A 144,179-nucleotide genomic window follows, 5' to 3' on the forward strand; every position below is an offset into this window, starting at 1 on the left:
TTTGTGATATTACTCCATAAATATGGAATATACAAATATTTTAACATAAAGATGTCTGCTGTTCCATTTACAACCAACAAATTCTCTCTCTGCTTGCATTGTCATTCCATTCTGCAATCAAACTAATTCCATAAAGAGCCATAATTCCGCAATTGGGAAATGGCTCTTACTCTTGCAGAGAGCCGATACAGACGAATCCAACACTCCAATACACGTTTCTCTTAAGTTTGTATGATTAATTTACACTCACCATAACTAATATCTCAATTTATACAACAGTAGAAGTTGCTGTAAATTTTGCTATTTGATGTCCATCATGTTGAAAAGCAATTAAGATAAGAACCTTTGACAATGGAACTGTTTAGAATTAATAGAATATCTCCATATGCATTACATAATGTATACAAATATTTCCATTTTAATTTCCCTCTAGCTATTTATTTCACTTTGATCGATACACATTCAACATTTGCACAGGCAGCAAACTATTTCTGTCAAGAGTACTGCAAGTGACCGACGGCAGTCCATACTATAAACATAGATCAGGCCAAACACAAGGTGGGTGCATTGCCAAGACAGACTCCCATAGGAGATGCTTGCCCTAGAATTATGCTTATTCCAGCTTGCGGCTCTAGGCTAGAGCTTGGCAATGGCATATACAGGTATGTTGGATCTAGCGGGGAATTTTAAGTCCTCCCATCTTTCATCCTCCACTTTGGAGAAGTACCGATCAACCATATCATCACTGATCAGATCCAATTTCGAAGGCTCCCACTGGCATGAGGAAGGGACATGGAAATTAGAAAACATTTTATGTTGCATATGTTTATCTTATTTGATCACAAATCATTCAAGATGGACAGAAAAAGAAGAAGATTCTCTAACCTTTGGGTTCCTATCCTTATCCAATAGTATAGCCCTGCAGCCCTGCATGTGACAGTTTGGTTTTTTAAAGTAATGTAGATGATGGGGATTTTAGAAAAGTAAAATTAAATATCGAACTAACTGCACTGCAAACCTCAAAAAGATCTCTGCTGAGCTCTCCCTGCAGGACATGACAAACCACTCTGTATTCAAGGGCAAGGCACTGTCCTACACCTTGGAGTCTCCCTTCTCTTATCTGAAAATGCACAAGGGAGGACATAAACAGAGACGCAAGTTTCAATAAGCTTCAGAAACCCCTAGATTTTGACCTCAATTATACAACTTGATGTGCTCAAAAGCTCTCAGATTTTGCCTTCAATTATATATAATTAGTACTAACCTTATGTTTGGGAGAGCTTTAAGATTTGGATTTGTGTGGATTTAGAAAAAAAATGTAATATAAAATTGTGTTGAATTTTGTCAAAAGCCACAAAAATCCACATCCAAGACCCCAAATCCATGCTGCCAAACGTAATGTAAGAGAACCTGGTTTCATAATTCTGGGAAATTTTAAAAGGGAACCTAGTTCTACCTTTCTTGTTTATTCACTATTAACTCAACAAAAGTAACCATCCATTACCCTGCTTTCTCAGAAGTGAAATGCAAATAAGTTATATTTCTAAGACTTCCATAATGAACTTCAAAGTCCCTTAAATAGTGAGTCAATACATATACATACATGCACACACACATGTGCATGCGCAAACACACATCTTGACTGGATGCCCCATGCATGTTACATTGACTGGGTGCCCCATGCATGTTATATTGACTGGGTTCCCCATGCATGTTTTCTGTGAGAAGTCATACAATGTTTTGATATGATAATAATTATGTAAAGCTACTATCCATCCAAGGAATCCTACTCCTTTACGCAAGCTTGGATCAGGTTGTGTAAAAGGAAAAAATACTTGAGCAAGTTACAGTAAAGTTTCATGTGTTGATGCTCACAGCTCACATAAGTGTGCAGGGGCATATACGTGTATTTGCATGCATGTAATTTGCGTGTCATTTCGACATTTTGTAACAGCATTTCAATATATAATTTAGTATTACACATGAACATAACATGATTTCATTGGCTAGGATAATTAATGACGCAAATACATATTAAAAAGTTGTCCATGATGCTTAATTTTCTATCCTCTTGGTATAAGGAAAAGCCAACAATCCTAACCATAGCATGTGTCACATACTCTTCAGGTTCCAATTCTGTACCATTTTCTCTCAATTGTTTTTATTGCAATTAAGCTAAACTTGCTTTATCCAAAAACTACAATCTCATTAACTTATCCAACTACAGCAGATTACACTTTTTCTAGTTATAAAGAAAGCTGACCAATGCATCAACTTGACTAAGAACTTTCAGGAATTACTACTGCATTTGGCCCCAGAACACTCGTTTTACCTTATCCAACTAAAGCAGATAACTCTTTTCCCAGTTATAAAAAACCCACCAACGCACTATTACCACTGCAGTCTTCTCAAAACTAACCCACACAATCAAAACCTTTACCACCAAAGGACTGATGAGTTTATATTAGGCCATAAGACACTGACATCCGTTGACTTCTCCTGAGGTTTCAAGTATACCATGGATCTCCCTTGAGATTTATAAAAGCCCCACATATCTCCCCTGATATTTGATTTTTGGGACACTTCACCCTTCAAAAGCTTGTCCTTTGTAAAATATAAGAGAATCTTTGTATCATTTTGGCAAACCTCAAAGGAGGTCTGTGGAATTCTTGAAACCTCAGGGGAGGTCCTTGGGATTTTTGAAACCTCAAGGGAGGTCATTGTATTTTGCTCTTTACATTATAGGATACGAAATGCAACAAAAATGCATTATGCTTCCATACCAATCTAAGAGAAATTTTAAGGCTTGATGGTGATGCCTTCTTCAATGACATAATCATTTCAGGAATCAAATCATCAGCCCTGTCCACAGCTTCCATCTCCTAAAACATCAAACACAGGATTCTGGTTATATAAATTTGGCCACAGAGAAGGAATGGGAGTACAAGATAAATTGTACAAAGCTAAATCTACTAGAGTATAGTTAAGGGAACTAATAAGAGGGAATTAAGTTATTTCTTTACGAAACAATTTCATCAGATTGACTCACGAGAGCAGATAAAATTTCTTCGACTGTTCTTCGAGAGAAGCACCTATCAATAATATCCAACCTACAGACAAGTAACCACTGAAAATAAGGATCTAGAAATTGGAGCCAAGGCCAGACAGAAAATTTAACATTGCAAAAAAATTATTAGTTCTATTATAAAATAGGATGCTTTCATTTATTTTTTTTGTTATATGCCATGGGTCATACGCATTTCTTAAGTGTGCCATTGATATTGATAGCCTTGACAAGCAGAGGACTATGCTACATGGCTTTGATTTGAAGGGATTGAAAAGGAATCTCTACAAAAAATCTGATTCAAAAGTCATCGACTACCCTGGGTTCACCCATCAACTCAGTTGCTAAAGTAGGGACTTCGGCTACTCTTTCAGTAATCCAGGTCAATTGGGAGTTGGAAAATTATGTGATGTGATGAAAATAACAATGCTGCGGACCTAGGTGGAACCTTATTATTTACAAGGTTTATAGTGAGGAATTTGGTAGGCTTCTTGGTAGGAGATAGTAAAAACACTTCTTTTTTTTTGTGGCAGCGCCTCCCGCCGGCGGGGGGGGGGGGTGGGGTGGTGGCAGAGGAAGAGGAATATGCTGTGTCAAAGAAGGCAATTGCTGTTGTACAGACAATGCTTCAATCTACCTCCTGAACCTTATCGTCAGCAAAAATTAAAGCAATCTTTTGACAAAGATTTAAAAAAAAAGGTATCCCAATGATATTCCTGGGAGATTACATGTCTCTGTAGGTTTTTACTCCCTCGAGCAGTTACTTCACCATAGGTGTTGACAGTTGGTAAGGCTTGATATACATTGTTGGTCCTCAACCTAATAGCTTAAGCTTTTAGGTAAGGTGGAAATTTAACATGGTACCAGGGCCAAGTTAATAGGAGGTCCTGGGCTTTAGTCTTGTTGCCGTGTTTATTGTAAGTTAAATTCATAATGTTCCCAAAATGGGTATTATTCATTTTTTATTTACCTCTCCATATGGGCTGCAAGCGCAGGAAGTGTTAAAGTTTGATGTACATTGTTGGCCCACAACCAAATAGCTTAATCTTTCAGGTAAAGTGGTAATTTAACAACAGTAAAACAACATTACTAATGGATATGACGTATAATGAGAAAAAGAAAACCATTATTTCACACATACTATTTGAACCATGTACCCAATATTCTTCTCCCTGCCTTTGCAATTGTCAGCCAATGCAGCATTGATGACTAAGAAATGAGCTCAACCTTGTCAAAATTGGACAATTTGTATGCAAATCCTCTAATTTTTGGACTAATGCTAATAAATCCTGCCTGCTTTAAAAAAATATTTGGGAGGCCAAAGTTCCTTCAAAAATAAACTGTTCTTAATAGAGTCACTCAACACCAACAATCTGTTGCAAAGTGGAGACCTTCAAAGACACCTTCTCCTGATGTGTGTTATTTATGTTTTTATAGTTCAAAAACCGATTCTCATATATATACTATAGCACTTTTGATTGGAATGTTTAGAATAAGCATTTTTGTCTTCTAGGAGAAAGCTTTTTGGAATAATTTGTTTGTTTGCCATTTCTTTTTGTGGTTTTGGTTGAACGAAGGATGCACATGCTTTGTGGATTGTGCAATATTCGTAGTTCTGTGGGGGGTTTTGGCTGGCAAAGAATACTCGTATACTTACAGGGAAAGAGCTGAATTCCTCTTAGTTCTGGGAGAAGATAAATTATTAGACCTCACCTTGGTGCACTGCTGTTGGTTGCCATACAGGGGTGAGGTTTTATCATATCCAACATGATTGGCTAGTTTTGTTAGTTTGATTGTAGTTTCTTCTCTTATTATTTTATTTTGTTTTTTATTATTATTATTTTTGTTTAGTATGTTTTTTTTCCCCTCCTTTCAATATTTTTTTCTTATCTAATGAACTCGTCTTTTTTTTTTTGTTATAAAAAAAAAAAATTCAAATCTAATACGCGGATAAAGGTTTGCAAGAATTGACCATGAATGTACAATTCTCAGTTAGAATTCTACAATTTTTTATTCCATCAGGATTTATGCCCTACCCAGGTCTAATAAATCCAAGTCGTTCTAGTCAAGCCCAACCATTTCAAAACCCAAAAGTTCACCATGGTTTTCAAATACAAAATGCCTAGAAATTTCTTCCAAGGAAATCTAGAATTAAAATAAACGAATTCACCAACTCCTATCTCGCTTTTCAAATGTTTCCAGGATTTCATGTTAGAATCTTCCTATTCGTATCAATTCCACACCAAATCGATTCAGATATTACTAGAGCCTCAGAAAAACAAATAAATCATTGCTATATCTTTCAATTCGCCCCCTGAATCAAGCAAATCAACATAAATCGATCAATTCACACGATTCTATACCCCTATCAAATCCAGTCAGATCCATCTTGTTTAAAACCTAAAAAATAGCATTCTTCTTTTATTGTTTTTTTTTTTTCTCGGGTAACATGATTGCCTTCATTAGTTCACTTCGTCTGTTTTGTGATGAAAAAAGGAGAAAACAAAACTTTAGGTCTTGTATTGCCTCACAGAACCTTATGTCGTCCTTGGATGTGTACAGTGTTTTGCCATTGAAAAGAAAGGGCATAATATTGGTAGATTAAGCAAGGTGGTACTCACGTTTTGCTGCGTTGTTAAGATACAAATGTTGGATTTTTTAGTAGTTTGCTCAATTATTTATCATTTTTTTGTAAGTCTTCTTCTTCTTCTTCTTTTTTCTTCTTTTCTCTTCTTCTAATCAGAGACATGAATGAAATATGACTTTTTTCCCGTTGGTAAACACAAAAAGTTCATTTCTTTAATATATTTTTCTTGTTAGTTTTTATTATTTTTTTTACTCCTCTTACTTTTTATTGTTAAGAGAAAGTATGATTTTTATATTCTTAAAATTTCAATGCATTTCATTTTTGTTTGTTGGTACATGTATCCATGTAGGCATGCCATTTGGAATTGATTTTGAAAAATTGTACCAAAAACTTATGGTTCAATTTGATTTTTGAATTTTGATTCCTGAAATTGGACTTTAAATTCATGAGTTGAATCCCATTAACAATGCCAAGATTCAAGGTTTCAAAATTTTTTTATAAAGAGTTTGAAAATTCCTTAAAGTCTCTGCTTGTTTAATTCCCCTTAACAATAGTTTATTTGGAAACTAAAAGTGTTTAGGTATGAAGTTTTAAGGTTTTGATGCCTCAAAAGCAAACTACTTCAACTTCTTAATTTTCTAATAAATAATATACACACATAGATGTGCAAATATTGATTTTAGGGCATATAATCATCCCACTGTTACTAATATACTTCATTTTCAAATGTAGTTTCCTTGTTTTGCATATTCACATGTAATTTATATAGTTATTTCTTAAAGGAGAAACCTATCGTTGTGAGTAGGGTCTTCCATTTTACTCAATAATTAACATGGTGTTAGAACAAGATTTGACCTAAACCCTAGCACATAACCAAACCCTAAACCTGATTGTCTATGCAAATCTGCTGCTATAGGAGGATCAATTGTACCCCTAGAGATTAGAAACAAGTCCAGAGGTCGCTGGAAAACACAGCAGTGGCCTCCTCAACAGCTCTGCCCTTCTCAGAATCTCACTAACTCTTCCATATTTTGCAAAACCAACACCATACACAATCACAGAACTCTTTGATCTATAAATGTTTGAATTTCATCCCCATCCATTTTTGCTCCAATTTGTTCCAAAATGGCTTAAATCCTTCCATAGGCCATAAGATCAAGTTGGTTATATATTTTGCTCAAGGACCCAACTTTTCTTGATCGTTTTCTTGTGGCAATTCATTAGTTTTGTTTAGAATTATTAAGGTCGTCAGTTGGTCCCTTGGGGCAGTGGCAGTGTTATGTCAGGTTGTTGGTGAAATGCTCGTGGTTGTTTCAATGCTTCACTTTGTTTGATGTTGTTCCATTTGTTCAATCCATGCACATGTCCCCAATGGAAGAAGGAGTGATCTGTTCCCTTATAGACCATGGCCTTACCACTCAATTGTTGATGGCCAATGTGGGATTTAGTATAGCAGCTCACAATCGTTTGCGCTGCGCGTTCCTACTGAATTGGACACATGTTAGCTATAGGAAGTATGAAAGGGAGTCCTCAAATAGAGTGTGGCCCAAGCCTAATCTCACATATAAAGAAGTCCCATCCTGCCTCATTTGTCATTTGTATCATTTGTAAGTGCTGGGTGATAAGAGTCCATGAATTCCAAAAGTAATTGCCTTTATAACTGCCACAGATAATGATCGAAAATTTTGATGGAAAGAATTATGTTTAGTGGTCTCTGTTAAGATCTATTTCACAGGCTTGGGTAAATTTGAACACTTGTTCCACTTTGGGCCTTTGATGATAAAAGGAGAGAAGTGTGGATTCAGGAAGATGTATTGATTGTCTCCCTCGTTGGAACTCAATGGAACACCAAATTGCATGGATGTGCATGCATCTAGATGATTAGATCTGGGATTATATCAAGCTCCTATATTCTTGTAACATTACACAAATGTACAATCTATCCTTGGAGTACATTCAATTACAGATGCACTGACAAATGCATTACAGATGCAAGGACAGATGTTGTGACAGACGTCTATTTAGACACTCGTTACAGTAAATTGAGTTTATTATGTGAAGTCTGATTTGATTATATTTCCTATAATAAATCATGATTATGATTTTGATCATATACCATATTTAAGCTATTGTAAAGATCTTTAACAAATACTTCATAAATTTAAGCCCAAAATTATTGGAAATTTCTACATTCTTAGAAATTCATATTAGTGGAAATCTTGGGTGCTAGTGCTCCCTATCTCAAAGGATTTTGTTCATTGGACATTTATTTCAAACTGAAGCTGGTGTTCGAACGAACCCACCTAGTGCGACTTAAGGCCTGGTTTGTTGTTGTTATTGTTGTTTTAGCTGGTGTTTGAAGAAGCCTTAATGATACGAATATATTGACCTTGACTAGCTTGAAGAAGGCAATCAAAATACACATCTTGAAGGAACATTCACTGTTATCTTGTTTGATATAACTTCATTGTATTTCTGATCTAAGGGTACTCTTTGTCATATCTTCCTAATAGGTTGAGACTATGCGAAGTCTCTCTAAATTCACAAATTCTAAAATTTAGAGTACATGTTTGTGAACTTGAAAAGACTTTGGAGGTTCTTTCTTTTCATTCTTGTTACTTGTAATTGGGGAGTATCCCTGTCGAGACCTGTCCTGGGATCATGTATTGGCTAGGGTGCCAAGAAGAGTGAGAGTGAGACAAGATGGTTATCCTAACTGTGAGACACAAGGTGTAATTTGTATTGGATCATACTGGATATATTCAAACTGATTTGCTTTACTTTTTTTATTTTTTATACCAAAAGAAATTTCATTAATAGGAAAGAATTTACAAGTAGGGAGATAAGAAATTTCCCAAAAAAATCTGGTTCAAACCAGAAAAAGTGTAAAACAACAAAAATCAAGCCAACCGATTCCGACCCCTATTTAAATCCTGAAAAACTAGCTTCCCTGAAAATTCCAAACCAAACACGCCATAAAGATGTTAAAAATTGAATATTTTCCTACACCAATGACAAATTCAACTTCTTCCTAGAAAAAGTTTGCGTGTTACATTCCAACCATAAACCCCATAAAACTGCATACTTGCTACACTTCCACAGGGCTGCCCTATCCTTCCTTCTTCCAAGGCCAGCAAAAGAGATGACTAACAAGTCTTCCACTGATAGGGGCAAACCCAACTCTCTTCCATAATACCAAAGAGTTTATTTCAAATCCTCCATGCAAAGTCATAATGCAAAAAGAGATGGGAGGCAGTTTTGCAGTTCCTATAATAAAGCACACAAACATCTGAGGAGAGAACCTTCAAAGGAATCCTAATTTGCAACAAGTTATTGGTATTAATTTTCTTAAGCACAACCAACCAAGTTTGCCTTTATTTTTGGGGGAACTTTAACATTCCAAATAACAGGATAAAGAGGAAAAGGACAGTTTGAATAGGTCAAAAATTCATAGAATAATTTACTAGAAAACACCCCAGATTGATCCAAACTCCAAGAACGAACATCCCTTCCCAAAGATAAGTTGCAATTGTTCAACAACAAGGAAGACATCTCCACCATCTCCCTATCATTTACAGGTCTCCTAAAATGAAGATCCCAAGAGACCAACAAGCTATTCACATTGCCCATAAAAAAAGGAAATAACTATGTTTGGCTCAACGCACAACCTAAAAATATAAGGAAAATAAGTGGAAAAAGAAACGTTCCCGAGCCATAGGTATTTCCAAAAATGAATATGGGAAGTGGGAACCCATCCCCACGTCAATTTTAGAGTGAGGGGTCAAAATAGAGTAGATCTAGGAAATCGACCTCACAGACTCAAAGAACATCTCAAACTAGCATTAGTATCCCACCTGTTCTCATGCAACCCAAACTTACTGCATATAACTCTATGCAATAGGGAATTATCGTGTAAGAGGAAGCGCCACAACCATTTAGCTAAAAGAGTGGTGTTTTTAGGCACCAAGTTACAAAGACCCAACCCCACTTCCCTTTTAGACCCACAAATTTCTGCCCAACTCACTAAATGGTCCCTACGACTTCCCACACTAAACCACAAAAAATCTCAAATGAGATTCTTCCAAGCTTATTAGTGATCCCCACTAGAATAATTAAAATAGATAAGATAAAGACAAGCCTGCACAAGCGTAATTCTACCCCAAGGAGAAAAAAAAAAAAAAGGAACCCTTCCAACTGTTTAATCCCTTTGTTAACCTTTCCATTACAAAATCCCAAAAATCTGCCCCTCCAGGGTTCCCTCCCAATGGAGTCCCTAAGTAAGTTAGGGGCAAACCCAGTAAACCACAGCCCACGTCTGCAGCCCAATCACTAGTTCTCTCAACAGGTACATTCAAGGCTGCCAAATCACTCTTCCATATATTAGTTTTAACCCTAGACACCCTCTTAAAAATTTGAAGAATACCCAAAATTCTTCTAAATGAAAGGTTATGATCATCAAGGAAGAAAATGGTAGCATCAGCAAATTGAAGATGAGAAACCACCACCATTCCCCATGCCTAGCCCTTTAACCAACTTGTTTTCAACCACCATATCCACCATCCTACTTAAGACACCAGCTGCAAGGACGAAAAAGAAGGGAGATACCAGGTCTCCTTGTCTAATGCCTCTTGAAACAGTAATTTAGGTTCAACATTAACCATGACCAAGAATCACATGTTAGATAAGCAGCCCCTAATCCACTTGCGCCATGCCCCTCAAAAACCTTTTTAACAAAGACCTTATCCAGGAAACTCCAACTCACTATCATAAGATTTCTCAAAATCTCTTTTGAAAATTAACCCTCTTTTCTTATTCCTACCAATGCCCTCCATCACCTCAGTAGCCAACCACATAGGATTCATTATTTCTCTCTCTCTCTCTCTCCCCCCCCCACCCCCCCCACAACTCTGGCCACTTGAAATAGTAACCTTGAGCACTGCACTCAACCAATTAGGTAGAATTTTATTGATAATCTTAATTATTTTACACACACTAGGGACAAGACTAATAGGTCTAAAATCCTCAACCTTGGAGGATCTAGCTTTCTTAAGCCCAAGGCTATAAAAGAGGAATTGATACTCTTGCTCAAAATCCCATTCCTATATAAATCAGTAAGAACTTTCATCAAATCACCCTTAACAATCTCCCAACAATCTTGAAAGAAAGCCATGTTAAAATCATCCGGACCTGGAGCCTTATATTTATCCATCCCAAAGGCCACCCCCTTCACTTAATCCTCATCAAATGGTCTGTCTAACCAGTGCATCTGATCATTGGAGATAAGATCACCAAACTAAACCCTCAATCGTCATTCTATTATGGATTTCCACTGAATACAAATTACAACAGATTTGTAGACTGATTATTATTTTATGATTATTGAGTGATTGTGTTTAATTTGGTCTAATTCATTGACAAGCCTCTTTTAGTAGGATTTAAGAACATATATTAATCAAGCTGGGAAAGGCAAAAAACCATACAACAAAATCGAACAACTAAAAGAAAAGCTTCAGCCTTGAAAAACAACCTCAGACCATAGCTTCAACAAAATAAAAACCATCTACCAGACCAATCCATCAACAACAGCAAAGAACAACACCAGCCTCAATACAGACAAATAACTCCAACATCAAAGCACGAAATCTACCACCAGAACAATCATTCAACATTCAGCAGTAAAAAAAAAATAGCTAAAGAGAAATCAGCAGCTGAAATGAAAACAGCAATCACTGTAAAGCAACCTTCAGAATCTAAAATACCAAAGCAAAGCAGAACCAGCCTCCAGTCTAAACTTCAACACACCAAAAGAATAACTCCGGTAGAAAGTCTAAATGTTCAGCAAATAATATATATATCAAACTGATTTTAACTGAAGAGTTTATATTTTTCCTCAAGAGCATTATTTCCCAAACCAGAAATGTAAGTGAAACTGTCATTCCAATTGACAGGAATTATATTCAAAGTCAGATTCAACAAATCGGTAATGTAAGCCTGTCTCAGTCTTTGGCAATCAAAAAACAAGTGATCTCTGGTTTCAGAGGTACAATCCACAAATTCTACATACACAGTCAATATTCTTTTCCCATTTAGCTACTCTATCCATTGTGCTAAGTTCATTTAGTATAGCAAGCCATGCCACAAAACAATGTTTTGGCACACTATGCTTAGACTGAAAAATGGATAACCAGTTAACAAGTTGCTTTCTGCATCTGATACTGCCCCAAGCAGAATGTAAAGTAAAATTACCAGAGTGAGAGCAATTACAATACCATCCTCAATTCTTTGTTAGGATTGCACATCAGACCAGCTTGAAAAGAGGTAACATTTGAAGTGTCTGCTAGGCAGTTCCCAGGAGTAATAATTTATATCAGCAACTTTTGCATTGTTACCCATTCCCAATTCTGCTGGAAAATGAACCCCATAATGTTGAAGCAAATGACTGTTTTGATGCTAATTATCAACGAACAAATAATTTTTTTTTCCATTTCCAACTTTACAATTTATATTCAAATAAGCAGCCTCTCTTACTTTTAGAATCTTTTTCCAAGTCCATGAGAACAATTTGAACTTTCCTTGACTGCCTAAATGCATTTACCTTTTAATTTGTAGGAGTGAATCCACACCACCCATAAAAAAGACCTGGAAGAACAAATAAACCATAACAATTTATTGGCAGATACTGCTGCCCATTCAGAGAGTAATTTAACCCCCAAACCACCCTCATTTAATGGCTTCCAAATATCTTCCGATCTGACTTTACTGCAATTTGAATTCCAATCGTTACCCCTCCACAAAAAGGTTTTAAATTTCATTTCCAAAACATTTATATCAATTTTGTGAAGGAAAACAGTAGATGCCCAGTAGCCAAAATTCCTTTGAAGAATGGATTTTATCAACTGAAGCCTACCAGCATAAGGTAAGTATTTATGACAATGTACATATTCTGCTTGATGTCCTTTCAACCAACATATCACAATCAGTTCTGTTTAACTTCTTAGTAACAAATGGTACTCCCAAATACTTAACAGCAAGTTGTTTGTGAGGTATTTGAAGTAAAGAAGAAATTTCATTAACAAGCCTCGACTGTTTTTAAATTAATCTCAGAATTTCTAAACAAGTCTCAAGTTTTAATAAGCCACCCAATTCACCCTCCTCCTCCCTTTTGGGTGCCTAACCAGACCAACAATTCGTATCAGAGCAGGACTCCTATACTGAGTTTTATCTGTACCTTAGAGTATATCCAAAGGCATGCATGGCAAGTCAACCAACCTCCATTGTTTGATGGTCCTAATTATACTTATTGGAAGGAACTTATGAAAACATATAATCAGTCCATTGATGTTGGTGTTTGGAAGAAGTACCTATCAATCCTATGAAAATTGTCAATGGTGAACCAATTCCAAAATCTAAAGATGAGTGGAATGAGGCTAATGAAAAATATATTCAACGAAATGGTAAATCTGTAAACATTCTTTGTCGTGCCTTAACTCCTAATGAATATAAGTTTACAAAGTTTCAGGTTGTGATTCTGCTAAAGAGATTTGGAACCGACTTGAAGTACTACATGAAGAAACAACTCAAGTCAAGAAGTCCAAAGTTAATATGCTGATGAGCGAATATGAGATGTTCAGAATGAGAGAAAATTAGTCAGTGACTGATATACGTAATTGGTTCGTTAACATCATCAACTGGTAAGATCTTTTCAACTAGTGGAAAGTTAAAATGATTATGAGATCTCTACCCAAAATATAGGAAGCAAAGATTGCTACTATAATAATACAAGCTAAAGATTTAAATACCTTATCTGTTGATGAACTTATGTGCTCACTCATTACACATGAAATGACAATGAATGTTACTGGTGCTTCATCTTTGCAGGAAAAGAGCATTGCACTCAAAACTGAAGAATCAAAAAAAAATTCAGAAGATGAAGATCATGAGGAGCCAATAGAAAATATGGCTAGATTTTTTAAAAGAAAAGGCATTGAAGGAAAATTACTTAATAAATCCTACAAAGATGATGGTAAGAAGAAAGATGAAATTGCTTGCTTTGAAAGTAAAAAACAGGGGCATCATAGAGCTGATTGCCCAATCTACAAAAAGAGAAAAGCAAAGGCAAAAAGAAAAATGCAATGGTTGCGACATGGAGCAGCTCAAAATCATCAGACTTAAAGAACAATGAACTCGCATAAGAAACTGCCAACCTATGCTTGATGGCTAACATCAGAAGTGATCAAGAGGTGACAGATGATCCCCCTGTTTCTATTTTTGGATTAACAACAGTATCCGAGGCATTTTTTGCCCAGACTAATCTGTTGCCTACGCCAGCAGCGCCCACAGCCAACACGCAAGAGGTAAATCGCGGATGTGCAGCGCAAGCAGCAGGAATCCAACCCGGACCACTGGGGTTACCAGCACGTTTAAAGGCTCGCCCTCTGATGGCATTGAAGATTTATGTTGAAGATATATGAGACTGGAACAAAATTTTCATGAGCCGAAATCAGAAAACCTTGAGCTTAAGAAGAATAACCAAGAAGAATTTGAGTAATTTGAAAATTAGAACGATAGTTTTGAAGCAGAAAATAAACTTTTAGAAGAAAAATTACAAGCTTGTGAAAATCATAAAGAGGAATTTGTTTATGAAAATATGATGCTTTTGAAAACGACAAATGTTCTCAAAAGGGATTTTAATTTCAATTAAATGAGTTTAAGAATGAAAAAGAGATTGGAAAAGAAAATTCAAATTCTCGAGAAAAAGAAAATTCAAATTCTTGATGATGGAAGTGATGAATTGCATAATCAAGCTATTGACTTACTGTAAAATCTTGAGAATCTTTCTATTGAGCAAAACTATTTAAGAAATCCTTTGAAAATTCAAGAATCTCATACTGATAAGGGAGAAATTGCATCTTCCTAAATAAATAATCCTTTTGCAAAATCATTACATAATACACGTAGTGTGACAAAACAGTTTTAAAAATTCACCTCTTATCAAAGTGGCTTTAGAACTGGTGAGGGAGAAATTGCATCTTCCCAAAGAAATAATCCTTTTGCAAAATCATTACATAATACACGTAGCGTGACAAAACAGTATTAAAAATTCACCTCTTATCAAAGTGGCTTTAGAAAGAAACTTGGTCATCATGCAAGAGTGTGTTGAGAACAAAAGAAAATTGTTGCAAAAGGAAAGTGGAAATTGATTCAAAAGAATTAAATATCTAATGTTTATGGACCCAGCTCGACTAGGTACCAAATCAAGAAGTTTATCTTATTTTTCTTTTTTGTAGTCAAATAAAAAGGAAGAATGAAAAGTGGCACTTAGACGATGCTTGCTCAAGGCACACGACTGGGATGATAAGTCAAGTTTGTTTCCGTCCAGCATAGAGACTGAATTTGTAACTTCTGGAAACAATAATAAAGAAAAGATACTTGGGGAAAATACCATTGGTAGTAATTCTTGTACCTTGCTAGAAAATGTTTTACTTGTTGATGACTTGAAACAAAGCTTGCTAAGCATCGGTTAGCTGTGTGACAAAGTTAAAACCATATCTTTTACAAAAACTAGCTGCATAGTCATATGTTGATGGTAGCTTGATGTTTGATGCTCCCATAGAAAGTAATGCCTAAACTTGAATTTGAGCATTTCTTGCACAGACAAGTGTCTTGCTTTTGTTCAGAATGATCTATATCTTTGACATAAAAGGCTTGGTTCTCAAGTCAATAAATGAGCAGCAAAACCTTCTATGTTGGTCAATTTTGATGTTCGGAATCATAGTCGAATTGTGTCCAAATTGGCTTTCCGGCACATCATGACTTTTTCTGATGATTATTCAAGGATGACTTCGCTCTATTCAACAAAATATTTTTTATGAGTTATTTCATATCATTTGTTCCTTTTACTCTATCTCAATTTGGTTTAGCTCCTCGGATCCTTCCAATCATCATAATCATTTCACCTACTAGCCCTCTGCTTAAAATTCTAAAGGATTGCCTAGATCTCACTCAACTCCCAATAACATCCATTACCAGTATAAAACACATGCTCCCTTCCCCTTTTCAAGAATACCCTTTACATTTCCATGACTCCATTAAGTATAATGTGGTTCTACAAAGTAATGACTAAAAGAAGGCTAGGTACTCGGCCAAAAGATTCCAACACTCAAACTACCCAAGACACCAAGGATGGGGCAAATGTGGGTGATCATCATACAACCCCAGAACTTTGCCACCTATATGGCACTAATGAAGATAACCGTTAGAAACCTTAATCATGTCCACCATTAGGAAAATTATTCATGCACCACCTTGGTTTCAAAACCTCAATGGACTGCCTTAGACCTTCCCGAAAAACTACATTCTACATCAAACAATGGCTCTACTATTCCTCCTAGTTCTAGAGACCATGATTTCAACACATCACCACCCCAAGGAAATCATTCTACCTCAAAACTCACAAGTATCTCAAACACCATCTTTCAAAGAGACAATTTCTACCATGCCTCCCATATTTATTGCACCCCTTCAATGAGTTCAACATAGGAGACCTATTGTACATGCTTCTTTAAACCTCACTCATGTACCCCAACTCCCATCATATCCAATTCCATTCCTTACATCAATGAGAATGAACTAGACAGCATTTTGGAGAGGAAGCATAGAAAAGGTTCTCCAAGTTGAATTTCAGTTTTCCTCACACAACTCAGGTTACTTCTGAGACTTATTGCAAGGACTACGATAGCTCCAAATTCAAGCATTTCAGTAAGTGGAATTGTAGAATCAGATGTGCCCTCTGTTCTTCAAGAATTTTTTCTCTACCGAGGGGTAGGTGACTATGGTGCATCTTGGGAGGAAGCTTCAAAAGATTGGAAAGGATTCGATGGACAATGTAGACAGCTTTTGTGACCGGTTAGGTGTCAAAGACATCGAAGGGCGAGAATTTGAGAAGGTTAACATCAAGGGGATCTTCAATGAATATGGGGTGCATTTGGAGAACATGGCATTGTCATTTTTTCTAATTTGGAGGAATTTTCTCGAAGGACTAATACATCCATCCAAATGCCAAGGAATGCAAATGCTCGCTTTAGGAACAAGAAGCATGATCTCCTTGATGAGTGGGTTAAGGATGGAGTAGTACAAATCCCTGATGCCTAGTGCCAGACTACAAATGAAGCAAAGTTGCAGCCGTTGCTTTGAGGCATTGCCAATTCTTCTAAAAGATTGCATAAAGCTAAGAAGGATTGTTGAGCCCTTCATTGAGGGGGATGATGATGGTGAGAGAGTGTTCATCGTAGAGCTAGGCATCATTCCAAATAAAGATGCATATTTTAAGATTTTGATTTTATTTATAATTTGATTATGCTAATATTTCAATATGGCAAAATATGAAAGTGTCTTACAATTTAGGAAACTAGAATGTTGGAAATTAATTACTTGTACGTAGTCATCTATAAGCCTTTGGAGGCGCCACTGATTAATGAATTAAAATTGTTTTATGGTTAGGGTCTTTACCCGGAGTTAGAATTTCTTGAGCATGCTCCAATAACATCAATTGGTCAACCTAGTGTTGCATCGCCACCATTGTCCACCACTGTCAATCCTCCTTGTTGAACACTCAACCTCAATGTGTGCACTTATGTTTGTCATCGTCTTCACACTAGCCGTACTCCTTTATACGTGTAGACTTGTAGTCATCATCCTTAAGAAGCATATCTCAAAGCTGCTCGCCCTAGGCACCACACAAGTCATTGTGATCCAGAACAACTCATATTCGTGAATCAAGAAAAACTCCCTTGGATGATGAAGAGCTTCTACATCACCAACTATCGCTCTATGTATTGTCACTGCATCCCAACGGGAGAAGACTGATCAGCAGACCTCACAAGCCACAAGCCTTTTATTGCTAGTCCCACCATTGCTGACTCATGGTTCTTCCACATCAATCAGAGCGCAACAGACCAATGAGCTTCCAGATCCCCCAAAACCACATGTTTATAAGAAAAGAAGATCCTAATATGAATTGATTTATAAAACAGTTGAACCTCAACCTTTCCAAAATAATTGAGAGTTGCATCTTAGATCTTGAAAATAATGTGAACTTTGTAATGTTACAACTATCTCTTGCCATGATTTCCTACGGGTCCGTTTTGTATCACTGTCAAAAATTAAAGAAACAAAAAATTAAAAACAAAAACCAAAAACCATAAATAGAAACTAAAAACTAGAAACCATCAACAAGTTTGGTTAACATCTATAAAACTAATACAAATTGAAAAAAAATGCTCATTTTCATCTTTAAATCAAAATATTGTAAAAATATGATTACAACAATAAAATTATAAATAATACACATTAAAAAATAGCTATAATAAAAATAAATTTATTTTAATTAATTGTTCTATTTTCAAATTTTACTTTATGATAAAATTTTATTAGAGATGACAATTGAAAAATAGTAAAAGTATTTTGTAATTGGCTTTATTATTATTTTTTGAAATTTATGTATATATTCCTTTTAATTATATTTTTTTATATATAAAATGAATAATTTAATCCAAAAAAACTATTTCTGGATATTAAAATTTCTGGCAACCGGTTGCCAAAGCAATTGAAAACTGTAAAATCCAATTTTTAGTTTTTTGGCAAACAACTAAAAAAACCGCAAACAGAAATAGAAAACTGACAACAGAAACAAACACATTTTTATAATCTGTTTTGTATTTGTGGAGAAACAAAAATAAAAAACAAGAAACAGCAACGATACCAAACAGGCCCTTAACTAATCCAAGTCAGCATTTTTTGAACAGCCAACAAATAGTTAACAAATCATATTTGATTTCTTTTTACAGTTTTTTTGTAATTTTAAACATTTTTATATATTTATAAAATATTTGTAAGCATTTTGCATATTTATATCTAAAAAATAAAAATATCAAAAGGTTTATTCCTCAATGCCTTAAGGCTTACGCCTCACCTCATAAGGGTTAAAATGATTTGCCTTTTTTTTGTTTGATAACAAAAGAAGATATCATTAATAGAAAGAGATAATACAAAAGGGAGACTGAGAATTCTCCCTAGACAAACTGCGACACACCAAGACTAAACAAAAAACATAAAAAAAATGCCCAAGAAAAAATCATCCAGTCAACGTGTTCCTTGTCTTTTAAAACATTGGATGATATTGATACATCCTCTCAAGCCTCACCAACGATCAAACCCTAGAACCACATATGCCTTAACTACGAAATCAAGGGCATGCTACCTAATTTTAATGGGGAAGGTGAGCTGGATGACGTCTTTGACTAGTTAAACCAAATGGAAAACATCTTTCTTTATCAAGGTGCTAGGGCCAACATTAAAGTCAACCTCATCATAACCATTTTAAAGAGTTATGCCAGCATTTGGTGGGATAATATTGTCACAACACCTGAATTGCATGGAGAGGCCCATTACTAGGTGGATTCAGAAGAAGATGTTGATGCAAAAGTTTGTGCCGGTCAGCTATGCATGAGAAGTCAACTATCAACTGTGCTCATTGACTTAACATGGCAAGGACATTTCCAGTTCACCGTCTCCTTGCTAAAATTTGATTGAGTGAACAGAAGCAAGTCATCTGGTACATAGGAGGACTGCAGTACAACTTCCAAATCAAACTCAACAATTTGACAATCCAAATTTATTGATAAGGTGGTGTCCTATGCCATGGGTGTAAGGAAGGGAACTGGAAAAAGTTGTTGAATCGCACTGAGCTGAAAGATAAGGCCATCTTGAGTCCTCCAAAGCTTGTGAAAGATTTCCAACCAAAAAAGCCACACCATGAGTGTGGGGAGAAGGATAATGTGTCTCAGCGGTGTCCTAAAAAGAAGTCATTACATATGGCGGACAAGAAGACCGAATTGAAGGAGATCAATTACACCTACGAACCCTTGGACCTTACTAGCAATGAGAAGGAGGGTTCCTGCAGTGCACAGCTCCCGAAAATGCAAATTTACACTGTTTTCCGTCGGGGCTCAACACAGACTATCCAAAAACCATACTCCAAATTGAACACGTTTTTTAGGCATGTAAGCTTTGTCAGGCATGAGAGAGCCCAGCAATTAGTCTGGAGCAGAGATTTAACTTGATATCTGCACACTTTTGTCAGTTGATGTTGTATATTCTCAAGATCATGAAGTGCACGTTTTTGGATTTCAAACAATATCTTAAGATAGTTTGTCCTGTTATGTGGATATCGCATTGATTCTGACATAAATTCTCTTCAGGGCATGGTTTTACATTTGCAATTCCTTGACTGTTGACATAATGTGGGGGAATAATTGGCAATTCGAGTATTGCATGATCTACAATGCTCACGTGAAGAGTATCAATGTTAAGGTTGGATTGAAAAATTATGAGTTGCTGTATCAACCATTGTCCCAGATGTCAGAGATGTAAGGACGTGGGGTCATATTGTATTTATTTCAGTTCGCTGCACCCATATTTTATTAACCAGCATTGGAGACCACACATTTCTATGGCAGGAGAGAATGATGGCAAAAGTGAGTGTTCATTGTGGAGGCTGGGACCTACCTGAAGGGCTTATGCATCAACAAGAAAAGATCAAAATTTTGAGATTTTGATTTAATTTTATGATTTGATAATTGCAATATTTCTATTAGGAAAGCATATCTTGGAAATTAGGAAACCAGTTGCTTATATATAGTGGTTTTAAAAGCTTTCAGAGGTAGTGTTGATTAATAAATGAAAATGTTTTGTGATTAGGTTTGTACTCGAATTATGCAAGTTTATTGAGTGTGCCCGTGCAGCATCAGATGATGTTTAGAACAACCCTCTGCCCCATAATGATAATTCAGCCCCAGGTGAGGGGTGTTTGTTGAAGATGATTTGAATACCACTTTCAGCTCCTTGATCCTTTCCCTTTAATCTTTTTGAAGTCTACTCTCATGTTAGGGGGCATGGGCTTTGGGTTGAATGCTTGGAGAAAATGGTGCAGAGATCTCTTCTATTCCTTCCCAACACCTTTTATGCCATTCTTGCTATATAATATTTTTTGAATGATCCTGCATTATCTTTTAATAATATTTTTCTGTCCTCTCTTCTTTTGGAAATAAAGGTGACCGTGTTTCTGCTAATTCTCCTACTGTGCATCATTTTCTCTTCTGCATTTAACAAACTTTAGACCCCCTCCGTAGGTTCAATTGCTCGTGATATCAATCCTGTAGTTAAGTGGACAACCATGGACCACAATTTTCTGTAAAAGAAAAGAGAAAGGAAAGAAAAAGGGGGGGGGGGGGGGGATAGATACGCATGTAATCTTAAGCATTGCTTGTGCTGGAGGCTAAGTGTAGATGCATAAAAATAGCCAGCATCATTTTGCTTGTACTAATTAACCAATCAGGAGGAAGTTCATTAGATAAACAGCTCAAGGGCATGGATATCCATGATCTTCCGTGTGCACAATGTATGATTGACCAAAATACTACACAGGAGAATATGTGGAGGTAGTGACTCAAAATAAATCATATTACCTAATTAGATCTCAGGATGAAAAAAAAAAAAGATAATATTATCAGTAATAACCGCTTCTTCCCTTCAAAAGAGGATGCTTTCGCCTTTCACGAAATAGAAAAAACAAAAAAATAATACCAGTGATAGGCACTGTTTTCTTTCAAAACAGGCTGCTGAGAGAAGCCATCAATAATTGCAGATATAATGTCTGGATCACTTGAATCAGCCTTGTATAATGCTTCTTCTAACAAAGACAGTGCCTGACCATTAAAAGAAAGCAAGCAAGAAAACATTCAATTAGCATAAGTACTCCAGAGTTGAGAGAGGAAAATAAACAAGGTCTTAACACCTATGATTGGAAAGCCCTGCATTGCTTGTAATGTAGTTTGTTGAAATCTACATAGTAACAACAGCAAAGATTATTTTCTTTCACAGTGAATAAGAACAAGAATTACATTTCATAGATTAATCCAAACCCAATATTGACTTCTTACCAAACCTAATATATTTTTTTATAACAAGAAATATTTTAAGGAAGAAGAATAATGAGATTACAATCTTAGAGAGGAAGAAATCCTCAAAAATCTGCCAAAAGAAAGAAAGAGAAAAGCAAAGAAAGAAAAATGCTCACAAAAACTAATTTAGAAAGCCCCTCTTTAAACCCCTACCATCATAATTCACATAACACAGCAAATTTTCAAATTCTTCTTGGCCTTTTTTCAGCTTTCTTATACCACCATTCATAAGAACTTTGTTTCCACCAGGATCAGACAGTCACAACCCCGACTTATCCAACTGTTTTTCTGTGCTTCTAAATCCTTCCTATCATATATCAATCTCTGCTGCAGGAATAGACAAAATCCCATTCATACGCTGCTGTGGTTTACCCAGTCCATCTTCCTTAAAAGTAGGGAATCCCTCCAAACCTTCCATTGGAGATGGTCACACGTACTATCCCCAAGTCAGATGATTGAGAAACATACCCATATTGTTCCCAAACCTCATCCAGCAACAAACCATCATCCCAGGCAAACTCACCAACAACATCAATCTTATCACCTAATGTGTCTCCCCATTGCTATCTTTCCTTACACTTACTAACCTTTTCATATGTATTCCCTTTCTGAGCATTAATACCTGCCTGCACAGCCATCTGATGAGAACAAACCTTGCCGCCCCCCTTATCAAAATTATTTTCCTTTATCACTACACAGTCCCCCCACAGTAACAAGCTTACACTGAACATGATGCCCACATACTTCCTGATCTTTAGTAACCCTTCCCCTAACAACAAATACCAAAGGACACTTTGGCCAACCTCTCATCATGACTGACCCACAAAGGAAGCAGTAACATCAACCCAATTCCAGATTTGAAGAACCACTTCTGACTTCTAACAGAACATGCCATCACCCCTTGCTTGCATGAAGATGTATCCAATCACACATATTAGAATCATGGAATAACCCTAGCAGTGTAGGGTGGCTTGGACTTCTACTCATCTTCGATCTGACCTCCACCAATAGCATAATCTTTTTAAAGAGCTATGCCCTCTTTTTAACTCGGAGAAACCAAATTTGGTTCCAAAAGACCTCGAGTCATGTCTTACTTACAAGCCTGACTACTAGTGGAAACAATGGGACATTCTGCTTTCGGCCTGTATTCGATGGGCTAACTGAAGCCTGCTCATTAACCTTTGCTGGATCTAACTCTAGAATACCCTAAATATCACCCCAAATGCAATGAAACATTGATAATATCCAGCCCTGACTCAAAGGCCAAACCATTCCCCTTGGATTTGCATGCTCCATTCTTCACATGAACCAACTCATTCCACCCCATCTTCTTCACACAACCATCCTCCATTGGAACCCTAGCAACACTTGAAACAATCCTAGAACACACACCCCACACCCCCCCCCCCCCCAAAAAAAAAAAAACATAGATGATTAACAGTTGACAATGCAGTCATGACCTACATCACACATTGGCACCCCCGAAACAATCAAAACTTTGTGATTCCCACCATGACAACCTTGCTCCAGATCAAGCATTGTTCTATAACCCCTCACCAACACCGCCATGACCAGTGTAGACACCCTATTTTTTCTGGGGTTTATACAATAAAAATTGGGCAACATTTTCGTTCCATAAAATGAGAAAATACAGGAAAAATTTTTGAATACATAGAAAATGAATTTTTACATTGAAAATAAAAGAGAGAAAAAAAAACATAAAAGGAAAAAAAATGAAATAAAAAGAAGTGGGCCAACATCTTCAATTTCAAACCTGCAAGCACAGAAGAAAAACTAGCAATTAGGCATGTGGAAAATGTCAAAAAAATGGTTGACTCAATTTGAAGTAAATTTGATTGATTAAATTGGATGTTGATTGATCTAATCAGTATTAAATGGAATGAATCCTTAAGCCTATAAATAGCGGGCTTCTGAGGGTGAGAGAAACAGCGAGAGATAAAGAGTAAAGAAAGGAATTGCTAAGAGTACGAGAGCTTGAAGTTGAGAAGTTAAAGGAAAATAAATAAAAAAATCAAGAAGTTTTGAGTTGCAAAAGCAATGGGAAATTTGCAGTGGAGATTCAAAGCAACAGGCTTAAAGATTGGAAGAGTTAGAAGACAAAGGTTGGTTTCCTTTAATTTTATTTAGTTATGTTTAACTTCTTGGATAATTAAAATTGCAAAATTTTAAATTCCAATTTTTGTGATATGAATGCAAGTAAGAATTTTAATTCAGATTAATTACCCACATCCAGATTCAATAACCCAAATTTGGATCCGAATACCCACATCTGATTACCTGAGATCCAACCCGAAAACCTGAGTCAACTTGACCTGAGTCCAAGTCAACTAACCTAAATACCCAACCCAGGTCCAATGACCTAGGTCTTATCCAGACACTTGGACCTAAGTCAATGTTGACTTGGGTTAGCTTAGCCCAATTAGCCCATTTCTTCTCGCTCGGCCCAAATGGGCCTTATCCAATTAACAACCAAAACCATTTTAAGCCCAACACCCCAAAACCCAGTTGGGCCTAACCCAATTAAGCCTGTAAGCCCAATTAAGTTTGAAACCTAACCTAAACCCAAACAAGAGCCTAATCTAACCCAGATGTGGTTAATCAAACCCAAGTTTGGACCAGCTTTGGTTTCCCCTCGTTTGTTTCCCTAGAAAATGAAAGAAAATTGAAACAAAATATGAAAGGGAAAGAGAAATCAAAAGAAAGTTGTTACCTCTTGATGATGCGAACTCAGATCTGTAGCTCCTTTTCATTCTTTTGATCCAAATCTATAAAATAAAAGAAAGAGAGAGGGTGAAATATGAGGTAAGATAAGGAGAAATGAAAGAGAAATAGTGAGGGGAAGGATGAAAAAGGTGAGATAGAGAGAAAAATCAGATACAGAGAGAAGAAGGGAAAGAGAAGAATCAGATAAGAAAGAAGTGAAAATGCAAAAGAGAGATTCGTGCAGACAGATAGAAAAAAGAGAGTAGAGAAAGAGAGAGAAAACGAGAGAGAGCTGTGCGAGAGAGAGAAAGAGAACGAGGGAGTGAGGAATAGTGAACGAAAGAGAGTGAAAAAAAAAAGAGATGAAGAGAGAATTTTGCGAGAGGAGGGAATAGGAGGGGAGAAAAGAAAGGAGAGATAAAAAAGAAAGGATTTTTATATATATTCAAGTGGGGCATGTGCCACCGTATAGACCGTGACATGTGGCACAACCAGGGCCACGCATTCGGAATGCAACATGGCACAATCCTAACCGTCCGGTCTATGTTTTTCCCGAACAACCAGATCGCTGCCACGTCAGCAATCTGTGTCAAAATTTAAAATAATAATAATAATAATAATAAGCCAGTGCCTCCTTGCCGCCCTCACTAGCTAACACATAGCCACTCTTTCCAACCGGGTCTGACCCAGTCTGACTCTTCTGAACTTCCAGTTCAGTTTATTTAATTTTAAAATTGATTTTTAATTTATAAAAATTGGAAAAAATAATTAATAAATAAATAGAAATTAATTGAGTTATTTTGACTTGGATAACAAAAAAAGGTTCGACATCTACTACAAAAGAGAGAATCCACTTCACGCCCCCGCTAGGCAACGTGTGGAATGGCTAATGGAAAAAATATATATATCAAAAATGAGGAAAAAAAGTCTTTTAAAATCCAAGAAAATTTTAGAAAAATGTTTGAAAATTTTCCAAAAATTCTAAAAAATTTTGGGAACGTTTTAAAGACTCTTTTTGATCAAATTTGATGAATTTGTTTATTTATTATTTATATATAATCCATTTTTGTGTGTGCGTTCCAATAATTAAATAAAAGGTAAAATGGTATTTCAAACCTCACCTATGTTAGTTCTGAGATGGGTTAATCTAATAAGATCCCCTCCATTGGAAGTCTTGTTAGACATTCCTAAATCGCACCTTATTTCATATTTTCTTCCAATGTTTTTTATTTTTTATTTTTTTTAAGGAGTTAATTGAAGACCATTATATTTAGTTTAGAGATAATTCATGGTTAATTAGATATCGTTCGTAGAACGGGTATGTAATGGGTGCTAGTACCTTCCCCCTTGCATAACTAGAACTCCTTATCTCAATTCTGGTAAATGCAGACCGAATCTATCGGTTTCTTGGCCTAGGGTTAGTCCAGAGACCAATCAACAAGCAGTAATTAGGTGAACTAACTCACCTAGGTAGATAACAAGTTAGTGGCGACTCCATTAAACTTTCAATATTATTATCCCACACCATTCTGGACACTTTTCTGAGATGTTGCGACAACAAGGACAAAAATATCTAGCCACCGCAGGAAATTCCTGCACAAATCCTTGCCACCCATCTCCTCTACCCCCTAAGAACAAAAACCATAAAACTCTCACCTTTACATCCAACTAAAAAATATTTTCCAGTTTCACTTATCAAATCACTATTGAAAACAAAGCACTACCTATTAGCACGATATGATAACCCTGCCCTTACCCATCAACGATGATTTGGGTTACACTCAAGCACGAATCAACACACACTCTTTCCCATCGATCTGGACTAATCTTCTGCAATCCCCTTCATGGCCCTACAGACACCATGGCAGCAGGTTGAAGCAACAATAAGTGGAGGGAGGAGAGAGAAAGAAGTTTCGCATGGCCAACTCTTAGCAAATCTAAGTGTATCACCCCTATTTTTGGACTGTGACCACCTATGACCCAAATTCGATGGAGGCACTAGGCCTTGGAAAGAATTTATTCTGTGAAACCATCATTTGAATGCAAGGGAGAAGCCAATTAAGAGTGATTATTAGTTAAAACTTAAGATACATACACATATTTCATAAAACAACCACAAGGTTCTGCTTTCACTCACAAGCTCTTTACATACAACATTTTTTTCACGCTTCCTAGACTAAATGCATGTCCACCAACAAAAAAAGTGCTTAGTATTTCTAGTATCTTCCTGCCAACTGTAGTACATGTCAAAAATGGCAATCTATTAGAAACCTTACAAGTGGGGCACTCCTCGAGTTCAAAACCTGAAATTGTTAAAAGCACGGTGAGCAACCACAAGTTCAATAGACATTCTTAATTCCACCTTATTCAAATAAGTATTTCAATACCTTAAGATATGATCTTTTATATGCATGCATAATCATATGGTGCATGAACACACTCTTTATAGCAATCTTTTCGTCTAAAGTTACCATCACAAAACACTCAAATAGAGCATGCACTTCAACATTTTTTCAACACAAAAGCATTGTGCCAAACAAGTGTAATTTTTAACACAAACAAGTCTCAATTTCTACCTTGGCTAACCACCTCTTGATGTGGAATACCCTCCGAAAGTTTAGGGCCTTCCACCCAAGGGAGACACAATCCCAACTTGCTCAAATCCCACATCATCACAACCACAAATAAATGCCAACTATTTTAAATAATAGCAATTCAATAGATACACAAACACAAGTTATGTCATAGCAACTAAAACCCATCATCCTTATGAGATCAATATCTATCACATGAAATTTCCCAACTAAAACAAAACATTTAGCTATGATAACTGTTAGATTACCACTTTACCTAAAAGCATAAGCTGTCAGGTTGTGGGCCAACAATGTATATCAAGCTTTAACAGTCCCCTTCACATGCAGTCTCACAGCACGTGGAGAGATAAACACCCAATAGACAAAACCGGTTACCGAGAATACAATAATTTTTTTTAAACATCACATAATAAACGTAGGCAACTAGAACCCAAGACCTCCTAGTAACGAGCTCTGACACCATGTTAGAACTTCACCTAAAAGCTTAAGTTGTTAGGTTGTGGACCAACAATATATATCAAGCTTTAACAATAACAAAGTGCAGCCATATCTAGTACCTAGAATTAACAAGCTTCAATCTTTCCTTGTTAGGATTTTATTAATAGCTATTTTATTCTTTTGGTATTATTAGTGAGTTAGTGTTATATTAATCAGTGAGAGTTAGTAAGGGTATTACAGTCATTAGAATGTATTTGATATGTATGGAGAGACATATTGTTGTGTTAGGTCATTCATTTAATAAAAAATCTCAACATGGAACAAGAGAAGGATCACACCTAAACCCCACCACAAGACCAAACTCAATCATCACCAGAAAACACCCTCCCATTGCTTCCCAGAACCACTACACCTTCAATATTTCACAAAAAATCAACCATATAGCCAAAGAAAAAACCCTTGAACTATAACCCTACAAAATCCCATCACCAAAAGCATCCCCATGTGTCCCTATACGCCGGCTGACAGCTGGCAGTCCCGAACCCACATGCTGGCACAAAAGAGAGTTTCCGGCTACCATTTTTTGCTTTTCTCCTCCAAAATGTTCTAATTTCCACCATAGACCATAATATCAAGTTGTTGGGCATGTGCTTTGCTAAAAGATTCAATCTTTTCAAACATGCACTCATGGTAATCCATTAGTTATTGTTTGGTGTTAGTAAAGGCCATTGGCGAGTCTTTTGGAGCAGTGGCAGTGTTCATAAGTTGATTTGTGAGGCTGTTTCGAGGGTTCATCTTGTTCGTGGTTGTCTCGGATAATTTGATTGTTCCTCTTGTTTGATAGTGGCTGGTTTGAGAGTGTAGGGATGGAGTCTATGAATCTCAAAAACATGTTTCCTTCATTGCTGCCATAGATAACAATCGAAAAGTTGGATGAAGAGAATGATGTTTAGTGGTCTAAGGCTAACAACAACAACAAGCCTTAAGCCTTACTAGGTGGGATCGGTTACATGAATCCTTTTCCGCAAATTCACTTGATCGAGAGCATTTTCCTGTATTTGATTAAGGGCTATTAAATCCTTCCTCACCACCTCATTCCAAGTTATTTTAGGCCTACCCCTACCCCTTTTCATGCCAGAAACAATAACAAGCTCACTCATCCTCATAGGTGCTCTACTAAGCGTGCGTTTCAAATGCCAAAACCATCTAAGCCGCCCTTCTCTTATCTTGTCCTTAACTGGCGCTATGCCTAAATCATTTCGTATATATTTGTTTCTTACTTTATCTTTTAATGTTATATCATCCACTTTAATATTTGCATTTCAACAACATTTATTTTTTGTACATGTTGTTTCTTAGTTTCCCTACATTCTGAACCATAAAGCATAGCCTGCCTAATAGCCGCTTATAAAATTTTTCTTTCAATTTTAAAGGTATTCTATGATCACACGACACATCTGGCACACTCCACCATTTTACCCATCCTGTTTTAATTTTATGTACTACATCTTCTTCAATTTCCCCTTCCGCGCATAATAGATCCAAGAAATCTAAATCTATTAGTGCTATTAATCTCTTCATTACCAAGTTTAATCTTATCTCCACTACCACTCCTTACATTACTGAAATTACATTTTAGATATTCCTTCTTATTCCTACTTGTCCTAAACCCATTAGACTCTATTGTGCCTCTTCAAAGTTCTAACTTAGATTCCACTCCGCTCCTACTATCTTCAATCAACACGATATCATCTACAAACCATATACACCAAAGGATCTTATTTTGGATATTCCTAGTAAGTTCATCAATCACTTAAGTAAAAAATATAAGGACTAAAAGTAGAACCTTGATGTACACCCATTGTGATTGGAAAATCTCTAGATTCCCCTCCTACATTCCTAACGATAGTCACTACTCTATCACATATATCCTTAATGACCTCATTATATCTACTACAAACCCTCTTCTTTTTTTAAGACCTACCAAAGAACTTCCCCAAATACTTTATCATATGCATCAATAAAAACCATATGCAAGTCCCTCTTCTCTTCCCTAAACTTCTTAGAAGATAAATAGCTTCTATTATTGATCTCCCAGGCATAAAACCAAATTGATTTTCTAAAATCCTCATTTCTAGCCTTATTCTTGGTCTATAATAGAGTTGATTAGATTAGTTAACCAAATATTTCCTTTATCCCCAAAACATTTCCAAACTTCAATTGGTATTTCATTTAGACCTATAGATTTTCCACTTTTTGTCTTTTTAATATCATATTAACTTCAAGGACTCTAATTTTGCAAATAAATCTCCTATTTTTATTCCTCTCCTCATTTTTTGCATTTTTTTCTCACCTCTTTACATTTTTCAAGATTTTCAGTGGTCTAAAGCTATTAGGGTTTATTTAGCAAAATAAGGAAAATTTAACCACTTTTCCAAATTGATCCTTCTAATGAGAATGAAAAAGACGTATGGATTTAAGATACTTCGATTGTTTCCCTCTTGTGGAACTCGATCGAACCTCAGATTACATAGACGTTCATTCATCTAAGCACATGCAAGGAGATTTGGGATTATGCCAAGCTTCTATACTCTAATAACATTACACATGTATGATTTATCTGAGTAGTACTTTGAGTTACAATAGGGAGATAGGAGCATTATATAGTATTTTGCAGACATGAAACATATTCATGAGGAGCATAACATAGTGCAACATTTAACTGCTATGTACGTGAGATGCAAAAGCAGAGGGATCATATGAAAATTCTTTGAGTTCTAGTTGGTTTGAAACCCGACATTGAGGTAGTCAAGTCCCAAATACTTATTAATGCATAGTTGCCATCATTTGCCAATGTTTATTCTCGCATCCTCTGTACTTCCTTTAGCAAACATTCTCCGGCTATTGCAGCCTCTACCACACACAGTGATTTTAGTTTTCAACCAAGCAATCACAGAAGTTATCAATGTGGTTCGAGAGATTGGGGTCGAAGAGATGGATAAGGCAGAGGCACTCCTCGCAAATGCACTCATGGTGGACAAGGTGCTCATACTATTTAGTGTTGGGAACTCCACAATAAAACTTCACATGTTCTCAATGCAGCCACCACCAACTCCACACCTTTTGGGCCGAGTTGGGGGCAACATACTGTATCTATTTATGAAGAAGAGGACTCCAAATTCCAACAGTATTAAGCGTCACAACAAGCTTCTCTTTCCATTGCATCTCTTGCCAAAACCAATAATCCCAAAGCATGTCTATTATCCAATACTTCTTGTCCTAGTCCTTGGGTTAAAGACTCGGTCGCCATTAATCATATCACATATATACCTAATTTCTTCTCTCTCCAATATCCTAAAAACTTATCTTGTATTACTCTTGTTGATGAATCCACCACTACCATTAAGGGAATTGGGATTGTATATCCCACTTTCTCTATTTTGCTTCCTTTGGTTTTGTATATTCCCAAGTTTCCTTTCAATCTTAAGTCCATTAGGAAGATTACTAAATCCACGAATTGTTTAGTAACATTCTTTCATGATTCTACGGTTATTCAAGATTTGAAAACGAGGAAGATGATTAGCAAAGGGCGTTAAGCTAGCGGACTTTTTCACTTTGAGACGCTATCTCCTTCTACCACCCACACTACTGTAGCCACATCTCTTAGATTCATTATGGCCTTGGTCATCTTTCGATGGAAAATTTAAAAAAGTCTAGTCCCTGATTTGAGTTTTGTGTCTAGCCTTGACTCTTAAGCCTTTCAACTGCGAAAGCATCATCATGTCCCTTTTGCTTCTCGAGTCAATAACTAGGCAGCAATCCCTTCATGTTAGTCCATTTTGATGTTTGGGGCCCTAGTTAAGTTGTGTCCAAGTTGGCTTTCAGATACTCTATAACCTTGTGAATGATTATTCAACAAAATAGGGTTGCAAAAAGGAAAAATAGATGCATCTTTGAAATCATTCGCACCTCACTTTATCACATGCATATGCCTAAAGTGTTTTGGAGTGATGTTGTAGTTACTACTTTCTATCTTATAAATAGGATGACACCCTCTGTTCTTAGTGGTAAAGTTCCCTACTCCGTTCTCTTTCCTAATTCACCTCTATTCACTCTACCTCCTTGTATATTCAAGTGTGAGTCCTTTGTTCATCAGCTAACTCCTAGGGTGGATAAGTTGGATCCTCACCGCTATAAAATGTGTCTTTATGGGCTGCTCGTGCACTCAAAAGGGATGTTGTTGTTATAGCCCTACTCTGCATCATTTTTTTGTTTCTTCTAGTGTTGCCTTCTTTGAGTCTACACCATACTATACTCAGCCCCTACCTTCTTCTAATCCCAATAAGTCTCTTCCTCTACCTAATCTTCCGGATTCTAGTTTGACCCAATCATCCACCTATGTCCCCAAGTAATTTGAGTCGTCATCGTCTCGATCATCCTAATTTGTAGATATATTCACAACGGCGACTCCAAGAAAAAATGTCCCCTCTAGATTCTACTACCATGCCTTTGGTTTCCTCATTTGATGATCATATTCCCCACAATGTTGATCATATCACTCTTGTTCGGAAAGGTAAACACACATGGACACGAGAACCCATCTCCAACTTTGTTTGTTATGACTTCTTATCACATTCCTGTAACTGTTTTGTTACTACTTTATCATCTGTTGCGCTTTCTAAATTTTTTTCTAAAGCTTTAGCCTCTCTAGGTGGAGAAATGCAATAGTTAAAGAGAACAATGCTTATAGGGCAATAATACTTGGGCATTGGTATCTCTTCCTCCTGACAAATCTATGGTTGGTTGTCGCAGGATATATACTATGAAAGTCAACATTAATGGTTTTGTGGCTCATCTAAAGGCATGTCTTGTTGCTAAGCGGTATACTCAGGAGTATATTTGCATTTTTTTGACACTTTTTATCCAATTGCCAAACTTGCATCAGTAAATTTCTTCATCTCCTTGTCCAACATTTGTCATTGGCCTCCACATCAATTAGATGTGAAGAATGTCTTCTTGCATTGTGATCTTGAGGAGTAGGTCTATATAGAGCAACCACCTAGGTTTGTTGCTCAAGGGGAGTTGGGCTTACACTGTCAGCTTAGAAGGCATGACATGGTTTAGAAAAGCCCCCTGAATCATGATTTGGTCAATTCAATGTTATAATACTTGAGTTTAGCCTTCAACTGTGTCCAGTGGATCACTTTATGTTTTACTATCATACTTCATCAAGTAAGATCCTTCTTATTGTGTATGTGGATGATATTATAATTACCAGGTAATGATGATCAAGGAATTCAGAGCCTAAGACATTTTTTACAGACTAAGTTTCAAACCAAAGATTTAGGACCATTGAAATACTTATAGGGTATAGAAGTATCCCAATCTCATGTGGAAACTATTTTTCAATAGAGGAAGTATGTTCTTGATCTTTTGGTTGAAACTAAGTTGTTGTTATCCAAACCAATTGATACACCCATGGATCCTAATAGCAAGTTGGTTCCAGATAAGGGTGATTTGTTGCCTAATCCTAGACAATATCAAAGACTTGTTGGAAAGTTGAATAATCTCACAGTCACTCAGCCGAACATATCTTTCACAACAAGTGTTGTGAGTCAATTTCTCGATTCTATGAGGACAAGTCATTAGGATGCTGTAATTCGCTTCTTGAGATATCTCAAAGGTGTACCTAGGAGAGGTCTCTTGTGTGTGATAAGCAAGTTGTTCTTCATATCGCCTCCAACCTAGTCTTCCATAAGCAAACAAAACACATTGAAATTGATTGCCACTTTGTTTGGGAGAAACTTGTGCAGAATCTCATTGCCACCACTTACATGAAGTCTGATATGCAGCTAGCTGATTTGTTTATCAATGCTCTGGTGGGTGCTCGTGTTAAATTTTATGTGTAACAAGCCAGAAGCATATGATATCTATGCTCCAGCTTAAGGGAGAGTGTTAATGGTTATTCTAGTCTTTCAATATTATTAGTGTGTTAGCGTTATGTTAATAAGTGAGAGTTAAAAGGGGAATTAAGGCCATTAGAATGAATTTTATATGTTTTATAAATAGAGGGAGATACCTACCACTAGGTTAGGCCATTCATTTGATCAAATTTCTCAACAAATTTAATCTCATGCAAGTTTATACCCTGTTTCCTTAGGAAAATCTCCACTTTTACTGAAAATCCCAGAATGAATAACTAAAATTGAGAACAACTACTCCAATTTTCTCCTGATTTTCCCTGATTTCAGCAGAGTTCTCTCCCCCCCGCCCTCTCTCTCTCTCTCTCTCTCTCTCTCTCTCTCTCTCTCTCTCCAGAACTAGGGTTTACAACAGGAATTTATGGAATTTCGTGTCATGTTGCTGCTCTGCATGGCTGAAATGGGTCAAGAAAGCAATTACTTGCTGCCAGCTGCCTGCCAAGTGTCCCCTTCTAGCCTGGAAACATGACAGGACAGCAGCAGCTGGTAGTGACACGAGTCCTGCAGTGCTGGCACCTGTCTGCTACATGTCTGCTGCTGGTCTGCAGTGCTGCCAGGTGTCAAGGTTTCAGCATACCCCTGCTTCATCTTTTCCCCCCTATTCCCCAACTCTTACGTTATTTATGTTTTAGCATGGCCTTTATAATAACCTTCCATCTAAGTCCCTCCTATCAGTAGTAAAATGAATGGAATTTCCAGAATCAATTTACATAATCAATGAACTACATGATTAGTATCTTGTTCAAGAAAAAAATAAGGCAAAAACCACGCAAATGCATCAAAGTAATTTAAATTTACCAAGGCTTAAAAGTGTATGGTTTTTACAAATGACTGTTCACATGATTTTACAATTTCAAAAATTCAAATAATCCTCAAAATTTAACTCCATTCTCAATGAGAATTTGAAACTAGAATAGTTTTAAAAACTTCCACGAATAACATCACCTTAGATGTTGAATAATACGCATGATCAATCAAAAACCAGGAAAAAAAACCAAGGACTTCGAGAAGAGAGGCGGAGAGGGAGAAAGAGAGCATTCATAATGTCCTGCCTAACCATTCAATAATTTAGATATTGAAGATAAATTTGAACATTGATAGATTTATCAATGATGTGAGGAAGCTAATCATCTGCCTTACTGAACTGTATGTTAAACCGTGTATATCAAGCTAGCAACAGAATGCATTGCTCTCAACTTATATGCCCTCTATCATTATAGCTATAAAAACACTTGTACCCCTTCTGAGTCCTGGAATATTCTAGAAATATGCATTTTACCAGAAGGGTTTAACTTGCCGAATCCAGGAGAGTGGACATGACAAGTTAAACCCTCATGATAAAATGCACCCTGACCAGAGATTCATATTCACTGGTCCAGTGTATGTAGCCCATTTACATCCCCAGAAACAAGAAAACATGAAAATACTATAACTATATCACGTGTATTGAAAGATTGATTTTACCATGAGAGTTTAACTTGTCGAATCCAGGAGATCAGTCATGCACAAGCATAAACATCCAAACACGTTGAGAAGCAAGAGAAAGCATTTTTGGTCGAGGAAAACAATTGAACAAGGAGTACAATCATTTAAATAGATGGTGGAAGACAATTAATAAGATAAACATGCAGTAAGAACTGCATCCCCCAAATAAGGAACATTCATATGAAACATTATTTTTATGGAAAAATAAATTTTATTAAAAATCAGAAGGAAAAGATACCAAAAAAACAGGAGAAAGAGAAGTCCTCCAACAAAAGAAAGCACTCGAATCTCTGGAGATATCAGCACCCCATTAAACAGCCGGCATTACAAGCCAAGAGGAGCCAAGTATCGAATTCTGTCCCAAATGAATCCCACAGAAAAACTCTTCCTTGAAAAAATTCTAGCATTTCCTTCCAGCCCAATTCTCCACAAGACATTACAAAGAACACATCTCCACAATCTTTTTAGCATCCTTCCCTTTCCCAAAACCAGCAAATACAATCACCAACAGATCTTTCACTGATTTTGGATATACTCGCATTCCACTGAGCACAGAGTTCCACAAATTCCAAGCAAAGGAACAATAAATAAACAAGTGACACACATCCTCCTAACCGTTTCTACACATAAGACACAATTCCGGCGACAAAGCTATAGAGGATCTCCTACTTTGTAGCAGATTGTTGGTGTTAACTCTATTATAGGCCACCAACCCAAAAAAAAAAATTCATAATAATAATAATAATAATATAAAAAAAAAACCATTATAGACATTGTAGACATAGCTGTTTCAATGAGGTGTACGGATACAAGACAATTGATGTGGATAAAACCACAGTTACCAAAGAGCGATTCAAGCCTAGAGAAAATATACACATAAGCATTAGTTAAACTTAAAGCAAAGGAATACATCAAATTGATTGAAAACATGCGAAGCCACTCTTGGAAAGATCCTTACAATGGACAATCTGTAGAAAAAAGGTTTATCTCTGCTCAGCAGATGCTTTTTTATGCCTAGAGCAGGAGGAATTGGTTGATCACATCCTTCTGCATTGTTCATGGACCAAGAATTTGTGGAACTTAGCCATCAACATTATTAAACAAAAGTGGCTCACTGCAGCTAGTCGAAGGTGAACTGCGCGCTTGGAAAGGGATCAGATCAAATAAGGAAATCTCTCTCCATCATTCCCCTTGCTATCTTTTGGGCGGAATGGAGAAAAGAGTAAAGAAGAGCCTTCAAAGGAACTATTTCTCCTTTTACAATGATCTCTAGCTGGCAGTCTGGGCTGGTTGGGAGTGACCCCTTTGTAACCCTTGACTTTCTTGATACTTCTATTAAGTGACATATCTCTTCTGTTGTTCCCTTTGTACTTGGGTGGCATCCCCTTGATGCCTCTTTTAATAATTTTTTTCTTAGCTGATAAAAAAAAATTAAATTGATTGACCACTTTGGTATAGAAGGATCTTAATATAGCACACAATTCAGAACCTTCATGCATTAAATAAATCCATGTGTCAGGGTCCTACGTTCTTGTATCGTGACACTTGCACGATGGCCAGGCAGCATTGGAAGAGTGTGGTGATCATGTCAGATGGGTCTTGCAAGGAACTATGGTAAAGTTGGTTTCAATTATGGATATACCAAAGGACGTGCCTTGAATGTCACTTTGATGTTGTGGTGGATCTGGACAATTATCAAAGTGGCATTCTTGGGCCAATGTATGATTCTTACATGCATGGTTGGTTATTTGTGTGTGAGCAGGAATGTAATGGAAAGATTTTATCTATAGAGGAAACACCAGGTGAGCGTCCTACCACCCTGATGTCATTAGGGCACTAAGTGAGCACCTTGAGGAGCGCTTAAGGGCAAGCTCTTGACATCTTCGGCAGATGTCTTTGGCTTCCTTTTGGGATTGGAGCCCCATGGACAACATATTCGAGAATGAGGTTGCACATCACTTTTGACCTAGAGGTCGAGATGCACAACCATGTTAACCCTTGGGTACACTCTTGGACGATCAAGGGATGCTCATTTGAGTCATGGCTCCTCAGTGACCTCCTCAGTTGTGACAAGGTTTGTCATGCCGTGAGACTTCATCAATGGGAGGGATCCATGAAGGTTTCCATATATTTCAATAAGTACAGTTGGACAGGACGTGGTGTAGTCTTGTCGCCTCACAAGCGTGACTGTCACATTTTGGGCAGATTAAGGCAAAGGCAATTTGGCTTGGAATTCAGCCACCATGAGACACCATGTCAACCTTCAAATTTTTAAAAAAGCAGCTCTCCATGCACCCCCCAAATATTATAAAATGGACCAAACAAGAAAAACTCAGCACTCTGCTCACTTCTCAAGGAGGAAAAAATATCTTTTTGAAAAAAACAAATAAGGGTGTGTGCAACACCTCAACCCAATTGCCCTTGGTCTCCTCCACCCCCCCCCCCCCCCGGGGGATTTCGGGCAGAAAAAGGGGCCACCCGCACACCATCCCATCCCATCCCATCCCATCTGCCACCTCCTATTCCCCAAAGCCCCACCCTCAACCACAGCCATACACACAAGCTAAATTCACACCCCATGGTGCAGCTCACAGCCACCATGACCTCCTCTTTCCCAAGCAGCTTTCTCTCCCTCCGTCTCTTTCTCACCTATTTATCACCAGAAAAACAAAGAAAGATGCCCAAGCAGCAGTGACAAACACCTTCCCCCAGTTTTTCCAATTATTTTATTATTACCATCACATCTTGAAAACTCCAAAAAAAAAAAAAAATTCAAACAGAAACAAATCTAAAATTTTTCAAAAAAAAAAGAAAAGAAAATAAAGTGAAAAACATAAAATATAAAAACAAGAAAAAATATAAACCAAAATAAAAAAAAAAAGAAAAAAGGAATAAATTAAAAATAAATAATTTATAAAGCAGAATAAAAATTAAAATAAAAAAATGAAAACTTAAACAATAGGAAAGAATGAAAATTTCAAGAATAAAAATTCTGAAAAAATGAAACAACGTCTTGAGAAAAAAATAAAAAATAAAAATTCAAAAAAATAATTAAAAGAATCAGAAATTAAAAAATGAAAATTTCTTGAAAAAGTGAAAATAAACAAAAAAAAAAAACAGAAACAAAAAATATAAAAACAACAAAGCTTGAAAAATTGAACAAACTGAAATAAAGAAAAAAAATATATGTAAACAAGAAAGAATGAATTTTCAAGAAACATATCCCCAAAAAAAATTAAATCAAAAATTAAAACAGGAAGAAAATAAAATTAAAATTAAAATTACAGAAATGAAAAGTAAATAACCTAAAAATTTAAATTTGACAAAATAAAAACGAATAATCACAATAAAAATGATAAAATCAACACAATAAACAAAAATCAAGGAATAAAATCCAGAAAGCTTGAAAACAGAAGGAAAACAAAAAATTAGACAATCCAAAGAGAGAAAAATTTAGAGGAATCCCAAAAACATAGATGGAGTAAAAAAAGAAAATAAAAATTCTAAAAGATCCAAAAAAATCCCAAAAACATAGATGGAGTAAACAAAGAAAATAAAAATTCTAAAAGATCCAAAAAAATACAGAAAACTGAAGAAAAATATTTAAAACTTGCAAAAATATTTTTTAAATAAATATTGAGGAAAGAGCATGGTGGAGCACAAGGCTTGCCACATAGATCATAAAAGTGGTCCACCACATGACCCTCATAAACATAATGAGAAGAATTCACGGTAACCTCAAAAATTCTACAATGAACTCTATTGCCTTGACCCCCATACCAGACCTCCACAACAATCATGACTATTAAACAAAATTGAACCAAATTGGAAGGGCTGGCCTGTAAATGACAAATAAACAGCCTCATAGATCACTGAACACTAGAAAATGCCTCAGGCAAAGACAAAAGAGAAGAAGTCCCTTGCAATTGTGGCAAATGGGAGCAAACTCAGATCCAAAACCATCTAAAATCATGGTTTGAAAACTCGTGACTGGTAACCAACCAGGGAAACAACTGGGTCAGGTCAGTCAGACCAGTGGTCCAACCAGTGCGAACACAATGTGATAATATGCATTATTATATGTCAAGCCAGCTGTGTTGCCCACTGTAGAGAGAGGGAGAGAGAAAGTTTAGCTTCCAGAACTTTCTGGCAGCGCATGGCTGTTCAGGTACTAGTAAGGGAGTCAGCAAGGAACTCTACTGGATCTTTGGCCCACAGATGGACAGGGACTAGCATGAGACCTAACACCAGAATCAGTGAAGCTTCAGCTGTTCCTAGCATCTAAAAATTTTCTCTGGCAACCGGCGACAGCAGCAGACGGCCAGGACGATTGCCAGAGAAGGTGGCAACCCCGGGGTGGTTGTAAAGAGATCTCAATAATATTATACGTAATAATGTTTTACGAAAATAATATTACACTAATTCAATAAAAATATTACAAAAATTTTGATTAAAATCTCATATATTAGCCAAAAACAATCACTACCAGCATCTAAATAAAAATTGAACTACTTTTCTTATTTTATAAAAGATAAAAAATTTGTCAAAATTCATAATATTATTTTAGTCAAAACAAATTTGAAGCTGGTGTGCGTGCTGTCTTAGTGTTTGTGTATATTGTGTTATTACATACATTATTTACTCCATAAATTAACATAAAAACGCAAATGGTGCAGCTGTAAAGCTCCTGTTGTACTCTTCCCACAGATCCTAGCCCCAAATCCAAGCTTCTGCTACTTCGAGGCAATTTTTTTCCCCAAAGCGAGGGACCAAGCTGGCACGCCTTCAACACCACTCAAGTCCTGTTCAGGCCAATTTGGGCCGGGTCAATGCCAGTTCATACCATTTCTAGGTTCTGATAGGTCTACCAACTGGCCTGGTGACTGGTTCAACCCAATCAGAGTCATCAGACCATCCAGTTTGGTCTGGATTTCAAAAACTATGCTATAACTAACCAACTCTTAGGCGTTCTTGCCATTTCTTAAGGATTACTATATCAGTTATAAAGGGCTGATACATATCCAACTGATCACATAGATCAATTAAAGAGGCATGGTATTCAGTAAGGTATTTACAATCTTCTCACAACACAAAAATTTATAGCAGTACAAACTTTAGCCATATTCTTATCAGGATAAAAAAAAAAACTCTGATTGTATATTATTTGCACATGAGATAAGAACACTAGCTTCGTCCCACAATTCCCCTTCGTAGTGCCCAAACTCATCGAATGTGTTTAGATGAGAAAATCGAAACAATAGTAGATTCCATACTGTTCCATAAAAGGGTTATAAGCTGTGTTATCTTTCTGCTCCCAGCCTCATGCAGTATGGGGATTTCACATCTGGCTTAGATTCTTCCAAATATTCAGCTAGAAAAAGGTTATTTGCAAGTTGTAAATATCAGGCCCAGAAGAATCCATCACACTGCATGAGCTAACCATACCAAGACAAAAACAAAATCACCGAAACACAGCGCAACCAAAGCACAAATTCCAGCATTAATACACAGCAAAAGATAACAGCCACCAATCCAAATAAAAAAGTTAGATGCACTGCTGGTTCTTGAAACATGAAGAAAATCTCAATATAGATGGATGTAAACTCATGATAAATAGAAAGCACTCGTTGGATATTAAATACCTAAATAGGTCATGACAAAAAATTCGTCAGCCTAACCACCAAAAACCCCCAAAATTGGAAAAACAAAACACCTTCAATGCCACAAAACTTTGAAGGAAATTGAGCATCAAAAACAAGCAAAATGGATTCAATAGGCCCCACATCCATGCACTGTAGAAACATCTATATAGGCAAATGCATTGTCAGAACAGGAATGCAGCAGCTGCACAGATAACCCCTTTTTGCTAGTTGTATGGGCTACTAAGGTCAGTGATGGAAGGAAAACGGGCCCTGGGAGGGGGGCAGAAAGAAGAAAGAAAGGAAGAAAAAGGGAGAGCAAGGAAAATAAAAGAGAACTATTTCTAGGCTACGGTGTATGTTGCTCTCATACCAATTGGGGAGAGAGAGAGTTTCTAAGAAGAGATGTAGAGCTCATCACGAGTCCCTACCATTAGGTTTCTATTTATTATATCAAATAACAAAGTAACAAAATAACAAAAAGATTAACAATTGTTTAGCTGTAAAAACAATTTTCCATTTAGTTTCCCAAAGAATTATAAAACTATTTCAGTTTATTTTTTTAGTTTTCCAAGATTCATATTAAAAAATTGGCAAAAGACACTCGCTTCTACTGAGGTTTGACAAAAAGACAAGGACCTCCCCCAAGGTTTCAAAAATTTCAACAACCTCCCCTGAGGTTTCAAAAATTCCAAGGACTTCCCCTAAGGTTTGCCAAAAAGACACAACCCTCCCCTTGTGTTTTGCAAAAAGACAAGTGTTTTGTGGGGAGGTTTGTGTCTTTTTGGCAAACCTCAGAAAAGATCTATGACATTTTTGAAACCTCAAGGGAGGTCAATATAATTTTTGAAACCTCAAGTGAGGTCCCTATTTTTTTGCCAAAACTCTAGGGAGGTGAGTGTCTTTTGCCCTAAAAAATCAAAAAATAAAGAGTTTGTCTAGTTGTGCAAAATAGTCTTTTATTTTCTGTTTTTTTCCCAAATTTCAAAGTAAATACTAAAAAGACAACTTGTTTTTCAATTTTCAAAAAATTATGTAAGGTGGTATTTGGGATAATAGATTTGGGGCTTGGATTTGTGCGGATTTGAAAGGAACTCAATTGCTCCGAAATGGGGAGAAAGAAATCAAAAATCTAGAAAATAATAAAAGTTGTTCTCTAACTTTCCTATATAAATTTACAAAATTGAAAAACTAGGTGACATTTTTGTAATTATTTAAAAAATTAGAAATGGAATTAAAACTATTTTGACAATCAAATAGTGACAACTTTTTATTACTGTTCATTTTTTTAATATATATGTATTTTTATATTGAAAAATTAACAAACTTTTTTGTGAGCTTTTGGAAAATTGAAGTGGAAAATGGAAATTGTTTTCGATGACTAAATGGGTCCTAGTGTACTATTATAACCTCAACTATAGTAGACTAATGGCAAAAAGCAAGACAAGGAAAATAAGAAATTAAATTATATACCAGCCTATGATCCATGAGGAGATGAAATCACTACATAATTGAGGACTAAGGCATAAACTCAAATATAGCTCAAAACAAAGTAAAGTTTGCATGAGTTTCTTTCACAATTCCAGTTTGTAGCTTGTCAGTTAGAAAAATGATGAGACAATTTTTTATGGTTTGGTGTGGGTCTTAGTAAGAGACTAGGCCCAAGGAAAAGGGCGAGCTTCCAGGTAATTTGGGGTCTAAAAACATCTCTTTAGTATGAAAGTGGTCATTGCGATTTCCTTTCAAAACTAATTCCTTGTGGCATAAGGCAACTTGCAGTATGGGCTTCAAGCTAAAGTTGTGGTGAATCAAATGGTTGCCACACTAGCCCTTGGATGATTTTTTTTTTTTTTTTTTTTTTTTTTTTTTTTGAAACATTGGTACAATGTTAAAAGATAAATGAATGAGCGCACATATTTGTGGTAAGTTAGGCGTAGCTCCTATAAAAGATAAGATAAAGGAGGAATAGCTCAAATGGTTTGGGAATTTGCAGCATAGACAAAATAATGCACCAAAGATAAGGAGTGAGCTAGATACTATGATGGTCAATAGAAGGGGTAGGAGTAGACCTAAAATAACTTGGAATGAAATAGTGAAGAAGGATTTAGGAGTCCTGAAATTGTCGGAGGAAATTGCCCACGATCGTCTAAATTGGCAGAAAATGATTCATGTAGCCAACATGGTTCGAAATTGCGGTCATGGGTAACATCACGTAACGGTCGCGGGTGTCACGGGGCGCGGGAGATGTGGGTGTTACGTTATGGGAAGAAGGCATAACGGTCGTGAATTTTTTTCACGCATGCACAACCATGCCAAAATCAAAAAATAAGCATGAAATCCATTACTACATGATTTTTAATGAATTTTGAAGGCTTTCATTCAACCTACAAATGTTTTTTAATAGGCATTATGATTTTTATATTAATCTTAGTGCACTGTTTACAAAAAAAAAAAACATATTTTTTTATAGTTTACATTACTTTAATGAGTAAAAAGATGTAAAAATGTAATTAAAATGAAGAATCAATTAATTAATGTCATAAGTTACTAAAAATGAGTCAATAGACTCAATACTCAATAGTCAATATACACATTACACATACATGAATTTAAAAAGTGATTGATATCAAATATTAATAAATAGTTGAAAACACATTAATACAATATTACAAATTTATAACATAACACATGTCACCACCAAAAAGAATGACGTGAAAGGTCTTCATAATTTGCATTTGTATCTTGAGATTGGGATTGGAAATTATCTCCCCATCCTTGTGGAAATACATAGCTGAATAAACCCAAGTTTGCGTCATTTCGTTGTTGCTCTTGAAAATGTATTGGTGGTGAAAATCCAACTGATATAGGGGGTGCATAATCTCTTCTTTGACCATATCCTGAATAATGTCCATAAGTTGGGGTTAGGGCTAGCTTTGGGTAGTGTGTAGAAGAAAACTCACTAGATCCTGAGATTCCTGATCCACTAGGATAAAAACGTGAGTCACAAGATGCATAATGTGGATATGCTGGATGAGATCCATATGATTGTGATGATGAAACATCGAAACCAAAGTCGTCAAAACTACGAACCAGACCATATGAATCTTCAACAGAATCACTAGGGTCACCACGAGCACTCCTCCTGGGTTGTGAATATTGGTTCCCTGGAGGAATACCTAAATCATTATTTTCAGGTATATCATGTAGTCCATAACAATTAGAAGGATATATATCCCTTACAAATGATGTCCTTGTGTCATATCCATAATTATATTATACGCCGCCGTCACCACCACTACGACTACCACCCCCCCTAACCCCAGCTCCAGCACCACTATTACCATCATCATCACTTGGTGGGCTCAAACCAAGATTGTCATCACTTTGTGTACGCTCAGGGGTTGAACTTGAATCATCATGCACGTTTATTGGTGGTTGATCACCTCCTTCTGTACTACCACCAACTTCTTCATTTAATCAATTTCAATTGTCCTGACCATCGAGTAATGGTGTCTCTCTCTCGGTCTCTCCTCTAACCATTGACTCGAAGGATCATCTTCTTCAAAAATATAGTCCAAATTGATAGGATTGAAAACATCTTCAATTTCTCATTGGCTTCTTCTCATTGTACATCTTAACTTTAACCACATGTTGTAATGTACGAAAACAAGTTTTTGTAGTCTCATGTACTTTAATCTATTTCTTGTTTTCGTATGAATGAGGTTAAAGGTGCTCCAATTACGCTCACAGTTCGAAACTGATGTGGTCTGGTTAAGAACTCTGATTGCTATTCTTTGGAACTCAGGAGCACACAAGCCATAATGAATCCACCATTCGGCTGCATGAATAATTAAAAAGAGTTTTATGTCAGTATAGCGTATATTTCAAAAGTCAAATTTGAACATAAAGAGAGAAAATGGAGCCATTCATCCATTATTTAGCTATATAGCCTATATTTACCAGGATTTGTTTGTTTCACTGTCCTTTGAGCCAACGCGGTTCCAAATGTCTCCTGCCTATCTCGATATAACAATAACTAAAAAAGGATGATTGTGAAATATAATTAATTAATTAGATGTATTACTAAATTATTCGAGAAAGTATTACATAATACTAGAACAATTCAGTATTCAATTTAATGGAACCAATACTTACTTGATTAATAGCCCAAATTTGAGTATCTATATCGAGTACCAACTTGGTTATCACTTTTTTAACCCCATCCATGACTTTTCCATCAACTTTAGGAGAGGGCGGGGCACCATAAAGAAATTGTGGGTTCAAAAAATATCCTACAATTAAATTTAGAAACATATTAATCAATAGTTTTTTAATGCAACTATGCATAATTTAAAATTTAAAATAATAAGAAATTGTATTTAATTTACACTTACCAGCAGCGTGCAAATCTTGGTGCAATTGAAAACTCTACCGGTTGTCAATAATTTTCCAATAGTCTTTGTAGAATCGGCAATCTTTTTGAATGGCCAACTTCGCCCTATCAGTTGCCTCATATATGAAACTCATGGTTGGTTTTTCATCACCATCAACCAATTTAAAAACTTTCACTAAGGTGATTTACACTTACCAGCAGCGTGCAAATCTTGGTGCAATTGAAAACTCCACCGGTTGTCAATAATTTTCCAATAGTCTTTGTAGAACCGGCAATCTTTTTGAATGGCCAACTTCGCCCTATCAATTGCCTCATATATGAAACTCATGGTTGGTTTTTCATCACCATCAACCAATTTAAAAACTTTCACTAAGGGTTCCTGCACTTAAATTATATCGGAAACCTTTTGCCAAAACTCTTTGCCTAAGATAATCTTCTTCAAATCATATGCTAGGCCTGAGTTTGCCATTCCATACCTTGAGTTTTTCCAAGCATTGATGTAAACATTTCCCTTAATGCTTGTTTATGCCTGACAATAGTCTCCAAAGCAATGAAGTTGGTGGCAAATCGAGTGATGGCAGGGCGAAACTCTTTATTATTTGTAAATTTCTTCATGAAATTCACTGTCCATATGTGGTTGTAAATAAAGAAGGTTATTGTTCTTGCATCTTCCAAGACCTTCTTCAAGTTACTTTTCTTATCAATATCTTCAAAAATAAGGTCTATGCAATAAGCTGCACATACTGTCCAATAGAGATTGGGCCTCTTCTGCATTAATAATTTTTCTTCGGCCTTCATTGCAGCTTCATTATCAGTCACTACTTGGACAACATTCTCCTCTCCAATTTCTTCAACCACCTTATCCATTAATCTGAAATGAAATTATAGATTCAATAATCCCTACTATTTAATTAAAAACATACAAGTTCATAATACAATTTGCATATACAATTAAAATTAGAAAATTACCTGAAATAATATTCAGTTGTTCAACTTGGCACATCAGAGGCATCAACTGATTTATGAAACATGGTGCCTCTATCGTAATAAACTAAAAATTTTATAATGTGTTTTCTAGTTGGTCTTGACCAACCATCACACATAAGGGTTACACCTCTCTTCTTCCAAATTTCAGCAAAAGAAGCTATATAATTTTTCATTTCAGATACCTCATAAGGTGATGGACCCTTCACCCTCTTTCCAACCTCTGCAGCAATATCACTCATAGGTTGCATAAATGGAAAGTCAGCTACATTCGCTGGAATTTGATTATAAATTAGGAATTTTCTAACTGTTTTTCCTAATTTACTTCTTAAACCTTTCAGTAACTTAATGTTGATTTTTGGTTGTTTTGCACTCTTACTTCTTTCTAAAGTAGGATTCATTGCCTTTAGTCTAACTTCAAGGGCATCGAGATTGATCAATTGTCGCCCACTACCTCCAGCTTCTCGACCACTATAAGATCGAGCTCCTGCTTTACTGAAACCACTAGTAGCATCACCACTGCCGGAATCACCTCCCTCTTCATAAATATTACCCCCTTCAGTTGTTCTTGCTCGAAATCTTTGTCTCTCTTCCCATTGTTGCTGTGATCGTATGCTTTCTTGTCAAGCAAATCTCATATTTTCTTCTTCCAAATCTTCTTCATCGCTTAAATTCTCAAAATCTCCTCTAATTTGGGCTTCTGCTTCTGCTTCTTCTTGCCTTTTTTGTTTATCTTTTTTCTTCTCAACATGTTGTTGTAGATGTTTCATCATTTGTTCTCTTACTTGTGTGATCACATTTGAGCATCCAGCTACTGGACCATTTTATGTGCCAAATGCTGTTTCAAACGTGTAATGCCTCCTTTAATTATCTTCCCACATAACTTACACATAATAACATGTCTACTACCGTCCACCACAATACCAAAATGCCATCCAATATCCTCACTAGGTAAGTTCTCATTTCCTCTCTCACGTGACATCTTGATAGATTTGATTTGATGATCTTTACACAAAACATAAAGAAAATACAAAGTTACAACTTTTATAAAAAAAAAATGACAGGTATAATATAACTAGTAATTTAGTAAATATTAAATAAGTACTAAATAGTCCTTCTAATTTTAAATACTTATTACGTAAAAATAAAATATAATATTTGATTAAAAATAATAAATAATGTTTATTTAAAATATTTAAATAAACAAAATTATAAAATATTAGATAATTTATTTATTAGTAAAATATGAGTGTTTATGCATATATTTAAGGGATGTGTTCTCTTGTTGAAAGGAATTCAATAAATACATATCTTTAAAGTGTGTAAATAATTACAAAAAAATATATTCCTTTATCTTTAAAAATATATTTACATTATTTTTTATAACTTGATTTTATTTTCATTTAAAACTAAAGGAAATTAACACTGTAATTTTAAAGGTGAAAAAGACTTTTACTATACTTTAATATACATCACTAATAGATATCCATACAATACAAATTGACTATTTAACTTTTTAAGCATTTTCTCAGTATATGGATTAAAATAAATTTTTTCTACAAATTTCAGTAGTAAAAATCAGAATTATTAATGTATTAACTATTAGGTTAAAATTTTGTATATTAAGTTATCAATTTTTACTTTATTTGATAACTAACAACAAAAAATTAGATCATTTAAAGATTTATTTTACTTAATTTTCAATTTGAGGTCCAAATGATTTTTTAAAACTTAAAAATATTAAGAAAAAAAAATATGTGTGGAACTAGATTTTCATAATACTTTTCACAAAAAAATAAGACAATTAAAATATTCATAAATTAAGAAAATTTTATTTTAAATATGATTATTATTGATTTCTAATTTTTTACTCTATTAAATTACTTTTTTTTAAATTCAATTTAACATTACAACAAAATATAATTTTTTTAAAAGAAAAACATAATGAAAAATTTAAGTGGCAGTGCGTGTTGACTGTTTTGACAAAGCACATGTATCTTATGTGCGTGCCTCGTATTTTGAACAGATTTACAATTCAGAATGCATACACAGAAGAGAAAGATGGAAGCCAGAAAGCTCACATCAACTGGCATTTTCCACAAAAGACAGAAGAGCAAAGAAGAACACATTTGTTTTGTAATTGTATTGCATTTAATTTTTTATATCTCTAGTCTGTAATAATGCATGCATCTGCATGATATGTTTGAATGCTCAGAACGACCGTAGATATACTCTAGGGACCAGCACATTTCACCAAAAACTTTTTTCTAAAAATACTAAAATCATACAAAGTTTTTGGAATAATTTTAGAGTCAAAATCGGGGCAAAAATGAAGCTTCCGATCGACCGACTCCAAATTTTTTGGGCAAAATATTCATTGTTAATGCCCTTAATCGACCGAACCAAACCAGTAATTACTAGCTTGGTCGACCGAACCACTGTTTGCCCAGAATTCAAAGTTTGACTTGCCCGGTCAACCGAACATGTGGCAATATAAAAGCCACGGTCGACCGAACGATCAAAAGTCAACATTTGACTTCACTAAGTCGACCGTTCCAATTTGAACACACCGCCCTCGGTCGATCGAACCAACACGTGTCTGACACCCAACTACTTGGTCGACCGAACCTTGTAGTTCATTTTTGCCACGGTCGACCGAACCCAGAGGAATGGTCAACCAAACCTTGCCTTGGTCAACCGAACCTACGAAGGGTTCAAAATCACCCTGATATGGTCGACCGAACTCAGTGATATGGTCGACCGAACCTTTAATATGGTCAACCGAACCTCTCGGGTTGGAAATTTTTTAAGGGGTAAAACGTCATTAATTTTTTAATTAAACTTTTCCAAAATACCGAACGTATCCCCAACGGTCATAATTTTCGAAAAATCTATAAATACCCCCTCATAACTCTAGATTAGCAACTTTGATAAACTTCAAATTTCTCTCTAATCCTTTGTTAATCAAAGTTCCCTCAAACCATTTTTATTGCAAAAATCTCTTCTTTGGGGCAATTTTTTTAAAAAAAACTCTCCAACTCTCTTTCCATTCATTTATTTCAAAATCACTTTGGAAGAGAGTATATTTATTTTGGGCAATTATTTTCATATTCACATAACTCCGCCTGTGATGCACTTAATGTCCTAATTTTTTCACACACAGCCGGTCCCAAGCCCGGGTTAAGGAAGAGGGTTGCGTTAGGTAGCTGATAGCCAGCGTAAAATTTGTCAGATCACTATAATATGAATCCTTACCAAGTAATCAAAAGGAGGTTCCATGGTGTATGTTGTTTGCAGATGATATTGTATTAATTGACGAAGGGGTAGTGATAAGCATCTTTCTTTCGGGTAAAAAAAAAAAAAAGAGGTTAAGTTAGAATTATGGAGAGAAGCTTTGGAATCTAGAGGCTTTAAGATAAATAGAAACAAAAAAGAATATGTGAAATGTAATTTTAGCAATGATAGGAGGAATATTGGAGACAAAATTAAGCTTGATGATGAAAAAATAAATAGCACTTGTAGATTTTGATACCTTGGATCTATTATGCAAGCTGAAGGAGAAATTGAAGATGATGTAATGCATAGAGTTGAAGTAAGTTGGGTAAAATGAAGAAGTGCTTCAAGTGTTCTATGTGATCGTAGAATACCCTTAAAATTGAAAGGAAAGTTTTATAGGACAGCTATAAGACCAGCTATGCTATATGGATCAGAATGTTGGGCGACGAAGAAACATAATGTCCAAAAAGTAAAAGTTGTCGAGATGAGGATGTTAGATGGATGAGTGGTATACCGTGCCCGCCCCCTTCCGGCCTACCCCTCTTCGTTGTCCGTTCGGTTCCTCTCCCTCTCTCCCTAAGATTAGGGAGGGACGACTCAGATGGTATGGCACTTGCAATGTAGGCCTTATAGTGCACCTTGGGAAGAGTGACTTATTACTGTGGGGGCAGTAGAAGGGGTGGGGTAGACCTAACATAACTTGAGGGGAATAGTGAGTAAGGAATAATACCTTGATCTATCACAGAATGGTTCCCATGATCGCATAAATTGGCGGAAAAGGATTCATATAACCGACCCCACTTAGTGGGACTAAGGCTTGGTTTTATTGTTGTTGTTGTATTTTCATTTTCACATGCACATACTCTCACTTATTATTTATTTTTGAAAATCATTTGCTTGAGAGTATAATAGCTTTGGTTTCTCCGATTATTTCTCTGATAAATATTTTTGGGGAGAAAATTATTTACAACTCAAATATTTTCTCGAGCTTAAATTCCTAAATTCTCCAAATATTCTTTATTTGCAAAAATATTTATAAGAGAACAATAATACTCATTTTTCCTATATATTTTATTTGTGCAAATATTATTTAGATAAGCACCCTTACTCTATTGAGCATTATTGCATATCATATTAGAGTATATGTATTTGAGCTTAATGTGTACATCTCTACTTATATTTTCAAAAGCATGCTTTACGTAAGAAAAATATTTTTTATTGTATCGGTTGGGTTCAGCCCGAAATTGAACTGGAGAGTCTCAACCCCGTAAGTGAGACCGATTCCGTTCCACTCGAAAATTGAACTGGGGAGCCTCAACCCCGTAAGTGAGACAAATTGGGCTCAGCCTTGTAATTGAGATGAGGTTTTCATCGCCCCGTAAGGAGAGGATGTAAATGGCTTCTGCTCCGCCGGTTTAAGTGAGCAGGTTTAGTGAAATCCTTGGGGGTATGCTCAAGGCGGGGACGTAGGTTGGTTTGGCCGAACCTCAATAACAAATAGCGTATGTCTCTCTCTCCTTATCTCATTCAATTTATGCGCTTTAAATTCAGCATGTGTATTTTTGTTCATTCTTGGCTTTAATTATTTGCATGCACACCTCTATTTCAAATGAGATATGTTCTACGTGTATGTTTGCATTTATTGCTTTATTATTTTACATACACATTTGTATTATGAATGGGATATGAACTGTGGTGAATCGGTCTAAATGTTTAAATTAGTCGAAATGTTTTAAAACCCAATACACCACCCCTCTTGGGATCACACCAATTCCAACAAACTGATTGACTCTAAAGCTTATCTCATACGCTGGCTGGAGAGTGGAGGAGAAGTTGAGTCTTGAGACTTGAGAGCGCAAAAAGTTTGATATGGAGAGAGTTCTCAGAGGAGCCTCGAAGGCTCGAAGGAGTCGAAGCACAAACGGTCGATGACTCCAAGCTCCGAAGCAGAAATCGAAGGGCTGGCCCGTGGCAAGTGGTGACGACTAGCAGAGGGAGCTGCTGAAAGGCTATCGGCGACTCGCAGAGGTGGCAGAGCTGCTACAGAGCTGTCGCCGGTGACTCGCCAAGTTGCTGCAAGTCTGCAACTCCTGCAAGGCTACGAAGATGAGTAGATCTGCTCACTCTCAGGCTTCAAAAAAGTGAAGTCTTCTTATTTAGCTTTGGCCAACAAAAGTTAGGTAAGTTTTTTATTTTGCTCTATGAATGTTAGATTGAATAGCAGATGGGTGATTGGGAGAAGGGGAAAGAAGCGGAAAGCCTGCTTTAGGGCTTCAAGAATACTGGCAAGTTGTCGACCATGTAATGGTCTGTAACAGACCGTTACGAAGTGTAACGTTGGGAAATGGCTGTTATGGCTATGAATTTTTTCCACTCCGCAATATCGGCCCGTATAGATTTCGAAGCCTTCGATTTCCGTAACGCTACGTAGCGGCCGTTATTTAAAACCATGGTAGCCAACCCCACCTAGTGAGACTTGAGCCTTGGGTTGTTGTTGCTACGGCTGCTGTCATTGTTAATCCTTAAAATTGTATTTCTTAGATCCGTCATTTTCACTATCAACATGCGAGTTATAAAGTTGCAAATAGTGAGAAGGTTAGGTTTTTAGACAATTTTGGATTGGGGAAACTCTTCTCTTTCAAGCTTTTCCCCATCTTCACCGTTTATCTCATCTCTTTAATGCTCCCATTGTTAGTCGTTCCTTTACACAAGGGGGTTTATCTTTTGTGAATTTTCAATTTTATTCATAATCTGAATAATAGGAGACTAGTGATCTTATTCTTTTGACAAATATGCTTGACTTCTGTCACTAGCATTGGATTCTCCAGGGAAATTCTCTTGCAAATCATTTTTATTCATCTCATGCATGTTCCCAATGTGGTCCCTTTTGCTTAAATTCCTTCATCTAGGAATCCCTCCAAAACCAAGGCCTTTATGCGGCGGCAGCCCTTGAGAGCATTACTATAGACGATGTCCTTTGGAGGAGAGGGCCTAAAAAAGCTTTGTTTCTTAATGCATGTGCACTCTGCTATTGGAGCAGTTAGAATGTTTCTTATTTGTTTCTGCTTTGCTCATTCTCTTGGGAGATTTGGAATAAGTTGTCCGGTACTTTGGGTTGGAATGTAATTCCAGAATTCTCAAAGGCTCTCTTCTTTCTGTTGATCATTCATGGAGTATGGTGGTGTTTCTGGTGCCACTTTAGGCTACAAAAAAGGGTTGGCATTTCTATGACTGAGTTGCAAAGGATTAGCATATGGGTATTCTTTAGACTCCCAGATTGAGTTTTGATTTTTTTTTTTTTTTTTATTCTTTATTACTGGATGATGATTTATTCTCCCCATCATACACAAACATATACAGAGAGACAGAGTGATAGACAGATAGAACCCCCCCACAAACCGCAGAAGTGAAGTGTTCATGTTAAATGACGAGATTCTATTTCATATATATCCACTTCCAATAGACTTATTGGATGGGAGGGTTCCGATTGGCATGCAGCCAATAGTATGAGGCCTACGAATTCGCATATTTGAGTTGGGCGCGTCATAATTCAGCTTTCAAAATCATGACTCAAATTTTTTTTGGTTTTAAGGTTAATTGTTGAAGATCCTTGGCTTTGGTTTCCAAGGAATCTAATAAAAGTTGGCCAACCCAAAAAATAATAATAAATAATAAATAAATACACGAAAGATAAAAAGCTCCCAAAAAATTTCTATGACAACAAGGTATAAACCAGTGTTCAAAATCTTTCTTTACTTGATAGGATTAAGCATATTGAATTAGACAATATTCCATGTGGAACTACAACTTGGGTGTGTAATCTAACACCGCAGTGTATGAAGTTAAAGATTAAGCATGCTGAGATTGAATGCATTCAGGCCGAAGTATCACTCACTTGCACCACTTTGCAAAAGGCCCCAGTTCTTATGGCTCGTGCCAAGTTATGACTACTATAACTAACTTCACTCGATCAAGTTTTATTTTCCTTTCATTCTCGAACATTTTTAATTTCAGTATCAGTAATATATACAGGCAAGAATCGAAGCATACCATTTTTTGGGACAAGTGAGTAGCAAAGCCCACATGCAAGCAATTTCAGCACCATCCAATCTAGCCCCAGTAAGACCAACATATCTCCTGCCAAGAAGAATGTGGAAACTTGAATTCTAAAAGTTCTCCCCAGCTATCAAAATTGAGATAAGAATGAGGTAAACTGCAAAAAAAAAAATCTAAAATGTTCAACGCTTAAAAGGCATTGTATTAATTTTTTTCAAAATTACCAAAATTTTTGGTTGAGATTTCAAGGAGGGCCCAAAATGGAAAGAGCATCCAATTTCAGTTTTTTGGTCAAAATTCATAAATTTTGGGTAAAAATATTGGAGAGTTAGGCTGAAATGAGCTTCGGCAAAAAAAAAAAAAAAATTGAAAAAAAAAACAAAAAATAAATTAGCTTATTTTCAAACCCATGAACCAGCAATGGAGCTATTTTTCTCCTTTGCCACTCTTTCATTAAAATTACAGCAAGAGCAGCCCATCAACATGAAGACACTTGGACACCTCAGCCACTACTAATCCCAAAAAGCTAATGACCTAGGATTACTACCCATAGGAACTCCTCATAAGCCAAAGGTCAACGAATCTCCATGACCTGCTAAAAAGCAATCTAAAGATGTAACCACACCCAAATTAATAGCAGCAATACTGCATTTATCATGTTATTTCATACTCAACACCATCCTCAATGCCCTTGTCCATTATTTCCCCTTTAACCACAATGCAGTTTACTGCTTATATTTTAATTTTCTTTTGTTTGTATCTCTCAGTTAGTGTGATTGTTGTAGTGGTATTCTTTTTGTGTATTAGTATCAAATTCATCTCAACCTTTATTTGGTTTTGAGATTTGGAATAATTGCTTTCCTCCACATAAAAACCCATTTTCTCCTAGAGTGCAGAATGTTTTAGTTGTAGAACGGAAACAGGATTGCAGAAGGCACGTGCTCCAAAATGCTTATGGGCACAGTTACCAAAACAGTACCCCTAGTTGGAACCACAAATTGGTATTGAACATTCCAACGATGATACGTTTTTAGAATATATTTCACAAAGAAAATCTTTCAAGATTTAGAAACGCCTCACATCACTCTGAAATATGAGTGCTACATTTCACAGCGTACTTAAATAGTATACACCTAATGTTCCACATTTTAGAGCATGTGGCCATACTGCATCCCATTCCTGTTCCACAAACCAAACATTCAGCATTCTAGGTAGCATTGGTTAGGGGTATATTTTACATATGTTGAGGAAAATGTGTGATACCTGAAGATTTAAAAGAGGATGTACTGGTGTTTCTAGATATAAAAGAGATTCTCTCAGTGAGGTAGATTTAGTAACAGATGAACATAAAATTTTAAAGCAATAATGCTCCTACTTTTAGAGAAACTGCCTGTCCTTGAAAATGTATCACCAGATTATGGCCAATCTTCAAATCCTAAGGTTTTACCTTTTACTAGTGATTATACTAAATAGTATAGCTGTTTGCTACACGTGCTTGCACACACATTATAATCTCCACTAGGTAGGCGCACACCTTGCTACCCCCCCCACCCCCTAATTTTGGGTCCCAGCCAACATCAAATAAGCTCAATAGAATAAAAGCAGTCAAACTCTACGAACAATTTTTAAATGTTAAAAATTTTGTAAAATCAAAGAAATTTTTAATCGGCACTAGCAAGTTCCCACTCATTATCGGATTGGACCCCAATTCAATCTTGCAAAGCTAAAGAATAGATGAGCTTTCAACCAGAGTATATTATTTTTCATATTGATTCATGCCCCAACATTAAAAGGTATCACCAACTTGGTGACACCTAGGAATTAGAGGAGCAATTCTGTGTGTGGAATGGCATTGTAAATGAATATGAAGATTGTGTCTAGAATATTTTTAGTATTGTTTGAAATTTTTTTAAATAATCAAGGATATAAATGACAGTACCCAAAGAACCGGGAAGCCTTAGAAAAATAAGAAGCCCCTGCATCAGTGAAGAGAACCAAGCTGTTTCTGGCATTGCAAAAACCTGCAAAAATCCCCCATAAGGAATAAGTTAAGATGTCCCCAACACCTAGAAAAGCATTTTTTCAGAAGAGCTATAGAGGCTTCTCCATCCACCGTTGCAAAATCCATTAAACGATATGTTTCTGCTTCTGACATCACTCTTTTCTTTTTCTTTCTTTTCTTTTCTTTTTTATTTCTTTGAAGCCGCTGTATTCCGCATTCCTTTTAATAGGTTTATGTTATTTTACCATCTGTTTTTGACAAAGAAAGTGCACAATGAAGAAAACTGTACAATATGGCACACGTATTCCTCATAAGAAAAACGGTGTTGCAAAAAAGTACGTGAATTTTTGAAGTCACCAAATTAATAATTGTAAATAGAGTTTTTTTTATATAAAAAAGATTTTATTAAAAGAAGAAAAATAACGAGGGTATAACAATCACCAGAGGAACACCAGAAAATATTAAATAAACAAATGAAGAAGAAGACGCAAGTATAAGAAAATAAAACAAAATCAGGCCCAAAATACATCCTTCGAAGTCCCGATCAAAGAAAAGAACCCTATCAAAACAACCTAATAAGGAAAAAAAAAAACATGTTACAAATCAAATCAATTGACAAATGTGGGTAGAAAAATAGAAGCCTTTCACTCACATAACATGGAAGGATGCAATTCATCTTATAACCAGCAATGGAAAGATTGCTTTTTTGCCCCTGGGATAACTTTTCATTCCCTTGTCCATATCCTGCAGATTCATTTTTATAATTCAACATGAAAGATTAGGCTTTTTGCCCATCGAAAAGTTCCATTCTAGGGCTCTAAGATACTGAATTACCATTCCAATGGTAATGAAGTGTAAGTCAGGTGGCAACTTAAAAATCCTGAAAATTGTCTTTTACTCAGACTCATACCTTGAGGTCTTGGGAGGGAATTACTGAGATTTCAATCTCAAAACCAGAGGATGAAGCAGAAAATCCTAGTTTGATTTACTGAATGCTGGAGAGTAGAGTGTTTCATCTAATGAAAAATTTTCAAACACCCAAAAACTATTGCAATTTTTCATCAGGAAATGTTTTTGGGAGCACCCAACTTTGGTATGATTAAGTCTTTAATTTTCATTTAAAATCAACAACAAATCTTTTTTGAATTTTTTAATTTCAAATCCAACTGTTGGCCCAACCGTTATCTAGTCAATGTTAAAATTTTAATTTGATGTAGTGGTTTTGATGGCACGTTGCTAACTTAAAAGACTCAGTTTACGGACCATCAAGGTTTAAATGAACTTGGTTAAAAAGGTTTTAGTACAATAAAATTAGCCCATGTGTGGGACCAGCAGCCAAAAGTCCCGCGAGTTTCTAAGCCGCAAGACATGCTGAGGCAAAAGGGAACTGCAAAGCCCTTGTTTCATTCCTACCAGATTTCAAAGGACTACCACAATTCTCACCACAGTTTTCTGCTGGGTCCTGATTAATAATGGTGACACAGAAAACTTGGCAAAAGGGTTTAAAAAAAAAATTTAGAAATTTTTTGGCTCACCACAAGATTTTTAAAAAATTATAGATGCACGCCCTTTTTAATTCCAAAATACCCAAGAAATAAGTTTGCAGGCTATTGTGCAGTGGAAGGTGTAAAGTAGCTGTTTCATCACCCATCAAAAAATAATACGTTCACTACTTACCCAAATGATTTTTGAAATCTTTAGCTGCTTTCTTGGATGTGTGCAGCATCATTTTAAAAAACGTTGACCAACTCGATGAAGCCACTGGGTTGGTCAGACTGGTCCGACTAGCGAGCCAAACCAGTCAAACTGATGACATCAGCATATATATATATATATATATATATATATATATGTCTGTGTGTGTGTGTGTGTATAAAAGAATGTTATAATTATTAAAAGATAATATTACAAATATTTGGCCATAGGCTAATGATTACCTACTAATTAATTATAATAAAAAATAATAATTACTGGCAATAATTTTTTTAGATAATAAAAGAAGCCACATTAGACAGAAAGAAGAGAAGGCACTGTTAGATTACCACTTTACCTAAAAGCTTGAGCTATTAGGTTGTGGGCCAACAATGTATATCATGCTTTAACACTCCCCCACACGTGCAGCCTAACAACACGTGGAAAGATAAACACACAATAACTAACAGCCATGATTGGGAACACATACTATTTTTTTCAACGCACACAAGAAATGCAGACACAGACAGCACCCAATACCTCCTAGTACTAGCCTAAACCCATGTTTAGATTACCACTTTACCTAAAAGCTTAAGCTATTAGGTTGTGGGCCAACAATGCACATCAAGCTTTAAAAGGTACAACTGTGCAGGGACCAGAAGTTTGCCAAATAACAAAAGATCATCAATGATAAAAAGAAAAGTAAGAAAGCAAAAACTCAAGATTACAAAATAAACTAACGAAATTAAACCAGGAAAACCCTTTTCCAACCTTTCCATCAAATTTATGAGCTTCTTCAAATTTGCTGACTCTCTCAGATCCTTCTCTTTTGACTTCTACCACATCTAATCACACTTTACTTCCTCTAAAATCGGTCAACTTTGAATCCCTTTTTATCCAAAGAATTTTTGAGCTTCTACCTCCTCCTCAGGAATCAACTCTACTAGGTGTAGTCAAAATTTCAATCCCTCACTGTAAATTATTAACCAGCCATCATTTTGAAAATAATCCTCCCTAACACTTCCAAAAGGGGAGGGGAGGAGAGGATGAACATAAGATAACTCCCCTAGTTCGTCACAAAATTAGAAACATCGTCATATTGTTCTCAAATCTCATCCACCCAATCCCCCAACAAAGTCAACTCAACTAATATCGTCACTTTCTGAATATAAAAAACTCCCCCTATTTCTTGATATCCTTTCCTTTACTTGTCCCATTCTACCCCTAATTTTTCCTCCTATGCATAGAGTCACTAGGTCTAATTCTAATTTAACAACTTCCTTAATTACTAGCAATAATTTATATAACATATATATATAATATTTTATAAGTTTTCTCAAATTTTTAATTATTTTGTTTATGGAAAAAGAAGAGTTTTCATTAATAAGAGGAGAAATTTACAAACTTCTTTCATAAAAATTCTGAAAAATCCAGAAACAACAACGATAAACAAAAACAGGAAAAAACATAACCTTTCATAGTCATAGGATTCCTCCAGTCTTGTTGAAATACCAAAAACTACTCCTTACAGCAGCTGAACCCCCCCCCCCCCCCCCCCCCCCCCCCCAAGCACACCACAAAAATCCATTTAATGATTTTCTCCCCAAACCAGACGCCAATTCAATTTTTCTTACCGGAAAATTCGTGCATTATGCTCCAACCATAATCCCCACAACCCTGCAAAACCAAACTTTCCATAGTGTCCCCTCCTCTCCCTCAACCTAACCCCTCAAAGGAAATAGACAACGATCCTCCACCAATGCGAATGACCCAAGATTCGACCTTCAACGCAAATTAAATTATTCCAAATTCTCTAGGCACAGATAGTGTAAAAGTTAATGAGGTTGTCATTTCAAAGTCAAACAGCATAACACGCACATCTAGAGAAAGCCTTCGAATATCTCCTGATCCTACAAGCAGGTTTTATTAATGTTGATTTAATTAAGCACAATAGCCATATGAATGCCTTATTTTTTAGGAAAAGGGAATCAAGGTGGTTTGTGCAATCAAGGAAATTTTAGGTGTGGAATATTAGAATGGCCCAAGGGATATGGTGCCATGGGAGGATAGGAGATCGCCCACCTAAGCCATATTCAGACCCATATGACAGATCTGTAAAATGTTCTTTAGTCAGAAATTCACTTCTTTGATCTAAAAGTTCAAGGTTCAAAAAACAATAGAAATTTCCATTTTATTATTTTTTTGATTTCAAAAAATCCTGAAAATAATTTAGCAGCAAAAGCATGTCTTGTTTTTAATGAAAATTTTGAGGCTTGTTTGCACCTTAGAAATAATATTAATGCAAATTTAGAAATTAAACATTGTAAATTAACTGAATTATAATTATAAAACTAAATCACTATGATGTGGGGTAGAGTTGCAATAACTGTGATATAATAATTTTTATCTTAAATATATACAATTTAATATAACTATAAAATTCATCGATGTAAATATTTGGTTATGCCCCAAATATAATTAAAAATTACCGCCCACGATTGTATAAGATTAAATTTAAAAATTCAATTCGCTCAAATTTCAAAGGGTGTTGTTTTTTAAAGCTAATTTTCACTATCCTATTGTTTAAAAATCTTTATTTTCCCTGGAAATAAAAGACTATAAGATCATTTTTTTCAATTTCAAAGCTTTTGGAACCTTTCTTCTTATAGAAACAGAAATTTTACTACTTAGAACAAAAGGATGATTTCAATCTCTAGGGATTTTGTTCCACATTTAAAATTTTGTGCCAATTTCATCGATGAAATTTTGAGATTTATAAAGTAGTAGTTCAGATGTGCTATAGAAATTCAATGAAGATTGGTTTTAAGACTAGGTGCCTCATTTCAATTTCGAGAATAGAGGAAAGCAAAAATCCAACGGAGCTTCAACAACTATTAGGAAATTTAAGATCACTGGAAAAATTTATTCTTGGTTTCTTAATCATTTAGTCCCTAAGTTCTCAAGAGAACTTAACAGCCAAAGGCTGAAATTTGGTTGATAATAAAAGTCAAGCTGCATGTATAAGCTTCAATTTACAATAAGATAAATTTTGGAAAGCCTAAGCAACAATAATAACAACACTTAGTTAAAACAAATGCCATCTGTATGAGATAAAATAAACCACCTTGACTCAAATACTCTCAAGTGACCTGTGTAACAACCACTTCACTAGGGTGTGGGCCAACGATGTATATCAAGCCTTAACACTCCTGCACACATGCAGTTCGACTGCACATGGATGGAAAAACAATAAATAATGTCTATAATAGGGAACGGATAATTTTTAAAAACAAAACAATATAGACAGACAACAAGACTAGAACCCAGAACCTCCTAGCAACCATGGCTCTGATAACATGTACAAAACCTTTACCTGTAAGCTTAAGCTGTTCCATTGTTGGCCAACAATGCCCATCAAGAATTGACATGACCTAAAGAACCTAGGGCACTAAATTAGAATGAAGAGCAAAGCGAACACTGATGTAAACAGTAATTTCTTCAGGGTTTTGTCCTGCATCAGTTCTCCCCAATTTGGAAGGGGAAGAACTCATCCATTGGTTCTGATTTCTGTCTCCCAAACCTATTAAAATCTCAAACAAGGCCTTCAAAACTTTCCCCCTGTGACGTCCCATGTGGAAAAATACTTGACTCTTGTGCTCAAATGCAGTTGTCATTGCACATGTCTTCCAGTTGATTATTTTCACATGACTTTGTAAGCAAACTGTTTTGAAAGAAAATTTAGCACACCCTTCAATACACTTCATCTGGTTGTCATGAATTCCGTATCAATACAACTTCATGTATTTATGATCGTTTGCACTATTTCAAGTACCATTAAATCTCCTCAAATGGCTAAATCTAATCATATATATCTTCTTTCAAATCAGGCATGTCATCCAGCGCTGTGTAGTCTTCGAAGGGATTGGAAGGCAACGCTTTATAATTAGCTAGTTCATGGAGGATGCCATATTCCCCCATCTCCTGTATTTTGTTTAATTATTAATGGATTTCTGTCATCTTAAAAAAATAAAAAATAAAAATCAAGGGCCATCCAAATCTTTTCCACGTGGACTCGTATTAAACAGATACAGGGTATTCCATGCAAAACAAATAGGCTGGTTGCTTTCAATTGAGTGGCAACTTTCATCACACAAATAATGTTTGACCTCTTTCTGAACGATGGCTTGATTGTAAAAGAAGAACTTATCTCCACTATATCATTTTCTTATCATGTACAGCAAAAGAGATGGTACCGTTCAAATCTTTTATGAGTGGATTTCTATCAAACAAATGCAGGGTATTCTATGCAAAAGAAATAAACTGCTCTCTATCAATTGAGAGAAATTTTTTATCAAACACTTAATGCGCTTTTCTTAATGTACTATTTTGATTATAAAGTGAACTTACCTCCACTATGTCATCACATTGGAGTAAACATTGTAAATTGGTGGAATCCATGAAACACACTACTTGAACTTTATTTGTTCTGCTTCTTGCCATGTAGCATAAAAATACTACATCATGAAAGGAGTTTTGTTGATCTAAATCATAATCTTCATCCTTGAAATCATATTCTAGAATGTCCAAGAGTTCCAACTCGCCTCTTGGACTCACCATATGGCTTTCCTATGAATTAAGCTACAGAGTTTTTTTTAAAATTTTTGGATATAAAAAGAAGAAATATCTTTAAAGAAGAAAAACATAAAAAAGGAGCATAAGCATTGTAAGAGAGACGCGATACTCCCATCTCTCCTCTCATTACTGCTCCTTGGCATCATGGCTGCCATATAACATGAAAGGAGGGAATTGCTATCAATCCATTCAGATCGAAGGAAATCCTTTGATATGAGACTGGATAAAGTGGGTAAGGGAGATTTTTTGTTTGTTGCCAAACATAGTCCGATGCATAAGCGATGGGTGATGCTTTCTTTGGAAGTGGCAAAATGGTTCTCCAATGGTCTGGCTTCGAATTTTTGCAGGCTGGGAAGGGGCTTCTGAAGCAATAGATTTGCTAGTGTGAGGTATTTGTTGGCAAGTTGACCAACAAACTTGGGAAGATCTTGAAGATAGGGCTGGGATGGAAAAGGAAGACCTTTTTCAGTGTTCATTCCTGGTGGACAAAAAGGGGATGGATGAGAAAAATTCATGCGAGGAATCTGTGCAGCGATTAGGATTTTCCCAAATGGAAAGGGTGGTGTTGGCAAAGATTTACAGAGAGATGGTCATTCTTATAGCCAGGTAGTGTCGGCAGAGAAGAACAGAATCTGTCATAAATGTGGTTGCATGATGCAGACTCAGCAGCAACAAGTGATGCAGCAGACACAGCAGCAGGTGAAGCAGCAGATGCAGTTTCATGCCAAGGGCCTCAAATTTCGAGGATGGGAGGAAACATACTACATGCTGTTAATGTTAATGGAGCTGCTAGGTATGCAATTGATCCTTTCATGATCGCTTTTCAACTAGATCAGCTTCTTAATAATGTTGCTACAATCCTACAAAAGGTATCTATATTTTAACAAAAATGCTCTAACAGTTCGAACCATTCAAGAACCCTGTGTAATCTTGTGATCGTTAATTATCCAACAAAAACAATAAAAAGATGAGAAAGACTACAAGGGGTGCATAATAATTATTGGGATCTAACCATCACTAGTGTGGATCTAAACAATAATATAACACTCTCTGATTAGTCTGCTCCAAATCCTACAAGATCATCCTCAGTCTTTCGCAAAACAAAAAAGCAAAACTAATCGAGTGTATCATCTTGAACTCAATCCGTTACCAATCAGTCCCAAGATGGCACGAATTTTCTTTTAGTCCATGCATGTTTTATTACATTATTATTTTTGTGTATGTCTACTGGTTTTCAAAGAGAGATGTATAGTTTTTTTCTTTAATTGACAGACATGCATGGTTCAACTGAAAGCATCAGTTCTGGTGGGGAAAAAAAACATCAATGATGTGGGAGAAATAGCACTAATTGAAATTTTAATTTTGTAAAATTTTCTATAATTTAGAATAACTTTAAACAATTACAAAAGCCGATGGGTGGTTCAAGTGGTTAAACATCTACTTTTTCAGATATTTTTTTCAACTATCCACGTAATATAGATTAAAACTTGTCAAGACTTCATTAATTAGTATGCAAAGTTATATTTAGATAAAACTAAATTTATAAATTTTATTTTAGTCTGGTTAAAGTTTGAACCCCAAAAAAAAATATATTGCATAAAAATTAAAAATAAATTCACACTATAAAGAAAAGTAAGACAAGTGTAAATTATTTCATGGACACAAAAAATGAGACAAAATTTTTAAAAAGAAAATTAAATTCAATCAAAATTAGATAATATTAAATTTAAAAAGTTTGCTCTACATAGGTTGTGATTTGAATATAAAAAAGTATAAAAGTAATAGTATCATAAATGCTAAATAAAGATGATCTATCACAAAGAAATACATAATAGGTAAAAATATTTGTGATGTCTTCTAAAATTATTATAAAGCATCTAATATGATTCATATAAATGGTAATCTAAAATTTAAAATATAAATATTAGAAATAGAATCAAAGATTCAAAAGTACCTTCTAAATAATAAAGACAAATTTATTTGAAATTAATATAAACTCACTAATTGACCATTAAATAAATTAAAATAACAATTATAATATTTTAATTAATGAATCACAATTTATACAGCTGTTTATAAAGAATTATCTAAATACGTGAGTCAAGATAACTCAGTTCACTTGCAATCATGTGCAAAGCACATGATACACTAGTCATTGGAAAAAGGCAAAAAGGCCATTCCTAATCCAGTCTCGCCATTTTGAACCAAAACCCTTCCTACATAAGATCCTATCCCAAAAAGAAAAAAAAAAAAAACAAAAACAAAGAAAACAAAGAAAAAACCAAAAAAGAAAAAGAAAATCATCTCATTATTAGCCTTCTCAATATCCAACTTAAAGAATTAAAGCTTTCTTACTCCTAACATCCTCTGCAACCTCATTAACCACAAGGAAGCATCCACAAAATATATCTCCCAACCATAGCTGACTAAGAACTAGAAATTGTATCCTATATCACCTAGTTAATCACATTAGCAAGAACCTTAGCAATAGCCTTATAAACACTCATGATCAAGCTAAAAGGTCAGAAATCACAAACCTTGTTTAAGTGATCCTTTATGGGAACAGAAGTCATAAAAGTAGAGTTCATGCTTTAGAATCACCCCATTGCAATAAAAATCCTAAAACACCTTCATCAAGTCAACCTTCACCATATCCCAACAACTCTAAAAGAAAGCTAAAGTGAACCCATCCGAACTGGGGGGCTTTCTCCCCATTTATGCAAAAACACTACCCTCTTTGCCACCTCCTCAAAAGGCATCTCCAACCAACCAATTTATCACCAAAAATGGGAGACCAATCCAACCACTCAGTTATAGGACAATAAACATTTCCTCCCTTCTAAACATTGGTTTAAAAAAAAAAAAAAAGAACTTGCAATCTCATGTACAAACATCTTCCTCTAGAGTAACATAAACAACAACAACAAAACCAAGCCTTAGTCCCACTAAGTGGGGTCGGCTATATGAATCCTTTTCCGCCAATTTATGCGATCATGGACCATTTCTTTTGATAGATTCAAAAATATTAAATCCTTACTCACTATCTCCTCCCAAGTTATTTTAGGTCTACCCCTACCCCTTTTACTGCCCCCCACGGTAACTAAGTCACTCTTCCTCACAGGTGCACTATAAGGCCTACGTTGCAAGTGTCCATACCATCTGAGTCGTCCTTCCCTTATCTTATCTTCTATAGGAGCTACACCTAACTTACCACGAATATGTTCATTCCTTAATTTATCTTTCAATGTTATACCACTCATCCATCTAAGCATCCTCATCTCGGCAACTTTTACTTTTTGGATATTATGTTTCTTCGTCGCCCAACATTCTGATCCATATAGCATAGCTGGTCTTATAGCTGTCCTATAAAACTTCCCTTTCAATTTTAAGGGTATTCTACGATCACATAGAACACTTGAAGAAATTCTCCATTTTACCCAACCTGCTTTAACTCTATGCATTACATCATCTTCAATTTCTCCTTCAGCTTGCATAATAGATCCAAGGTATCGAAATCTACAAGTGTTATTTATTTCTTCATCATCAAGTTTAACTTTGTCTCCAATATTCCTCCTATCATTATTAAAATTACATTTCATATATTCTGTTTTATTTCTACTTGTCTTAAAGCCTCTAGATTCCGAAGCTTCTCTCCATAATTCTAACTCAGCCTCTACTCCATCCCTAGTTTCGTCAATTAATACAATATCATCTGCAAACAACATACACCATGGACCTCCTTTTGAATACTCTTAGTCAATTGGTCCATCACTAAAGCAAAAGGATAAGGACTCAAAGCAGATCCTTGATGTACACCTATGGTAATTGGAAATTCTCTAGTTTCTCCATCTATAGTCTTTACACTAGTCATTATTCCATTGTACATATCCTTAATGACATCGGTATACCTACAACATACATCCTTTTTTTCTAAAACCCACCATAGAACTTCCCTAGGTATCCTATCATATGCTTTCTCAAGGTCAATAAATATCATATGCAAGTCCCTCTTCTTTTCTCTAAACTTTTCCATTAATCTTCTTAAAGGATAAATAGCTTCTGTGGTAGATCTCCCAGGCATAAAACCAAATTGATTTTCTAAGATCTTCTTTTCTAACCTTAATCTTTGTTCAACTACTCTTTCCCATAGTTTCATCGTATGACTCATAAGTTTAATTCCACGATAATTATTACAATTTTGAATATCTCCTTTATTTTTGTATATAGGTATTAAAGTACTTTTCCTCCATTCATATGGCATTTTCTTAGTTTTTACAATTGTATTAAATAATTAGTTAACCATATAATTCCGTTATCACCCAAGCATTTCCAAACTTCAATTGGGATGTTATCTGGTCCCATAGCTTTCCCATTTTTCATCTTTTTTAGTGCAAACTTAACTTCGTTAACTCTAATTTTTCGAATAAATCTTATATTTTTAGTCTTTTCCTCATTTGACAATTCTAAATTTAAGCCTTCTATTTGGTTTTCGTTAAACAACTTACTAAAGTAACTTCGCCATCTTTCTTTAATATCTTCGTCCTTAACCAAGACAATATCATCCTCACTTTTTATACATTTTACATTTCCTAAGTACTTGTTCTTCCTTTCTCTAGCTTTAGCAAGTTTAAATATATCTCTTTCCCCTTCTTTTGTACCTAATCTATCATACAAACTATTAAATGATCTATATTTAGCTTCACTAACGGCCCTTTTTGCATCTTTTCTTGCCTCCTTATATTTTTCAAAGTTATCGCTGTTTCTACATTTTTGCCACGTTTTATACCAAATTCTTTTTGTCTTTATGATTTTTTGTACATCTTTATCCCACCACCAACTTTCTTTGCTATTTGAGAATCTTCCCCTTGATTCGCCTAAAATCTCTTTTGCTATCTTTTTAATAGAGCTAGCTAATCTATTCCAAAGATTATTTGAATCTATCCCATCCTCTAAGGTACAATCCCCATCTTTGATCATTTTATCTTTAAATTTTATTATATTTTCTCCTTTTAGGTTCCACCATCTAGTTCTCCTACACTGGTTTATTTTATCCTTTTTCTTCCATTTTTTAATGCATATATCTAACACTAAGACTCTATGTTGTGTGGTTAGACTTTCACTTGGAATAACTTTACAATCCTTGCATGATACATGATCTACCCTCCTAGTTAAACAAAAATCTATTTGACTTCTATTTTGTCCACTTTTAAAGGTTATTAAGTGTTCTTCTCTCTTCTTAAAGCAAGTATTCATTATACTAAAATCTTATGACATAGCAAAGTCTAAGATCATCTCCCCAGACTCATTTTTGTCTCCATATCCATATCCTCTATGTATCCTTTCATAATTTTTATTATCTCTTCCAACGTGTCCATTCAGATCTCCTTCTATAAATATTTTTTCAGTCCCTGGTATGCCTTGTATAATACTATCCATATCTTCCCAAAATTGTCTCTTAAGATTTTCTGCTAAGCCAACTTGAGGACCATAAGCACTAATGATATTTATTATCTCTTGTCCTAATACCATTTTGATTTTTATAATTCTATCCCTTACTCTAATTACATCCACAATGCTATCTTTTAAGTTTTTGTCTATAATAATGCCTACTCCATTCTTATGTTTTTCTTTTCCAGTGTACCAAAGTTTAAAACCTGATTTATCGATTTCTCTAGCTTTCTCCCCCACCCACTTAGTTTCTTGAAGGCAAATTATATTAATTCTTCTTCTAATCATTGTATCCACAATTTCCATGCTTTTACCCGTAAGTGTCCCTATATTCCAAGTCAGTATGTTCCTTTAGAGTAACATACTGACTCCTAATAAAAACACCACCAGTAGATTTCAGCTCTTTAATTGCATTCCTCTTGCACCTATCATTGGCTTTTCTATGAAAAGATCTTGTATTACAATCCCCTTCTTTGGCCCATTTAAACCTAACCTAACCTTTTGTCTCAAACTCATCTCCTCCTTCAGCAGCAAAGCCCCCAAATCATTCTTAAGAGCCGCTCTCCTATAGAACACGACCTTGGAAATATTAACAAGCCCTTGAACCAGTACCCTCAATCTCCTTAAATACAATAGACTTCAAACTTTTTTTTGGATAAGAGAACACATTTATTAGAACTCAAAAAACAGAGTACAAGTCTTGGAGGACAAGGAGTCCTTTTTAACGATACAAAAAACAGAAAAAAAAAAAAAACAAAAACATATATATATATATATAGGTATTTAAATTACAAAAATGATAATACACACAAATGGAAGCAAGGAAGATCATTGTCCTATAAAAACCATGCTGAAAAATTCTATCATTTCTCTCACAAGGTCCAAAGAATGGCGAAAACTGTCGCACTCCAAAGCGCCCTATTTTTGCCGAGGCCCCTATACTTAAACAACAAAAGCATTCCCACCGCCACCCACTCTTCCCTGCATAAGAAAAGAGAGTGTTTTAAAGGAATGTGGCCACCCTGTAATACACAAAGAGATGAACATTTGTTTCATTGCATTTGTGGCACATGATACACACATCGGGACTTAGAGTCTTGCAAGGCCTTCTTCTGCAAAGCAGATCATGAGCGTTAATTTTATCCAAGATTGCAGTCCAAACGAAGTCATACCTTCCAAGGAACCTAAGTTCTCCAAAGGATGTGCACCAAGTGAAGAGGTTATGGGACAAAAGTTTCCAGAACATGCGAGAAAAAAATTTTAAAGTGAACATACTTGAAGAATCACGCACCCAAATTCTCTCATCCTCCCTACTAGAAGGATATAAGGGTCCAACAAGGACAATTAGAGCTTCAAACTTCCCAATCTGGACATCACCAAAAACCTCCTTATCACAAATTTCCAAGGCAACCTTTAGAGCTTTCAGCCTCTTCATAAATCCAAAGCATTCCATCTTTCACACAAGCAATTACTCTTAACATTTCTCAAGAAAAGACAAAAAAGAATTATGCTAAAGTCAAATATTTTCAAAATGAAACAGAATGGATTCCCACATTACACTAGAGGAATTGAAACTAAAAAAGGAAAATGATATGGGACCGGCCTAACAAAAACCTCTTACAAAAGTTGGAGTTGCAATAGATTGAACACAAAAAAGTAAGATAGAGTAAATAATGTTGCCAAAACTAACTAAAAAGGCAAAGAAAATATTTCTTGCATGAGTTGTACAATAGTACCTTCAATATTACCAGCTTGGCATTACTTTCTTTCTCACAGTGGAGGAAAAGCTTCAACAGCCAAGCAACCTGGACACAGAGAGAGAGAGAGAGATCAAGTTCCTTTTTCATTGAATCATGTATTGGCAAAGTAGTTGCTCTCATTAATGTCCATTCTACTCAAACATTAATAAATAAATAGTCATAATCAGAAAAGCACTATCCCACTAATACAAATTTAAAATATACATAAGTAGTTTTCTAGTTACCAAAAAAAAAAAGCACATTACCCACAAAGAAGCATAATAAAACAAGAACTTTGAAAGAAGTAAAAGGATAACAACTAGGTCGAATACAGTCAACTGTATTTGGCTAAAAAAAAAAGCATAATAAAGCTTAGTTCATTTTAGAAGAAAGAAGCAGATCAATCTCCAAGAATAAATTTGAGACTTTTCACTACTAGGCTTCCAACCTATAGTTTTTATTGTGACTATATAATGAATTCAGATTCCCCTGTCCATGCCCTTCTCAACCTCATATTCAGTGGTCCTGGATTCTTCTGATTTCACTCTTTATTTTCATGGCTGTTTTCTTTGTAATCCATGCAAGACTGCAGTGGATAAAATTTTGTGAAATTACATCAGCTATATTTTTTCCCCATTATAAACCTTCGGGCAAAAAGGATGCTGTTAAAGTTGAAAAAGATGCATTTTTCTTACAATTAGAAGAAAACTTGAATACTTTTACAGTGGAGTAAGGCAACTATAATCTGCTAAAGCATGTTAGGGAAAACGCCTATGGAAGTGCTCTGACTTGATGAGAAAAATAAAAAACAATAATATTTGTGCAATTTTAATTTGGAGAACCATCTAGCCGAAGGAAAATCTATCATGGAAGAATCTTCCAAGGAATATATGCATTTTTTTTTTTTCAAGGACAGGGGGAAGGGGTGGTTCAGTACCCTTTTCAAGTTTTCATTGAATTTTCTTTATTACGGTTTGAACAAGGAGTAGGATTTCTAGTCTTTAGACTTAAATAACCTAGAACCTGGTTGCCAAACCTAAACTAGAGGTTGAGGGGTCGCTGAGGAAAAGGCAGGCACAGCACAAACCAAAATAACGAAGAGTCACTGAATAAGTCTGATGCATAACTAGGAATAAACTAGGCACAAAACATCCCAATATTAATTAAACAGCATTCATAAATTATTCCTCATACCATCTGATAGGAAAGGGCATTCAACTGCCTAGGTCTGTTTAATGTATACGTTCTTGCAGACCTGTTTTCTTCAACCAGAACCTGCCAAGCAATTAAGAATAATAAGTATATGAACGTAATCAATGCTTAGCTAAATTATTCCCCATAAATAGTAGAACAACAGGAATAAAACAAAGCATAAGAGGTTTACTCTTATGCGCTCACATTAGATGAGAAAAAAAAAAATTGATAGCGTAGATGAGAAGAGAAAGAAATCCAATAAAATTAACACAAATTCAAGCCCTGATGGTCAGGCTCGGCCAAAATAATGGACTGGTTAATATTTCTCTACCGTGACAACCAAAACCGTTAAAAGCTATCTAACCTCCGAGAGAGAATAAAATGAGAACAGCCCTAGCGTTAGACTCTAAAATTCTCACTCACACGAAAAAGGAAAAAAAAAAACACTATCATGAACTAATGAATACCAATAGAGTCCTGAACCCTTTCATTCTATGATTTTCATTCTTCTACAATAATACTATTCCAGTAATTATTAAAAATAAATGCACTGAGCCTTAAACGGGGTTGCATATGAAATAAACTTAAACAGAAAAAGGCTACCTGTCAAGAAAAATTAAAGCCAGAGTAACTATAACAGAAAATGCGACAAAACCCTCCTCTAATTTGCCACAAACAAACCAAATTCTCAAAAATCATAAGCAACATATTCAAAAACTATCATGCGCTGCTGTCTGGACACAAAGAAAACTAAGAAAACAACTTCCTGAATTTTGCCCCCATACAACCAATGTAATCGGCTCAAGCAAGCTTCCCATTTCACAGAAAGCTAAATTTTGATTCTATCCTCTTATAATCAGTTTCCTTCGCAATCAAATAGAGCACGGAAGCGCAAATTTCTACCAAATTCCCAAACAGGCCATGCCCATGAAGTGCCTGTGGCTGTGATCATCGCCATAGATAATAGGTAACTCTTGAAAACAGTATTGAAGGTAGCGATTGGGTTCGGAGGAGAAGTACAGTACAGCACCTGATCAAAATCACCCTCGGAAAAACGAGGAGTTGCCATGGTCGTTTATTGAAGCTTTGGTCTCCGGACTTCGCAATGAGTTCGGGCTCTCTCGGAGTTTTTTCCAGTTAATTGTTAATTTATAATAATATATTAAATAATACGGAAAATTATTCCTAAAATGACACGTAATCTCTTTAGTTGGTGTAGCGAGTTTTCTGCAAATCCTCAAATTTCACTACTTCATGTAGCAAGGTTTGCACCTTACCACTGGAAACATCGCTCTGGCCGGATCAAGTGGATGGAGTTGCAGAAATAGGTTCCCTCCCTCCTCGTCTTCACTAGCGACGAGGATGATGACCATGTTCGTGTCGAATTTCGTCTTGCTGACGTCGGAATCATGCGTCTTGTTCCCATTTGTCGGCGCCGAAGCGAGATGCTCACCGAGTAGGCTCCGCTGAAAAGTCACCTTTACTGGCTTTTTTTGTTCAAACAGCCTAATAAGTTTTTCACCCAAAAAAGAGAAAAACATAGTAAAGCACTCGGGAATATTCCCCTGCTTCCTTCATCTTCGACAAATACAACGGCACCTGAGGTGACAGAGACGAAGCGAACGACGACATTTTGGAGAATCGAAAGTTAAGGATCTATTCTTCAAAAATAGAGTCATGTCGTTCAAATCAAATGCAAAGAGTTCGTGGAGGTTGATTGCAGCGGGAGTGAAGTTAGTTGGCGACGGCTCCAAAGATCTACGCCAACTAACTTCACTCCCGTCTAGTTTCTCAACAAACAAACGGAGACTATACCAAGTTTAGTTCAAGTTGTGTGCTGCTGCACTACTTGCATGTGGTCCATCCTCAGATACTAAACCAAGTTTACTTCCTATGTAAGTAATGACTAATGAATGCATGTGTTTCGCCATACCTCAGTATGTTGTTGCATCCAAAATATTATTATACACAAATCCATTGGAGTTAAGTTGTTACGGAGTTATTAATATTGCTTATTAATATTTTTAAATAATTTTATGACAAAGCATAAATATAATTATATTTGAAGTGTCTTTTGAACTAAAATAATATTTTTTAAAGTAAAAATTATTTATAAATCAATTGAATCTTTCTTTGTAAATACACATATAAATGCAGAGAGGAGGGAGAAATTAATGGTGTGTAGAAAAAAAAAAAAAAAAAAAAGGAAAGTGGGAGTCAATTATTGGAAGAGGAGAAGCTGAGAAAGTGAGAGATGTGATGGTAGGAAATGTGAAAGTGAGAGATGTGAGAGGTTGGGTTTTTATAGGGTGGGGTGGGGGCTTGGAGTTAAAGTACATTGAATGCATGTATGCCGAGAGAGAGAGAGAGAGAGAGAGAGAGAGAGAGAGAGAGAGAGAGAGAGAGAGAGAGAGAGAGAGAGAGAGAGAGAGAATTAAAGTGCGGCACAGTTGGAGATGGAGAACCAACTGGCCACCCATAGTTAGAAACAGCCGCATGCATACATACATGAAATAATATGCAATTCAGGTCGGAGGGGGGAAGAAAGGATTAGAGATGGGATTGAAGGAGATGTTCTACATGACGATGACTCCGGCAACCTGATTATGGTGATTTCCGGTCACTGGGAGACCTCCATTTACGCAGTTCTTCGCAACGACACCATCCATGATTTCTACGGTTTCCCCCATTCTCCATGATGACGACTCCATAAACCTTGCGAGCGCGAGAAAGATCGACTCCGACAGTGCTCTCCAACTCTTTCTCAACCACATTCCCATCAGTTCCATCCCCGGCATCCGAAACTCATCTGGTATCCTCCTCTTCAGCCACGGCGGTGACGACAATGGCATGCCCGTCAGCTAGTCCAAGGAGAGATTGGTGGCCCTTGATCCCATGGAATGAGCTCGACGTATAAGATTATGGACAGCAGCATCGGGTTCAAGTCGTGGCTAGGGATCACTAAATTTGGTGTTGGGCACATCCATGTAAATCTCGCTACACCATCCAGTGAGATTTGGGTGCCATGTGTCAGTCAGGGTGTAATGACCCGGAAAAATAATGATATTTAAATAGCTGAAACTCGGATTTTTAACCAAAATTTTTGCCCATTACCCTCTCTCTCTCTTTCCTACGACTCCCTCCCCTTCTCTCTTCGATTCCGGGCCTGTTTCTCGCCAGATCGAAGATCTGAGGCTACCACGACACTCCTGGTAAAGTTCTCTGCAAGTCTGCCAGAGCAGATCTTGGGGAAAGTCGATTTGAAATTCATCTCAAATCCAGGGTAAGGTATTTTGTTAAGATTATGCCTTCCTTGTAGTTATGAGAAATGATGTAGGTAAGAAAATACTTATATTTTGTTTTGGGGGATTTTGTTTTCAGGATGTTGAGTTAGGAACCTTGCGGGTATAGAGCCATAATTTTATAGGGGCTTTTCAAAGTTAAGGTAAGGGAAATATGCTATGCTAGGAATTGTTATAATGTTAACAGAGATTTTACACAAATATACCAGCTTATTACCTAATTTTACAGAATATGAGTTTTAAATGCTTGTGTGTGGATATTTATGTAATGAATAACTTATATAGTTTTTTTACAGTGTATCATACTATACTAAATACACAAATATAGACAGTATATACAGTTTATATAGTTTTTCCAGTATATGGAGTTATACAGAATATACAGATATAGTTATATATTCACAGAGATTATACAAAAAGATATGCATGCGTATACAGCTTTTATACGAACAGTTTCATAAAACAGATATATATATATATATATATATATATATATATATACACATATACATGTATACAGTTATACTCAGATTAGTATATGTATTACAGTTTTATATAGAACAGTATATACAGTGTTTCTAGTATGTCATGTTTCCTATTACCATAACATACAAAATATACAGACAGAGCATATAGACAAAGTCTATAGACAAATATACAGAGATAGCATCAAGATGCTACAGATACAGTATACAGAGATTACAGTATTTACAGTACAGAATGATAGCGTTATGGTAATTTTGGAAACATGATGAAAACATTAAAAGAGTATATATGTATATATATATAGTATCAGATCCCTGGGGAAAGAATACAGACAGATATAGATAAAGAGTACAGAGCACTGTACCATTGCTAGATATAGATAGAGTGCAACCACATATCTCAAATTGTAAGAACCCGAAAAATAGAAAAATAGATTCCTGCAGATTTCGTCGACGAAGCCAGATTTCGTCAACGAAGGCAGTAGACTTTTCGTCGACGAAATTTAGAGGTTCGTCGACAAATAGAAGCCGAGAAGTCTAGAAAAGTTTAAATATCAGACTTCGTCGACGAGGCTACCGACATCCGCGAAGAAATCCTTGACTTTTCGTCGACGAAGGTACTTTTCGTCGACGAAAACCGGGCGGGTCAAAGGGGGTATAAAAGGAAAATTACTTTTCTTCTTCACTAAGTTTCTCTACTCTCTCTCTACTCTCTCTCTTTCTCTCTCTCTCTCTCTAGATTTCCTAGCCGGTCGTTAATAGAATCGGAAATCTGAGGTTACCACGAGGATCGTGGAGGGATTCTCTACAACTTCTGTGGATCAGAATCTCGGTTCGAGCATTTTCGGGTTTCGGGCCAAAATCGAGGTAAGGCTCGGTTTTTGTTCTTGATTCGGTATATGTGTAGTAGTATGGATTATAAGCATGTTTAGTATTGTGGTTTGTATATTTTGGAGTCTCGGTTCGTAGTTTTGAGGGCCATAGAGTTTGTGGTTCGGTTTCGGGTTGAGGTAAGGGGATTCTGTTTATATCAGTTCGTTTTTGAAATCATGATCGGTAAGCCTGTAGGCTACGATCGTATGTATGTTTTGACTACTTATTTGGGGAAATCTATTAAGTAAAAACACGGGATTTTTGGGTTATAGTTTCGGGAAAATTAGGGATTTCGGGTATCATCTCTTATTTGATTGTAAAACTGTTTATGTTGTTTAAACTGTATTATTAAGGTGACCGTAATCCATATTTGCATAAACTGTCTACTTGAACTTGTAAACAATATGATTTGCCGTAAACCAAATAAGTGTGGTATGTCTGTATGTTTGTATGTTGTTCCAGATATTATGAAAAACAGCTATGTGGCGGCTTATTACCGTACGCTGAAATGTATAGGGACGTGAGTTCCAAAGTGATTCTAGGTTTTGTGAAAATCTGCTAGGGGCAGCTAACTACCATACGCTGTGCCCTGTAACGGCTAACTACCATGGGCAAGAGTGGCCGGCTTTATATCCGGGGTGCGAAATATCACCAATATGATTCGCCTGGTCACCGAATGTAGCAACGAACCACAGTGGGCCTAGGTTGACGCAGCGTAGTTTGCACATGGTAATGTAATCGGGGTTAGACCAGGTGACCTTGTGTAGTTGCATATGTAGCAATGGATTCACTATTGGGCCTGAGTCGGAAACCTTCGTAGTTTAATGTGTTGGAACGTAATCGCTGTGAGACTAGGTGACTTGTGCAGTTGTGAGTAGTGTGACGACACTAACCATATGTATGTATGTATGTATTTGAGTATCGTATGAACTGGAATGGATTTTGTGGAAATACTGGAACTGTATGGATTTGTATGGAAATGTATGGAACTTGTTTTGAAACTGTACGTATGTGTTTTAAACTGTATCGTATGTATGTGTTATGAAGTATGAAAATGACACTGGTATGCCACACACTGATATAACATGTTTTCTCCCTTACTGAGAGGTGTCTCACCCCGAATATATACAAATGTTTTCAGGTCCTTCGGGTAGCCGAAACTAGCATCCTAGCATCTGGAAGCTAGGGGTGTATTTATCTACTGTTAGTACCTGATAGGTACGAGTTTTGTAACCGGGTTGTCATGATAGATTTTGTGGACACCCATAGTATGTATAGTCTTGTGGGAATGTTTAACCTTGTATGGTATAGACTCTGGTATGGTGCAGTTTGATGTAAAGAAATACCCTTTTCCGCTGCGTATATTAATAAGTATGGACATGTATTGTATGTATGTATATAGGGCATCCGTTACCCCACGGGGTCGGACCCTTTTGTATATGGTATCATGTATGTTTTATATTGATACAGAGATAGGTTAGGTTACTAAATTCACCCCTGGGTTCCATTTCAGGGTTCGGGGCGTGACACAAATAGTGTGTGGGTACCGTCGACCGTGCTCGGAGAGTATGCAGCTCCCCAGTTCACTGGGTGGAGGGGGCCGGTTTGACGAGGTAGTAGCCAGTATATTGACTGATCTAGAGGGCCGACCATATTAAGTCCCGCCTACGAGCCGCACAACCCTGTCACAAGGGGTCAAATCATGACATACAAAGTTTCGGAGATAAAACACAGTTATGTATATGTATACAACTTTACAGTATATGATGAGTATAGTATGATATTAGCAGTAAGAAAAATAGAAAACTCAGATGATACAGTTATATTTTAAATTGTGAAAAGAAATATATATGCTTTACAAATTTATTATTGTACTACAGTTCAATTGTTATTTAAACAGTATTCTTAACTTAGCTGTCACACACTAGTAATAGCATATTTCCACTTACTGAGCGTCGACTCACCCCATTACTTTACCATTTTTCAGGTGAGCCAGCTAGGCGAGCAAATTAGGCTCGCGAATAAAGAGTATTTTGATTACCCTGGTTCAGAGGGTGAGTTTTGTGTAGGGTTTTGTATTTTTGAGGTAGATGATGTTGGAGGGGTTTATTTTGTATGGTGGTGGCTTCTATGGTTGAAAATACTGAATTCTGGTATTCTATATACAAGTATATGTGATCTATGTTTTTCCGTTGCATAGGAATGCCCATTACATGCAAGTGTTGGAGTAATTTATTATTATTATTATTATTATTATATATATAAGAATTTTGAGGACGTTACACAAGGAATGCCTGTTAGACCAAATAGTTAAAGGTCTTTCATTCCCACTATGTTTTGATGTTATCAACCCATTAGCTGCTCTCAAGGTCACTAACGTTGTTCTAAGATATGTTTCGGGTATACAGCATGGCATCTGAACCAACAAACAGTCAAAGCAACTCATGTCATGACCAGAAGCACAAGTCTCTTAAAGCATTCATGAACAATACAACAAATGTACAAAAATCATTTGAAAATTGAGTGTGTAAAATAAGAGAGATATCATCTTGTAAATATCTTGTACATAAAGTGAAACTCAATACTAAGAGCAAGAAAGGGGCGTATCATACACACACAACAAAAATACTAGTAAACTCATTTTAAAGTGTATAAAGAAACCCCCCAAACAGACAAGAACCCTCTTAGAAACTTAAAAGGACAAAATTTGAAGAAGGTGGATCTCGTCGACGAACACAGGGCTTCGTCGACGAGTTTAGTTCAAACTTCGTCGACAAACACAAGGTTCTCGTCGACGAAAAGATACCGAGGGGCATCTGAATTCAGATCCACAACTCGTCGATGAACACAGGGCGTCGTCGACGAATTACATGAAGGACTCGTCGACGAAAATATACCGAGAGGTACCTGAATTCAGAACCAGCAACTCGTCGAGGAACACAGGGCTTCGTCAACGAAATTGCTGAAGAGCTCGTCGACGAACACAGGGCTTCATCGACGAACATCGGGCAGCAATGAACAATAAATGCTGCGAATGACTATTTTTGAATTTTGTCTTACATTCATAAATGCCCAACGGCTCTCCAGCGTTGCTCTCGCCCATTTAATGTATAAATAGGAGTAAATAGCATTTACTTCTTAACTAGAGAAAATATATTGAAAGAAGATCATTCTTTGGTGTTGTCATCTCTAGGGTTTACTCACAAACTCACTTGCCCTCTTCTTGCTACTCTTAGTTTTGCATTCACTCTATTGACAGAGGATATTGAGTAAGGATTTTATTGGTTTAACTACCTCAAGGGAGTATTCAAGCTTACATTTAATCTTCATCTACCTTTTTGTAAACAAAGGCTCTTTGTGAGCTGTTTTTGGGTGTCTCTAAGTGAGCACCTTGTTAAAGCTCTTTGTGAGTTGGTGTATATTGGTTTCTCCGCCCGAAGGAGGATTTTAGTGGATTTTTGGAATCCTTGAGTTGGTCTCAAGGCGTGGACGTAGGCGGGGTGCCGAACCACGTAAATATCAATGTGTTAAGCTTTTCTTCTCTCTTATCTCATTTATATTGTTATTGTGATTTTCTACATTTCCTTTTACACGACAATTTAATGCACTTGCTCTTGGTAAGATTCATATGTTTGTAGAAAGTAAACACATCACTGAAGAAAGTCTATTCACCCCCCCTCTAGACATACTACCAGGCCAACAATGCCTCTTGTCGTTCAAATCTCAACGAGATTACATAAGCGTCATTTTGGGAATAATTTTCCCAAATAGGATATTATTTAATATATTATTATAAAATAATAATAAAATGGGAAAAAACTTCTCTCTTTCGACCTTTGACTATTGTGTCCATCTCTAAACTCCAAGCAACACAGAAGAATACTGAGCTTGGAAACACCACAACAGCTGGCTACGAAAATATGACATCTACAAGGGAGCGCTCTTTGATCAATAAAAAATATATTTCAATTAATGAAAAATATGTATGTCACCCAATATTTCATCATTTTAATTTTTTACTTCAATAAATATCTTATTATCCATATTATCTTATAAAAGGGTAGTTTATCCCTTGTATTTGAAATACACATTATATGCTGAAAGTAAGTAGGGTATATAGAAAAAAAATATAAGAGATAAAGAGAAAAGAGATATCTTGTACAAAATCGGAGTTTTTTTATATAAGGACCAGTTCTAAATCATCTTATAATTCATCCTGAAATAGTGAAGTTTTTTATCTCATCCGCTCGTAAGGTAGGGCAGGCAATCTTCCCTATTTACGGGAACTTCGCAAGTAATTATGAGTGTTGGAAATGAATAAACTTGAGAAATGATTTTAAAGCTTATAAAAGCTCATGTTGTATATCTATATGACTATGTGAATATATATATGTCAGTGCATTTTTCTCAGATGAAATGTTGTTTTGAAAAGTAAAATATGTTATAACTGAACTCATTTGACCACACACTGTAAATAATTTATTCCTTCTTATTGAGATGTGTCTCACCCAAATAATCTAAACTTTTCAGGGAATAGGGATAAATCAGATGATAGAGCTCTGTGATCATAGGGAGCTGGGACCTTGACATACAAGGTGAGTTTTTGGATTAGGGGATGTGTAATTTCCCCTAGAGTTGGGTTGATTTGAGTTTGTGATGGTGATGTATATATGTGTGTGTAGATATTTTGGGTATTGTATTATGGATAATGTAATTATACTGTCTTCCGCTGTTAGGTTGTAATAATGAAATGACTTTTTACCCGATACCCAATGCAGATCGGGTCGTATGAATGGTTGTAGGTTTGTTGACGCGGCCGATTTGTGAGTGTTGTGGATGAAGAGTGAATATAAATTTATTTATTTATTAGTGAAAAAAAATTTGTACGAAAAAATTGGGGCGTCACTGTTTGGTATCAGAGCCTAGGTTGCTAGGTCTGTAGACTTTAGTAGACAGCGGAATACAATACCAGAGTATACGAGTGGATTTTGAGGAAGATAGGTGATGGGTAAACTAAAATGTGAGTTAGTGGTTGTTCGAGGATGAGGTGAGAATTTATGATTCTATCTTGCGGCCTAGAGGCAGGAGTACCGGGGTTGTTTTTGTGTTTTTCCTGGAGTGACGATTTCGGGAAAACCATAGATACTACCATTGCGTATTGTTTCTGAGTGGTAGGGGTGAATCTTAAATGGGGATTAAGGATGTGGATAGAAGAACAATTTATGGGGTATGGCGGTGTATGGGTTGTGTGATAGTATTTGTATGCTGAGATTGGTTGTATCCTTCGTGGGATGGATTCGGGGAATAGTAACACGAGTGCGGGAGGTGATGGAGTAAGACCTTCTAGTATGGGTGGTGGAGACCCTGACGCAATGTTGCGTAGCATCACTCAGTAGGTGATGGCTAAGATGGCTAGGAGCTCGGGGGAGCAAAGCTGCACGATCGAGCAGTTCACGCATATGCGACCCCGTCTTTTACTGGAGGAGTGGACCCACTAGTAGTAGAGAACTGGGTTTAGGACATAGAGGATGTACTAGAAGTCCTCTCATGTACAGATGAGCAGAGGGTGTTATTTGCCACGTTTAAATTGATCGGGGAAGCAAAGCGCTGGTGGAGGTCAGTAAGATTACTTGAGGAGTAGAGGCTTGTCCCTATAGCGATGACGTGGAGTCGCTTTAGGGAGATTTTCTTCGAGCGGTACTTTCCCGCTACGGTCAGGAGTACAAAGATGTTAGAGTTTCTGTATTTGACACAGGGGTCTATGACGGTGCAGCAGTATGCAGTGAGGTTTGTTGAGTTGTCCCGATTTGCCCCGTATATGGTGCTAAATAAGGAGAGGAAGGCGAGGAAGTTTGAGGAGGGCCTGAGGCAGAATATGTATGAGCAGGTGGTAGGCTTCCAAGCTCAAACCTTCTCAGAGATAGTGGATAGGGCTGCGGTGATTGAGAGCAGCATACAAAGAGGCGCAACAGCACAGAGCTAGAGGAAGTTTTCAGGCAGGGTCTAGTCGAGGGTCGTAGAGGAGATATGATAGCAGAGGAGGACGATGACAGGGAGGAGGAGAGCGAGCAATACAGGGTAGACAGATGCTCCCTCCTTGTCCCAGGTTTTTGAGGAGGCACCAAGGAGAGTGTCGAGCTAGGGAGGTTGTCTACTATCAGTGTGTAACACCCCGAACCCTTAAACCTGGGTCCGACGCATTATACCCGGTAAAATCCAGATAAATCATAATCCATAACATATGCAGCAGAAAATATAATCATAATCTCCATATAACATATACCAGAGTTTACTAATTCTAACTATAATCCATATTATCCATTCATCACCTGCATTTCCATAAATACATAACTCCCAAAACAATTCAGTATTTTCACAATCATTCCTTACTCAATAGCCTTAAAACATAAAGGCATAAAACATAAATATTTACATTCCTCAAAATTAACATAGAAATATACCATTTTCTTTTTCTATTTCCTAATAATGCTATAAAAACCTCGAGCTCTCAAAGCTCGATCTCAAGGAAATCCTGAAAAAAAATAAATTCATATTCGGGTGAGACACATCTCAGTAAGGGAAGAAACAATATATTAAAACAGTGTGTGGCCAACATGAGTTTATAATCAGCATAATATTTAACATTTAAAAATCGTTAACACAATTTCTAAAATCATTCTCTGATCCTATTCAAACACATGCAAATGTTTAACCCACGAGATTACCCAAGGATAGGGGTGATTACCCGCCCATACAAGTAGCACCCCTTTGCTATGATATTTAGGCAACCCAAAGGTCGCATCTAAAGCATACCAGGGCACTCACCTTACTCAGTAAGCCCTTAAGTGATAAATTGATCTCGTACTCACATAGTTCATACAAAAGTTTATCGGTGAAGACCCTAAGGATAGGGAAATCTACCCGCTCATACAAGTAGGTTCCCTCTGTCCTAGTATGTTTTGCGGCTACTGCCGCATCTGTAACTACTAGTGCACTCGCCTTAATCAGCAAGCCCTCAAGCAAAAGATACGCCTTGCCCAATCGTAACATGTTTTATATACATAGATACTTCTAATATCATAATACATTATTCTTTCCATCGTTATTCAATCATTCACATTCTTTCATGTTCATAACTTAACATTTCCTTGTGTTTCACTTTAAGTGACTCTTTCCCATTTGTATTTTTCACGTTTCACAATTCATTTCATTACATTGTCATTCCATTGCATTGTCATTCCATTGTCATTTCATTTCATAACATTTTCATTTCATTTCTTTGTACTACAACCACTCTTTAGCCGTCATTTGTTAGTCCACATAGAAATGCGCTAGAATCTACTATAGTTAGTCCACATAGAAGTGCGCTAGAATCTACTAACCTGACTTTTAGCTGTCGTACCTTTACATGGTTGCATTTAACATACACAGGCAATATTATCCATATCATATTTTATTCTCATTACTTTACTTACTTAGCTTGCATTTCATACATTTAACATATAATTTGCACAGATTCTCATGCCACACAATTTAATAATAAAATTCATACATATTTCTTATAAAATAAGTCAACCCACATTAAACATTTATATGCTCAAAATACATTTCATTTCTTATTTAATTCATCAGCAAATTCTTTTCACTTTCATTCGTTCACTTTCCCATATACATAACTATATCGAAAATTCTAGGCTCAGAAAACATAAATTTCATGGATGACATTTTAATAATTCACACCAAAACATACATATAATATAACATAAACTATTGTTTTTTAATTTCATAAAATCTGATTTAATATATAATTTTCCCTTACCTAGTTTCTTGAACTATGCCAATAGGGACTCCGAAAAATACCTGCGGCGCTCACCTAGACCCTGAATCAAAAATCCTACTTCCATTAAATTAATCCTAAATAAAATATTTATTTAATACTTCCCAGACCCTTAAATACCCAATAAATAATTATCTCCTTAAATTTAGCCAAAATTTCCAAATCTCACTTTCGCTTTGGAGTACGGCCCAGAAAACCCCAATTGGAAGTTTATCTACACCAAAATGACGACAACCTTGATTAGGACCACGCGGTGGTACCCGATCTTCGATTTAACCGCATATTAACAGCAAAATTAAAAAAATGAGGAAAAATTACCTTTTCCCAATAGCAGTGCCTAAGCCGTTCCCATGAAAAATCTGCTCCAGTAGAAATTTCGACAGCGAAACCAAGAATCCAACGGCATCTTCCATTTCCCGATCCGCCGCAAACTCATCGAAAAATTGAGAGAAGGAGAGAGACGGAGACGGAGATGGCTGAGCATGCAAGACTGAAGTTCAGGGGGGGGGGGGCGTTATGTTTTGACTCTTTCTTCTTCTTCTTCCCTCTTTACTTTATATAAAAAATATATATATATATTATAATAACTTACTTATATATATATATATATATATATCATTCTAATTAGTTTTTTTTTTTTAATCCAATGTAAAAATGTTTAATTTAATAACTAATTATTTAATTAACTTTAATTTAATTTAATTTCTTTAATTTTATTTTTTTGTTCTTCTTTTTCCCACTCCATTCCTTTTATTTATTTATCTGTTATTTTATTTATTTTTTTCTAATTATTTTAATCATTTTAATTTTTTGAGTCTCTACTGCCACTAGCCTGGGCATTTTGCGAGGAACTGTCAGGCACCACTAGTGGTAGCGGCTGCTCTTCGACCATATAGAGGAGGTTATCAGGCACCTTGAGGTGGAAAGTAGAGGAATACTGCCCCGACACAAGTTTATGCACTGACATCGGGAGATGCTGAGGCGGCGAGAGATGTGGTGACTGGTATTGTTTCAATACTGTCATTTAAAGCTACTGTCTTGTTTGATTATGGGGCGACTCATTCTTTTATCGCCTGAGAATATGTGAAGTTGTGTAGGTTTGAGCCTCAGCAGTTAGATATTAGTTTGTCTATTACTACGTCGACTGGGGCTGTAAGGATATGTAGAAAGGTACTCAAGGACTGTCCAGTGGTTATTCAGGGGAGGTCTTTGTTATCTAATCTGGTGGTTCTAGACATGCATGAGTTTGAGATAATCTTGGGTATGAATTAGCTAGCTGGCCACTATGCTAGCATTGATTGCTATCAGAGAGTGGTAGTATTCAGACCTCCAGAGGGACAAGAGTACAGATTCTTGGGATCACGTGTGCGCACCCTACGAGAATTTAGGGATGATTCTCTATAAGTCTAGTGGGACGAAATTCTCGTAGGATCGTCGTGGGCAAAACCCCAAATTTAGGGTACATTAAGGGGCTTATTTTTAATTAATTATGATTAATTTGGAAATACTAAAATGTTGAGCATTTGGAGTTGAAGTAGAATTTTCAGAATTTAGTGCCTAGGTGAGCATCGCAAGTGTAATTTTGGGACCTGCAGGAAAAATTTTAAAAATTAAGTAGGGGTGTTAAATAATAGTTTAAATAATAATTTGGGGTATATGGAGTTTAGGGAAGGTTAGTTGAGTATTGTTTTAGGGGGAAATGAGTTAATTAATTTAGGAAAAATGTGAATTTCAAGATTTGAGTTTCGGGCGCCAAGGGCGTAGAATCTGGGTGTTAACGAGTCTCTCAGTAAGCCAGGTAAGAGGAATAAATTATAGCAGTATTTTAGAATTACCGTTTGAATTAATATATGAAAATGAGCATATTGTATTTGGGTATGGAAATTATTATGATATAAATATCAGATAAATTGTGTGTCATTTGAGTAATATTAAATTGTGATGTTTTGTAGTGTGAAATTAACACATTATGAGTATTAGATGAAAATTGTGTGGCACATGACATGTGTTGAAAAATGTGAAATATAATGATGTGTATTTTGTAAGAAAATATTGAAATGAGAATGATTGATGTGATATTTATACGTGAGTAGAAATTATTTGCATGAAAAATGAGTTTGTACAAATTGCTGATATGAGTATTTTGGGAAATGTGGAAATATGTGAAACATGATATATATTATTATGAGATGATGAAATATGCACAGAAAATTATGAGAATATTTATATTAAATTGAATTAAGATATATTGAAATATGATTGATGATATGCCAATACCGCACAATAGTTACGGGTGGGTGGTATTCCTTTCCTACTGATGCCATTGGGGAGGTATGCTCAGTATGGAGACCGTGTGTGTGTGTGAAGTTCCTACTGATGCCGTTGGGGAGGTATGCTCAGTATGGAGACTGTGTGTGTGTGTGAAGCTCCTACTGATGTCGTTGGGGAGATATGCTCAGTATGGAGACTGTGTGTGTATGTGAAGCTCCTACTGATGTCGTTGGGGACGTATGCTTAGTATGAAGATTGTGTGTGTGTGTGAAGTTCCTATTGATGCCGTTGGGGAGGTATGCTCAGTATGGAAATCGTGAATTTGTTAAGAATTAGAATTATGTTATTTAATGTAATATGTAAGGTACATAAATGTGAATTTATGTATACATAGACATGTAATGAGTTAAAATGGGAAATGATTATGAGAAATGGAAGAGAGTGTGTTTTATAAAATAAATAATTGAGGCGAAGTGAACTCTCTGCCTGAGGGCTTACTAGGTAAGGTGAGTGCCTTGATAAGTATAAGATGTGGCCATTTTTTGCTACATAATGTGTTACGGCAGAGGAAAACTACCTGTATGGGTGGGCAATCTTCCCTATTCTCAGGAACTTCGCGAGTAATTATAAGTGTTGGGGATGAATAAAATTGAGAAATGATTTTAAAGCTTATAAAAGCTCATGTTGTATATCTATATGAGTATGTGAATATATATGTCAGTGCATTTTTCTCAGATGAAATGTTGTTTTGAAAAGTAAAATATGTTATAACTGAACTCATTTGGCCACACACTATAAATAATTTATTCCTTCTTACTGAGATGTGTCTCACCCAAATTATCTTAATTTTTTAGGGAACAAGGATAGACCAGGTGATAGAGCTCCGTGATTATAGGGAGCCGGGACCCTGACATACAGGGTGAGTTTTTGGATTAGGGGATGTGTAATTTCCCCTAGAGTTGGGTTGATTTGAGTTTGTGATGGTGATGTATATATGTGTGTAGATATTCTAGGTATTGTATTCTGGATAATGTAATTATACTGTCTTCCGCTATTAGGTTGTAATAATGAAATGACTTTTTACCCTGTACCCAATATGGGTTGGGTCGTATGAATGGTGGTAGGGTTGTTGACATGGCCGATTTGTGAGTGTTGTGGATAAAGAGTGAATATAAATTTATTTAATTATTAGTGAAAAAAAAAATTGTACGAAAAAATCGGGGCGTCACGAGTTGAATTGGATGGGGTCGATGATCCATTATGTAACTCATTTTCTTTAAGAAAAAATTATCTATTCCAATTTTTTTTTAGCATTTTTTAAGACTTAGATTTTAAATATGTTTATAGAAAATCATTAGGGTAAAATTGTGAGTGAAATGTTCTTTTATAATCTTACTTAAAATTGTTGAAATATTAAATAAATCATGTTTAAATAAGTGACGCCATAATATCTTCTAAAATAAACGAGAAACACTAGGTCCTATGATGAATTATATTCTTGATTTTCATTGCAAACTTCTTTTTTGGTTTGCTTAAAATTAAGATTTTTGGTGATATTTTCCACTTCAATCACCTTTTTCTTAGACTAGCTTTGATTACTATCATGTCCCAATGTTTTATTTGGAGCACTATTGAATTGCTTGAATATTTGACAAATAAAAATGTCTCCATAATATGCTTGACAATTCACTCAAAGTTAAGCCACAAAATACGACTTCAAATAAACATCATCAATTTCAACCATAAGCTCACTAATTTGCCTCTAATCAATATTGCATCAATGCTTGGTGATCTCCATAATCTGTTTGACACTAGTGATTTCCATAATCTATTCAATGATCGACTTCAAATTGACTTGATGACATATGTGACTTGAATCAATCCTGAAAAGTCTCCAAATTGTCGGAACTGCTCCAACTTAATTTTGAAAAGATCTACACTAGATTTGAATATTTGAGTTTTTGCTTTTCAACTTGAGTTGGCCAAGAGTTGGTTGGAGTAGCCCTATACCACAATAAAGGGTTAAATCTCCTCTCCTTAGCCAATACTATTCAAATAGTGGGATGTAAACACATGCTAAGAGTCTTTACCCTATTTTGATATAGTTTAGACACCTAAATAAACCCACATTGGATGCCATATTATTTTTGGGTCAACTTGAGATTCTTAAGAAGATAACCACAATATCTTTAAATAATTAATATATGAAGAGTAATTATATTTTCAACATAAAAACTACAGAGATTTGTGTAACTAATTAAAACCATCATAGATTAGAACATTTTTACACTTAATAATTAAATTTATTGGACTAAATGAGTGCACTGTAGTTCAAAATGTTAACCATCATACTATTTTTGTAATGACCTGCAATTTATTTTCCAGTTCTTTTTTTTTTATACTACGAAATTTATAATGCTCTGATACCTACTAGATTAAACCAAACCATCAACCTAAACAACAAGAAGCTAAAATCACATAACCACCACCCATATATAAATATGTACAATACTAGAGAGCTACAGTGTTCCCAAAATATACATATATGTCTGTTTCCCAAAATACCCTCAACTGAGTAACCTTCCTAAAATACTCACTCTACTGACAGGTCTGAACCATAACCTCCTCTATCTGCGAGCCTGATTGCTCGCCTACTTGGATCACCTGAAAAATGTTAAAGTAATGGGACGAGGCGACGCTCAATAAGAAGAAGTATGCTATTGCTAGTGTGTGGCAAATGAGTTACGATATTATGAAAATCAGTTTCTATATAATCATGTACAACTTAATCTGTAAATGCAGTAAAGTAATATATACCGCCCCCCTTCTTCCATGTTGCTTAACATTTTTGTATTTTAGATTTATATACATAATACTTTTAATACATGTAAGTATATTCCTTGTTTTCTGTGAAACTGTACATACATAATAATAACTGAAAATTTCCCTGCATGGATAACTGTATGTCATGATTTAACCCCTCGTGATAGGGTTGTGTGGCCTGTAGGTGGGATGTAACCTGACTGGCCGACCAGGATAAACCACTATACTCCGTCAGTCTGACTAGCCCTCCTCAACCCATATCTGATGGGGAGTCTGTCCACATGTGGGCACGATCGACCTACCTACCAATATCAGCAGATCACTCTTAAAACAAGGAAAGTTTAAACGATTGACAAGCAAAAGGACATAAGCATCATAATTTGAAAGCAGTTCTTCTCAGATTTCAAGGATGACTAATGAGTTCTTGCGAACCTGCTATTACTTTGGAATCAGACACGAATATCCGACCCAAAAACCTTGTAGCAATCTTGAGAATATGAGTAAATTTAAAGCAGCAGTTTTTCTGATGCACAAGATCGGTCAAGGCCGCAAGTGCAGAGCATACTTATTTGAATGAAAGTAAAATGATTGAATAAATATCTCAAATTTTATTAATTTTTTGTTAAGAAGGACTTACAGAAAGGAGAGGGATGGGAGAAGAGAGAAGTTGAGTGGAGCTCGAAGACTCAGGCTTTCTCTAGGAGAAATTAAACCCTCAACTTGGTGCGAGGAACAACCTAGGCTGAACCCCTTATTTAAAGAAAGACAGGCTCGGACTTCACACAATTTGGAATCCGGGGAAATGAGTGCGGGTGCTCATTGGGCCCCATCGACCACTCAAAAGTCACGCGGAAACCTTACAGACTGTCGAGCCGACACAAGACGACGAAAATTTTAAATAAAGGTGACAGCACATGGACGGCTGCATTTGTGTGGGAGGCCCACCACCTTTAAATAAAATATCGTAAAATAATTACAACCCTGGCCGAAAGATGGACAGGTGTAAAAACACTCCTCACTCATAATTTACAATAGTAAAATGGCAGACTGTTCTGCCACGCATGCCAAGACGATAACTGATTTGATAAGCATCTCAAGAAGGGTGACAGGATGGCTTGTCCTTCAAAAAAAAATCTTGATAATTATTTGGAACAGTCTTCATCTGGATCATTCATGAACTTGTACCAAGATTCAATGTTGGATCCAAGCAAATTGAAGTTCGGAGCCTGAGGTGAGTCGGGTTCGGATCCGGACTCGTCAGAGGCAAGCTGGGCAATAATCTTGAGTAACTTTGCTTTTGCCGAAGACTTTGACTTCCTTGAAGAAAGTGATACTGTTGACATAGTATCGTCTTTTTCATCAATGATAATCTTCTTTTTCTGACTTTGAGTAACTGGTTCTGGGCTTGAAGATTTTGAAAGCCAGGCGCGAACCTTACCTTCTGGCATAATAAATTTGTCCCACCAACGAATTTTAAAAATTCTTCGTAAAGTTCTTGAATGCCCGAATGAACTATCTTCTGGAGAGACAATAAAATAGTCCCAGCAAAAGCTCCAAGTGATCATGAATAATGAGCAGAAGAACATGAGGCTGGCAGCTTCTTCACAGCGACCCTTTGAATAGTCAAGAGGAAGCTTAAAATTTTTTTTGAATAAATCAAAATCATTTTTAATTTCTTTTGGGAAAATACCAGTTTCGGCACCAAAATAAGAGAACCAGGTTAAAAACCATTTTGGGAAGGTTTTGATAATTTTTTGGTCAAAATGCACAAACCAAGAGTGAGTAAAATTTCTGATATAAAAAACATAGTACCAGGCATTTTGATAATCTCGATAGTCATAAGTTTGAGGAATAAAGACTCCTTTAAATTCTTTTGACGCTCGAGGATATTGTCCCCAAACTCCTGGAGTAATGACCTTCAAAATTTTGATTTTTGAAAAATTTATTTTTTGAGGTTCTTGAAGATCATAAGTATAATCAATGATAACAGAGTTGGTTTCAATAAGAATTAATTCGTAAAATCTTCTGTCTTTGATAATATCAGGAGTGTCAAAATGACATCCTCTGAAGAAACATTTTTTGATAACTTCAAAAGGTTGAACGGCATCCCACTCAGGTTCTACCGGAAATAAATCTTCATAAATATTTTTGGTAAAATATCCTTTTGGAGGACCTTTTGATGAAGTGGATGATTGGGAAGAAGCTTTTCCCTCAATAACATCTTTGAAACTTGGGTTTGAAGGTTTTGGAAGACTCTCCAGTGGGGAGAATCTATTTGTTAAAGCAATGTCTGAGGCTTTTGAAGAAGAGGCTTTTGAATAAAAGTCACTAGCAACTTGCCTTCTTGCCATAATTACCCTGTAAAAATTCTCTTGTTAAAAAATCTGGAATTGAATTTGCATTTCCTTTAATAAAATCAATTTTGAAGTCAAAAACTGAGAGGATGGCTTGCCATCTTGCAAAAATTTGTTTTGAAACAAGATTTTTAACATCTTTTTCAATAATATTTTTTGCACTGGCACAATCAATTCGTAGTAAAAATTCTTTATTGATAAGATCATCTTGAAACTTTTGAATACATAAAACAATTGAAAGCATTTCCTTTTTAATTGTGGAATAATTGACTTGAGGACCTGACCAGGCTCCTGAATGAAATCTCACCAAAGTTTCTTTTGAATTAATTCTTTGCTTAAGTATACCTCCAAATCCTTCGTTAGAGGCATCTGTCTCTACGATCATAAATGCTTCTGGGTCTGGAAGACTAAGACATGGTAAATTTTTGACAAGGGTTTTGACTTTAATAACAATTTGAGTACATTCTTCATTCCAATTTGGGGGGTTTTTCTTAAGTCTTTTAAATAAAGGTTTAATTAGAATTCTAAGATTTGGAATAAAGTCTGAGACGTAATTGAGACATCCTAAAAATCTTTGTAATTGATTCTTATTAGTGATTTCATTTGGAAATTTTTCAGCAAATTCCAATGATCTTTGAATAGGAGTAATTTTATTTTGGTAAATTTGATGTCCAAGAAACCTAATATTGGTTTGGAATAATTTAATCTTTGGTTTAGAGACAACTAAACCATTTTTCTTAACAATATTATAAAATATGTTAAGATGTTTGAAGTGTTGACTAATTGACTCTGAGTATACAAGGACGTCGTCAATGTATACAATAGTAAAATTTGTATATTTGTTAAAAATTTCATTCATAATATTTTGGAACTCTGAAGGAGCATTTTTAAGACCGAATGGCATTACATTCCATTCGTAGTGTCCGAATGGTACTGTGAATGCAGTCTTATACTTGTCTTCTTCAGCAATTTGTATTTGCCAAAATCCCGATTTCATGTCAAATTTTGAATAAATAACAGCAGTATTAAGTCTGTTGAGTAAATCTCTTTTATTAGGTATAGGATACCTAATCCATTGTAAGGCTTTGTTTAAGGGTTTGTAATTGATAACAAGTCTTGGAGCACCCCTCTCTATTTCAGCTTGATTCTGAACATAGAAGGCTGCGCAGCTCCAAGGAGATTTACTTCTTCTAATAAGTTTTTTGTTAAGTAATTCTTGTATTTCTTTCTTACAATACTCAAGTAATTCTTTATTCATTTGAATTGGTCTAGCTTTTGTAGGTATTTTATCGTCATTAAAATCTCTTGCATAAGGTAATTTGACAGAATGATTTTTTCTATTCCAAAAGGCATTTGGTAAATCTGAACAAACTTCTTTTTCAAGTTTTTCTTGTAATAAACTTATTTGCCTTTTGACTTCTGGAGCTTGAATTTGTTCTTCAGTCTTTTTATGATAAATTTCTCTAGATAATGATTTAATATGTTTTTGTTTATTTTGAATAAGATTAATTTTACTTGTTCCTAAGTCTTTGAGAGTATTGATTTCTTTTTCATGCATTTTATCAATAAATTCAAACGTAATTTCTTGATTACAAATGGAAGTAAAAATTCCCTTTTCATTAACCGTAAAAGGATAAATCATTGTGAAGAAAGGGGTTCCAAGAATAATTTCTTGTTGCATATTTTTAACAAGTACAAAAGTAGTTTTGAGACAAATGTTATCTTTACAAATATGAGCATTAGAAATTTTGTATTGTATTTTGAGCGTGGAGTTTGTTGCACTGAATAATTGAATTTTTGTTTTTTCAAAATAACAAGTAGGAATAAGACCTTCTTGAATGCAGTTAAGATCTGCACCTGTGTCAAGAAGGGCACAACCTTTAAGAATAAAATCTTTGTTAATTACAATTTTAACGTTAGAATACCATTTGTGAATGTTAACCTTTGATAAATAATTAAGAAATCCTTGATTAATTTGAAAATCATCTTCATCTTCTAAAATGATCTTTTCTTTTCCTTTATTGTTAATTTTTTCAAGTTTTGAATTTAAATTAAACATTTCTTGTTTAAATTCTTCACCTTGTTCTTTTAACTTTTTGATTTCTTCTTTAGTTTGATTTACTTCTCTTTGTAAATCTTGTATGGTTAAATTTTCTTTTGGTAATTCTTTAGTTTTAAATTTGTTAATTATTTCTTCTAAATTATAACCTTCACTAATTTTGGGAAGTTTATCTTTTTCTAAATTTCTTTTTAATTTTTGTAAGTATTTATTCTTAATTTCTGGTTCTTGAATATGTTCAATCATTTCTAGAATAATTTCATTTGTTTTTGAAATAACATTAACAGATTTTGAACATCTATTGCATGAACAAAATCCTAAATCTTCTTGACAAGATTCTTCTGAAGAAGTGTTAGATGATAATTCAGAACTTGAATTTATTTCATTAATATATTCTTTTTCAAATGAGCTTGAATAAGTGGTTTCTGAATCTTCTGAACTACTGTTGATAATTAGATTTAGCATTTGTCTTTTTAATTTCTTTCCTATGAATTGTCTAAAGATTGACCAAATTAAAGCTGCAACGGCATCGCTTTCTTGTGTAGCGATTCCGTTTTCTTCTTTAACTTTCTTTGATTCGTAAATTTGTCTTTTTTCAAAAGGAGTAAGATAGTGATCCCACCATTCTTTAAGTGTTCCGGTGAATCCATGAGTAAGAAGAGAAACAATCTGTTCCTCTGAAGCTTTATGTGAATGTAGTTTGTAGGCAGTTGCTGCCATGGCCATTTGATGTAAAAAGGAATGAAGTTGATGTTCAGTAAGACCATCAATTCTCCATTCATGAATTTCATTTCCTTGAAAATTTCTTTAAGGAAGTAAGTCATTTGATTCTTCTGATAAAAGACTTGGTGGTGTAGGCTTTTTATAATAGGTTCTTTGACTTTGACTTCTCCAATCTTTGATTTTATTTAAGTCAAAGGTTTCTTCCGTAAAATTTGACTCTAAAGCATTAATGACATCTTCTTTGGTTATTGTATTAATTTTTAGGTTTGAAGTTTGGCTAACTAATTCGTCAATTCTTTTAATAAGCAATTCGTTTTGTTTGTCAAAATTAAAATTCTTAAGATTATGATCAAGTATGTTAAATTCGATTGGTTCTTCTATTTTTTCTTTTGATTTACTTGATTCTCCTTTTTCGTAAGTACTGCAAGTTCTTATCTCAGTAAGGTTCTCTAACTGTTCTTCAATTCTTGTTGTTTGAGAAGCTATTGATTTAAGCATCTGATTTGTATAATTATTTTGACTAATTATTTGATCAATTTCTCCTTTACCTTTTGATTCTTTGTAAGGTGATGCTAAGATTTCGTTTCCTTTATAATTAAATTTAATTGAGTTTTCTGGTGGATGAACAGCTTTGACAAAGTAATTATCAGTAGTTTTCCAATTTTTTATTGGATTTTGAATAACATTAATTGTCTGTCTTTCTTTGACAAATTTGAAGAAAGGGATTTCTTCTTTTATTTGATTCATCTTTTTAAACCATTCTTCTCTAATTTGTTCTCTTTCTTCTTTATTATATTTTTTAAGGAATAATTTTCTATTTTTTGCATTTAGTTCATGATTGTAATCTTTCTCAATTTTTCCCATATTTGGAATAAATTCTTCTTTATTAATAACCATAACATTTTTTCTTTGCTCTTCTGTTAAGATTTGTGATTCTGTAGGAGAATTTGACTCAGGAATTTCTTGATAATAACCTTGAGGTATTTTTGGTCCAAAGTCAACACCTTTGAGTTTAAAGTTTGTTTGACTTGGTTCTTCGTAAGTATAAAGACTTGAAATACTTTTTCTTCCTAAATCAATTGGTTGTCTAGAAGTTTGTCCTAGACTCTGACTTCTTGTGAGTAAGGGTTGAAAGTTAATTTTTACATTACCTTCATTGTCTTGAATAATTTTTGTAGCAACTGTTTTTTGTATTTCAGGAGTAATTTGGTAATCAGTTTCGTTTAAATTTGTAAACTCCCACTCTCCCCCAGCCTGAATCTCATTCCATAGAAGTTTCTTGGGATGAGAGGCAAAGGATTTTCTATTATAATTGGCTTGTAACATAAGAGTTTCTCCTTTTTCACCTGTTTGAAGTGAATTTGGTAATTTTGTTGAAGTTGTTGCTTTGTAATAAATTTGATAAATAAGTTCAAGATTTGAACTTCTTGAATCCATATTATAACCTTTAGTTTGAATGTCTAATGTTAATAATTTGTATAATGATTCATCATTAAGATTTGCCCTAATATTTGGATAGCATTCAAAATAAATTGGACCTTCAGCAATATTTGATTCTAACATCCCTAAGAGGGAATCATTGAATTCATGATGCCTAGCATCACGAAGAACAACACAAACTGGTTTGTTAAGCCCTGCTCTGGTTAATGGAAATAGTCCCACTTGGACCATTCCAATATGAAGTCTATCATATTTTGACCTAAGGGATTCTAAATCTTCAAGACTAAAAAGTCTTTTTTGTTGTCTTGCTTCACAAGTTGTTAATGAAATAGATTTGTTAATTATTTTAACAAAATATTCTTCTTCTTTCTCAAGAGATCCTTTATGTTTGATAATTTGACTTTCATGTTTAGTCATTTTCCAAATTTTATTTGAATCTTGACTTGGTAAGCTCTTACCATTCCAATTTGATAAACGTCTTTCTATTTTGCCAAGTGATATTTGTAGTTCTTTTTTATCAATTCTTTTGCTTGTTTCTATTCGTTCATTCTTATCTTCTTTTAAGAATTTTCCTCTGTTCATGATACTTTGAACTAGTTTATCCATCTTCTTTTCTAAGTTTTCAAAAGTTTGAATGTTTTTAAATTTTCCTAATCGGGAACGGCACCGGGACCACCCTAAACGCACTCCTGGCAATAGCGGGTTGACCAACGGATTTTCACTGCCTTACTAACGCTTAGCGAAAATCAAAACATACAAGTAAAGAAAACTTTTGAAAAGATCAATGAATAAACTAGTTCAAAGTATCATGAACAGAGGAAAATACTCACTCTACTGACAGGTCTGAACCATAACCTCCTCTATCTGCGAGCCTGATTGCTCGCCTACTTGGATCACCTGAAAAATGTTAAAGTAATGGGACGAGGCGACGCTCAATAAGAAGAAGTATGCTATTGCTAGTGTGTGGCAAATGAGTTACGATATTATGAAAATCAGTTTCTATATAATCATGTACAACTTAATCTGTAAATGCAGTAAAGTAATATATACCGCCCCCCTTCTTCCATGTTGCTTAACATTTTTGTATTTTAGATTTATATACATAATACTTTTAATACATGTAAGTATATTCCTTGTTTTCTGTGAAACTGTACATACATAATAATAACTGAAAATTTCCCTGCATGGATAACTGTATGTCATGATTTAACCCCTCGTGATAGGGTTGTGTGGCCTGTAGGTGGGATGTAACCTGACTGGCCGACCAGGATAAACCACTATACTCCGTCAGTCTGACTAGCCCTCCTCAACCCATATCTGATGGGGAGTCTGTCCACATGTGGGCGCGATCGACCTACCTACCACGTATTATCTGAATAGGTGGTTGTACTCTATACTGCATATAGCAATGATACTGTACTCTGTAAATTGCATCTATAATGGTCTATTAGGATTTGATACTATATAATACATTTCTATATAAAACTATCTGTTTTACTATGATTTTGTAATAATTGTATTAACCATGACGTTGTAGTAAACGGTATCTATATCAACTGTGTTTCTGAGATTAACTGTAAAATTGTATGTTATGATACTGTAAAATTGTATAATCATGATATTTTGTAATTGCTATAAAATATATCCACTGTCTGTATATTTTGTAAAACATAACTCTGAAAAATACTGTAAATCATGTTTTTGTACTATATCTATATTCTCAAGCCACACAGTAATTTAAAACATATTATTCATAATTGATAAACTGTATAAAGTTCTGTTGTGAATAATAACTTGGTAAACATATATATTTCATACTGAAAAATCATTTCGAGAACCGCCTAACATAGCATATTTCCCTTACCTTATCTTTGAAAAGTCCCTACTGTACTCTGACCCTATATCCGCATGATTCTCCACTCAACACCCTGAAAACGACATTCCCTATAACAAAACATCAGTATTTCTTTGCAAACAATATTTTTTATAACTGTAGGGAAAGCAAATACCGAATAAATTGATTTACCCTGAAATTGGGATGAATTCAAAATCAACTTTTCCAACTATCAGCTCTGGCGGACTTGAAGAGACCTTTACTAGGAGCGTCGTGGTGACCTCTGATTTTCAATCCGGCGAGAAACGGACCTGGAATCAAAGAGAGAAAGAGTGGGAGACGTTTGAAAGAGAGAGAGAGAGAGGGTAATTTGCGCTGGAATTATGTTAAAAATCCAAATTTTCACTATTTATGAAGCCGAATTCGTCGACAAGACACGTCACCTCGTCGACGAGTCCTGTAGAAAGTTCGTCGACAAACCTGCACTCTCGTTGACGAATTTCAGACTTTCAAAGTCCTCTTTCGGTATCTTCTCGTCGACGAAATCTTGAAAAACTCTCGTCGATGAATCCCCTGTGTTTGTCGACGAGGCGTGGGAGAATTTCTTGGGTTATTACAATTTTACTATAAGGTAATAATAATACTTTGAAATTCAAATTTTTATTACTTTTTATTTATATAATAAATTTTTATTTAAAATGCAATAAAATTGTGCAATAATGCGATATCACATGAAATTAATGTTCAATCAATCAAAATAGTTACATCAATTTAATTCCAAAAAGTAAGATTCCTACGAAAATACATTTTTTATAAGATGGAGGATGAAAATAAAACTCCTATATTTTGTTGGAATTTTTCATTTTCAATAAAGATGAGATTATCGACATATCAAATTTTAGACTCAAAACTAATAATTAAATGACTCACATATTACATCCATTGAGAAATGATTCTTGGAACAAATGCCCAATAAATAATTGGTTAATTTGGTAATCCATGTTCAAGTGCTTCGAAAAGAAAAATTGTTGGAATATAAGAAAAAGTGTAGAGAAATTGTAGGATATGTTTGACATCATTGATGTTTTATGTTTTTTGTTTTTGTTTCTCCATAGTAAAGAAACAAATTATAAAAACACATTTATTTATGTTATATTTTTTTTTTGTTTATGTTTCTGTTGCGAATTTTCAGTTATTTGCAAAAAAATTAAGAATCAAATTTTATGATTTTAAGCTATTTTGAAAATTTGTTGTTAGAAATTTTAATATATAGAAATATTTTTTTGGATTAAGTTATTTATTAATATTTTTAAAAATTTATGTATATTTTTATTTTAATTATATTTATTTTATACACTTTTAAATTAAAATCAAAACGAAATGATCATAAGAATTTAAATATGATTAAAATAAAAATATACATAAATTTTTAAAAATAGTACTAAAGACAATTACAAAATGCTTTTGCTATTTTTCAATTGTTATGTCGAATAATTTTTTTTGTAAAGTAAAATATGAAAGTAAAATAATTACAATAATTTTATTTTTATTATAATAAATTAATGTGTATTATCTGTAATTTTATAATTTTAAACATATTTTGATAATATTATTTGATTTATAGATAAAAATGAGCATTTTTTTAATTAATTTATATTAATTTTATAAATATTAACCCAATAAGCTTTTGGTTTCTAATTTTTAGTTTATACTTTTAATTTTTTAATTTTATTTTTCTAATTTTTGAGATTGACCATCTCTTTAATTCAGTATCTTAAGCAGCCATATTTTCATGAAAAGGATTTTTTTAATTCATTTAATATAAAAGCCTTCACAACTGAGTACCCGTGGCCTAATGGATAAGGCGTCTGACTTCTAATCAGGCGATTGTGGGTTCGAGTCCCACCGGGTATGCTGTAAGGGTTATTATATTCTGCCTTCTTTTCTGCTACTTCTTGCTCGGTAGCGCATTTTCTGCCCCCTGTTTCGTCTCCCTCCTCTTTTTCTATTTCGCTCTTGCTCTGCAGCGCATTCTCTGCCTCTGCCCTCTGTCTCTTCTCCCGCATCGGGCTCCTCTTCTTCAGTTCTTCTACTTCGCTCTGATACTCAGTTTGTGAGGTACGAAAGTGTAAAATCTGCAAACAATAGTTACTTTCAATCGCTAAACTGATAAGACCTTTGGAGAGCTAAGCCACCATTTTCAGTCTACAATGGAATACTTTGATTTCGAGGAAAGAGATTTCATGTCGTGTTGCGGTAGCACCATATTCGCCAAGGAAATGATCTTGCGCTCTCCGTTTTCTAGTTTCGAGGAAGCTCTCTCTGCCGCCAAAGACATCTGGTTCAACAAGGTCTGTATATCTCGCTCTCTCTCTCTCTCTGTCTCTGGCTCCCCTCCTCTCTCTCTCTCTCTCTCGCACACGCTCTCTCAAGTTTTGATTTTTTAGGTAAATGTCAATGGTTGGCTCGAGGCCTTTGCGGCTCACCCTCAGATTGGAGAATCCCCAGCCCCTATAAGCCAGAACGATGCCAGTGCTCAGTCAGCTCTCTCTCTCTCTCTCTCTCTCTCTCTCACACACACACACACACACACACACAATTTTTTTATGAGCGCTTTAGCTTTTGTTCCTCTTGGATATGCAGATGTTTATGTATGTGGTTGTAAGCATATGCTACCAGTAAAATGGAAGGACAAGGGGAAATGCGTTCTGAAAAGTATTTTGCAGGCTAACATGGTTATATGCCAATTTCATGCCAATTTAACTGGAAGTTGGGGTCCTGTCCAAAAAGAAAAGGGGGCTGGGGACCATGTAAGAAGGTAGGCAATTTGGTTACAAAATGTCTTCCTGGATAATCGGGGTTTTACAGCAATGATTGTAAATTTGTGAATTGATTCAATTTATGGCCACGCCAAGATTTTCTTATCCAGGGGGAGTTTTAGAGGAGAATAAAAACAATATGGAATGTTGGCTAGGAAGAACAAAATATTTGCAAACTCCAGATGTTAGTAGCAGTGGAGCTGTCTACTATTTAGCTTAGGTTATTGAATGCGGAGAGAATGGATACTCAAGCTGGAAGACAGAACTGCATAAGTTGCTCGAATGCTTGTATGCACCATGCAGGGGAAGGGCTCAGCTGGATACAAATATATTATTTATGATTTAAAGGAATAAAATAGGCCTCGTCAGAGACCCCACATGAGCAATGGGAAGCATTTTGATGAGGAATTGCATTTTAAAAAGAATTTTGCAGTCTAACTTTGGTCATGTACCTGTATGATGCCAATTTGACTGGAAGTTGGGTCATATATGAAAAGAAAAATGGAGTTGGAGGCCATATAAGAAGATACAGTTTGGTTACGAAGTGTCTTCTTGGATAATCTGGATACTGTAGCAATGGTTATAATTTTGTTGGAATTGATTCAATTTGCAATATCAGGAGCCAAGCTTGTTTATGCTTTTATGGGCTTATGCTTGCCTATTACTGCTTGTCATATGCAGATTGTGTGGGTGACTTTTAAGTAGAATAATTCCTTAAAGAGAAAGTGGAGTATGACTCCTAGGTCATATTGATGTTTCCTTGTTCTAGAGTGAGATTAGCATAGAGAGGTTGAGTGTTCATCAATCTTTGTATAACTCACTAGCTATTTTAGATGTGTTTAGCGTACTTACCTCCCTTGCTAAACACAACAGCCTATGGAGGTGTAATGAGAATCATGAGATGAATTGTGTCGTGTTTCTTACTTGCTAACTTACTGCTTACGTCGTATATTGTGTTCAATGGTTGTGAATGTGTGTTCATGTAGTGAATCCATAATGTACTACTAGTTAAGCTTGTTGCTAGAACCAGTGCTATGTGACCCTTGTGAAGTGTTTGGCTTGAGATCCAGGGAGTGGTTGAGAGCCCAAAAAAAGCAATATGGTATGTTGGTCAGGAAGAACAATTGCAATATCTAGATGTTAGTAGCAATGGAGCACTTAGCTAACTAGCTAGATTATTGGATGTGGAGAGAATGGATACTCTAGCCAGAAGTCAAAGCACAAAAGTTGTTTATATGCACCAAGCAGGGGAAGGCACTCCGCTGTCTACAAATCAATTATTTATGCTTAAAAGGAATGGCAAGAGGTCATGTGTATGAAATCCCACATGTGCAATGGAATCATTGGCCTAATTCTAAGGGCTAGGTTGGCCCAGTAATTGTCAATATGTGTGGGCTTGAAGGGTTGCATTTACCCACAAGGATTCATCTCATTCCAAAAATGGATCTGAAAAACCCATTTTTGCCAAAAAATAAAGAGAAGATGGGCTAGGGTGGTGGGAACTAGAAGTAGAAATTCACAGTTTTTTCACACAATGTCTATGTAGGAAAAATGGAAAACTGGATTTTAAAAAAGGTGAATGAGGTGCTGAACTGAGAGTTGGAGACAGGAGATGCATTGGTCTTGTTTATCCAAATTTATATTTTGGACCACTACACTTTTAAGCTAGGTTGGCTAGGGTTGCCTTTTTTGCCATCATTCTTTTGGAGCAAAAAAGTAATCGTTGAGAAGGCCTTTTGAAGAAGAGTTTTGTACAGTGAGTGTGACAGACTAATTGTATTCAAAATAACTATGAAAGTAGGTTCTTCATAGTGCTGTGTAGCTTCTTGATGTTTGGAGTTGTCTTTGGAGATGACCCTAATGTTTAATTGGATAATTAATTCAAGACTCAAGAAGATGCAGGATCAACCAAGCCCAAAAGGAAAGCCAAATTTGCAAGATTTACTGCCCTGCTATTGTGGCAATCAATGTTTGTTAAAATTTCAATCCCAATCTTTGAATCTTATGATCCTATGGTCTAAAACTTGCTCAATGATCTGACTCTAATTTAAAATTGTTTGGTGGCGCGATCCCTTTGGATCACCACCTAAGTGCCAGGGTTTTGGGATATTTGCTATCCTATCCTACACATATTATAGAATTTTAGGTTAAAATAAACGGATGTAATTTTTCCTCTTGTTTTGATAATTTTTGTTTAGCTCAACATCATAAAAATGAACAAAACTAAAACCTCCGAGCGTATGCCCCCAAGATCAAAGACCCAAATTTGTTTTTCTTGCTTGGATGCGACACATGGGAAGATCTTAACCCTTGATAACCTGCAGAAAAGGGGCTGCCCCTCGTCAACAGATTTTTTTATGTTCGGATAGTGCTGAATCTGTTGACCACATCCTCCTGCACTGCGATGGTCTAGGAACTTTTGGAGCATGGCCTTTTCCATGACCAGGCAGTGCGCTTCTTCCAGTTCTGTGGGAGAGGAGTTTTGGCTTGGAAATGTTGACCAACAGCTAAAGAGAAGAGGAAACTTTTGGTTCACATCTCCCTGGCCATTTTTTATGCGTTTGGAAGGAAAGAAATAGGAGTCTTTGATGGATCACGACACTCACTGATTAGTAAAGATCAGTGTATTGCTACTGTTATGAGCTGGCACAGTTGCTTGCTTTAATGGTCTTATTGTAATTCTTGATTTTTTGTGGCACCTGTAGCATGAGTGATCTTTTTATGTATGTTGTACTTGGGTGGCACCCCCTTGATGGTTGATGCCCTTTAGTAATATTTTTGTTAGATTACCACTTTACCTAAAAGCCTAGGCTGTTAGGTTGTATATCAAGCTTTAACACACCCATGCACATGCAGCTCAATAGGCCGTGGAGGGATAAACAAACGATGTATTACACCCATTATAGTGAATACAATAAATATATATTTTTTTGGTAAAAGAATAAGATGCATTGATAGAGAGAGAGAGAGAGAGAGAGAGAAATTACATTGTAGGCGAGGGCAAGAATTCCTCAATAAGGCAAAAATAAGCAAAAAATAAAAATAAAAGCAAAACTACACAAACATTACCCAAGAAAACCCCTCTTTAAACCCTTCCCCTCCTAATTCACTGAGCACTTCAAATTTGCTAATTCCTCCGACCCTTCTTAACCTTAGATTTACCAGCATCCATCCGAATTTTATTTCCTCTGTAATCTGACATGTATAGACCCAACTCACTCATCCAACAAATGCTGAGTTTGAAAATTTTCTTTAGAAACCTCCTCTATAGGGAAGGGCAAAATTCCATCTTTTCTTAATTGCTTTTCTTCCGTAGCATCATTTTAAAAAATACTAATTTCCTCAAATCCTTCCAATTTAGGAGGTGGCACATATGTTAAATCCCCAAGCTTATTAGATGACTCAGAAACATAACCATACTGTTCCCAAATTTCATCTAAAAGCACCCTCATCACAATAAAAATCACTGATGTTCACACTGTCATCTGAAAAATCTCCCCAACTTTTTTTATCCTTGCAGCTACTCAACCCCTCACAAGTCCTATCCTTCTAGCCAAGTGATTCTTCCAGTATGCTAAAATTACCTCCTGCATCTCTCCTCAGAACTTTTCTTAAAACTTTTTTCTCATTTCAGCACCCATTAGTTCTGCTTTCCGACGAGTGTAAACCCTGAACATATCCGAATTTTCTTTCTTGCTATTTAATCCCCCGCACCCCCCCCCCCCCCAAAAAACCAAAACCAACATTGCTTCCCTGACCTCACAAGAATTATGATTTTTTATGAAACCCCATCCTTTGTTTAACACACTAGTAGACCCACTGGATGTCTTTTCTACTACTGGAATCAATGTCCCACTAAAAGAATAGAATAATCAACAAAAAGTTGCAGAATTTCTGCTTGGAACAAGCCTTTCGCTTGCCGCCACTTTCCCTCTAAACCTTTCGGTACTCTTGCTTTTTTCTAATGAAGATTGAGAACCATCTTGATCATCATGATTCTGCTGAGGAAATGAGCATTGCAAGATATGGTTTGTACCTGTATTCGGCTTGGAAGGCAACATATCTGTTTAAGTCCCTTGGCTGTCTACACCCTTTAATAAGAGAAAACTGGGTTTGGAATGTAGGCTGCTCTTGAACTCCCTCAATTTGGGCCCCAACTTCTGTTAGCTGCTGCTCTAGCTGAGGATTTCCTTCTATTACATCTTCCTGCAAGTGTGGTCTTTTCAATCCCTGACTCGCAGATGAAAGTCTTTGTCTTTAAAAATACCAGCAGAAGAGTTCTCTTGGGCCTTATTTGGAAACTGAACATCTAGATTATTTGTATCAGCCTGTTGGGATCTGTCGGTAATATTCAAAGGATGGGCCTGTTTAAAAGAATGGCCCAACTGAGAATGATCCATCTGAGGAGAAACCTCTTTTGTTTCCAGAAAATGGCCTGATTTTTTTTTACCAAGACTATGGGCCTGTTCAATTAATTTGCCCAGCTTGGTTAAAAAGAAGCTCCTCTTTTTCAATAACCTGGCCCAGGTCCAAAATGAAAATCAAGCATCCCAGCCCAAAATTCTTTGTCTCATCTTCTCCAAGCACAACCCTAGCCGCCTTTGCTATCTTTGCAGCTTCTTCCGAAACCCTAGATGCCCCGACTCTGTGGACATTCCCCAACCGATCAGCTGTGATTTCCAGCAACGAAACCCCAGGTTTCTTCAATTGCAACTCACCCCCACACTGAAAACAAATTGTGCCTTTCTCATACTCCACAACTCTGCTTCCATGTTTGGATACGACTTCTACAACCATTGCGTTTCCTTCAGGGAATACAATAATTTTTAAGGGGTGTTTTGGTATCATTGTCAAAAATTACAAAGACAAAAACCAAAAAAAAAAAAAAAAAAAAACTGAAAACCATAAACATAAGCTGAAAACTAAGGACTTGTTTGGTATCGTTGCTGTTTTCTGTTTTCTATTTTTGTTTTTCCATAGTGAAGAAACAGATTATAAATACACGTTTATTTATGTTGTCAGTTTTCTATTTCTATTGCCGATTTTCAGCTGTTTGCCAAAAAACTGAAAATCAGATTTTATGGTTTTTAGTTGTTTTGGCAACCCGTTGCCAGAAATTTTAATATTCAGAAATAATTTTTTTAGATTAAATTATTCATTTTATACACTTTTAAATAAAAATAAAAATTAAATTATCATATGAATTTAAATATAATTAAAATAAAAATATACGTAAATTTCAAAAAATAATAATAAAGCCAATTACAAAATACTTTCACTATTTTTCTATTGTCATGTAAAATTTTAATTGTAAAGTAAAATTTGAAAGTAGAACAATTAAGTGAAATAATTATAATAAATGTTTTTTTCTATAGTAATTTTTTTAATGTGTATTCGTTATAATTTTATTATTTTAATTATATTTTATGAAATTATTTGATTTAAAGATGAAAAAGAGAATTTTTTAATTAAGTTTTTAATTTGTATTAGTGTTATAAATGTTAACCAAACAGGTTTTTAGTTTTTAGTTTTTAGTTTCTGTTTCTGGTTTTCATTTCTGGTTTCCGTTTCTCTAATTTTTGACAGGGATACCAAGCGGCCCCTAAAATTGTCAACATGTTTGGTCCTATCACTGAAACTGAAAACAAAAACTGAAAACCTGTTTGGTTATTTGTTTCAGTTTTTTTTTTTTAAGATCTTATAAAATTATAAGAAATATGTTGATTATCACCAAAAATTGAAAAAAAAAAGAGGAAAAAACAAAGCTGATACAGAGGAGAAAAAAATAAGTGGAAGAAGAGAGTATGTGAGGGGAGGGGGAAGCACTGGCAGCAGTAACAGCTTGCAATTTCTGGGCAAGGAGAAACTCTAATGGTCACCACGCAAATTCAACCACAGTTACAGGAATTGCAGCCATGGTTTGGATCGAAGACTTCTAACTATCAGGATATTGATTCAAATGCATTAAACCCTAAATGAGCTCCAATATTTCAAGAACAAAGAACAAAACCCTCGCATAAAAAATGTTTCCTTTGCTCGAATCACTGCTTTCCTAAAAATCAACATTGCAAACAAAATTGTGAGAAGATTTGCCCTTCTTCTTCCAGCAAGCCACAACGTGTGACCCTCTGCTGCATGAAGGGGTGGGGGATGCTGTGTGAAGGGGGCTATTGCGTAAAGGGGCAGGGGCTGCTGTGGGAAGAGCAAGCCCTAGACATGAGCTTGAAATTGAAGAAAAAAAACCAACGAAAATGGAATGGGTGATGAATATGATGGGACGGGAATCGAAGTGGAGAGCCACGGGCATCAATTTTAAAATTAGCGCCTCGACCAAGTGAAAACCACTAAAAATGGTTTTTGATTTTTAAGGAAACCGGAGAAACGGGTTGTTTGGAACTTAAAAAAAGAAAAAAACGCAACCAAACACGTTGTAGTTTGGGTTTTGCATTTGAAAAAAATACAAATGAAAAATAAGAAACAAAAACGATAGCAAATGAGCCCTAAACATCACAGTAAACGCTGGCAACAATACTAGAACCCAGTACCTCTTGGAAACTAGCTCTAATACCATGTTAGATTACCGCTTTGCCTAAAAGCTTAAGCTGTTAGGTTGTGTGCCAACAATATGTGTCAAGATTTAACAATTTTTTTTTCTCTTAGTAAGAAAAATGAATTGAGATTTGACTACATGATTGAAAGAAACTGTAATATTCCACTATGGTCTGAGCTCACATTGTCAATTTCAGCTCTTCTCTATTTTATGATTCGTGTTCATAATACTAGACAATTTTGAAATTTCATCTCCTTTAAGGTTCTTTTTTATTTTATCAGCAAAAGAAATTTCATCTTTAGGAGGATGCAACCCAAGTGCAAACATAAAAAATGGTGTCGCAGAAGTCAAGAATTACATGAGTATCAATAGAAGATTATCCACTATGCAATTAGTAATAGTAGCAATTCATCAGTCTTCGATAACATGTAACGGCATAGCCTACAAAAGCTCTCTTATACCTTCCCTCCGAGCAAACCAAAAGATGGCAAGGGGAAAGTGGGACAAAGCATTTCCATTCTTGAGCGGATTTCTTTGCAAGACCATAATTCTCCTTCCTCTGTTCTGGCAGTCACCAAAAGAAGTATGCAGGTTCCAAAAGTTCTAAGCTAGGAGCAATGCATGAGGATGTGATCAATCGGCATTTCTCAAAACAAGAAGCACCTATTAACAAGAGGTAGCCCCCTTTTCTGCTGGTTATCAATGGTAAAAATCTTTCCAAGAGTTGACTCCCACACAAAGAAAGCAATCTTTGTGGGGGTTGCTGATTTCCATATGGGCTTCCAGGGGAAGTTGTTGTGCTGCAAGAGGAGTGTGATTTCTGTAATAGGATCTGATCCTAAATCAACCATTTTTATCTAGGACAGACTTAGGATCATTAGTAGCATTCTGATATTGGATTTTGTACAAGCTACCACAAAAATTTGTAACATTGTCAATTTCCCAGCCAAAGACAATTTTAACCAAGGAATATTGCTGGAAACCACTTGTTCTGTAATTTGAAGGTGATTGCTGATTAGGGCTTCTTGTTGAATGGCAAAAGGAAATTTCCTGGGAAGGAGAGATTGGCTGCACCAAATACCTGCTATAAGAAGGCATTATCATCTCCATTCACCACTTAGAAACTCCTAAGTGAGGAAAAATCATCCCAACCTTCCCTGATAAAATTTCTCATACTCCAACACCGTATGCTCCTCTCCCATATTTAGTAGTCCAACCATTATGTTGAAAGGCCATAGATTGAAGTGCTGAATTCCCTCCAAATATGATCCTTCTCTTTCTCGAGTCTCCAAAGCTATTTCGTAGGGAGTGCTTTGTTGAAAATATAATCTTTTTGAATAGGTTGTTTTACAGACTCTCGTTGAATGAGATGATGTTTGAATTCCTTCCTTGTGGTCCTCCAAAGTAATCTCTTTTGAATCCCTTCTAATCTTTTGGCATCTTGGCAACAAATAGGGAAGAGGGACATATAATAGACCGGGAGATTTTGATAAGATGCTTTTGATGATGTTAAGTCTCTTGATACGTAATTCCTTTTCCAATCAACGACTTTCCTCTCAAATCTTTCAATGATGGGTTAGAATCCCCTTTCTCTTTGAATTTGGGTCCACAAGGGAGACCAAGTAGGTAGGAGGAAAAGCCCCCAACTTGCAGCTCAAAAGGCCTGTGAGGAGAGGCCTCCTGGTGCTGTCTCCAATTGGAGTAATTTCAACATTTCCCAAATTTACATCCAAAGCTAAGACTAGTTCGAACCTGAAGAAGAATGATGGTATCATCCTGAAATGAGGATAGGAGAATTTAATTTTTCTCCCATTTTTTCTAACACTAAGACCTTTGAAAAAGCCTCCTTTGGAAACTTTATTCAACTAGGGATTCAACACTTGCATTACCAAAATAAATACTAAGGGGAAGAGGACACCTTGCCTTAGACCTCTAAAACAGCGAAAAGAGTCTAATGGGAAGCCATTGAAGAGCAATCAAAAAATTGGTTTAAAATGCATTGTGGATCCATCTACACTGAAGCTCCTCAAAAGCCATTTTGTTGAGAATGTGAAGGATTAATATTATTATTTTTATATGGGCAACTGAATGAAAATAGGTTGCGTAAAATGAAGGAGTGCGCTAGGCATGTTGTGTGATCATAGAATACCCTTAAAATTAAAAGGAAAGTTTTACAAAACGTCTATAAGGCCAGCTATTCTTTATGGTTCAGAATGTTGGGCAACTAAGAAACAACATGTACAAAAGATAGAAGTTGCTGAGATGCAAATGTTAAGGTGGATGAGTGGTTTAACATTAAAAGATAAAGTAAGAAATGAGCATATATGTAATAATTTAGGCATAGCACTTGTTGAAAACAAGATAAAGTAGGGGCAGCTTAGATGGTTTGGGCATTTGAAACACAGGCCTAGTAGAACACCCTACGAGGAGGAGTGAGTTAGTTATTGTTTCTAGCATGAAATATGATAGGGGTTGACTGAGCTAACTTGGAATGAGGTAGTGAGGAAGGGTTTAATAGCCCTTAATCTAATAGAGGAAAACAATTTTGATTGAGTTGGTGGAAAAGAATTCATGTAGCCTACCCCACTTAGTGGGATTTAAGGCTTGTTGTTGTTGTTTATATAAGCAATGTAAGATTTAGCTTGAAAGCATAGAAGGTTCTAATGAAGCTAAATGGTTATATGTCATCAAGGTTCAAGCCTAGGGCTAGGATGCCCAATTTGTTAGGACAGGGTGCAAGTTTTCTAAGAGCCTGTGGATTGGTTGGTCAAGACTAGTTTGAGCATTTGCCTCATTTGATGAAATTTACAATTCATGAACGTGTATTGGGCCATTTCTGGGTGCACTCTGAATATTTTTATTCAGAAATTAACGTTTTTGATGTCTAAATGACATGAGGTTTGCCATTTTTATTATAGCTAATGTCAACTTCATATATGTTTTCTACCCAAATAATTTTTTTTAATAGATAAAGAAATTTATTAAGGAAGAAGAAAAGAGTTACAAACTATGGGAGGACGGGAAATTCTTGGGAAATCCATAAAATAAAAATAAAAAATAAAAAAAGGAAAAGGGGGAAAAAACTAACATAACCTAATTAAGAAAACCCCTCTTGAGTTCCCTGTCATCATAATTCACAGTACACTGCAAATTAGTTGATTCCTGCTGGCCTTTCTTCACCTTTATGGCACCACCATCCAAATGAACTTCATTTTTCTTTGGGACCAGACAGCCACAACCCCATCTTATCCAAAAATTGTTGAGCTGCTACCTCTTTCCCATCCACCTTCTCTTTAGGAATAGGCAATTTTTTCCCAGATCAGTTTCCTCAAAAGGAGGAATTTCCTTCAACCACTCCATTGGAGGTGGAGGCACATATGATAGGCCCCTAAGTAGATCAGATGACTTAAAAAAAATATCCCTGTTCCTGAATTTCATCTAATGACAGATCCCATCACATACTCACTAGCAGCATCGCTTTCATCCTCTAACGTATCTTTGTGTCACAATTCCACTTCAGATGTGTAGGAGGAAGATTTGGGCTTATAAGGATGGTTTAGGATCCAACTATGTGAGGCGTCTTTTGTAAGACCAAACCATGAAGCCAGTGAGCCAAAGTGGACAGTACTTCACTAGAGTTACAGGCTTAGATTGACACTTTTTGTATTGAAGCCACCCTAGGGTATTGTCATGTGGGTGGATCCTACACAAAGGTGTAGTTTCCACGTAGGGATGTGGGCCACTTTGTCGAGGTTTGTATCTTAGATGTTGAAAATGTTTTGAACTTTGTAATATTATAGCTGTCTGTTGTCATGATTTATGTAATGCATTCAAGGTAGCAATTTTTGAATGGCCAACAAGTAGTTTGCAATATATATATGTGTGTGTCTATATATATTATATATTATACATGTGATTTCTTAATTTTTTTTCTTTATTTTAAAATCTATGTAATTTATTTATATATTTTTATTTAAAATAAATTTCTCAAAAGGCTTACTGCCCAATGCCTTAAGGCTTACTCCTCGCCTCTTAAGGGTTAAAATGCTTTGTGTTACCCCGTTGCCTATTAAGACATTGATCATTATTAATTCCCTCATCTCTGCTTTGATTCCCCATTACATCAAGATTAATCCAAGCATCATCCCCAAAAACAGCCTTAGTCTTTAGGTCCCAACCCCCATCAATTTCAGGCAGAGGAAGACCAGGGGCCACTCTCCCATCATTCCCACTTTTAACACCCATATAGAATCAGAAACATCATCTGAAGTCAGTGAGCTACCTAAGCCATTGCTGCCCTTTACTGGACACTTGTCTTATACTACCCATGGTTCCGTTAGCTTGCGATGAAGATGAAGCCACCCCTTTCTCCAATTGCACGTCAACTCTTTTAAGATTATTTGATTCTTCATCTGAGAAGCTTGAGGAGCCAACCTATCAGAAAGCCTGCGTCTTCCACCAATCAGTACATTTTGTTCCAGGGAATGGGCCTGAATATATTGAGACGTAATTTGCTACAAAAATTTTGGCCCTTTGTGTTTTGGGCTAGCTGAAGAAAGCCCATTATTTACATCAATGCCTTTTTGAATACCCAGCTGTGACCTAAGTGCAGAGTGATGTTTACAGTGCTCGATCTAACTCATTTTAAGCTCATTAACTCACAAAGCCCACTATTCCCAAGCCCCAACCACTTCCTGCCCCTTCCTATCCATCTTCTTCACATAGCCATTTTCAGAAACCCTAGTGGCCTCTGCAATGATTGTCACTGCCCCAAAATGCCGAGGATCAATGGAAGATGATGAATGTCCAGGCATCACGATCTGCATCGCTCGATCACAACAACCACAAAAACTGATTCCTTCCTGCTATCACGGCCTTGCTCCATGAATGAGCATTCTTTGAACCCCATCGCCAACTTTGCTTTCAGCAGAATCATTTGCCATTGCTTGAAATTCAGTAGCCACAATTCCTGAATAAACCCTTGCCACCCGTATCCTCTAGCATCACTAGGAACAAAAACTGGAAATATTTTCCCCTTCCATACCAGCCGTATATGCAAAAATTTCCCCATTTTCATTTAAGGAATAGATAGTCAATATCTGACGCTTCACCTTCATGCTTCAAGAACCTCTTCCCAACCTTCCAAAAACTAATGACATCCCCTCCAAAAACCATTTCACTGATGATGAAGACAACCTAACTACTGATTTCGCTTAGGGTTATGCTCGAGCATGTATAGAAACTCACTGTTTCCCACTCCATCCAGTCTCAAATCGAAGGTTTTCCATTGGATCTGGACTGATCTGTTCTCCTTCCTTCAGCTCCCACAATTACCATAGCAATAAGCTCTGATATGCGTAGAGAGAAGGGGGGAGGTTCTGCAGGATGTCGTCCAATTATATATAAATAATCTCCATCAATATATAGGTGTTTTGGAGGCATTTTTAACTATATGCTGTAGTTCTAAGATAGTTTATCTTGCACTATTTCTTCTAGTCCTGCTCTGTTCTCTTGTCCTGTCTGTTTACATTGGTTAAATCTGTGATTACTAGATTCTTTGATATTGAAAGAAATAAAGGAGTGCCTTCGTTATATGGTGCCTTTGTGTTTCAATCATCATTAGTCCTTGTCCTTGTAGGTCTCCCATCTTTTGATGTCTTTATTCTTAGGCGTCCATTTATTTATTGCACTTTTATATGCATGTAAATATGTAATTATTTATCTTTCTGTAGGTGGAGCAAAGGAGAGCAATCAGCTGCTTTAGCAACTGCCACTAGTTCTACCTTACAGGTTTGTTTGCTGCAACATTTAGTAATTGAATGCGTGATATGTTTCCAGTTGCAGTTGTTATATTGAAGCCCTTATCTATGCCAGCTGTGGATGCAATTGGGTGACACTACTAGTTCTATTTGAGGTATTTCTTTCCTGGCCATGCCCCAAACCAGCCTTAGCTTGATTATGTATGTCCTAAACCCATCCATTTAAGGGATACAATTCTTTTTTGGGGGATTGAAAAAGAAGAGATTTTATTAAAGAGAACAAAAAGTACAAGAAGGAGCAAAATAAACGTTCCTTAGAAGATGAAAGAACAAAAAACAGAAATTATCAAAACAGCTCTGCCCGCCAATCACGCTGTAAGCCTGAAGAAGAGACGACTCTGAAACATCCTGCTGCAGAAGTCCAGAAGGAGGCCAGATGCTGAATTCTATCCCCAAGCATAATCAAAGACATCCTCTTTCTCGTAACAATTCTAGCATTTTGCTCCAACCAAGTTCCCACAAAACAGGAAGAATCACACACCTCCACAATACCAAACCATCTATCTATTTTCATTGTCTCTATCATTTGATCTCAGGGCAGAATAGAGTTATTTCTTCTTTTGTTGTTGATTCGGGTGGTCTTTTGCCTTCTTGGAATATTCATTTTTGGAGATCTCTTATGATAGGGAGCTGGACAAGCTTTTTTCTTTGTTGATTTTGTTGAATAACTGTTGTATTTCATTGGGAGCGCCTAGTCGTTCTTGGTCCTTAGATTTTTTGGGGGTGTATTCAAGTAAATCCTTTTGTGTTCTCTTGACCCACTCAAATTCTTCTTTTCCTCTTTATAATACTATATGAAAGGCGAAAGTCCACCCTCCTCCCCCGTGCGCCCGGGCAAAAATCAAGTTTTTTTTTTCATTTGTTTGGTTAAGCTTAATAGAATCAATGCCAATAACTTGTTGTAGAGTAGGTGACCAACGAAGGCACTTTGTCCAGATGCTTGTGTTCTTTGCCATGACTGCTCAGAAACAGCATCCCGTTTATTTCTGCATTGTGATTTTGCCTGGAAAGTGTGCAGTAAATTAATTGGTTTATTGGGAGAGTTCTGGGCTTGTCCAGAGACTCTGGAGGTTTTTTTGACAGTTACCTTTGTTGGTTTTGGAAGGAGAAAGGACTGGGCAGCACTATGGAAATGCACTTATTTTGCAACGCTGTGGGGGACTTTTGTGCTGGGTTGAGATAAGATGCATTACTTGGCATCACTTCAGTGTCTTGGCAAAGGGTTACTTTAAAGGAGTGAACTTCTTGGATATTGAACAGGGTTGACATTATTTACTGGTTTGATTATGCTGTGCGTTTTTTTTTTGGGTTTCTTTTTCTTTCTTGTTCCAATTTATTGTATTTATGATCTGGTTTTTTGTCTTATTCTTCTTTTTGTATATCCTTAATCAATTATGAAATTACTATTGGGCTTTATGAAGTCTAGTTGTGTTTGATTTGGATGATGACCCGACTTGAAATAATGTTGCGTGGTTTTTTAATGGGAGATTTTTTCTGAGGCTTAGTCAATGGAGCGGAGGCTTGGGTCGATAGGCCCAAGGGGAAAAAATTTTTGGGCTGTTGTTTTGGTGATTAGGGTTTTATTTATTTATTTATTTATTTTTTCTGACGCAATTTTTGTGAGAGAGGAAAAACTGTATTGTCGTATTCTGTATTTTTTCCCTGATAATAGTGAAATCCCTGCAACTCTATGGATGTAGGCAAATTGGCGAACCATGTAAATATTGTATTGTGCGTGTGATTAATTTTTTTTTCTTTGGCTCTCTATTTTGTTTCTCACAAGTTTTGATTGGGAATTTTATGATAATTTCCTTACAACTGGTATCAGAGCCTAGGGTTAGGTTTGAGTGGGAGCAATGGCTGAGGAAGCAGGAAAGGCGCCTGGAATAGAAAAGTTCGATGACACTGATTTTGGATTTTGGAGGATGCAAATCGAGGATTATTTTTATGGAAAGAAGTTGCATCTGTTGCTTCTAGGGGAAAATCCTGCGACTATGAAGGATGAGGTGTAACGCCCCGACCCCCTACGTGGGCCCGGAGTGCTACTAATCCATCCATTTACCTGATAATCCACATATTAATATCATGTACGCAGCGGAAAACATAAATATAATCCTCATTCATATAATACTAGAGTTTTCTATTCCTATCCATAATCCAACTTAACTATTCACCACCTGTAATCACATATATACATTTCTCCAAAACATAATCCCCAAATATCAGTATTCTCAATCATCCATATCTCCGAAAACTTAAAACATAAAACATGAAACATAAATTTATACATCTCAAAATTGACATAAAAATATACCATTTTCTCTTTCTATTTCCCAAAAATGCTATAAAATGTTGAGCTCTCTAAGCTCGATCTCGAGGAAATCCTGAAAAGATAAATTCATATTCGGGTGAGACACATCTCTGTAAGGGAAGAAACAATATATTAAAACAGCGTGTGACTAACATGAGGTTGATATAACAACATAATATTTAACATTTGAAAATCGTTAACATAATTTCTGAAATCATTCTCTGAACCCAATCAATCACATGTAAAAGATTTAACTCACGAGATTACCCAAGGATAGATGTGATTACTCGCTCATACAAATAGCAGCCTTTTGCTCTGATATATTTGGCAACCCAAAGGTCACTATTGAAGCATATTAGGGCACTCACATTACTTAGTAAGCCCTCTAGTGTTAGATTGATCTCATACTCACACAGTTCAAACAAAGGTTTACTAGTGAAGGCCCCAAGGATAGGGAAATATACCCGTCCATACAAGTAGGTTCCCTCTGTCCTAGTTCGTTATGTAGCTACTGCTACATCTGAAGTTATTAGAGCACTCGCCTTTCTCAGTAAGCCCTTAGGCGAAGAGTACGTCCCGCCCAATCGTAACATGTTCTACGAGCATAGATACTTCTAATATAATAATATATTATTCTTTCTGTCATTATTCAACCATTCACATCTGTTCATGTTCATAACTTTAACATTTCATTTCATTTCACTCTTAAGTGATTCTTTCCCATTTTACATTGTTCACATTTCACATTTCATTTTCGTTTCATTTATTTCTATTTTCATTTCATTTTATTACATACTCAACATCTTTCAATTGTTTTACCTAACATCTTTTAACTGTTTTACCTAGTATTTTTCAGCTGTTTTACCCAACATCTTTCAGCTGTTTTACCAAACATTTTTCAGCTATTTTATCCAGCATCTTTTAGCTATTTTACATGGTTGCATTAACACTCACATGCAGCATATTTCATATAACATTTTCATACTCAGTTCATTTCCTGTAGATCCTGCATCTCATACATATAACATATTTCCACACAGAATTCCCATTAACTCATGCCACACGATTTAACAGTAAAATTCATATATATTTCCTGTAAAATAAGCTAACCTACATTTAACATTCATATACTCAAAATATACCTTTCTTATCTTACATAATTATCCTGAAAATATTTTTCACTTTCATCAGTTCATTTTCACATATACGTATCTAATAAACAACCCTAAACTCGGAAAAACATAATTTAAATGGTTGGCATTTTAAATCCATACCGAAACATATACACGTATATATACCACAGTTCATTTTCCATTAAATTCATAAAAATTCTGGTTTAATATATATTTTTTTCCTTATTTGGTTTCTTAAATTACGCCAACAGGGACGCTGAAAAATACCTGCGGCGCTCACCCGAGTCTTGAATCAAAAATCCTAATTATATTAAATTAATCCTAAATAAAATATTATTTTAATATTTTCTAGACCTATAAATTTTAAATAAATAATTATACTCTCAAATATAACCAATTTACCTAATTTCCCAAATCCCACTCTCACTTTGGAGTGGGGCCTAGAAAACTCAAATTGGAAATTTACTCACGCTCACGCTAAAATGACGACGATCACGACTAGGACCTCGTGGTGGTGCCTGATCGTTGCTTTAACGGCAAATTTAAGGAGAAATTAAGGATTTAGAGGAAATATATCTTTCCCTAGGAGTGGTGTCTACGCCGTTCTCACGATAAATCCGCTTCAGTAGAAATTTCGGTGACAGAATTAGGAACCCAACGGTACCTTCCGTTTTCCGATCGGCGCTCGTTAGGCCTACGAAATCGAGGAGAGAGAGGAGGAGGACGGAGGAGTGAGACGGAGACAGAGAAAAGCAGAGTGGAGAGCGCAGGAATTGAAGATTGAACTGCAGAAGCTTTACTATATGTATATATATATTATACTTATATAAATATATTATAATAAACTTATATATATATATCTTTATTCTAATTTTTTTTTACTATTCCTTTTTATTTATTTATTTATTTAATTAATTCAATAATGTTTATTTAATTAATTAATTAATAATTAGTCTTAACTTTTTTTCCATACTATTTATTTTTATTTGTTTATTTAATTCATTAATTTAATAATGTTTAACTAATTAATTGATTAATAATTTTAATTAATTAATAATATTTTTTTATTTAATAACTCTTTTTTTTTTCCTCAGGTTATTACATTTTTCCCTCCTTTAAGAAATTTTGTCCTCGAAATTTTGCTAACTAATTAATCATTTCCTCATTTCAGACATTCATTAATTCTCTATATCCCTACAATTATATCAAATGAATTCTTACATTATCCACAATGAAATAAAATCATCATATAAACTTTTCAATCATCCATAGCCAAATTAAATCATTATCATCTTAATCATAAACTCATATCTGCGCCTTTGACATTATATGGCTCAGTCAGGATCAACGAGTACACTCGTGTTGATCCACCTCTACCTAGAGGCACCTGCTGGTTCACCCTAATACCATAACCTCTGAAATCAACTAACCAACCTCATACCACACATTTACATATACTCAAATTTAAATGTCAAACACCCAAGTTGACCACAAACCGTTAACTCACATCACCTAAATTATTCTCCTTCAAAGATTTTCCTATAGAAATCAACCAACCTAACCTTTGAGTTCAAATCCCAAGTTCTAATTTTTCTGCTCGGAAACATCACAATTGATGGATTTACCATGATTTTCTGAAGTTAGCTGCTTCTTCAAAAAAATATAGAAGACCATCAAGGAATTTCTACCCCCAAGCTTACGAAACACGATGTCCCTCAATTCTTTTTGCATGATGTCAAAGGGGGAGAAATTTTGGGAGCAAACATGAATGAAAAGTAAGAATATGGTGAATATGTAAAGCATATAAATACTTGGGCATATAGCAAGGGGGAGTAAAAGCTAGAATGAACATGAAAACTTAACAAAAGCATATGAGCACTTTTTGATAAGAGCACTTTTTGATTGTGACTTATTTTTGAACTTTCTCATACTTGAATTCATTATTTTTCATATTTATTAAAAACGCATGCTTATTGTAAGTGGGAGCCATTTTCAAGGATCTCTCATCTTTGCTCCTTATTTGTTACCATAAAAAAGGGGAGATTGTTGGCTTAACATGACTTTCGAATTTCATTTTGATGATAACAAATGAACGTTGATTTAACATGTGTTGTTAAGTGATGATGTTTCAGGAATACTTAATTGACAAAAATCAAAATATCAAAGGAAATGCAAGTTCAAAATCACCAAGGACCATAAAATCATGCTCATCTTCAAGGTAATCCAAAGGAAGCTCAAGTGGACTCAAAATGATCAAAGCATGTGGAAACCTAAAGTTGACTCAAGCTCAAAGTCTAAGAGGATTCAAAGCATTATTCATATGAAGACTTCAAAGCTTAGAGTGTTAAAGGCTTTAGGATGAATTTTTGTAAGTACTTCATATTCAAATATCATGTGAAATGGTTTGAAGCTCCTTAGGGTTTGTCTTGGACTTAGAGACCTTGTTTTAAAACCCTGGAAAATGTTTTTATAAAGTAACAAAGCAAGAGAGCCAAGTGTTTTTGAAAAATAACCTGAAAACAGAAAATTTGTCTGTTAGGCGACTGAAGTGTAAGCTCAGGCGCTTGAAAAAATTTCCTCAAGTGACTGAAGAATAAGTTTAGGCGCTTGAAGATTTTCCTGATGAATTACTAAAGAGGTAGTGTAACCTCAGGCGACTGACCCTTGTCACCTTAGGCGTTTGACCCTATTTTTCGTTCAAAAATTTCAGTTTTAAAGAACTTCAGGCGATTGACCCTAAGACTTCAGGCGCATGAACACTGTTAACGGTTATATTTTTTAAAATTTTTAAAATTTAAAATTAAGTTTCTTGTGCCCCAAATTTTGTAAAAACTTGGGAAAATTTTCAAGTAAACTTGGGCAACACGAATTAAGCTTTATGAGCCTATAAATACATGTTTTTCATGAATTAAACATACACAAAGCAATTGAAAAATCTGCTTTTAAGCTGAAAGCTCACTTACTATCTCAAAAGCTCTCTCTTGTTCAATTAATCATTCTGAGTTACTAAGTTTTTCTGAAGCACTGATCACTCTTCTTTGAGCTATACAATCTGAAATACTGATTTCCATCTAGAGAAGTATTCCGGTAATATTGTTCTTGAGCTTCAACTCTATTTCATTCGGTATTTGTTATTGAAGTATATAGATTTCAATTGTACCAACCAGCTCTATCTGAGAGCATTCTTTGTACAAAAGAATTTGTTTTCTTGTTTCTTGTTTTGACGGTTCAGGTATTTGGATCGTTGTAATCAAGCGTGGGGTATCGCTTGGAGAGGAGATTCTACCCTAAAGGAGGATTGTAATCGGTTTGTTCCGCCTGGGAAGGAACGAGTTAGTGGAATCCTTAGGTGGTCTTGCCTAAGGTGAGGATGTAGGCTGGGGATAAGCCGAACCTCGTAAAAAATCTCGGTCTCTCTTTGTACCATTTTTTATTTAAGTTTCAGCATATATACAAATTGTGTTTCAAATTGCAGGGTTGCTGAAAATCTGAGATTGAGAAGTCCTTTTTAATCTAAGAAAGTACGTTGGTTAATACTTTGCAGAAACCTTTAAGGGAGTATGTTGATTAACCGCTTGCGGAAATCTTGATTAAAAGAAGGGCTTAAAAATCATTCATACAGGGCTATAAGCTGAAATAAGAAAGTGCTACAAGCTTTCATAAATTGATTAAGCATTGAATGATTGGTTGATTGTTTATTGGTTGGTTTGTGATTGATATTTGGTTTGTGTTTGGATTGTCGTTGATTTAAACTTAATTCATTCTTGTGTGTTTGTTTAAGTATAAAAGAGCTAAATATTTGTAAAAACACTTTTATAAACCCAATTCACCCCCCTCTTGGGAGAACACCTTAATTTTCATAAATTGTGGAAGTAAGTTGGTAGAATGAAGATTATGAGCTGGAATGTTAGAGGCTTGGGCTGTCACGTCAAATTAATGATATTACTATAGTCAAGGCTGCCCATTACTTTTTATGATCCAAGAATCAAAATTGGAGAAGATGGATGGTTTTCTTGTTGGGAGCATGTGGGATTCTAGATTCAAAGATTGGGTGTGGTTAGCTTCTATTGGTTCCTTAGAGGGTATTGTTATTATTTGGGGTATCAGATTTGCTAGCAAATTGGATGTTCTCATTAGTTCCCTTTTTGTGTCTATTCATTTAAAAATCATAGTTAAGGTCAGTGGTGGTTTACTTCAGTTTATGGTCCCAATGTTCCTTGTCTGAGACTTGGTATTTTTTGGGATGAGCTAGCTGCGGTGCATGGCATGTGATCCCTTAGTTGCTGTTTGGGGGGCGATTTAACGTCATTAGATTTGAAAATGAAAAATTGGGAGGTTCTAGAATTACCTCAAGTATGAGGGATCTTGATATATTTATTGTGTGTTGTTATTTCTCTTTTGAATGCTCATTTACTTGGTTCGCTTTTGGCTCTAGATCAGTAGGTACTCAGATTGATAAGTTCCTATTTACTACTAATTGGGAAGATGCTTTTCCTACTCTTACTCAAAAAGTACTCCCTACATTTGTTTTTGATCCCTTCCCCCTGATTCTTGAATCAATCCTGTTAATTAGGATCTGACTTCAGTTATATTTGAAAGCATGTCGCTTTCTCATCCTGATTTTTAGAGTTTGATTAGGAGTTGGTTTTTTGGTTGTTGGGGGGGGGGGGGGGGGAGGTACACTATTGAAAGGTGGGAATTATTTTGGTTTATGATAAAATTGAAGTATTTGAAAGAGACTTGAAAACTTGGAATATTTAGACCTTTAGTGATGTTAGATCAAGAAAAAAACAATGTATTCTTGAGGAATTGAGGGTGATTGATTGACTAATTGAGGAGGGTTGAATTTCTGAGGATATTGTTAGAAGGCTTATCCAGTTGTCCAATGAGTTTGAGCATGTTATTTTAAGGGAAGAGGTGAGCTGGAGGCAAAAATCTAGGATGAACTGGGTCGCAAGCAGCATAATTCTGGACTCTTCCATAGGGTGGTGGTGGATGAATTTTAATAAAGAGCTTGAGGACGATAGAGTAGAGGTTAGGGATTCGGATTGCAGGGATGATTACTGATTTTTATAGGAATCTCTTTTTAGAGGAGGAAGAGAGTTATGATATAGGGGCTGATTTGGTGTCCTATATTAGCTGATAAAGCAACCTGGCTGGAGATATCCCTTGATTAAGGTGCTATCTAAGAGATTGGTTACTGTTCTAGAGTATACTAGCTTTCTTACCTAGAGCGCTTTTATTTGTGCAGACAGATCCTTGATGCTGCCTTGATAGCTAATAAGGTGGTTGAAGATGCTGCTTATAGGAAAAAGGGGGGTCTAGTGCTGAAACTGAATTTTGAAAAAGCTTATGATAGGGTGAATTGGAGTTTCTTGGACAAGGTTATGAATACCAAAGGTTTCAGTTTGAGGTGGAGGAAATGGATTAGAGAGCGCTTATCTTCTATGGTCTCCTCTGCTTAGTTTATGGTGAAGCTAGGTCTTAGTTTCATGTATCCAGGGGTCTAAGCAGGGGGATACTCTCTCCCCTTTTCTTTTTACTATTGCCCTTGATGGCTTGAGTAGGGTGATTGAGAGAGGAGTTGATAGAGGGCTGGTGGAGGGGATTAAGGTAGGGTATGTGGAGTGTATCATTTCACATCTCCAATTCGCAGATGTTACTATTCTCTTCCTCACAGATAACACGGGATGCCTCTCTAATTTGCTAACTATTCTTTAGGTGTTTGAGAAAGCTTTTAGTTTGAAGATTAACTTTTTTAAGAGTGGTTTAGTGGGCCTTGGTTTTGATGTTGGCCCTTCTGTTAGGCTTGTGGGCTGTGCTGTTTTAACTTTGCCAATTATCTATTTTTGTGTTCACTTAGGTGGGAATCCTAATGCTGATTCTTTCTGGGATCTTGTTTTTGAGAGAGCGGCTAGGAGACTAGATGGGCGGAAAGGAGCATTTTTTTTTTTATTTTTTTCGAAATGATGGTGTCCAAAGCCCTTTGGACACTCAACTAATCCACAAGGATAATGGGCCCACCCCGCTACCATTCTCCACTTAAATACCAAGGTATTATCTCAAATGGAAAGATGTAGCCCCTAAGACTTGAACTTTGATTAGGACAGGAGCATTCTTTACCTTATGGATTTGGATTACTCTTATCCACGTGTGTCTATCTTCCATTTTGTTGTATTATCTCTCTCTTTCTAGAATTCTTGTGAGAGTGGTGTGCATGCTTTAGAACTCAATGAGGGATTTCTTGCGGTCATCATAGAGATCATTTTGTGGGTTAGGAGAATGTGTGTAGGTCTAAAAGGAAAGGAGGTACAGGTCTTGGTAATTCGGTGTTCAAAAAAATTTCTTTGGTGGGGAAATGGTTATGGCGCTTTCCATTAGAATCTAATTCTCTTTGGCATAAGGTATTTCACAGTAAATTTGGTTTACTGCAGAATTGGTGGGATGCTAAAGTTGGGATTAATATTACTCATGTGGGTCCTTGGAAGTTTATATCTCAGATTTATGATTACGTCTTTCCAAAAATCCGGTATATGGTGGGTAATGGGGAGGGAATCTGTTCTAGGAGGACCTTGGAATCGGGGAGATGCTGTTAACTATTGCTTTTCCTTATTTTATTGAGTCTCTATTCATGGTACCCCTATTTTATTTTATTTTTGCAATGGAATAGTCTCTCTTGGAATTTCCATTTAAGAGAAATCTTAATGATAAAGAGATTGAGGAGTTGGCTCTTTTAACCAATTTGCTTGGTTCTTTTCACATTTATTTGGAAAATGATAGAAAGGATTGGGGTTTAGATGCTTCTGGGGATTTCTCTTAATAATCTTTTTTATCCTATTTGATCTACAACCCTAATGTAGATCCTAGCTTGTAATCTTTAATTTGAAAAGCTAAAGCTCCCTAAAAAATAAAGGATTTTATTTGGATTTTGGTTCTTAATAGAATTAATACTAATGATGTGCTCTAGAAGAGAAAGCCTAATAGGGTCCTATAGCTGGATGCTTGTGCCCTTTGTTTGGGTAGTGGGGAGACTTGTTTACACTTGTTTCTTTATTGCCCCTTTACTTGAGTCATTTGGAATAAATAATTTGGTATATGTGGTGAAGATTAGATTGTCCCTCCACTTTTGAAGGCTTTTTGCCCTATCACATTTATGTTCTGTTTGAAACTTGGAGATGTTGGGGAATGGAAAGAAAAATAGGAAGGTTTTCACTTTCTCATGTTTGGTTATCTAGGAAAGTGAGAAAAAAAATAAAATAAAAATATAGTAAATTAGTAGACTAGATTTTAATTTTACACATCCTTAAGATTTGGTTTTTCTTAATTTTTAATCATATTAGAACAATTTTTTATTTTTAATAGTATTTGACATACAACACAACAACAACAACAAGAAGCCTCATGTCTCACGAGGTGGGGTTGGCTACATGAATCCTTTTTCGTCAATTCACCCGATCAGGAGTGTTTCACTCTATTAGATTGAGAGCTATTAAATCTTTCATCACTATCTCTTTCTAAGTTATTTTAGGCCTACCTCTACCCCTTTTCATCCTAAATACAATAACTAACTCACTCCTCATTACAAGTGCTCTATAAGGCTTGCGTTTCAAATGCTCAAACCATCTAAGCCGACCTTCCCTTATCTTGTTTTCAACCGGTGTTATGCCTAAATTATTATGTATATGTTCATTTCTTACTTTATCTTTTAACGTCAAACCCCCTCATCTATCTCAGCATTCGCATCTCAATAAGTTTTATTTTTTGTACATTAGTTGCCCAACATTCTGAACCATAAAGCATAGCTTGCCTTATAGCCATTTTATAAAACTTTCTTTTTAATTTTTAAGAGTATTCTACGTCCACACAACGCACTTGACACTCTCCTCGATTTTACCTAGCATGTTTTAATTCTATGTACTACATGTTCTTCAATTTCCCTTCAGCTTGCATAATAGATACAAGATATCTAAATCTATCAATGCTATTAATCTCTTGATTGTCAAGTTTAATATTCTCTCTATCGCTACTCCTTACATTACTGAAATTACCTTTCATATATTTTGTCTTATTCCTACTTATCCTGAACCCTTTAGTCTCTAATGTGGCTCTCCAAAGTTCTAGCTTAGATTCCACTCCGCTCATTCTATCGCTAATTAACATGATATCATCTGCAAACAACATACACCAATGGATCTAATTTTGGATATTCTTAGTTAGTTCATCAATTACTAAAGTAAAAAGATAAGAACTTAGAGTAGAACTTTGATGTACACCTATTGTGATTGGAAAATCTCTAGATTCACCGCCTACAGTCCTAACGCTAGCCACTACTCTAGCATACATGTCCTTAATGACCTCCACATACCTACTACAAACTCCCTTCTTTTCTAAGACTCACCAAAGAACTTCCCTAGGTACTCTATCATAAGCTTTCTCTAGGTCAATAAAAACCATATACAAGTAGGGGTGAGCAAACGGTCGGTTCGGCCAGATTCGGTTAATTAACCGAATTAACCAAAAATTTCGGTTAATAAATTCTGTTAACCGAACCGACCGAACAAGGAAAGCTACCCGAACCGAACCCGACTGAATTCCTTTTCGGGTAATTCGGTTAACCGAATCTAACCGAAATAATTAAAATTAATTATTAAAGAATGGAATATGTACCTGAGTCACTTAATCAATCCATCCAGCTACTGGAAGAGGGATTTGGGATCGGGATTGGGACGAGAACAGAGAACTGGGACGTGGGAAGTGGGAAGAGTGGCTTAGCTGCCGGCACTTAGGGCCTGAGCCTCAAGCAAAGCAACGAAGATTGAAGAGACGATTTGCGAAGAGGGAGAAGGAGAAGTGGAGAAGGACTGCTTGCTAAGTCTGGCGGAGGGAAACAGAAGGACTGAACTCTGAAGGAGAAGGAGAACTGAGGTCCGAGACTGAGAGGGGAGACTGGAGACGCTGCGGCGCAGAGGAGACTTTGAAGGAGAACTGGAGAAGGAAAACTAAGGGTCCGAGTTCGAGACGCCGAGACGGAGTCATCGAGAAGGCAGAAGCTGCGACGCAGATGAGACTTGAGAGTTGAGAGGACACGAGCAGTTGGCCAGTCGGGGCCGTCTGGCACAGAGGAGACTGGAGAGGACCTAGCATATATATATATATATATATATATATATATATATATATATATATATCTATTTTATAATTAAATTTTAATTAATTTTTAATTCGGATAATTCGGTTAACCGAATTAAATTTTTTCATAACCGACCCGATAATCGATCACTCGAAATTTAGCGAACCCATAACCGAACCGACCGACCCCTATTTGTTGACCGAACCGAACCGACCAAAATTGATCGGTTAATTCGATTAATTCAGGTTTCACCGAATTATGCTCACCTCTATATACAAGTCCCTCTTCTTTTCCCTAAATTTTTCCATTAAACTTCTTAAAAGATAAATAACTTCTGTTGTTGATCTTGCAGACATAAAATTAAATTGATTTTATGAAATTTTAGTTTCTAATCTTATTCTATGTTCAATTACCCTTTCCAATAATTTCATCATATGACTCGTAATCTTAATTCCATGATAGTTATTACAATTTTGAATATTGCCTTTGTTATTGTACACAGGTACTAATGAACTTTTCCTTCATTCTTTTCACATTTTCTTGATTTTTATAATAGTGTTGAATAGATTAGTTAACCAAACAATTCCTTTATTTCCTAAATATTTCCAAACTTCAATTGGTATTTTATTTGGTCCTATACATTTCCCACTTTTCATATTTTTTAATGCCATCTCAACCCCAAAGACCCTAATTTTTCGAATAAATCTTCTATTTTTAGTCTTCTCCTCATTTGTCACTTCCTAGTTCAATATTTTATTTTGGTTTTCATTAAACAACTTATCAAAGTATCTTTGCCATCTCTGTTTTATGTCTTCTTCTCTAATTAAGGCATTATCATTCCCATCTTGTATGCATTTTACATCACCTAAATCTTTGCATTTTCTTTCTCTAACTCTAGCAAGTTTATAAATGTCTTTTTTCCCTTCTTTTATATCTAGTTTAGCATATAAAGTATCATAAGCTCAATGTTTAGTTTCATTAATAGTTTTTTTGCATTTTTTTTGCTTCTTTATATTTTTCAAGATTTTGTATATTTCTGCAATTTTGCCATATTTTCTACCACTTTTTTTTTTGTATTAACTTTTGGACTTCTTGATCCCACCACCAACTTTCTTTACTACCTGAGTATCGTCCTTTGGACTTGCCTAAAACCTATTTTGCTTACGATAGAATTTGCCGTTCTATTCCAAATAGTATTTGCATAAACCCTACCCTCTACTGTCCAATCACACTCTTTGTTCATTCTATCTTTCAATTTTACTATATTATCTCCGTTCAAATTCCACCATCTGGTTCTGTTGCGTTGATTTTTGCTACTCATCCACATTTTAATATGTACATCTAATACTAAGACTATGTTTTGTAGCCAAACTTTCACCTTGAATAACTTTACAATCCTTACAAGATAGGTTCTCGTTCTTAACTAATAACTAAGAAGAAATTGGCTTTTATTATATCCACTCTTGAAGGCATTAAGTGTTTTTATCTATTTATAAAACATGTATTCAATATAAACAAATCATAACACAAGGCAAAATCTAAAGATTTTATCACTGGCCTCATTTTTATCTCCATATCCATGACCTCCATGTATCCTCTCATATCCTATATTATTCTTTCCCATGCGACCATTCAAATCGGCTCCTATGAATGTCTTTTCAGACATAGGTATCCGTTGTAAAATGTTATCAATACCTAACCGAAATTATCTTGTAAGATTTTATGCTAATCCTATTTGGGGAGCATTCGCACTAATGACGTTCACAATCTCCAAGCCTAAAGTTATCCTGATTTTAATGATGCTATCCCCTATTCTTTTAACATCTACTACGTTATCTTTTTGGTTTTTGTCTACAATAATATCCACCCTGTTTTTTTGTTTCTCTATACCAGTGTACTAAAATTTAAATCCTGATTTTTCAATTTCTCTAGCCTTATCTCCTACCCATTTCATCTCTTGAAGGCAGATTAAGTTAATTTTCCTCCTAAATATTATTTCCACTATTTTCTTACTTTTTCTCGTAAGAGTTCCTACTTCCTATATTCCAAGTTGTTAATTTAATCTTGTTTTCTTGTGCTAACTTATTTATCCTCTTCCTTTTATATTGATTCAGTCTATTCCCTTGACCTAGGCGAATTTGGTAAGAATTCATCATAATAAGATTTGACAAAGTTTTACGCTGGTTGTTAGCTACCTAACACAACCTTGCTCCTCTATTCGGGCTTGGGACCAACTGTGTGTACAAAGAATTTGTGTTCCATAGGTGAAATACACGTTGCGTCTTCTTGTTTTTTTTTCCCACAGAAAATTTTCTAAATCACACCCTACAATTTGTAGAAACCACACACAATTTTTAAAACAAATGCATTAAAAAAATTTAAAGCATACAATTCTGAGTGTGAATCAAACTAGACTACAATTAAAATATGGGGAGAAAATATTATGGAAAATGAATTTCCTTCTTATTTTCCTTTCCTTTCCCCAAGCAAAATTTTTTATCCAAACTGGCCCTTAGAGAATTTGGAAAAGGAAAGACGATGCACTATTATGGCTGTTATTTGGTGTGTTTGGTTGGAGAGGAATTTTCAAAGGGGTGGCTACTGCTAATAATTTGGTTTGGAATAGAGTGGTTTATTTTGTGTCACTGTGGGTGTTGGCTAATGGCTTTTTTGGTCATGTTTGGAAGATCTGCGGCGAGACTGGTTGGCTCTGCTTCATTGAGTTGGCTTTCAGATTATGATGATCTTTTGTTGTAATTTTTTCTCATTGTTGTAAACAGAGGATTTATTATTCTCCTGGCTTTTTTCTTTTTATTTCCTCTTTCTTCTTTTGATATCTTATCTCTTCTAATTTCTTTGTTTATAAAAAAAATTACAATCTAGGAGAGATCAAGAAATCCTTGAAGCAGAAATAAAGTATAAAAAATGGGGGAAAAAAAAAAAGAAAACCAAAAGATGATAAAACTAAAGAAAAATAGAACTAACCAACCCCAATTAAGAAAACCCCTCTTTAAACCCTTTACTTTGTAATTGATAGAGCTCTGGAACCTTGCTAATTCCTGCTGACCTTTGTTCGCTTTTCTTTTAGCTCCATCCAATTGAACTTCATTCCCTCCACGGTCAGCAATCCACAACCCATTCCATCCAAAAGATTTTGAGGAGCAGCATCCTTCTCACCAACCTTTTCCATGGTTACTTTCAGCCAAGTTCTCATCCAATGCCCCCTTCTCGAAAATAGATACATTCTCCATTCCTTTGAGTGAAGAAGGGGGAAAATAAGGAATACTTGCATCAGAAAAGTTGGATGCATAATCCAAATTTTTGTAAATCTCATCAAACAACATAAACTATCACATGCAAAATCATTATCAATTTCACTAGCTTTTCCGAGATATTTCCTGTATTTTTCTCCTCCTTAATTTGACAGCCTCTTTCTATGTCAGACTTGGTGGAATTTTGAGATTCCCAACATAAAATTTTTTCCTGATCATCTATTTTTAAAAAATTACCTCCCTCATGTTTTAGCTTGTGCAATTGTTTACTGGCAGATTTTTCTTACATTTCTCCTCCTCCTTCACTGATTGGCGCTTGTACTCCTTTGTAATTAAAGCCAAATTACATTCATTTTCATTCTGAAAATTCCAAGAAATATGTACCTCTTGACATGAACCATTTTAGAGACTCTCCTCATTCTCTCTTCCATCTGATTTTTCCTCTTCATTATGTGTAAGCATGTGTACCTAACAATTGGAAAATGTGTTGAAAGAAATTAAAATTTGTCTTAAACTGATGACTGAACCTGTCTTGGGGTTTAAGATTATAATCTTAAACTTAGTGTAGTACCAGGGCTGGTAGAGTGCATAGAAAATAGACATGGCAGAAGTCTGAGCTGAAAAAACTACATCCCACTTCCTTAGTTCTTGGTAATCATAGCCTACTTGACGTCTTGACCTAGTTTACTAGTTCAGGTGTTCCATTTAACGTTTAACGTAATTTATTACTAGCAGAGGATGGTGATTTTTTTCCTCCTTCTTTTAACTCTTAAGTATGTTAATATTTTTCTTGACTTGTAAAATAGAGAGATTTCATTAAGGGCATCAAGGGGTGCCTACAACGCCCCCCTCCCCCCCCCCCCCCCCCAAAAAAAAAAAAGGAATCATCAACAATGTAAAATGTCCAAAATTGAAGAAGTATTTAGCATATAACAACCTCTAAATCAATAAGGGAGAGTGGTTAGTCATCTATAATGTTCTGTTCCTTCCAGATGGTCCAAAAGATGGTGATGGGAATCAGGCACATAGCTTTTCTATTCTCAACTGTCTTGTCTTTGAGCCACTGTTGCTCTATCATAGCTTGAGCAAGATTCCAAAAGTTCCTCATCCATAAAAAGTGGGCGATATGATCAATGGATTCAGTATCATTCTCACACAAGTTACACCTATTAACCAGAGTTATGCCCCTTTTTCTGAAGGCTGTTAATAGTAAAAACTTTCCCTGAAGCAGCTTCCTACCCAAAGAAAGCAACTTTGGTGAGAGCTGAACTCTTCCAAATGTCTTTCCAGGGGAATGTGAGATTGGTCTAAGCATTTGCATTCAGTTGTTTGTAGTATTAACTGACAAAAAATGCCATTTTTGTTGAGGGTCCACCTAGGAACATCAGAATTACTGTTAAAGAGGGGCTAGTCCTGTAGATTTTGCCATAAAATCAGAGTAGTTATCAAGTTCTCAGTCATTAGCATTCCTATCCAAGGGGTTGTCCCACATGGCTCCATTCTCGGAGAGATGGAAGAGAAAACCTACTCTTGCATCTTTGTCTTGCACCAAGGTGAAGAGGTTAGGACATTGGGTGCGACAAGACCACAAGATGTTTCGCACCTAATATCGTACCAGAAAAAAATGCTATCTCCATTACCCACAATGAATCTGAATAAAGAAATGAAATTATCCCAACCTTTCCAAAACCACTTTCAGGCTCCCACTCTCAAAGGCTCACAAGCTTATTTGGAAACCCAACCAACCCATATTTAGCCACAATGATTATTCTCACTCTAGACATTTTTCTCCTCCATAAATCTCTAGTTCCATTTGCCTAGTAAAGCTTTGTTGAATTCAACGAGTGATTTAATGCGTAAACCCCCTGAATGAAAGGTTTGTTTGATGACCTTCCGTTTGAGCAAGTGATCCTTGAAAGTTAAAACATCCCTGTGCTGCCCTAAAGGAATCCTTTTTTTGAATATTTTCTGGTCTCACAGCCACCGAGCTAGGAATGGGGAAAAGGGACTTGTCATGCATTGGAGATTTGAGAAAGTGCCCTTGATGAGGATGAGTCTTCCACTTTTTGATAGGTAAGTTCTCTTCCAACCTGCGAGCTTTTTTTGAAATTTCTGAACAATGGGATCCCAATTTTTTTTTCTTTGTACTTCGCTCCAAGAGGAAGCCCACGATATTTCATGGGGTAGACTCCTAGCTTACTGCCCAATATTCCTGCAGGGAAAAAGAACCATCAGGCACATCTCCAATGAGGAATCTTGCTTTTACTAAGTTAAACCCTGATATTGTCTAAACAAAAATGAAGAATACATCTTAATTTTAGATTATATCGAGGATTTGCCCCACTAAAAATGATGGTGTCGTCTGCAATGAGGAGATGTGAAATTTCTCTCTGGGTGATTTCTACCAATTTGGTGTTCCTTGAGGAGATCCGCCTCAGTGGCTTTGTTTAGCAGCACACTAAGGACCTCCACTACCAGGATGAAAAGCTGAGGGGAGAGAGAATCCCCTTGTATCAAACTTCTAGAGGGGCGGAGGGAAACACTTGGGCTGCTGGCCACCATTGATGTGAATGAAGAGAGTTGTCATGGTGATGCATTGCTCGATACATTTGCACCAGAAGTCCTAGAAACCCATTTTTTAAAAAAAGGAACTCCCAACGCAAATGATCAAAAGCTTTCTCCATATCTGCCTGGCAGACAACCCCCCCCTTTTGCCATCTTTAATGTGAGAGTTCGCTGCCTCTGAGGCAAAATCTGACCTATAACCTCTTGAACTACTTTCCAGAGTCTCAAAGAGAGCACCTTGGAGATTTGTAGTTTATAGATACTTCCCGTCAAACTTATGGGCCAGAAGTCCTTGATGTTGCTGGCTCCTATCTTATTTGGAATCAAGACAGTAAAATTTGAATTAATGATGTTGATTTAACTTGTTTTTGCAGGAATTATCTGACTGGAATGCTCGATATAGGCAAAAATTTGGATTTGTTTTTCTTATATGTGCATCTGGGAGGAGCACACCTGAAATACTTTCTGAATTGAAGGTAGAACCTGTTTCTTTAATTCTTGTTTTTCATATTAATTTCTATTTAAAATGAAGTCCAGTCTTTGAACATGGTTGACAACAAACTGATAACAGAAAATTTTGCAGCAAAGAGAGTTGAATCTCATTACACTAAGGGAATTGGAGGGTCTTATTCAATTATTATGTTAGAGAGCAAGGCTGAATTTATTGCTGAATCTGTATTCTTTTTTTTTTTTTTTGTACTTGATGACCCTGCCCATATTATAAAAATACAGTGCCTTTCTTTTGAAAGGGAAAAAAAAAAAAAAGTTTTAGGAGACTCTTGCAGCTGTTCCTTAATGTAGAAGTATGTGTCATGCTTTGATCTAAATTGTCTTAAAGTGATAGTATACCAATTCACACAAATGCCTCTTACTCATGTTGCCTGTGGTATATTTATGACCACCTTTTGCTCTTAGTACAAAAATAAGTTCTTCTTTGGGGGATTTTTTTAGCTCACCTTGGGCTGGTATCAATAATGTGATATCCAATAATTATATAGAATATTCACAGTAGTTTGGGACATGTGAAGCATATTTTACATCTGCAGAAGCTTTTGTTTCTTTGAATTTTATTTTCGTATATATTTTATTCTCTTAACTCTTTCAGCACCATGGTGATAAATTATGATTCCAAAGGCCAAGCAAGTTTATCATTCTGTTTGAGATTTACAGATTGGTGCACATTTCTTTTCTTTTCCCTTGCAGAAGCGTTACCTAAACAGGCCCATTGTTGAATTTGAGCTTGCCGCACATGAGCAAATGAGTGTAACTGAAATACGCCTTGCCAAGCTCTTTTCATCTAAAGCAAAAGATGCTTCAATGAGTGCCCAATGCCCTGAGGCTATTGTGTCAAAAGCAGGAGGTATTTTTATCTGTTCAGCTGTTCCATTTTACAGTTTAAAATTTGGGTTGGGTACTTGGATGTTAATTTTCAGAAATTGTTTATTTCTTTTCCAATTTTTCATGGTCAGACCTTGTGAATGCCTTAAATTTTCATGTTTAGTCTAATATAGTTGTTGATTTTGTGATTGTTTTAAATTAAAGGAAGAAATTTCATTAAGGGAGAAAGTGATACAATGTGGAGGACATGATATCCTCCTAAAACAAATAAAAGAAAAAGAAACAAAAGAGAGAAAAAAAAAAAGAAGAGACATCAAAACAATAGTGCATGGAAATCTCGCTGAAATTCTGGAGAACAAGCTCCCTTGTAGAAACAGAAGAGAAATCCCAAAAGAGAAGCAGAAAAATGGTGTCTATCCCAAAGCAATGGCAAAGTGAAAGAACAATCTGTGTGCATTACCCTCCAACCAAAAAACCCGAAAAAACTGTGATACAACATAATTCCTTGACCTGTTAGGATCCTCAGCCCTTCCAAAACTTCTAAAATTAGTAAGCAAGGTATCCTTGTTGAATTTGTACATACGCGAGTCTCTCCAAACATACCAAACAGTCAATTCTGCATATTCTAAGTAAAGGAAGGAGATTCTCTGATCATTATCATAACACATGATACAAACAATTAGAGGATAAAGCCTTGTGGAGCCTCTCACACTGCAACAGATTGTTGATGTGGGTGGAGATCAGTCCTAGAACTTATGAGAGGAAAAAGAAGAAGATAAAAAAAATTAAAAATTTAAATATCATGTATTAATTTTGAGGGAGGCAAGGGTGTAGAGAAGGGAGGTAATAGAGGTAGATTATGAAAATTATTAGTTGGAATGTGAGAGCTTTTGGGGACTTTAGGAAGAGGACTTTGATTAGGGAGGTTTTGACTAGAAATTCTCCTGATTTTGTGCTTATTTAGGAAACTAAACTCGAGAATGTTGATTATGGGATGAGATGTTAGGACTAGGGATTTCTTCCCTTTTGGGGCTCGGCTAGGGGCATTCTTGTTGTGTGGGACACTCGCTTTATTTCTAGAATGGATAATCTTGTTGGGTCTTTCCCTCTCTTTGGCTTGGTAGACATGAGCGGCAGGGGTCAGTGATGGATTTCTTTTATGTATGGCCCTTCTAGACCAACTTTGAGGAGCTCTTTTTGGGATGAGTTATACTTTGTTTTGGTTTTTGTCCCCTTAGATGATTGTTGGTGGTGATTTTAATGTTGTTAGGTTCTTAGGGGAAAAAAAGGGGGGAGGGGGGTGGAGATTACCTTAAGCATGCAACATTTTGATACGTTCATTAGTGTCGTGGGCTGAATATTCATATCTTGTGAAGGGCTGTGCGGCACTAGCTAAATCACTGTTGCTTAACTAGTCATTTGAAGATTACTGTGGTTTAACTCAAGAACATATTAACAACAGTTGAATGAAAAGTGAAGCGGTAAACAATTCATGAAAGCAAATGACGAGCAAATGGTAAACATTTAAGCAACATAACAACACCTTCGTAAGCAACGTGTGTTTAGTGAGGGAGACAAGTAGGCTAAACATGTTCATAGATGTTAGTAAGTTTTATAAGACTGATGAACACTCAGCCCTTCTAAAAGAGTTTTACATGCTATTTTAGCTTTGGTACTAGAAAGCATCAAAGTGACCAATGAGTCATATTCCCACTCTATTTTAAGACATAAACACACTCAAAGCATAAACCTATACTAGTATTTACATGATGGTAACCCATCCCATGCACACAAAGCAAGTGGTCGCAGACAAGCATAATGTTGAACAAGCTTGGCTCGTGACATTCTCTCCCACTTATGCGGTCAATGCCCTCGTAGACTTTGATGCTAGGTACTCTTCAACTTTGTCCACGAATGATTGCATGTCCGCTGAAATCTAGTTGATTTTTTCATTTCCCAAGCCTTTCCACTTCACGAAGAACTCATGTCGCTTCTTTCTTGATGATGTGAACTTTGTGTTTGCAAGGATGACTTCAATTTCTCTTTTGTCAGGTTATGCTTGTCTTTAGTGGTGCTTCAGTCGACTGACGTTTGCTTGCATCTTGGGTGATGACACTAAATAAGCAGTTGATATGAAGCACATGATGTTGTTTCATCCAACTCGGAGGATCAGCTTTGTAAGAGGCCTTTCTGATTTTAGCTAAGATGGGGACATGTCCTTCATATTTGTGAAGTAGTCTCCTTTCTCGACCCCATAGTGACCTAATTTGTTCAAGATGGAGCTTAACAAGCACCAAGTCACCACGTTAAAGTGCAACAATCTTCTCCCCGATCTGCCCGCTTCTTCATTCTCTTGGAAGCTTTCTTTGGTTAGGCTTGGGCAATCTTTGCATTTTGTCTCGATTCTTCGGTGAAGATGTATGCTTTTGGATTCTTTCCTCTGTATGACTCGTCCATTGTGTGAGGTAACAATGGCTGTTGGCCTATAATAAGCGCAAAGGGAATTTTTTTTTGTCGTTGAGGTCTTTTGGGCATTGAAACAGAATTGAGCTGCATTTGGTAACTGCACCCAATTCTAATAATTGGCAGTGACGAAATGGCACAAGTACTCCTTTAGTAACCGTTAAAACTCTTTGTTTGTCCATTTTCTACAGGTGGTAACTTGAAGAGATGTCAAGTTGTGAATTGAGCATTCTGAAAAGTTCAGTCGAGAAGTTGCTAGTGAATCTTGAGTCTTGGTCGTTGATAATGTCTTGGAGAACACTCCAATATTTCACAATGTGTTTGAAAAACATTTGTGCTGTCTCCTTTATCAAGCAATATGGGTGTTGGTTTGAAGGTACCATACTTCCAAAACTTTTCTATAACAACAAGTATGGGCTCTCTATCTCCCACTTTGGGCTGGCTGGTAATGAAGTCAAGTGAGACACTTGCACCGTCTTGTTGGTACTGAAGAGGCTCTAGTAGCCTTGTAGTCTTCTTCCATCCACCTTCTCTTGCTGGTAGGTGAAACAAGTTTGGCTATACTTGACCACATCATCATGCATGTATGGTCAGTAATACCTTCGCTTCAACATTTTCAAAGGGCGATGCCATCTTGGATGACCTGCCCACATGGTGTCATTATGCTCTTAGCAGTGTCTTCTTTATATCTCTAGCCCAAGGCACAAAAGGTCGGTTACCATGCCATCAGCGCACACCTTGCCCTCTTCTACCAACTATATGAGGTTTTGTACAACTAGATCTTTCACAAGGTTCTCCTTAATGCACTCCCACATTGTTGTGGTAACCTTATTGTTAAGTGAGTAATCATCTGTATGGTCGTAAGCTCGGCCTTCCTGCTCAGTGCATCTGTGACTTGGTTCATCCGCCATGCCTTATGTTCAAATAAGAAATCAAACTTAGTCAGGAATTCTTGCCAATAGGCATGTTTGGATGATGACTTTGGCTGTGTAAAGAAGTGTCTGACAATCAAATTATCCGCTTTCACCACAAAATTCAATCAAATTATTTGCTTCCACACACAAAGGCAATGTATCATTGCTAAAGTTTTGTTCTTTTGAACTGTGTACTTCCACTCTGCTCCATTAAGCTTTTGGCTCTCATACGCAACATGATGCCGATCTTGTAACAAGACTTCACCTAGGGGATAGTCTGATGCATATATCTGTTCCTTAAAGGGCTTCATGATGTCCGTAAGAGCAAGTATTGGATCTCACTTCATGTCATCCTTTCAAGTTTTCAAAGGATCCTCGACACTTCTCTATCTAGTTCCACCTATGACCTTTCTTTAGTAGTACTATAAATGGGGCAGCCGTCCTCAAGTATCCTTCAACAAACTTTCTATAATAGTTGGCGAATCCAAGAAAGGAACGCAGCTCCTTCATTGTTGTTGGGATCTTCAATCTTGAATAGCTCACCTTCTGCATATCCATCTGGATATGACCTTGCTCAATCACATGACCAAGGACTTCGATGCTTCATTGAGCGAAAGTTCTATCCTCAAACAAAGACTGTTCTCTTTCAGTTTTTCGAGCACCTTCTAGAGTAGAACTATAGACAACAATGTCATCTAGGTATACCTCGACAATCTTGTCAAGGCACTCATTAAGTACTTGCTTCATTAAGGTTCAAAATGTCGTTCGCACATTCATCAACCTGAAGAGCATTACCAAGAATTCATATGCCACATCTTCGGTACATCCCCATTTACTATCGTCACTTGATAGTAGCTTGATCATAAGTCAAGTTTGGTGTAGTACTGCATGACTTAGCAGATCAAACAAATCAACAATCAGTGGAATAGGATACTTGTTGTGCACAGTCATCTTGTTAAGCACACAGTAGTCCACACACATTCACATGCTCTCTTCATGTTTCCTTTGAAACAACATTGGTGCTCTGAACGGTGCTTTGGAAGGATGTATATAGCCCACTTCTGATAACTCATCAAGCTGTTTCCTTAACTCTATTAACTTTGGAGGCGTCATCTGATATGACCCTTTAGTAGGTGGCTTCACTTTTGGTAACAACTCTATTTCATGCTCCACACCCTATCGTGGAAGCAAGTTGTGAGGTAGTTTGTTTGACATCACAAATTTATACGCATTCAACATAGCTTAGATGATAGTAGGAATCTGCTCTTAGCATACTTCTTCATCTACAGTCAGCGTGACAAAATGTGTGTTCACCCTTTCTCAATCCTTTCTTGAGCTGCATGGCGGAAATGAACTTCTCATTGTCTCCTTTGTTTGCAATGACTTGCACCATGCAAGGATGGTCTCCCATTAGACAAAGGGTATTGGAAAGTGGCATCGGTACCACCTAGGCTCCCTTAAGAATTCCATTCCAAGAATCTTTCTCTAAGGTTGAGTCTTTGCACTTATGCCTGCAGTACAAAATTATGTGTAGCCCCGGTATCAACCATAGCAGGGGTTCCCTTCTCATTGACTCCTTTGTTTGCAACGACTTGCGCCATGCAAGGATGGTCTCCCATTAGAAAAAGGGAATTGGAAAGTGGCATCGGTACCACCTAGGCTCCCTTAAGAATTTCATTACAAGAATCTTTCTTTGAGGTTGAGTCTTTGCACTTATGCCTGCAAAACAAAATTATGTGTAGCCCCGGTATCAACCATAGCAGGGGTTCTCTTCTCATTGATCCATAGATCCACAACCATCAACCTTTAGCCTAGGTAACTTATTTTCTCCTTTGTCTCTCTCTCCAACATGTTGACTAACTGCATTGCACCTATCCTTGGGGTTTCCTCCTCATCCTAATCATCTTGTAGTGTCTCCTTCGCAATGAAAACTTGTAAGACATTGAGTGATGACTTGTGAGAGCGCTTAGCAACTTTTTAAGGGTCTCGATATAAGAAGCATGTCATGTTACCTTTACCATTGGGCGTGTTGAATGATCAAGACTACAATTTTTCTTTGAAGTTGATGTCTTGGTGTTGGCTCCATCACTTTTGGGTATGCCTTTCTTAAAATACTTTCCACCACTATTTCCACCCATGCCACTCTCTTTTAACATTGTGGAACTCTTTCCTCGTAGTTAGTCAAGTGTTCTACAGTAGCCTATGTGGTAGGCAAGTCTTGAACTCTTTGTCGATGAGTTTTGTCCTTTGCTCACGGTTTCATCTCCTCAAGAAAATGGAATAACTTGTTTTTTGTAGACATGTCTCGGTTTCATCTCCTCAAGAAAATGGAATAACTTGTTTTTTGTAGACATGTCTTGGATATTCAACATCAAAGCAGAAAACTGTTTCACATTCTCCCTGATTGAACCATTGTGCTTTAGGTTTCTCAGTTTATGTCAAGCATTGTACTTAAAATTTCAAGGAAAGAATTGAGCCATGAGCTCTCTTTTAAGTTTGCCCAAAAATGAACTACACAATGTCCATTCTCGATTTCATTGTACTTGGTATGCCACCACAACTTAGGTCACCAACCAAGTACATAATTGCTATGTGTACTTTCACCTATTCTAAGTCGGCCCTCATCGCATGGAAGTATTGCTTCATGTCAAATAAGGAGCTTTCTAACTCCTTAGCATCATGGCCACTCCCATAAGTTTTGGGTTAAGAGAAGTAGGGAATAAGTTAGCCTGAAGATTCTTGCAAATGATGGATGCAAATACATGTGCTCGAAGATGTGTGCATTTTTGGGGGAGATTGGAAAAATGGGTGGAGGGCCTTCTTGGCTACTCAATTGGAGTTATCGTCGACCACAAATGATCCCTCCAGTTTCAACAGAGGCAGTAGACATTGCTCCGATTGCGGTTCTTGAAACATTCTGAGATTAGAGGAGAAGAGTGAGAGGATTAGCGTGTTCCAAAGACAATCATCAAACACCTCCTTCTCTGACATGACGAGAGGAGCTTTGGCAACAAGGGTGGAGACGGAAGGAAACTTTCCAAAATCACAGGGATTGGGGAGGATTCTTTCCTCATAGGATTCCTAATATGATGTGACTCTTAGGCAGAGAAGCGGGGAAAATTTCCAAATCTTCTTGAAGGTCTTTTGAGGGGATGAAAGGCTTGGATGGTGCTGGGAGCCTTGGCCAGCAATTCAAAGGCCCAAAACATACAGGCATGAAGAAACCCAAGTTGAAATGGGTCATAAACAGGAGCCGAGGTCCAAAAGGGCTTGCTGGTAAGAGCGCAGTACCAGATACATGGAAACACAGGCCTGCAGAAGAGGTGGAACGGGGTTGATCAGTATAAGCTAGCTTGGATAATTTGCTTGGTCAGAGTACAGCTGATAGCTTGTCTGGAGAAGAACTAGAGGAAAAAATGCAATGTAAAAGAGGTTCCCACGATCAGCAGGGAGCTAATTGGAATCTGCAATTTATTTTCTCAATTGACCTCAGTTCTGAGGGAGAAGCAGAAGACAGTATCCGATGGGGAAATAGAAGATGACTTCTACAATTTGGAAGAAGAGATGAGCAGAATTTGTGAATCAGAGAAGGCACTTTTGGTTGGACACCTGAGAGCCAACCTTGAATTCGCAGAAGAGGACAGTCTGATCCTGCTATTTGAAGTTATTAATGGGGAGCTTGAAGAGAATAGGTCTGATAAGGGCAAAGTTCTGGAAACAATCCCACAGCAGTTGGCTTCTAAAAACACTTCTCAAATATCTCTACCCTGCACTGCTTTGGCTTTGATTGAGGCACCTAATGGGGTCCAAAGTATGATGTTGGAAGGTTATCAACCGTGCAACCCAGGTTTCCAGTAAACTGATGCATGTCTGTCGTAGTTCCTGCTTCAGGTCCTTGAGTTTCACGAGTTCCCGATGTAGGGAATCACTGGCTCGTGGGACAAGCCAGAACTTCCTCCATGATCCACCATTTTCATCATCAATATAAGTTGTGCAGTCCCAATATGGACAGCCACTCAATTCTTTAGCTTTAGCACCTTCGTTTTATTTTTGAAAGCATATTACAGAGGCGCAAAGCATGGTAATTCATTTCAACCATATCTAGTATGTACTGATCTTTTTTCAATCCAAAGGAGAAATTGAAGATAAACCCTGACAGCTTTTTTCATATTACTCTCTTTCATCTTTTTCTTCTTTTCTGTAAATGCAGTTACTGCTTTATTTTTATTATATAAAAAAATTTTCAATATCATTTTGGTAATCAAATGGAAGACAAAATAGAGTTCAACTACTTTGAGTAAATATGATTTTAGTTTTATATATGATTTTATTGTAAATCTGAATTTTATTCAAGTTTTAATGTTGCATCTGATTTCATTGTCAATATGTTGATAATTGACAGTCGATTATTGTGAATATGATTCAAATAATATTCGACAAATCTGTTTTGCTTGTGTGGCATGGGTGTTTCTTTGATAAATTTTGTTTAGACTTGGCAGTTATATGTTGATGTTGTTGAATTTTGATGTCATATTTTAATTAATTGACATTGTAGGGTTGAAAGAAATGAGTTCATCTGCATTTTCTAATGAGGGAAATAGTTATTCTGTGGAACGAGGAGATAACAAGCCACTCTGGTATTATGTTACAAAAATAGGCAAGAACGAGGGTGGAGGAAATGTTTCCTTTCGGTGCAAGTATTGTAATAGAACTTTCCAAGGATCATACTCTAGAGTGAAGGCTCATTTGTTAAAATTAACCGGTTTTGGGATTAGATCGTGTGACAAAATCACATCTGAACATCTTAGTGAGATGCGAAGGCTAGCAAATCAAGCTGAATTGAGGGTTAAAAATGCTATTCCCAGACGTGTACCTTTGGTTACTTGTTCTAGCCAAATTCAAATATCCACGAGTGCAACATTGGGCTTTGGTGGGATGCATGGCATTGGGTCATCTAGGCGAGAGGCTTTTGAGATGAAAAAAAAGAAAGGTTGCAGGAAATATGACCATAGAGAAAGCATTTGATTCTCAACTTCGTGTTGGGAATAAACAAACAAATTCCCGAAACTTGTGAGAAACAAATAGAGAAAGAATAACGCCAAAGAAAAATTCAATCACACGCACAAGACAATAATTACGTGGTTCGGCAATTTTGCCTACGTCCACGGAGTTGCAGGGATTTCAATATTATCAGAAAGAAAGCACAGAGAGTGTGGCGATACAATTCTCTCGCTCTCGCTCTCTCGCGGATACAACCACACACCCAGCCCTAATCACCCGAAAGCATCCCTTTTATATGTTGCGCCTAGGGTTCCGTTCCGAATGGGCTCCAAAAAATTTTCCCTCACGGCCCAAGCCTTCGCTCCATGGACTAAGCCTTAGGATAGAAATCTCTAATTAAATAGGGGTCGGGTTGTCATCCAAATTAAAACACAACTAGGCTCCACAAAAGCCCAACACTTCGGGAACAGTTACATGCTGAAATTGCTGGAATGTTTTATTCAGCTGGACTGCCATTTCATTTAGCAAAGAACCCATATTACATTAACTCCTACTGTTTGGCGGCCAATAATAAGATCACTGGTTATTTGCCCCCAAGTTATAACTTGTTGAAGACTACCTTGCTTCAAAAGGAGAGGGCAAACATTGAAAGATCATTGGAACCAATTAAAAGCACATGGACTGAGAATTGAGTAGGCATTATAAGTGATGGATGGACTGATAATAAAAGGCCTCTTATAATTTTCATGGCAGTGTCAGAAAGTGGGCCAGTGTTTCTTAAAGTGGCTAATTGTGATGGAGAAGGCAAACATGTATTGGTCATTTCTTTACTTGATCAGGGAGGCCATTGCCAAAGTTGGGCCTCAAAATGTGGTTCAAATAATAACAGATAATGCTCCAGTGTGCAAGGCTGCAGGATTGCTGATTGAAAATCAATATCCTCATATTTTTTGGACGCCATGTATGGTGCATTCTCTCAGTCTTGCTTTAAGGAACATTTGTGCAGCAAAGAATACTGAGACAAACGACATTGTATTTGATCAATGTAATTGGATTAGAGATATTGTTGGAGACGTTGTGGTCATAAAATTTTTTATCTTGAACCACTCCATGTGATTGGCAATTTTTAATGAATTTGTTAAATTGAAGATGCTTGCATTGTGGATACACGCTTTGTTTCAGAAATTGTCATGCTTAGAAGGTTCAAGATCTTGAAGCGTGATCTCCAAGCTATGATTATAAGTGAAGAATGGTCTTCTTATAGGGAGGATGATGTAAAAGCACAATTTGTTGAGGACAAAATAGCGGATGATGTGTGGTGGAACAAGATTGACTATATCATTTCTTTCACCAAGCCCATTTATGTCATGTTAAGGATGGCTGATACGGATAAGCCATGTCTCCACTTGGTTTGTTATATGTGGGATTCGATGATGGAAAAAGTTGAGGCAGTATATGAGTATGAAGGGCAGCAAAATAATGAGAAGTCAACTTTCTTTTCTGTGTTGCACCAAATACAAACTGATCGTTGGAACAAAGAGAGCACACCTCTTCTTTGCTTGGCACACTCACTGAATCATGGGTGATCTATTGTTCCAAGCTTGACCTTGCCTTTTCCTTTTTAATCAATTAATTTCTAATAATCATAATTCATCTTTTATCCCCATTTGAGTTGTTTCTTCACTTTAATGCCTTTTAGGTATTATAGCACATCATGCTTAGAGGCGGTCCCAAATCGTGTTGCTCCACATAGAGATTTCAAGATTTCGACTGGTAGAGCCAAGTGCGTTAAAAGATACTTTGAAAATGCAGAGGAGCGTAGATTGATCAATATTGAGCGCGCCAAATTTTCGGGGTATATGGAAAAGTTTATGGATGCTGATTCCATAAGGGATAGAGTATCCATGGATCCAAGGAGTTGGTGGTTTGTTTACGGTGCTTCCACGCCCATGCTTCAAGTCATAGCCTTAAAGCTACTTGGGCAACCTTGTTCTGCATCCTGTTGTGAGAGGAATTGGAGTACCTACTCCTTTCTTCACTCTTGAAAGGAACAACATGACATCACAATGTGCGGAAGATTTAGTATTTGTGCACACTAATCTTCGGCTTCTATCAAGGAGAAGCCCACAATATATGCTACGGGAGAGCAAGATGTGGGATATTGGAGGAGATGCCTTCGATTCATTTGATGATGTTGGGACACTTAGGATTAAAGATCTCTCACTAGATGATTCAGATTTAGAGGCTTTATTATTTGCTGATGAAGGAAATGATGACAATGAATCCATTGAAGTTGGATCAAATTGAAGGGAAGGTTTCTTCTTGTTTTAAATTTTGGAAGGTCAATGGAAGGTTGATGTAATTAAATTGACTGATGAAATATTTCTTTGGAAAATTAATTTTTGTTCATTCGAAGTTGTGCTGTTGATGTGACTGCACTGTATAGATCACGAAATTTTATGTTGCTCAAAAGACTATTTTTTATGTGCTTTGGTATTTTTCCTTTTTTTGTTTGTTTTTAATTTTCTTGCGTATCAGATTCTTGGCAAGTGATTAATATTTTTTTGCCAGAGTTTTGATGCATAAACTGGAGATATGTACATTCTATATAATAGTAGCTTAATTGACAAAAATGATCTGAAACGTAATCGATACCTAAGATTTAGAAATACATCTAAAGTATTTATTTATTCCATGCCCTAACTTTTCAGATTTGCTGTCTTGGCTTGCCTGTCTGTGTTGGGTCCTGTGTCGTATGTCTCTATTTTTGGTTCAAAATCCATAGTATTTTCCCAGCCAATAAACTTTTGCTCCCTTCCGATTGTTATTGGGTCTTGAATCTATCACCATTTTTCACCCCAATGTGGCTCTGAATCATCGATATTGGATTTTGTAATAAGTTCAAGTGTGATGACTTGTTCTAGAAATGTACTTCTACCAAGTTTTGTATAATATTTGATCATCATTCTTATATTCTAGAAGATCGCGTGAGCAGAATTGGAGCACACTTGACAGGAACTTCTGGAGCTGCTGCTGAAAAGATTGGTCAAATTCCAATGAGGACCCGGCCACCTATAACAACCCATGTATTGAATGTTGCTCTTGGATCTCCAGCTGCTGGTGTTGAGGTACTTTTAGAGATGTGGAAAGGCAATGAACACCGTCCCTTGTTTGGAGAGGCAAATGGAGGAGGTGGTTGGGTATTCCAAGGTTCTTCAACTACTGATAAAGATGGACGAAGTGGCCAATTGATGAGCATAGTTGATGTTGTTCACCCAGGTACATACAGGATAAGTTTCAACACGGTTAAGTACTGCCCAACTGGGTTTTTCCCCTACGTCTCCATTGTATTTGAAATTAGGGAGTCTCAGAAGTGGGAACATTTTCATGTTCCCCTGCTGCTTTCACCATTTTCATTCACCACTTACCGTGGGAGCTAGAGCTTTGTTGATGTTGGGTCGACTAATAAATCATGTGTATTTCTGTTGCAAGTTTCATCGAGGAAAACAACCGATATATATACTGGGGTTGTGTTGTATTATATCATTGTTATGGGCTGTGTTACTTTTCGTGGAAAATGAGGTAAACGATATGCATGAATTAAATAAAAAGAATTTCCACTGCTTCTCAATTTTAGTTTTGGATAATTATCTTTTCCTTTGGATGTATGGCCAAATTCAGAAGCAGGGTAGGTAATGTTTGGGATGGTACATTTTCCAGATCCTCCCAACTTTCCTGAACCTTGATTTGAAGTAGGCCTCGTGCATTCAGGTGGGTTCGACTAACATCAATGGCGATATCCATGTTTCTAGAAGCTCATGTAATAAATGCTTTGTGCGGCAATATTACTATTCATATTGTAGCTTACATCATGTTTGGTTTGCGACTAGAATGGGAGTAGGAAAGGAATAGAAAGAAAATTTGAATGGAAAGCATGATAAAAATCAAGTTATAAATTAGATTTCATTTCTTTCTTTTGTGCCAAATACGTAGTTAATGTGATGACGTATACTCGGTCTTTCAATTAGAATCAGAGCTTGAAGTTATGGGTCTGATTCCAAGCGTTAGTAAGCAGATCGATTGTGGAGCCAGATTGTTGGCTAAGGTAAATAAAAATGGATTTGTATGGCAGAGGCTCGGGGTATGGGTCAAGTCGCATTCATGCCGCAGTGCTTGTCGCCATGTGCAGTAAAGGATTTGGTTAGGAATTCTTTTCCCTGCGCAGGGAACGCTTGTAGCATCCTTTGCAACATGAATATATTGAATTATTATTGAGAATCGCCAAGCTGTCGAGGCATTTTTGATCTTTTTTTTTGGGTGTAAAAATGATATTAATAATGAAAAGTTTTAGTCCCAAATTTGAGTGAAAATAATCTGTAATATTTACTCAATTTTTTTGGGGTCCATTGGAGGCCTATTGAGGTTGGATCACACTAAATGTAATAATTTATCTTCCATTCTTAATCCCATTTTTTTTTTTTACCTCTTCAAAAATCAACACTAGAAAAAAAAATCATAAAAAATAAATCCAAAGGTCATATTTGCAAATGTCTTCTGACTGGGACACAATTTGATTACTTATCTATAAAGGTGGCAACCCAGAGGGGACACTAACATTAGAAAAAAACTTTAGTCTTTCCAATTTTTGTGTCCGAGAATAATCATTGGCACACAAATGATCCATGTAGATCGTATATCTGGGTTTGCAATCCACCTGACTCTTACGCCTGCCCGAAATACTTTTTAACAGAGAGATTGAGAACACTAACTTTAGAAATTGTGAGGGTTCAAGTCCCTCAATCCCCACCCAAAAGAGCCCATTCATAAACTAATTGATTGCACGTACACAATTCATAACTTCATAAGATGATCTAACATTTGAACTTGAGAATCGGACATGGTTGGTTATTTTTGGG

General features: G+C 36.1%; 4 protein-coding genes and 1 non-coding gene across 7 annotated transcripts; 2 read left to right on the forward strand and 3 right to left on the reverse strand.

Moving 5' to 3' along the window:
• Positions 1-344: 344 nt before the first annotated feature.
• On the reverse strand, positions 345-53,288 carry LOC131166147 (probable 3-hydroxyisobutyryl-CoA hydrolase 2). Its single transcript, XM_058124458.1, has 7 exons — positions 53,235-53,288; positions 21,294-21,415; positions 3,050-3,110; positions 2,784-2,882; positions 1,019-1,120; positions 886-927; positions 345-774 (listed from the first exon to the last, which is right to left on the reverse strand). Exons 1-7 carry the CDS (start codon positions 53,235-53,237, stop codon positions 637-639), a joined length of 567 nt encoding a protein of 188 aa, XP_057980441.1. The 5' UTR covers positions 53,238-53,288; the 3' UTR covers positions 345-636.
• Positions 43,122-44,818, reverse strand: LOC131166149 (uncharacterized). Its single transcript, XM_058124462.1, has 3 exons — positions 44,687-44,818; positions 44,492-44,567; positions 43,122-44,369 (listed from the first exon to the last, which is right to left on the reverse strand). Exons 1-3 carry the CDS (start codon positions 44,756-44,758, stop codon positions 44,140-44,142), a joined length of 378 nt encoding a protein of 125 aa, XP_057980445.1. The 5' UTR covers positions 44,759-44,818; the 3' UTR covers positions 43,122-44,139.
• A 14,371-nt stretch (positions 53,289-67,659) lies between the features above and the next one.
• On the reverse strand, positions 67,660-71,526 carry LOC131166148 (3-hydroxyisobutyryl-CoA hydrolase 1-like). Of its 2 annotated transcripts, none has more exons than XM_058124460.1 (4): positions 71,225-71,526; positions 69,948-70,028; positions 68,751-68,819; positions 67,660-67,995 (listed from the first exon to the last, which is right to left on the reverse strand). In XM_058124460.1, the coding sequence occupies exons 1-4, from the start codon at positions 71,486-71,488 to the stop codon at positions 67,957-67,959; spliced, it is 453 nt and encodes a 150-aa protein (XP_057980443.1). In that variant the 5' UTR covers positions 71,489-71,526; the 3' UTR covers positions 67,660-67,956. The 2 variants fall into 2 exon arrangements, with proteins under 2 accessions (XP_057980443.1, XP_057980444.1); XM_058124461.1 differs by lacking the exon at positions 71,225-71,526 and adding an exon at positions 70,978-71,186.
• A 26,263-nt stretch (positions 71,527-97,789) lies between these two features.
• On the forward strand, positions 97,790-97,862 carry TRNAR-UCU (transfer RNA arginine (anticodon UCU)). Its single transcript has one exon. It is a non-coding gene; the product is annotated as a tRNA-Arg (tRNA).
• On the forward strand, positions 97,838-142,894 carry LOC131166066 (uric acid degradation bifunctional protein TTL). 2 transcript variants are annotated; one of them, XM_058124299.1, is made up of 6 exons: positions 97,838-98,299; positions 98,396-98,487; positions 111,050-111,107; positions 129,922-130,023; positions 130,751-130,907; positions 142,243-142,894. In XM_058124299.1, the coding sequence occupies exons 1-6, from the start codon at positions 98,159-98,161 to the stop codon at positions 142,701-142,703; spliced, it is 1,011 nt and encodes a 336-aa protein (XP_057980282.1). In that variant the 5' UTR covers positions 97,838-98,158; the 3' UTR covers positions 142,704-142,894. The 2 variants fall into 2 exon arrangements, with proteins under 2 accessions (XP_057980282.1, XP_057980283.1); XM_058124300.1 differs by having other exon boundaries at positions 142,246-142,894.
• The last annotated feature ends 1,285 nt before the right edge of the window (positions 142,895-144,179 follow it).

The sequence above is a fragment of the Malania oleifera genome, chromosome 10, assembly GCF_029873635.1.
Source record: "Malania oleifera isolate guangnan ecotype guangnan chromosome 10, ASM2987363v1, whole genome shotgun sequence".
In the NCBI taxonomy this organism is placed as follows: Eukaryota; Viridiplantae; Streptophyta; class Magnoliopsida; order Santalales; family Ximeniaceae; genus Malania; species Malania oleifera.

Excerpts from the sequence above, each read along its gene's own strand:
- LOC131166148 (XM_058124460.1), bottom strand. The coding sequence starts at position 71,488 with ATGTTTTTCTCTTTTTTGGGTGAAAAACTTATTAGGCTGTTTGAACAA. Across the intron at positions 68,820-69,947 it reads ATGCCCTTTCCTATCAGATG|GTTGCTTGGCTGTTGAAGCT; the intron begins GTATGAGGAATA and ends CTCTGTGTCCAG. Across the intron at positions 67,996-68,750 it reads CCAAGCTGGTAATATTGAAG|GGAAGAGTGGGTGGCGGTGG; the intron begins GTACTATTGTAC and ends TTTCTTATGCAG.
- LOC131166066 (XM_058124299.1), top strand. The coding sequence starts at position 98,159 with ATGGAATACTTTGATTTCGAGGAAAGAGATTTCATGTCGTGTTGCGGT. Across the intron at positions 98,300-98,395 it reads AAGACATCTGGTTCAACAAG|GTAAATGTCAATGGTTGGCT; the intron begins GTCTGTATATCT and ends TTGATTTTTTAG. Across the intron at positions 130,024-130,750 it reads AAATACTTTCTGAATTGAAG|AAGCGTTACCTAAACAGGCC; the intron begins GTAGAACCTGTT and ends TTTCCCTTGCAG.
- LOC131166149 (XM_058124462.1), bottom strand. The coding sequence starts at position 44,758 with ATGGATGGGGTTAAAAAAGTGATAACCAAGTTGGTACTCGATATAGAT. Across the intron at positions 44,568-44,686 it reads AAATTTGGGCTATTAATCAA|TTATTGTTATATCGAGATAG; the intron begins GTAAGTATTGGT and ends ATCCTTTTTTAG. Across the intron at positions 44,370-44,491 it reads AGTGAAACAAACAAATCCTG|CCGAATGGTGGATTCATTAT; the intron begins GTAAATATAGGC and ends TTATTCATGCAG.
- LOC131166147 (XM_058124458.1), bottom strand. Across the intron at positions 1,121-2,783 it reads TTAAAATTTCTCTTAGATTG|ATAAGAGAAGGGAGACTCCA; the intron begins GTATGGAAGCAT and ends GTGCATTTTCAG. Across the intron at positions 928-1,018 it reads TCAGCAGAGATCTTTTTGAG|GGCTGCAGGGCTATACTATT; the intron begins GTTTGCAGTGCA and ends TGTCACATGCAG.